The sequence below is a fragment of the Macaca thibetana genome, chromosome 2, assembly GCF_024542745.1.
Source record: "Macaca thibetana thibetana isolate TM-01 chromosome 2, ASM2454274v1, whole genome shotgun sequence".
NCBI classification, from domain to species: Eukaryota; Metazoa; Chordata; class Mammalia; order Primates; family Cercopithecidae; genus Macaca; species Macaca thibetana.
The window spans coordinates 106,695-215,388 of NC_065579.1; the positions used below are offsets into that span (position 1 = coordinate 106,695).

Consider the following 108,694-nt stretch of genomic DNA (forward strand, 5'->3'; position numbering starts at 1 on the left):
ACAAGGCCATAGTCAGCAAAACAGCATGGTACTGGTCTAAAAATAAGCACATAGACCAATTGAACAGAATAGAGAACTCAGAAATCCAAATACTTACAGCCAACTGGTCTTTAACAAAGCAAACAAAAACAAAAGTGGGGAAAGGACACCCTATTCAACATATGGTGCTTGGATAATTGGCAAGCCACATGCCAAGAAATGAAACTGGGTCCCCATCTCGAACGTTATACGAAAGTCAACTTAAATCTGAGACCTGAAACCATAAAAATTCTAGAAGATAACATTGGAAAACCCTTCTACACATTGGCTTAGGCAGAGACTTCATGACCAAGAACCCAAAAGCAAGCGCAACAACAACAAAATGAAGATAAATAGGTAAGAAACCAACAAGTTTCGGCACAGCAAAAGAAACAATTAGCAGAGTATATAGACAACCACAGAAAGGGAGAAAATGTTCACAATCTATACATCTGAGAAAGGACTAATATCCAGAATCTACAAGGTACTCAAATTAGCAGGAAAAAAACCAATCCCTTCAAGTAAGGAACTAAGGACTTGAATAGAAATTCTGAAAAGGAGATACAAAAAATGTCCAACAAACATGGAAAAGTGGTCATCATCACTAATGATCAGGGAAATGTAAATCAAAACCACAATGTCAGGCCGTGAGTGGTGGCTCACGCCTGAAATCCCAGCACTTTGGGACACTGAGACAGGTGGATCACGAGGTCAAGAGATCGAGACCTCGCTGGCCAACATGGTGAAACCCCATCTGTACTAAAAATACAAAAATTAGCCGGGCATGGTGGCAGGCACCTTAGTCCCAGCTACTCGGGAGGCTGAGGCAGGAGAATCACTTGAACCTGGGAGGCGGAAGCTGCAGTAAGCCGAGGTTGCACCACTGCATTCCAGCCTGGCGACACAGCGGACTCCGTCTCAAAAAAAAAAAAAAAAAAGGAAACCCACCATGCCATGCCACCTTACTCCTACGAGAATGGCCATAATCAAAACATCAAAAAATAAAAAATATTGATGGGCATTTGGTGAAAAGGGAACACTTTTATATTGCTAGTTGGAATGTAAACTAGTACAATCACCATGGTAAACAGTGTGGAGATTTCTTAAAGAACTAAAAGTAGAACTATCATTTAATTCAGCAATTCCATTACTGGGTATCTACCCAAAGGAGAAAAGAAAAGATGCTTGCACTCGCATGTTCGTAACAGCACAATTCACAATAGCAAAAGTATGTAACCAGCCCAAATGCCCATCAGGGAGTAGATTAAGAAATTGTGATATACATACATATACACATACATACATATGTATCTTACGGAATACTATTCAGCCATAGAAAGGGAAAATATAATGGCATTCACGGCAACCTGGATGGGATCAGAGACTACCATTCTAAGTGAAGTAACGTTAAAAATGGAAAAGCAAACATCGTATGCTCTCGCTGGTAAGTGGAAGCTAAGCTATGAGGATGCAAAGGCATTAGAATACTACAACGGACTTTGGGGACTTAGGAGAAAAAGTGGGAGGAGGGGAGGAATAAAAGACTACAAACTGTACACAGTGTATACAGTTGAATTTTTGCAAGAGTGAAAAATCAGACCTTGTCAACGACTTTCACCAGTAGGATGTAACTCCCTCATGCTTAGCATTCCAATAATGGAACACTAGGCATAAGGGGTTTAACACGATCATGAAAGCATAGCTATTCAAGTAACTAATTGTACAACTGATTTTTTTCCTCATCCCTAAAACACAGTAAGGGACCAGTTACTTTAAAATACAACACAGTGACAATTTTGGCTTGTTTGTTAAGGCCATTGGGTTGGCATAAAGAAAACAAAAAGAGGCCGGGCGCGGTGGCTCAAGCCTGTAATCCCAGCACTTTGGGAGGCCGAGGCGGGTGGATCACGAGGTCAGGAGATCGAGACTATCCTGGCTAACACGGTGAAACCCCGTCTCTACTAAAAATACAAAAAACTAGCCGGCCGTGGTGGCGGGCGCCTGTAGTCTCAGCTACTCGGGAGGCTGAGGCGGGAGAATGGCATGAACCCGGGAGGCGGAGCTTGCAGTGAGCCGAGATCACGCCACTGCACTCCAGCCTGGGAGACACAGCGAGACTCCGTCTCCAAAAAAAAAAAAAAAGAAAAAAAGAGAAACAATAGTAACATGAAATAGAAACAGCAGCAAGAGAAAATGAGGAACAAGATGAAAAGAAAAATACACAGACTAAAAAAAAGAAAAAAGAACAGGTGCAGCAATTAGAAGACATATGATACCTTTTATCTCCTCCCCAATTCATGACATCTGAAAAAGTTCAAGGCTCTCACAACAAAACACAAGGAAAAAAGGGCCGGGTGCGGTGGCTCACGCCTGTAATCCTAGCACTTTGGGAGACCACAGTGGACAGATCACGAGGTCAGGAGATCAAGACCACCCTGGCTAACACTGTGAAATCCGGTCCCTACTAAAAATACAAAAACAAAATTAGCCGGGCATGGTGGTGGACGCCTGTAGTCCCAACTACTCAGGAGGCTGAGGCAGGAGGATGGCATGAACCCAGGAGGCAGAGCTTGTGGTGAGCCAAGGTCTGCCACTGCACTCCAGCCTGGGCAACAGAGCAAGGCTCCGTCTCTAAACACACACACACACACACACACACACTCCCCTCCCTAAATTTTGTTAAGAATGAGACAATGCTGCCACTCACGTCTGGCTCACTCACCAGCAGGAGGAGGGCACCTTCCAGAGATTACAAGAGAAGGGGCAGAGAGAACTCCTTTCCCTAGATGTGCCTCCACCACTGCCACTGAGGCCCACAGTACAGCACATGCAGATTCCTCCTCACCTGAGGTTGGGCTGGGCCCCGTAGCGCTCCTACTCCCCCTTCCCAGCCCCCAGACGTGCTGCCACCACCACCACTAGCACTGATGCCAACACAACTGCTGTTGCCCTCAATGCAGCACCCCGCCCTCAATGCAGCAGCCCACCCTACAAAGTTCCTACCACCTTGCCCCCGCAGGCACCTTCCTACCACTCCAGTCGAGCTGCAGTCTCCAGTCACCACCACCAACTGCATGAGACGAGCACCAACTGCATGAGACGAGCTGCAGAGTCACGCCATACGCAGGCTCTAGGTGTACCACACATGATTCCTCCTCCTCCTCCTCCAGTCTGGCTTGAAGCAGCTGGGCAGGCAAAACCAGAAAAGCCTAGAAAGGGACGCAGAGAGTGGTAGCGTTAGAGCCTCACCTTGTCACGCTGGCCAGAGTGGCAGGGACCAGTTTCAGCTAAGGCACTCACACCGACCCTCCAAAGCCCAGCCTCTGTTTCTGGCAAAAGCTGACCAGGAACTGGGGCCTAGAATGGGTGTGAGTGCCTTCGCTGAAACCACCGCCGGCCAGGTGCAGCCGGCCAGACATTGCTGGGCCCACCAGGGCTGCACTCCTAGGGCAGCAGGAGTAGGAGAAACTCAGACCCAGCCAGCCCTCCCCACCCAAGTGCTGGTTCCCGTTCCTGACGCCTCCACCCACAATCCCCTGTGATGCCCACTAATCCCTACCCGTAGTCCCAGGCGGTCTACGGGTCCCACATAACATGGGGGTGCCGGCCGGAGAACCATGGTGGTTGTGGGGGCCCTGCCATGCTGAAGATTGCTCGAGCAGGAGATTACGCTCTAGAGTCTGGAGTCTGAGAACGAAGAGAATCACCAGAATGGAAGGAAACCACAGCTGTTGCTGTGGCTACCACCTCCGCATCCCACCAATGCCAATAGCCTCCGAGAGCACCCCTAACCTGACCCCTGCCGCGTGCAGTGTAGCCCCCGGATAGCACACCCAACACACCCCGTACCAATTGCAGGCAGTGTAATCCCAATATCCCCCCAAACCACCCCCTCCACAGACAGTGTAGCACTCAATAGTGCCCACAACCTGACCCAACGACAGGTATTGCTGCACAAGATAGTGCCCCAAAATCACCCCGCCATGGGCAGTGATGCTCCTGATAGTGCACCGTAAGGACAGTGCAGCACCCGACAACACCCCTAAACCACCCCCCACTACCAGCATTTTACCTCCAGATAACCACCCAACCCACCCACTGCTCCGCGCAGTGCGGCAAAAAATAGCGCCCTTAACCCATCCCCCACCACCAGCAGTACACGTTAGCGCACACAACCTGCCTCCTCCCACCATCCCCACGATTGCAGGCAGTGTAGCCCCGATAGCCAGCCAATCCCCCCTCTGCCAGCAATGCAACCCCGGAGAGTGCCCCCCATCCGGTCCCCAGCCACAAGCAGTGCAGCCTTGGGCAGTGAGCCCCAATAGGACACCCAACCCCTGCCCCCAGAGGCGGCCAGGGCAGCCCCGGAAAACTCACCTACCCCAGGACATTTCTACCACTCTGACCGAGCTGCAGTGTCTGATGTCACCACCAATCACAACGAGGCGAGCCGCGGGGGCGCAGGCTCCAGCCTCCAGCATGTGTCGATGCCTCTCCCGTCTACTCGTCTTCCTGCTGGGCAGGACAGGCTCCCGCTACCAGTCGCCCTCCTACCGGTGGGTCGCCCTCACCAACCGCAACGGACCAGCGCCTGGCGCTCCAGGCGGAAACAGCTCGCAGCCGCTTTCCCTAGTTCCCCAAACCGGACACTGATCGCCGACACCGAAGAGCCTGAACTGAGCCGATGCCGGCCTCAGCGTGCTTTATATACATGCAGTGCCTGGACTACATGTTCTGATTGGATGAGAGGAAAACCTCTAGGCCTACGCTGATTGGACTTTATCTTCATGCTGTGATTGGTTGTCTTAAGGCTTGCTCTCATCCAATCAGAGCATGATGATAAAGTGCAATCCGAGTAGGCCTGGAGGTTTTCTCTCATCCAATCAGAACACGCAGTTCAGGAATCCTCCTGTATATAAGCTCGGTGCATGAACGCTGCTGAAGGGAAGTCAGCGCCTTCCAGGTTCCCGTATTTTCCCGTAGAGCTGCTCGGTGCCTGCTTAGAGGACCCGGAATGGGTAATCACAGGCCTATGCTGGAGGCTGGACCCGCTGCCGCGCGGCTCGCCTCGCTGAGGTTGGTGGCGGCGGTGGCGACGGGAGACGGCAGCGCGGCTGGAGCGGTAAGACCAGGAAATAGTTTTGGGATAGATGGAGGGAGGTAAAGAGGGTGATTAGTGCTGAAGGGAAAAGAGGATAGCGAGCAGGAGAACGCGTTGCAAAAAGACAGTGGGGAAAAGGTGGTGGGAAAAAAAGTTTTTGGGTAGATGGAGGGGAAAACAGGGTGGGGAGCAGAGGGAGGGAAAGTTTTGCAGAAAGACGGTGGGGAAAAAGTTTATAGGTAGTCGGAGTTGGAAAAGAGGGTGGCAAGTGGGAGGAGGAAAGAGGGTGGTAGAGGGGGAAATGGGGGCGAGCGGTAGGGAGAGAAGGTTTTGTGAAAAGACAGTGGGGAGAAAAGTTTTTGGATAGATAGAGGGAGGGAAAGAGGGTAACAAGCGGGGGAAGGAAAAAGAGGGTAGCCAGCGGGAGGAAGACAAGGTTTTGCAAAATGATAGTGGGCAGCAAAGAAAGACGGTGGAGAAAGAAAAGACGGTGAGTAAAAAGTGTTTGGGTAGATGCGGGGGGAAAGAGGGTGACGAGGAGGAGGAAAGAGGGTGGCGAGAGGGAGCAGGGAAAGAGGGTTGGGAAAAAAATGGGAAAATAATTTGGGGTAGATGGAGGGCAGAAAAGAGAGTGGCAGGCAGGCTAGGGCAGAGAAGACGACGAGTGGGAAAGGGCGGAAGACTGTGAAAGACGGTGGGGAAAATTCTGGGGGGTAGATGGAGGGGGGAAAGAGGGAGGTGAGCGGAAGTGGGGAGACGGCTTTGCGAAAAGACTATGGGGAAATGTGTTCGGGTAAATGGGGAAGGGAAGGAGGGTGGCAAGGAGGAGCGGAGGAAAAGACGACGAGGAGAAGTTTTGGGTAGATGAAGGGGGGAAAAGACAATGGTGAGCAGCAGGATTGGGGAGAGTGCTTTGGGAAAAGGTGGGGGAAAATGTTTTTGCTTAGATGAAGGAGCAAAAGAGGGTGATGACAGTGGGACGGGGAAAAAGAAGGTGGCCAGGGAGAAGGGGAAAAGACGGTGGGAAAAAACTGGGGAAAGTGTTTGGGAAGATGGATGGGGAAAAGGGTGGTGAGCGGGAGAGTAGAGAAGGCTTTACAAAATGGGGAAAAAATGGTGGGGAAAATGTTTTGGGGTAGATGGAGGAAGAAAAAGGGTGGTGAGGGGGAGGGGGCAAAGACGGTCGAGAAAAGAAGGTGGGAAAATAGTGGTGGGGGACAAAGGTTTGGGGTAGATTTTTTAAATCAGATTATTTGTATTTTTGCTTTTGAGTAGTTTCAGTTAGTTATGTATTTTGTGTATTAACCCCTTGGCTGATGCACAGTTTGCAAATACTTTTTCCGTTCTCTGAGGTGTTTCTTCATTCTACTGATTGCTTCCTCTGCTTTGCAGAAGCGTTTAAATTTTACATAATTACGTCTTTGCTTTTGTTGCTTGTGCTTTTGAGAAGTTTAATGTAATGACATCTTTGCTTTTGTTGCTTGTGCTTTTGATGTCTGTTTGAAAATTCCTTGTCCTCATCAATTTCATGAAGCATTTATTCTATGTTTTCTTCTCTAGTAGTTTCATAGTTTGAGGTCCTACATTTAAATCTTTATTTTGAGTAGATTTTTGTGTATGGTAAGATAACGGCCTAGATGTATTCTTGTATATGTGGGCGTTGGGTTATCCTAGCACAGTTTATTGAACAAATGTGTGCTCTTGATGCCTTTGTTAAAAATGAGTTGACCATAAATGCGTGAATTTATTTCTGATTTCTCTATTCTGTTTCACTTGTCTATGTCTGTCTGTCATTCCTTCGTTTCCCTGTTTCTCCCCCACCCCTTTTTTTGATAGTACCATGCTGTTTTGATAGTAACATGCTGTTTTGATAGTACCATGCTGTTTTGATAGTACCATGCTGTTTTGATGATAGTACCATGCTGTTTTGATAGTACCATGCTGTTTTGATGATAGTACCATGCTGTTTTGATAGTACCATGCTGTTTTGATGATAGTACCATGCTGTTTTGATAGTACCATGCTGTTTTGATAGTACCATGCTGTTTTGATGATAGTACCATGCTGTTTTGATGATAGTACCATGCTGTTTTGATGATAGTACCATGCTGTTTTGATAGTACCATGCTGTTTTGATGATAGTACCATGCTGTTTTGATGATAGTACCATGCTGTTTTGATAGTACCATGCTGTTTGTTTTGATAGTACCATGCTGTTTGTTTTGATAGTACCATGCTGTCTGTTTTGATAGTACCATGCTGTTTGTTTTGATAGTACCATGCTGTTTTGATAGTACCATGCTTACTATAGATTTGTAGTATGTTTTGAAGTTAGGTGTGATGCCTCCAGGTTTTCTTTTTATTCCAGATTCTTTTGTCTATCTGAGGTATTTTGCATTTCCATGTGAATTTTAGGATTTTTTTTTCTATTTCTATGAAGAATGTGTTTTGTAATTTAACACGCATTGCATTGATTCTGTAGATCACATTAGGTGATATAGATATTTTATGAATATTCTTCTAGTGCATGGGCACGGGATATCTTTCCATTTACTTGTGTCTGCTTTAATAGCTTTCATCTATGTTTTATAGTTTTCATTGTGGGATCTTTTGTCGTTGGTTAAGCTTATCCCTAAATATAATTTTTTTGGTAATGAAATAGCTTTCTTGATTTCTTTCTTAGGTATTTCACTATTGGTACATGGGTGTGCTACTCATTTTTATATGTTGATATTGTATCTTGCAACTTGACTAAATTATTTCTAGTAGGTGATTTTGTGGAATCTTTACAATTATATATATGTGTGTGTATATATATGTGCACATGATCATGTCACCTGCAAACAGAGACGGTTTGACTTCCTTTTTTCCAATTTGGATGCCTTTCACTGCATTCTCCTGTCTAATTGCCCTACCTAGGACTTCCGGTACTGTGATGAATAAAAGTGGTGTAAAAGTAGCCACACTTGTTCCGGGCGTTAGAGGAAGAGCTTTTAACCTTTCCCCATGGATTACGATGTTAGCCGTGGGTTTGTCATATATGGCCTTTATTGCACCGAGATATGTTCCTTCTGTACTTACGTTGTTCGGGTTTTGTCATGAAGGAATGTTGATTTTTATTTTTTTCAGCATCTGCTGAAATGATTGTATGGTTTTAGCTCTTGATTCGCTGAATGTGATGTCGCACATTTAATTATATGTGTTTTATTGAATCATCCTCATATTCCTGGGATGAATCCCACTTGATCAGGGCAGATCATCTTTTTATTGTGTTGTCAAATGCAATTTTCAAGTATTTTGCTGAGGATTTTTTTGCATCTGTGTTCATCAGGGATATTTAAAATGCCTGTGGTTTTCTTTTTGTGTTATTTCCTGGTCCGGTTTTTGTACCGGGGTCATGCTGTCCTCATAGAACAAGTTTTGAAGACTTCCTTTCTCTTCATTTTTTTGGGGAATATTTTGAGTAAAATTGGTATTAGCTCTCTTTTAAAAATGTTTGGTAAAATTCAGCAGTAAAAACCATGATTGTGTTTTGTTTGACGGAAAACTTTTTATTGCTGCTTTAATTACATTACTCATTATTGGTCTGTTCAGGTTGTTTTTTGTTTGTTTGTTTGTTTGATATGGAGTCTTGCTCTGTCGCCCAGGCTGGAGGGCAGTGGCATGGTCTCAGCTCACTGCAAGCTCCGCCTCCTGGGTTCACACCATTCTCCTGCCTCAGTCTCCCAATTAGCTGCGACTACAGGTGCCCGCCACCACGCCCGGCTAATTTTTTGTATTTTTAGTAGAGACGGGGTTTCACCGTGTTAGCCAGGATGGTCTCAATCTCCTGACCTTGTGATTCACCCGCCTCAGCCTCCCAAAGTGCTGGGATTACAGGCATGAGCCACCGTGCCCAGCCTCAGGTTTTTTATTTATCATTCTATCTTGGGAATTTGTTATGTGTCCAGAAATTTATTCACTTCTCCTAGATTTTTCAACTTGTTTTTACATAGGTGTTTTTAGTCATCTCTTAGAATCCTTCATGTTTCTGTGTTATCAATTGTAATGTCTCCTTTTTCATCTATGATTTTGTTTTGTTTTTCTTTTCCTTAGACTAGTTAAAGCTTGTCAATTTTGATTTTTTTCTGAAAGATCCAGCTCTTTGTTCCATTGACGTTTTGTATTTTTTGTTTCTATTTTTAAAATTTCTTCTCTAATCTTTATGATATTCTTTCTACTAATTTTAGCATTTTATTTTTCTCGTTTTTCTCATTACTTGAGGTGTACTGTCAGGTTGGCTATTTGAGATCTTTCTACTTTTCTGATGTAGGCGTTTATAGCTATGCCCTTTTCCTCTTACAACTGCTTTTGCTGCATCCCACAGGATTTGTTATGTTGTGTTTCTATTCTTTTTTCAATACATTTTTTATTTATTGGTTGTTCATGAGCATGTGTTTTAATTTCCATATATTTGTAGAGTTTTTCCTCCTGCTACTGATTTCTAGTACTATTCCACTGTGGTCAGGAAAGATACTTGATATGATTTCAGTTTTTAAAAATGTGTTGTGACTTGTTTTTTGGCCTAACGCATAGTCTATCCTGGAGAATAATCCATATACTATTCAGTGGAATGTGCATTGTGCAGTTGCGGAGTGGAAAGCTGTGTAAATGTTAGGTCCATTTGGTATAGAGTACAGTTTAACTGATGACGTTTTGTTGTCTAGATGATCTGTCCATTGAGGATAGTGGGGTGTTGATTATAGTGGAGTGCTGAGGTATTCTATTACTGTATTGCCATCCATCTGTCCTTTAAGGTCTGTTAATATTTGCTTCTGTATTTAGTTGCTTGAGTGCGGGTTGCATATGCACTTACAATTGTTAGGCTGCTGTTTACTTCTTTTTCATTTTATAATTATCTCATTTTTTTCTTTTTTTGACGCAAGTATATATAATCTAAGTACAGCTACTTCTGCTTTTTTGGTTTCCACTGGTATGGGATATCTTATCATCTCTTCACTTTCAGTCTGTGTATGCCTGTAGGTGAACTGAGTTTCCTGTAGGCAGTATGTAATTGGGTCTTGTCTTTTAATCCATTCAGCCACTCTGTCTTAATTGGAGAATTTAATTCATTTATATTCAAAGTTATTACTAACAGGTAAAAACATACTACTGCCATTTTTTACTGGTTTTCTGTTTGTTTTGCTGCTCTCTCTTTTTTCTTTTGTTCTTTCTCCCTTCCTCTTTTCTCTCAGATCTCTCTCGCTCTCTTTCTTTCTTTTCTTTCCTCCTTCCCTTCCTTCCTGTCTTTGTTTGTAGTGAGGTAATTTTTTCTGGTAGTGTGTTTTAATTCCTTACTTTAAATTTTAGGGTGTCTGTTATTGATTTTTGTTTTCTGATTACCATGAGGCTAAACAACGTGATTATAACAAGTTGCTTTAAACTGAAGAAAACTTAGCTTTGATTTGTCCCAGCTACCCAGGAGGCTCAGGCGGGAGGATTGCTTGACCCTTGGAGGCCGAGGTTACAGTGGGTTGAGCTCGCGCGACTGCACTCTCCAGCCTGGGTGACAGAGTGAGACCTTGTCTCACAAAACAGATAAATAAATAAATAAACAAAACAATAGCTTATAATGAATTCTGATTGTAAATTTTGAGCTGATGATTGATAAGGTATAAAGAAGACAGTGAAAATCATTCATAATCTCATTACCCAAATATAACTACTCCTAATGTTTTGGTACATATGCTTCCTAATTCATAACCCTCCCTCTCTCTCTCTCTCTCTCTCTCTCTCTCTCTCTCTCACACACACACACACACACACACACACACACAAAATAGATACATTTTACACACAGATACAATTTTATTGTAACATTTTAAGAAAAATGGCTTTGTAATTTTTTGTTTAAAAATATGGTGAATATCTTTTGTGAATAATACTCATATAAAATCTTATACATCTTAGTTTTAAGATTGTGGTTCCTGCTCTTTGAGGTGGCAGGTACACTTCTTGCTAAAACAAATCATCTCGGTGTCTTTGATTTTCCTTCTGTCCCTTAGGCTATTGCTTTTGGAAGTAGGGCCTGGATCTCCCTCCTGTTTGCTTGGGGGTAAACACATGGTATCATGGGGTTATGAACACATGTTGCCTGTGCCAGATAGCAACACTGCCTCCAGTCTTGAAAATAAAGGTAATGTAAGAGTTTTTGCCCTCTGATTAATTCTAAGATGTAAATAAAGTGGGTTTAGATCATTGTAGCAAATGATTTAGATATAACTCTGTGTGTTCCTTTTAATTAAGAGCTCAAGATTTCTATACAGTATGTGTATTGTGGGCTTTATCAGTAAAAATATAAAAGCTGATACTGGGTGAGGTAAGAAAATGAATAGGTTTTACTATCACCAGGAAAAGGTATCATCCATACACTCTTGCCAAGGAGACATGAATTACTTAAATTGACTTCTGGATATTTGAGTTTGAGAATGATAATGTTAAGTTGAATTTTTTTTGGCTGCTAATAGAATGTGAGGTTTTACTGCTTGATAATATTTCTTTTAGTAATTGATTGTGTGTGTTAATGAACCTTCCTGTCAAAAGCAAAAAACTGAAGAGGTTCAAGGGAGCATGAATTATTAACATCTCCTTTAAACAAATAGGCTAGATTTTTTAAAAATTTTCTTTTTGAGACAGAGTATTACTCTGCTGCCCAGGCTGGAGTGCAGTGGCAACATCTCTGCTAACTGCAACCTCTGCCTCCCAGTTTCAAATGATTCTCCTGCCTCAGCCTCCTGAGTAGCTGGGATTACAGGTGCCTGCCACCACACCCAGCTGATTATTGTATTTTTAGTGGAGATGGGGTTTCACCATGTTTGCCAGGCTGGTCTCAAACTCCTGACCTCAGGTGATCTGCCCTCCTCGGCTTCCCAAAGTGCTGGGATTACAGGCATGAGCCACCGCGCCTGCCCATCACCTTCTTACTTGGAGTCTTGTGTGAAACACACCACGGAATTCACATTTACTTACAGCTGGGGGAAGCTGCCCACCTTGTGTGATAAGGTTGGAGCCTGTCTGCCACACCTCCCTGTGTGTCTCCACGTGTCCTCAGGCCTGCTGGGGGGCTCCCTTGCCCTGGTGTCTCATGCAGAGGAAGGACGTGGCGTGTGTGGACAGCCAGCCTGGCGGTGGTGCGTAGTGACTGCCCAGCCAGTGGAAGCTGCTGCTCTTGCCTCTTCGGACTGTCCCTCCCCTGTCTAGGACGTCACTTCATCGAAACACTGCAGGTTGAGCCCAGTAGGAAAATGAGAACTGCTCTTTTTCTTTCTTTCTTTTTCTTTTTTTTTTTTTTTTTAAATACAGAGTCTCACTCTGTTGCCTAGGCTGGAGTACAGTGGTATGATCTCGGCTCACTGCAATCTCCACCTCCAGGGCTCAAGAGATTCTCCTGCCATAGCCTCCCAAGTAGCTGGGACTACAGGCACGTGCCACTATGCCCAGCTAATTTTTCTTTTGTATTTTTAGTAGAGACAGGCCAACCTAGTCTTTAACTCTTCTTTTTTTTTTTTTTTTTTTTTTTTCTTCTGAGATGGAGTCTCACTCTGTCTCCCAGGCTGGAGTGCAGTGAGTGGCGTAATCTCGGCTCACTACAAGCTCCGCCTCCCGGGTTCACACCATTCTCCTGCGTCAGCCTCCCGAGTAGCTGGAACTACAGGCGCCCACCACCACGCCCGGCTAATTTTTTGTATTTTTAGTAGAGATGGGGTTTCACCGTGTTAGCCAGGATGGTCTTGATCTCCTGACCTTGTGATCTGCCCACCTCGGCCTCCCAAAGTGCTGAGATTTCAAGCGTGAGCCACCGCACTCAGCCTAGTCTTTAACCCTTGACCTCAACTGATCCATCTGCCTTGGCCTCCCAAAGTGCTGGGGTTACAAGAATGAGCCCCTGTGCCCGGCCGAACTTCCCTTTTCTTTCCTTTTCTTGGTATTTTGAAAGTGAACAGCCATGGAACAGCTTTTTCTTTTTCTTATTTTTTTTTTTTTTGGTAGAGACAAGGTCTCCCTAGGTGGCCCAGGCTGGTCTCAAACTCCTGGACTCAGCAGCCGGTGTTTTCAGCTGGTGCGGATCCAGCTGGTATGCTCGTTAGGCTTCTAGCTGAAGGAAGTGTCCACTGTAATCTCGCTGGCATCCCATCACCTTCCAGAAGCAGGGCGTCCGCCAGCTGTGTGTGCTCTTGGCCCCTGCTGAGCCTGTGCGCGGAGTGCTCGTCTTGCCTGTTTCCCAACCCCTTGTTTTGGGTGAGATCCCCGCCCAGCTGGCACGGGAAGGAGGATGGGGAGTGGCCACCACTGTGGTTTGTTGCACAGTGAGTTCGGTGGCTGTCCTGCCTGGGCCCGGCACCCGTATTTCTCCCGCTTGGCTGCAGCTCCAGCCCTTCTCCGTCCCCCGTAGCTTCCTGCCCAGTCCCACACCTCACAGAACTCCAGTGTCCCCTCCCCTAGACTTTTACACACTCCTGGTAAGTCGGGCCCGGGACCCACAGCTCCATAATGTGAACTGTACACGGCCTGGCGGGTCAAGGTGCTAAGGTCGCCCCTCACCTTTACGAGACCTCAGCTTATACCGGGTGTGCAAGCTCTGGGGCCCTCAGAGCCCAAGCTCCCCGCCTGAGGGTCTAGGGCTGTGGCCTCACCTGCCCATAGTCCTGCAGTGACCTCTGTCATGAGTCCAGCCGGCTCGAGCCGGGCGAGGAGCAGCAGTACCTGGACACGCTGAAGCAGCTGTCCAAGCACATCAGTCCCCCGCACCGCGTGGTCAACAAGATCGACAAGAACGAAGGTGGGCTGCGGCCGGGGTGGAGGCCAGCGCCCTGGGGATGCCACTGGGCTCGTGTCTGAGTGTCCCCTCTGCTGTCCCAGACAGAAAAAAGGACCTGAGCAAGATGAAGAGCCATCTAGACATTGTGACAGGCCTCTCCAAGCTGTGAACTTTGCCCACTGCCCACGGACGGTCCCCAAGGGCAGGGGTGGCCCAGCTGTGGACGGGCACTTGGTAGTGATGTGGGTTTAGCAAAGGCACCAGGCAGCTCTTTGGGACCTGGACAGAGGCCTCCAAGACTCCACTCGTGTGCTGGCCTTTGAGTCCAGGCTTCATCTTGGCCAGTGCCCAGCCTTTGCCCTACTCCTGACCACTGCTGTGGCCCTCACGCTGGCCATCACAGCCAGGCCTCATCCAGCCAGTAGCTGGGGGCCCAGCTTGCGGTGGCCTGACCATCAGCTGGCTGTGATGGGCCTGAACCTGACCTGGAGTTCTGCCCCTGACTTCCCAGTGACTGTGGGCAGGCAGCTGCATCTCAGTTACCCCATTTGCAGCCCATGTGTGCTGTCATGAAAATGAAACAAGACGGTGCTGGTGAGAAGCAGGTGGAAGGCAGGGTCACTGGCCACAGGCTGCTGTGAGCTCAGGCAGCACCTCAGAACTGCATGGGCATTGGCCTGTACCTCCCTCTCATCTCAACTCAGGCTGTCCCCGCACCCCCATCTAGAAGCATCTCTCTGTTCTGCTTGTCTGGATAGAGTGCCAGTCCTTATTGGGCGGTCCTCCGGGCCTTCCTGAGTTGATCCTTAGGGTTATAGGACTGGGTGGGACACGGATTGGCCTAGATGCGACTGAGGCCTTCCCAGCCTGGTCAGGGGCCTGGCCACTGTCCCTTCTCTTGACTCACTGCCTCACTGCCAACAGGGATGGGCAGCTCCTGAGGGTGAGGGCCGCCTGCCTAGACTCTGGGTCTGGGAACAGCTGGTCAGCTGAAGGGAGCTCCTGCAGAGGTTTCTGAGGGCGGAGGTCCAGTGGCGGTGGTTGGGATCCCAGATCCGAGCCTGAGACCAGCCATGTCTCCCAGCCCTCCAGCACGGAGCTCAGCCTGAGTTCCTTCTCTCTGCAGGTCCCCTGAAGACCTTGCCAAAGTGTGACATCACCCTGGAGAAACTCAAGAATGACATGGCAGTGGTGAGTGGGATGCTGGGGACCCCTAGGGGAACTGGGGCTCCCCCAAGAGCTCCTGGGATCACCACAGCAGGGTCCTTCCAGGTCAGGGCGGCTGGGTGGGGACTGGGCCTGACCTGAGACCCTGCCCACCAGGCCTCTTCCAGGCCAGGTTTGCTGTGTTGGGTGGGAACATGGGAGAAGTCACCCTCTGTCTACGGCCCCCATGGGTGCCTCTGCCACCCGGCCCAGAGGAGTCAGGGGCTGTGGGGGTGGGGGATTACACCCAGGATTGGCCAGCATTGTCTGCACAAGGGTGGAGGCTGAGAGAGAGGCGTTGGGAATCAGGCTGTGAGTGAGGACGGGCCCGGGGTGGGAAGGCCCCCTAAATGAAGAACCCTCGGGTCCTGGGCTGCTGACCGTGCCCATCTTGCCTCCAACCCACTGCCCCGGTGCCGCTGACCAAACAGCAGCACCTGTGCCAGCAGCTCCTGGATGCCATCCTGGCCAACATCTGCTCACCTGTCTTCAGCCATTCCCTGCGCATTTGCTTCAGCCATGACTGTCATCCACGGCCCACTCATCACGTACATCCAGCTGGGCTGGGCTTTGTGGAGGGCAGCTGGCCAGCCCTGGGCCACATGTGCCCAGTGTGGTCACCATGCTGCCTTCTCAAGGCCCCGGTGGTATGCACCCAGAAGCATAGGCTTGAGGACGACCAGCGGCAGAGCACCCCCAGCGTGCTGCAAGGCGAGGTGGCCAGGCTGGACCCCAAGTGCATGATAAACCTGGACCCTTCTCACTGCAGCTACGATGGCACCGTCCACTCGATCTGCAAGTTGGGCGAGTGTCCAGGAGCGTCAGGCTGGCGCTGGTTAGCAAACCTTGACCGCAGCCCCAGGCCTCTGCCGTTTGAGCCGGAGGGCACAGTGCCCGGACCCCGCCCTGTGTTCACGCTCTGCAGGCTGTCTGCCCTGTCTTCACATACACCGAGCTCAGGACAGACTAGCCATGTCTCTGCCCCCGCCGCCAGAGCCCACGCACCCTCATCTCCCCAACACAGATGTGGCTCTGCTTGCCTGTGGCCCTAGGGAGGTGGTGGGCAGGACCTGTGGGTACCCATCAATGCAGGGCACTCCGGGCTTCAGGTTTGGAAATCTGAGAGTCAGAGAGACCTCCAGGCTTTGCCACAAGCCTCACCAGAACCTCCTCGGGTGTGAAGAGTCCTGTTCGGGAGCAGAGTTGTAAGGCAGGGCAGGCCGGGCCTTGTCCAGTCACAGGTACAGCCTTGTGTGTTGCAAACGACAAGGACCTCCCAAGTGTGCCACCACGTGCCCACCGACTGCCGTGCCCAGAGTCCGCGATGGATGGACCGACAGTGGCTGTACAGTGGGCAGACCCAGAGGAGCTGTGTGGGGGCTCAGGGCAGGCAGGGGTCGTGCGGAAAACCAGGCTCCCAGTGCAGTAGGGACAGCCTCTGTGCACTCCAGCCCCTCCCAGCTCAGGCCCTTCCATCCCCTTTCTGGCTCGCCCTGTGCTGACAGGAGCGGGTTGTCCACCAGTGAGAGAGGGTCTCTGCTCTCTCCTGTGTCCTTTTGCCCCTTCATCTTGTGTCAGGTCAGCTGTCCAGGGTGGCTGTGTTCAGTGGCCGAGGGGTGAGAAAGCTGCGGTTTAAGGACAGACCCTGCTCTTCCAGAGCCCACTAGGGAGCTCAGCGCAGCTGACGTGTTCTACCAGTAGCTTGGGCACACAGGGCCCCATCTAGGTGACATGGCACCAGAGAGCCACGTTGACAGGGATCAGTCTCCCTGAGCCCAGAGCTGGCACACAGCAGAGCCAGGGCTAGGTCCCCAAGATTGTCAGAGGCAAAGCCCTGGGCTCCAAATTCCATTCAGATTCAGTTCTTCACTGATGATGAGGCTCTGGGAGGAGAGCCCTACAGCCAGGCAGGCAGCGTGCAGGGCTCCTCCTGGTGTTTCAGCCAATCCTGGTGTGCAGGGCGGGTGTGCAGGGCCTGGGTGCGGTGCCGACTGCCTCAGGCTCACGCCCACTGTTCTGTTGCAGGCACCAAGCCCTTCCTCAGGTCGGTGCACCACTGCGTGACCTCCAGGCTGCCACAGCTCCCGGACAAGCACTCGGTTACCACCTTGCTCAACACCTGTGCCCGGAGCATCCACCAGGCCTGCCTCCCGGCTGCCTAGCCAGGACTGCAGGGATGGCCCGCAGCCTCATCGGGGCCAAGGACACACGCCTCCTGTCAGACACTTCTAGGTGTTCGCTCCATGGAGAGCCTGGAGTTAGGTTAACTTTCCTCCTTTTCTGCCTTGGGGATCTGCCAAGTGAAATCCCACACTTGCACAGACTGAGACGGGCGCAGTGGAGCAGGCTGCCTGCAGGGCAATGGCCGTCTTCTTGGAGAAGGTGTTCCATGTGACTTCCTCCACAAAGCCGGACACGGTCCCCAGCCACCGTCCTCGGGCTGCTCTCACCGCGGCCTGTCCAGGGTCCGGGTCTGTCTCAGCAGCATCAGGGTGCGCTCAGGGTGTTAGAGCGTCTCGTGTGTGCTCGACACACCTCTGCTCCTTTCTATAGGAGAACACGGAGGACATAGGAAACTCTTCAAACACACGTGGGATTCTCTGCTCACAGTTTGGGGTTCAGGCTGCGCTGCTTTGGGCAAGTGGGGCACCCCCTGGAGAAGCCCCTGAGTCCAGGGCACAGGCTGCCTATCGGAGGGAGGGCTGGCCGATGGCTGCTGCCGGCTCCCTGCCACCCCCTGGGCTTCGGCCCTTGTGGCATTCCTGCTCAGCACTGTGGGGCCCCCAGGGAGCAGGGGCATCAGGGATCGTGCTGCCAGCACCCCTGTGCCACTTGTGTAAGGGCCGTGTCCATTGTGATGGATGAAGAGCGAGGCCCTCAGGACCCGCGTCCTCAGAACACCACGTGCTGCACCACCCAGAGAGAGCCTGGCAGTGGGCGGGGCCCCCATGCAGTGAGTGCCTCCCTGTGTTGCCCGCTCACCTGGGCACCGGCCAGCAGCCCTTTGGTGATGAGGTCCTCCCTTTTTATGCGAACTACCCCATCATCTGTGATTGTTATAATCTTGTGACTCCTGTGTTTGTCAGGAGTTGTCACTGTGTCCCCCCTCCGTGAACCTGGGCCTGCTGTCCTGTCAGGATGCTGTCAGCCTTGGGGCCGGCACTGTCCACTCTGGCCCCGGGCCTCAGCTCTCCTTTTCTAACACACCATCCCATTCCTTGGCCTGGTTCATCCCCCAGCTTCCTGGCAAAGTTTCTGCTCCCTGAAGCAGGGAGAGGTTGAGATTAATGCCAAGGAAGTGGGGCCATGGGCTTGGGAAGACTGTGGCTGGGTGAGGGTGGGCGCTAAGCTGGCCACCCCACCCCCGACTGGACATGTGCTGTGCTGTGGTGGAAGGGGTGGTGCGGGCATGTCCACACCGTTCTGGAGATGGCCCTCCAAGGAGGAGGCCCGCCTGGCTGGACCTCTTTGCAGTGCTGTCAGGGCAGGAGAGGACAGCCTCTCGCCCCCAGGAGCATGTAGTCTGGGCAGGAGACCAGAGTGATCATGTGTTTGGAACGCAGCTCCAGCCCAGCCAGGGGACCAGAAAAGCCCTCCTGCCTCCAGGGAGGATGTGCACGGCTCTGCCAATGCGCCTCTCCCAGGGCCACTGACAGGTCCCGGATGAGCAAGACTGGGCTGCCCAGGCAGGTCTCTGCAGACAGCAGGGGCTGGGCTAGGAGCCAGGGGCGGGGAATGGGAAGGGACACGACGCCTGATAGCCAGTGAGGAACCAGGCATACAACTTGGAAGTAAAGAAGCTTTATTTTCAGTTTCAACAGGTAAAGCGATACCTACTTCATCATGTGCTTTTTATGTAAATGCTAAATAGCAAAATAACAGAAAATAAATGGTTAGTTTAGAGATCAAGTACTTTATCTATTTCAAGTGTCATCTATCTTGGAATTCAGCCAGGCCTAAAGGTAGTGAAGTGTCAGGAAATGCTATAGAGAACCAGTCTCCAGCTGCAGGTTGGTGGGCCTGGCACTGACCAGATGTGGGAGGCTCAAAGCACTGAGCGGTGCAGGCGCCGTTTCTGCATTGCTTGCAGCCTCTTCTGCCTCTCGGCAAAGTTGTTCTTCGGGGTCTGCTTCAGGGCAGGCAGGACGGCACGCTGCGCCACAGGCGGGCTCAGAAGCAGGCTGGGGGCGGGTAGAGGGACTGTCACTGTGGGCATCCCTGGGAGTGGAGTGGTGTTGGAGTGGGGCCTGCGTGGCCCTCACCGGGACCTAGAGAGGCCTCCGCGTGCTCTGCTTCTGCACCGCCACCGTCCCTTCCCTACTCCCTCCCTTCCCCACTCCCTCCCTTCCCCACCCCCTCCCTTCACCACCTCCTCCCTTCCCCACTCCCTCCCTTCCCCACTCCCTCCCTTCCCCACTCCCTCCCTCCCCCACTCCCTTCCTGGGGCCCAGGCTGCAGGGCTGCCCCACTGTCCCCATGCCCATGGGACTCACCATTTCTTCGAGAGGCCCTTAGTGGAGACCTTAGGAAAATGCATGGCTTCCTGGTCCCTGGGTGAAGGAAGAGTCAGCAGTGAGCTGTGGACAGGTGCCCAGGGATGGGGCAGGGGTGCACCAGGCACTCACCTGGGAGAGCTAGACCCAGCCTCCTCTGGGGCCGCCTGGGGCCTCTGGCTCCTTTCCAGGAGGGACCTGAGGTGCTGCAGCTGAAAGGCAGGGGCAGGGGCGTGGTGGGGCCTGTGGCGGCGCCAGACTGCGCAGGGCCAACCCTACCACCCAGCCTCACCTCCTGGGTCTGCAGGAGGTTGGTGTTCCACAGCTCGCGGATGAGCACTTCGCACTGCTTCAGCGTGGTGGGTTTTCGCAGGTGAAGGGGCAGGCTCATTGGGGGGTGTGCCCCCACCCCCATCATCTGCCTGCCCTGGTGCTGGCTGCTCCCCATACAGGCCGCGCCTGCGTTAGAGGCCTCTGCTTTCTCCTTTCTGAAACAGTCATTGCAGCAGCCAGAGGTGACCTGCCCAGGTGTGTCTAACCACTCCCCCGGCATACCTCCCCCGGCAGCGTCCAGGCCCATGTGGGGGAGGGCCTGGTTCCCTTCTCCCACTCGGCAGGGTGCTCTGGGCACCAGGTGGGGGTCTCTGGGACTGCAGCCTGTCCCTTTCTCCCCTCTGAAGGTGCCCTAAGGGTCAGATGGGCTTCAATGGGTAACCAGCTAGCTGCCAGGCTGCTCTTGGTCGTGACCCCACACCCAGTGGGGCCTCTTGCTCCAGGCCTGGTCTCGGGATGTGCAGAGATGCAGGAGCCTGTCCTGCTGGTTGCGCTGCTGCAAGTGTGCACTCTAGCATCCCAGGGCGGTCCCAGAAACTCAGGGATCATCAGAACCTGGTCCTGCTCTGTCCTGCTGGCCTAGTGCCCTTCAAAGGCAGGCTGTGGCCAAGGGGCAGCAGGAGCGCAACTCACTGTTCTTGGTGAGAACATTACTTTTCTCTGAGAAAGTGGTTTGGCGGCTGCTACTGGCCCCCTTGTGGGCTCAGGTCAGCACAGGACCGCCGGGGGAGGGAGGAAGACAGCGCCCACCGATGGGTAGAGCGTGGCCGTCATCCGCTGTCATGAGTCCTGGGGACAGGCCCCTGGAGCTAGGGGCAGAGCAGCTGGCTGACTGCAGGGCGTGAGCCTCGTAAATATAGTCATGGGGCCCTTCGGGTGCAGGCAAGCCTTACCTGGCCTGCCCTTGCACCCCAGGAACCTTGTCTAGCTTGCTGTTGTGAAGTAGGGGCTCCTCTTCCAGGTCTGCCTTCTGGGGGGCGTCAGCTTTCGAATCTTGCTTGTTGAAGGAGCCGGGCTGGGGCCTGGCCTTGCCTTGAGAGTTGGCTGCAAGTCAGACCCTACAAGGCCGGTCACTGCAGGCACCAACAGTCACTGCCCAAGTTTTCCAGGATCAGCTGTGTGTACCCAAGAAGCCCCTGCCCCTGCCTCAGTTTCCTCCTCTGTAAAGGGAGCCTGCCTTGGACGGTGCTGGGGGGAATCAATGAGCTTCTGAGGGTGAAGCCCATGGGTGGTGCCTGTGAACACTAGAACAACCAAGATAGTGGAGGCTGGCCCCATTTTGGGTAAAATGAAACCGCACGAGAGGCTTGGGCCCAGCCTGCGTGGGTTTCCTCGGCAAGGACAAGGCCCATCTAGCGCCTGGGCCCATCCCAGGAACGGCGCGGCTTAGGGCTGGGCTGAGGAAAACGTCTGGCATCCAGCGGAGGCACAGTGGGGAAAAGAGGCTCTCTGCTCCCGGCTCACTTTGCAGAAGGTGCCATGAGCCCAGGGCTCTGTGGGCAGTGCCGTCCTTCCTGTGTCCTGCCTTCTTGTGGCAGGAATACGGCCAAGCAGGGCTCCTGCTGGGCAGCCAGGGTACATCCTCCCTGGAAGGCCACCCGGGGAAGCCCCTCCTGCCTGCCTGCTGCCTCGCCTGGGGTGCCTGCCGTGAGGCCTTACTGCCCTGTGTCTGGCCCCGGTCCTGCCCAACCCCCCTTAATCCCCTCCTGGTGGCTTCAACTTGCAGGGCTCTTTTCCGCCGCCCCTTCACCCCCAAATCCTTGAGCTTGGCCCAGCAGAGGGGGCCTGGGCAGCACCCCTAGTGGCCACCCAGGCTGGGGTCCCCGTGGGACACTCAGCCCTGTGAGCACGTGGACGCCAGCCTGCTCACCTGAGTTAGAGATGGACTTGACAGATGGGAAGCTGGACGTGGAGAGGCTGTCTGCAGGAGAGCGCAGCGTCGGTGCTGCCGCCTGCAAGACGCCCGTGCTTGCCTCCTGGCCTGTGTGTCCGTGAGGGGCCCTCCTTCAGCCTGGCAGGGCTGTGTCCTCCCGGCTCTACCCACACTCCGCGGACGCAGACCCAGCACGCACCCAAGGGAGCAGAGGCCCCGGAAAGGTGGTTTCCTGAGGGGCCGTCTGGAAAGCAGGAGGGCTTGGGACACATGGAACAGCAGGTCCCGAGGGAGAGCATGGCCTCTTGCTGTGTCCCCTTCCTGTGTCCCGTCAGGGCCCCCGGCACCGCAGGGCTGGGGCTGCTGGCTGGGCCGCACTTTGCCCAGAACAGCTCACTGGAGTTGCTACAGCGGCTAGGGAAAGGCCCTCCCTCGACCCCATTCTCCGTGTCTGCCTGGGAAGGGGGAGCCCTAGGCACTGCCCCAGCTGTGATGTTCCCAGGCTGGTTCCATCCACCAGTCAGATGTCCTGGTGTCATCCCCGGTCCCAAAAATAACCAGGAGTGAGCTCGAGACCACAACCCAGAATCCTGGGCTGGGTGGGCCCACTGTCGGGATGGGAAGTGCCTTGGACAAGTGGCAAGGAAACAGGACTCTGCTTCCTCCCTCTGTCCCCATGGTTGCTGCCCAGGCGGCAGGAAGGGATCCCTGGATAGAGTGTGTCCAGAGCCCCTCCCACAGGATGTCAGGACTCAGAGCCACAGGACTGGAAATCCTGGGCCTGGCCACAGCAGCAATCTGAGCTAAAGACCTAGCAGGGCAAGGGCTGTCTCAGGGGTCCCTCCCATTTCAGCTCTGCTTGGAGGAGGGAGGGTCTGGGGTGCACCCTGTGCCCACTCCCCACTGCGATGATCTCAGGCCCTGGGCTTACTGAGAGCAGCACGAGCTGTGCTTGGCTGCATAACATCGTCCAGCCACGGCTAGAGGTAGCGGCACCTGTCCAGGTGCCCCAAAACCTGTCCCCACTGGGTTGGCATACAGGGGCAAGTGCAGCCAGGTGGGCAAGGACAGTCTGCAGGCGCTTCCCTGGGTGGCAGGAGCATCCCCTCAGGCACTGAAGGGCCCAGTTCTCACCTTTCTTCTGTGATGTCTGATTCATTATGAGCTTGTAATGGAGATCTGGAAGCAAGCACAGGCTCTGCTCAGCGCTTGTGAAACCACAGCCGTTCTGAGAACAGCCTGGCCTTGCCGCTGCTGCGCCTGCAGACACTGGCTGGCTGGGCCCTGCCCCCTGGGTCCCACTCTCCACCACACCTTTGCCGTGGGCATCAGGCCAGGAATGCCCCTGCCTGTTCCCGGCAGAGTCCACCCAGCATACCCGCCTCATCCATCTGAGATGACTGGAGGGCATCAACATGGCAGGCAGGGCCTGGGCTTTAGGGGTACAGAAGTGAATTCCAGAACCCCTGGCCCTGGCGGGGTCATGATCCTGTGGGCATCAGGGACTGGGGGGGAAGCTCAAGAAGTCATGAGGAAGAGGGGTCCTCAGGCTCAAGAAGACATGGGGAAGGGTCCTGACAAAACAGACGCCTGGTGATGGGACACTCGGCACTCAGGTGAGGCAGCACTAGGGAGTGGAGCGGGAGAGAAAGCTGCGGGCACTACTGCCCTTGCTGGAGCCCTCCTGAAGCAGAAGCGAGGAGCGAAGCCACATCCTGGCAGACCCTCGTTCTGCTGGGGGAGTGGGGGGGGTGGACGGGGGGGTGGTCCGTGGGGGTGAGGAGCTGCTAAGGGTGCAGCGGACAGTGTGGGCACAGGCGAAGCGGTGGGGGGCATGCCTGCTCCTGATCTGATGTGTTTAGCTGGAGGAAATTCACTGAGCTGCGCACTCACACTTGGGCACGTTTCCCAAGTTTTTGTTTGTTTTTGTTTTGTGTTTTGTTTTTTTGAGACAGTCTCGCTCTGTCGCCCAGGCTGGAGTGCAGTGGCGTGATCTCAGCTCACTGCAAGCTCCGCCTCCCGGGTTTACGCCATTCTCCTGCCTCAGCCTCCCGAGTAGCTGGGACTACAGGCGCCGCCACCTCGCCCGGCTAATTTTTTGTATTTTTTTAGTAGAGACAGGGTTTCACCATGTTCGCCAGGATGGTCTCAATCTCCTGACCTCGTGATCCAACCGCCTTGGCCTCCCAAAGTGCTGGGATTACAAGCCTGAGCCACCGCGCCCAGCCCCCTCTATAAAGTTTTTAACAGGTGGGACTGACCCTGCCTGGAGAGAAGAGGACTGGCCGGGTCAGCAGCTGAAATGATGCTGCCCCAGGAGACAGGCGGACAGGGTCGGCATTGCCCAGGGCCACGCGGGTCTCCCTCTGGGAGGAGGGGACAGCTCGGCATGGCAGGACCCAGGGCGGACTTGCTGTCCTGTGATCCCCCAAGCCCGGGCATGTGCTGGGGTCTGTCCTGTGTCTCCCCGAGCCCGGGCATGTGCTGGAGTCTGTCGTGTGTTCCCCCTGAGCCCGGGCGTGTGCTGGAGTCTGTCCTGTGTCCCCCCGAGCCCGGGCGTGTGCTGGAGTCTGTCCTGTGATCCCCCAGAGCCCGGGCGTGTGCTGGGGTCTGTCCTGTGTCCCCGAGCCCGGGCGTGTGCTGGAGTCTGTCGTGTGTTCTCCCTGAGCCCGGGCGTGTGCTGGAGTCTGTCCTGTGTTCCCCCTGAGCCCGGGAGTGTGCTGGAGTTCATGGCTGTGTACCCCCGAGCCCGGGCGTGTGCTGGAGTCTGTCCTGTGTCCCCGAGCCCGGGCGTGTGCTGGAGTCTGTCCTGTGTCCCCCTGAGCCCGGACCTGTGCTGGAGTCTGTCCTGTGTCCCTGAGCCCGGACCTGTGCTGGAGTCTGTCCTGTGTCCCTGAGCCCGGACCTGTGCAGGAGTCTGTCCCGTGTCCCCCTGAGCCCGGGCCTGTGCTGGAGTCTGTCCTGTGTCCCTGAGCCCAGACCTGTGCTGGAGTTCATGGCTGTGTCCCTGAGCCCGGACCTGTGCAGGAGTCTGTCCTGTGTCCCCCTGAGCCCGGGCCTGTGCAGGAGTCTGTCCTGTGTCCCTGAGCCCGGACCTGTGCTGGAGTCTGTCCTGTGTCCCTGAGCCCGGACCTGTGCTGGAGTTCATGGCTGTGTCCCTGAGCCCGGGCCTGTGCAGGAGTCTGTCCTGTGTCCCTGAGCCCGGACCTGTGCTGGAGTCTGTCCTGTGTCCCTGAGCCCGGACCTGTGCTGGAGTTCATGGCTGTGTCCCTAAGCCCGGACCTGTGCAGGAGTCTGTCCTGTGTCCCCCTGAGCCCGGACCTGTGCAGGAGTCTGTCCTGTGTCCCCCTGAGCCCGGACCTGTGCAGGAGTCTGTCCTGTGTCCCCCTGAGCCCGGGCGTGTGCTGGAGTCTGTCCTGTGTCCCCCTGAGCCCGGACCTGTGCAGGAGTTCATGGCTGTGTCCCCCTGAGCCCGGGCGTGTGCTGGAGTTCATGGCTGTGTCCCCCTGAGCCCGGGCCTGTGCTGGAGTTCATGGCTGTGTCCCTGAGCCCGGACCTGTGCAGGAGTCTGTCCTGTGTCCCCCTGAGCCCGGGCGTGTGCTGGAGTTCATGGCTGTTCTGCGCTGCGGGAGCAGCGGCGTTAGGGGTGCTGGGGAGGAAGCGCTGGCCTGGGGTCCCTCCCGGCTCACCCTTGTTCTCCCGCTTCAGGTGCTCGATCTCCTCGTGGAGCTTGGCCAGCATCTCCGAGTGCTGCTGCTGCAGGAACTGCAGGCTCTTCTCCAGGTCCAGGTTCCGTTTCTGCGGGTCGCTGGGCCGGAGCTGCGGGCTCTGCGGCCCCCCGGGCTGGACGCCCACGGAGGGGCGCTGGCGCCGGCGCCGGGAGCCCGGGGTGGGCGAGCTGGGGGGGCGCGTCCCCGCCACCACCCCCGCAACGCTCATCTCGCCATCGCCGGGACCTTCCCGCGGCCGCTGCACCCGGCTCGGCCAGGCAGCCCCGCTGGGCGCCCGTCACCGTGGAAACCGCGCGGCGGCAGGCGAGGCGGTTGGCGTGGGCGGGGCCTTGGCTGCTCCTCCCGGCTGAGGAGCGACTTCCGCGGCGTCCGGGGCCCGGCGGGGGCGCGCCCGTGACCCCCGACCTTGGGGAGGCCGAGGCGGACGGATCACTTGAGGTCGGGAGTTCGTGACCAGCCTGACCAACATGGCGAAACCCCGACTCTACTAAACATACAAAATTTAGCCGGGGTGGAGGCGGCGCCAGCAATCCCAGCTGCTCGGGAGGCTGGGGCAAGAGAATCGCGTGCACCGGGAGGCAGAGGCTGCAGTGAGCGGAGATCGGCGCGCAGCCCTCCAACGTGGAAGCAGAGCGAGACTCTGTCTAAAAATAATTAAGCAAATAATAATAATAAAAGGCACCCAGGCATCCTTTCCAGCCTGGATGGAGAGTGAGACCCCGTCTCTGTAAAAATTAAAAGAAAAAAAAAAACCGGGCATGGTGGCTGGCCCCTGTAGTCTCAACTACTCGGGAGGCTGAGGCGGGAGGATCGCTGGAACCCCGGAGGTGGAGGCTGCAGTGAGCTATGATGGCACCACTGAACTCCAGCCTAGGCGACAGAGTGAGATGCTGCCTAAAAATAAGAGGCCGGGCACAGTGGCTCACGCCTGTAATCCCCGCTACTCGGGAGGCTGAGGCAGGAGAATCACTTGAACCCAGGAGGGGCAGGTTGCAGTGAGCCAAGATTGCTCCATTGCACTCCGGCCTGGGCGGCAGGGTGAGACTCTGTCTCAAAATAAATTAATTAATTAAAAAATAATAAAAATAAAAAGAAATACGCCTTTTTTTTTTTTTTACAAGGCCTGCCCTCAAAAAAAAAAAAAAAAAAAAAAAACACACACAGCCAGGCCAATCGTGATTTTACCAGATACCAACAAACCTGGAGGAAGAGAACATAATCTAACCCCAGCCTGCTGTGGCTCCCCTTTCCCACATCTTACTGCCACATCCACAGGGCTCCTGTATAATAACAGAGGATACAAGCGAAAGAACTGCTCATCTCAGAGCTTATTTGAGAAATCTTTAGGAAACCCTAAAGACAACAGGGAGACAAAAACTAAGACACCAGAGATTTAAGCCTCAGACACCTACAGTTAACAAACAACACACATGGCACAACCCCTAAACCAGACCAACATAAAACATCACACAGAAAGTCCATTTACCTCTTCCTGGTTCAGCACCACCAGCCGTCAACAAAAACTTGTAAGGCATAATAAAAAACAAAAAACACAGTTTGAAGACACAGCAAACATCAGAGCCAGACTTAAATATGGCAGAGATGTTGGAATTATCAGACCAAGAAATGGAATACAACTATTATTAATATGCTAAGGGCTCTAATGGAAAAAAGTGGACAACATGAGATTACATACTGATAATGGGAACAGTAGAGGTAGACACTCTAAGAAATAATCTAAAGAAAATGTGAAGGCCAAGCATAGTGGCTCATGTCTGTATCCCAGCACTTTGGGAGGCCGAGTTGGGCAGATCATTTGAGGTCAGGAGGTCAAGACCAGCCTGGCCAACATGGTGAAACCCCATCTCTACTAAAAAATACAAAAATTAGCTAGTGTAGTGGCATGCACCTGTAATTCCAGCTACTTGGGAGGCTGAGGCGGGAGGATCACTTGAACCCAGGAGGTGGAGGTTGCAGTGAGCCGAGATCATGCCACTGCCCTCAAGCTTGCGCAACAGAGTAAGACTCCGTCTCAAAAAAAGAAAATAAAAGAAAGAAAATGCATAAAGTTGGCTGGGCACAATGGCTCACACCTCTAATCCGAACACTTTGGGAGGCCAAGGTGGGCAACTCACTTGAGGTCAGGAGTTCAAGACCAGCCTGGGCAACATGGTGAAAACCCATCTCTACTAAAAATACAAAAATTACTGGGAGGCCGAGGCGGGCGCATCACAAGGTCAGGAGATCGACATCATTCTGGCTAACATGGTGAAACCCATTCTCTACTAAAAATACAAAAAATTAGCCGGGCGTGGTGGTGAGCACCTGTAGTCCCAGTTACTTGGGAAACTGAGGCAGGAGAATGGCGTGAACCCGGGAGGCAGAGCTTGCAGTGAGCCGAGATCGTGCCACTGCACTCCAGCCTGGGCGACAGAGTGAGACTCCCATTTAAAAAAAAAAAAAATTAGCCAGGCATGGTGGTATATGTCTGTAATCCCAGCTACTCAGGAGGCCGAAGCCAAATAATTACTTGAACCCAGGAGGTGAAGCAAGCTGAGATCCTGCCACTACACTCCATCCCAAGCAACAGAGTGAGACTCTGTCTCAATAAACAAAAAGAAAATGTAAGAAGTCAAAAACACAACAGAAATGAAGTCAGGTGCATGGCTCATGCCTGCAATCCCAGCACTTTGAGAGGCCAAAGCAGAAGGATCTCTTGAGCCTGAGAGTTGGAGACCAGCCTGGGCAATATAGCCAGACCCTGTCTCCACAAAAAACTAAAAAATTTGCCTGCATGGTGGTGCATGCCTGCAGTCCCACCTACTCAGAAGGCTGAGACTGCAGTGAGCCATGATTGCACCACTGCACTCCAGCTTGGGCAACAGAGAGACCCTGTCTCAAAAAAAGAAGGAAAATGATATAGGAAATTTGGATCTAAAGAAAGGGAAATGCATTAGAGAAGAAATAAATGAAGATAAAACATAATCTTGTTCTTATTTTTAACAGATGACAGGGTGTTCAAAATAATTATAGCAACATGTATTCAGTAATTATGGCTTATTGATAATGGCAGCAGTATTATTGCTGGGAGTGAGGATCTCCTGAGTGGAGAGAAAGTCATCCAGGCAGGAGTGCAGTGGCACGATTATAGCTCACTTGCAGCCTGGAACTCCTGGACTCAAGCCATCCTCCTGCCTCAGCTTCCCTAGTAACTGGGATTAAAGGCACACACCACCATGCCTGGCTAATTTTTTTTTTGTCTTGCTATGTTGCCCAGACTGGTCTCAAACTCCTGGGCTGAGGCAGTCTTCCTGCCTCAGCCTCCCAAAGTGTTGAAATTACAGGTATGAGCCACTGTGCCTGGTGTATGGTTGCTTTTGAATGTCTTAGTCATAAACATCTGGTTCCCAAGGAGAAAAGAAAAATGAAGGCAGGAGGAGGTGCTGATCCATAAAAACCTCCTGGAAGGTGTGTCCCCAGGAAGGGGGTGAGGGTTGAGGAGGGAGGTTGCAAACATAGCCGTGAAGATTGCAGCAGTGGCTGCCTGCCTCTTTGTCTGCATTTTTTTTTTTTTTTTTTTTTTTTTTTTTTTTTTTTTTGAGACAGAGTCTCGCTCTGTCGCCCAAGCTGGAGTGCAGTGGCCAGATCTCAGCTCACTGCAAGCTCCGCCTCCTGGGTTCACACCATTCTCCTGCCTCAGCCTCCCGAGTAGCTGGGACTACAGGCGCCTGCCACAACGCCTGGCTAATTTTTTGTATTTTTAGTAGAGACGGGGTTTCACCGTGTTAGCCAGGATGGTCTCGATCTCCTGACCTCGTGATCCGCCCGTCTCGGCCTCCCAAAGTGCTGGGATTACAGGCTTGAGCCACCGCGCCTGGCCTTTGTCTGCATTTTCACAATCAAAAGCAACCATCATCAATCAGAGCACAGATCTCCAGGATTTGGAGGATGGGACTCTTATTGCCCGCTCTGGTTCCTGCAAGCTACAGGGAAGCTGCTCCAGAAATGCACGCATGGCTGCTTGCACCACCAAGTTAAATGCTAATTTCTTCTGAAAACACCCTTCCAGACCTGCCAGGAAATACTGTGTAACCAGATATGTGTGCATCCAGTGGCCCAGACAAGTTGACATACAGAATTAACCATCACAAGTCCACCCCTTGTCAACCTGGCACCCATACACATCTCCTTAAACCCTACTTACGCTCCAAATAAACACAGTAACCAAGTGTTATTGTGTTAGCAGTGGAAGGTGTCCAAGTTAATGGTGTTAGCAGTGGAAGGTGTCCGAGTTAATGGTGTTAGCAGTGGAAGGTGTCCGAGTTAATGGTGTTAGCAGTGGAAGGTGTCCGAGTTAATGGTGTTAGCAGTGGAAGGTGTCCGAGTTAATGGTGTTAGCAGTGGAAGGTGTCCGAGTTAATGGTGTTAGCAGTGGAAGGTGTCCAAGTTGCTGGCAGTGAATCCGATGGGTCTTCAGCAACGACAGTTCTTGGCTCCTCAGAAGAAGGAATTCGACTGAGGGGCATAAGGCAGAAAAAGAGACCGAAGCAAGTTTCAGAGCAGGAGTGGAAGTGTATTTTAAAAGTCTTTAAAACAGCAAAGAAAGGAAAGTACGCTTGGAAGAGACCTAAGTGGGCACATGAAGGTCAAGTGTTTAACCTTGATCCTAGGACCTTCTAGACTGGCCCCTTTCCCATGATCCTTCCCTTAGGGTGGCCTGTCCGTATGTATAGTGCCCTCCTTAACCCTGGGAGGTGGGTGCTCGCAGTGTGTTTAGGAAACCGTATGCATGCCATCTGAGGGTTTTGGGTGGGGTGCCCCCAGAAGGTCATACTCCACCACTTTGTCTCCTAATGCACATGCCTGGGAAGTTGCTTCCCCCTCGAATCTGCATTCAATTAACCCTTTAGTGAAATAGGTGTGGCCCATCAGGAAGTGGCCTCTCCCTGGCACCAGCTGCCAATTATCACTTTTATTTATTTATTTATTTTTTTATTTTTTATTTTTTTTTTGAGACGGAGTCTTGCTCTGTCGCCAGGCTGGAGTGCTGTGGCCGGACCTCAGCTCACTGCAAGCTCCGCCTTCTGGGTTCCCGCCATTCTCCTGCCTCAGCCTCCCGAGTAGCTGGGACCACAGGCGCCCGCCACCTCGCCTGGCTAGTTTTTGTATTTTTCGTAGAGACGGGGTTTCACCGTGTTAGCCAGGATGGTCTCGATCTCCTGACCTCGTGATCCGCCCGTCTCGGCCTCCCAAAGTGCTGGGATTACAGGCTTGAGCCACCGCGCCCGGCCCACTTTTATTTTTTATTTATTTTTTACAAGGAGTCTCTGCCACCCAGGCTGGAGTACAGTGGTGTAATCTCGGCTCACTGCAACCTCTGCATCCCAGGTTCAAGCGATTCTCCTGCCTCAGCCTCCCAAGTAACTGAGATTAGAGGTATGCACCACACTAGCTAATTTTTGTATTTTTAGTAGAGATGGGATTTCACCATGTTGGCCAGGCTGGTCTCGAACTCTTGACGTCAAGTGATCCTCCTGCCTCAGCCTCCTAAAGTGCTGGGATTACAGGCGTGAGCCACTGCACCTGGCCAAAAGTAGGAATTCTTGACTGGGAAATAATTTGGTATGTTTTGGCACCTTGTGACTTGAGAAAATTATGTTAGGAATTCTGGTTTGGGGAGTCAAGGGAAGCTAGCTTAGTTTTTACAGTGAAGGCTACATGAGAGTCCTCTCTCCAGTGTGGTGGCTCGCACCTGTAACCCCAGCACTTCAGGATGCAGAGGCGGTCCATCACTTGAGCCCAGGAGTTCAAGACCAGCCTGGCAACACAGTGAGACCCCGCCTCTACAAAAAAATTTAAAAATTAGCAGGGTGTGGTGGCGCATGCCTGTAGTCCTGGCTACTTAGGATGCTGAGGCAGGACTGCGTAAGCCCAGGAGTTACAGGCTGCAGTGAGCCGTGACGGTGCGGTGCACTCCAGCCTGGGCAATATAGCAAGACTTTGTCTCCAAAAGAGTTCTCGGCCGGGCGCGGTGGCTCACGCCTGCAATCCCAGCACTTTGGGAGGCCGAGGCGGGTGGATCACGAGGTCAGGAGATTGACACCATCCTGGCTAACACAGTGAAGCCCCGTCTCTACTAAAAATACAAAAAACTAGCCGGGCATGGTGGCGGGCGCCTGTAGTCCCAGCTACTCGGGAGACTGAGGCAGGAGAATGGCGTGAACCCGGGAGGCGGAGCTTGCAGTGAGCTGAGATCTGGCCACTGCACTCCAGCCTGGGTGACAGAGTGAGATACTCAGTTAAAAAAAAAAAAAAAGAAGAGTTCTCCCTCATTTATATTGGAAATGTCAGGGTTATTGGTGAGAGCTGGCCTTTAGGGGATCTAACTTGCTCTTGGATGTCCAAGGGGAAAGGCATAGATTTCTCCTGACTGCACAGGGCCTCTGCGTGTGAGTTGCTTGCACAATCAGAATCTGACTTACCTCAGATCACAGGGGCGCTGGCATATCCTAGAGGTATAATGTGTTGGTCGTGCAAGGGAGTGGGCCATGAATGGGCTCCAGGGAACAGCACTGCCTCGGGGCAAGGAGGACAATGCGGATGTGCAGGGGGCAGGGGTGATGTCAGGACAGCCTGAAGCTGTGCCGCCAGAGGCTCCAGGCCACTTGGTCAGAGAAGCATCTGGATTTGGCCTGTTAGCAGAGGAGTGTGGCCCAATGGCAAAAAGTCCTAGAAGCTGAGGCGGCGGCGGCAGTGGCAGTTAGGGCAGACCACTCTGGAGGCATCCAGGGGTGGAGACGAGAATGTGCAGGCGCTCCTGCCTGCAGCCTGGCGTCCCTCCTCCTTGTGCCCCAGACAGAACTGCTTCCCAAGTTGCTCCAACTACAGGCCTTCCCTGGAAGTCCCCAAGTGCCTCCTGGCCAGGCCCCCCCAACTGCATTTTGCTTCTGCTCTCGTCCCAGCAGTCCCATTTTCTCTAGAGTGAAAGCTCTCGGCAAAATTTAAATCCCAATTTATTGGCGAGGTCCCTACCCCCCACCTGGAAGTGGCTGGAACCTAGTTGCCTGCTGCCGTCCTCACTCCCCAGGCAGGAGCCACTGAGCACCAGCTGGCTTTGTGGCCATCACTGTCCAGGTCCCAGCCACCAAGACCCTGCCCCCTCTCAGCTTTGCTGTTCTTGGTTCTCAATACGTTTTTGTCTGCACCCCCGCTCCTGGCCAGACAGTTCAGCCCCCAGCAACTCCCGCAATCCTTGGAGCTTCTGGAAGCCATAGACATGGCAGCACACGTTCCTGGAGGTCAGCTTTTGAGAACAGGGTCTCACTCCGTCACCCAGGCTGGAGGATAGTGGCGTGATGAAGGCTCACTGCAGCCTTCACCTCCTGGGTCCTGACGATCCTCCAAACTCGGTGTCCCGAGTAGCTGGGACCACACATGAGCCACCATGCCTAACTTTTTGAATCTTTTGTAAAGACGGGGCAAAGTCACTGTGCCTCTGAGAGAGGAAAGAACAGGAAGCCAGAGGCCCAGGCCTGTGGACACTGCAGGGAGGGGCCGACAGGGTGCCCAGCAGTTGTGTCTGCAGCCCCCGTGTGCTCAGGGACTCTGCACAGGTGAAGCTCCTGGAGACTGAGCCCAGGTGCCAGAAGACTCAGAAGCAAGGACAGGTTTATTGAGATCCATGGTCGAGTTACAAGCTTGATTTTTGGTCACAGGCCCTAAAATGCCATTATTCTCAGTTTACATCAAAATACAAAGCCCAACATTTACAATTTGAAAAACATTAAAGCAAACCCCCAAACTGCCACACCAAAAACAAAGGCTTGGTTTGGAAATCACCACTGAGATGCTGTTGTCCCTGGCGTGTCACCTGTGGGGTGAAGGAAGGTGAAGAGCCCGTGCTGGTTTCTGTCAGAGAATCTGCAGTTGTCGTCATTTTGAATACTTAAGTACCACCAAACGGCTGCCATGTCTTTCAGCACTTGATGCTAGTGAAGCGACAATGCTTCTGACCATCTTTGGCTGCAGTGCAGAAACTAGCAGAATCCGACCCCATGGACCCAGCAGTGTCTGCAACACCTGAGGACCAGCACCCATCTGTGACAAGGCACAGGGGTCCATGATGTTGGCCACTGCTCTGGGCGATGTGCTTGACGGCTTGGGGTCTGTGGTGAAGCACCTGGGCTCTGGGAGGGTCTTAGGCTCCTGAAACATGGAATTCTATGGCCCAGTCTTGGAACAGCTGGGAGAACATGAAGAATGCCCCTCACAGTGAAGAATCAGAGGAGAGCCACTCTCAATAGTTTTCTCACGACTCTAGAAACTTTGATTCTTCCCTGGAGTGGAGGCTGAGCCACCGTCCTGGTCCCACACAGGGAGAGGAGGTGCCACAACCCGCTCTGCCCACCTCAAGGCCAGCCAGTCGGGAGGCCAGGCCAGGCGGCTGTTGGCAGGCTGGCTCCCAAGCTTAGCGGCAGAGTACCCAAATGGGCGCTGGAAAAAGGCTCCAAGAGCTGGCTGGGCGGAGTCCTTGGCGGAGGGAGGGAGGGGCCGGCGCCGAGCTCTGCGCTGTCACAGAACGTGGTTGTTGAGGCCTGGTAGCCACTCCTTTGCCGGGCCCCGCCTGCCTTCCCTTCTTTTTTTTTTTTTGAGACGGAGTCTCGCTCTGTGGCCCAGGCTGGAGTGCTGTGGCCGGATCTCAGCTCACTGCAAGCTCCGCCTCCCGGGTTCCCGCCATTCTCCTGCCTCAGCCTCCCGAGTAGCTGGGACTACAGGCGCCCGCCACCTCGCCCGGCTAGTTTTTTGTATTTTTTAGTAGAGACGGGGTTTCACCTTGTTAGCCAGGATGGTCTTGATCTCCTGACCTCGTGATCCGCCCGTCTCGGCCTCCCCTGCCTTCCCTTCTTGGTTGCGTTTCCTCCAGATGCCTCTGCGGCTGCAGGAACCCTGCTCCAGAAGCCCGAGGATGACCGTGGTCCCTCCTGGAGGGGCTTCCCAGGTCCTCTCAGGCCCAAGGTGGGGCTGTGTGGCAAATCCCCCCAGCCTGCTCTGAAGGCAGCTGACACCCTCAGGGCTGGTGCAGCTTCCCCCGCTCGGTCAGCAGGGTCATGGCAGAGGCGTAGAGGACATAGCCCAGGGTGAGCAGCAGCGTGCATGGGAGGGGCCCAACGCAGAACAGAGAGGCCACCAAGAAGGCCAGCAGCAGCGAGACCAGCGTCCGGTAACTGCCCAGGAAGCGCAGGCTGAGCCTGGGGCCACGGGTGTAGCCAGCCACCTGCCTCCGCACCACGGGGCTCAGCAGGTGCCTGCTAGCCAGCCCGGGTTCTGTGAGGTGGTAGCGACAGAAGCTGCCGAGGAAGTCATCCCGGGAACACAGAGCCGCCATCTGTCCTGCAAACTGAAGCACAGACAGAGGCATGGGGTGTGGGGTGGTGGCACCACAGGCCTCAGGACAGCAGTGCCCCACCCCCACCAGCCAGCCCGGGACTGCACCCGGGGCAGGAGCATCCAGAACCCTCTCTGAAGAGGCCAGGCCGGTCCTCCTGCCCACTCACTCTGCGGTTGATGGCAGACGACAGCCTGAAGAGCGTGCGGACCAAGCTGGCGATCTCATAGCTGCGGATGGGCTGCAGCTCTGGGTCCCCCTGGTACTCAATTTCAAACCTTCGCAGCCCATTGATGATCTAGAAAGCCAGGCCATAGCGACGGGTCAGAAAACATAGCCCCACATACAACTCAGAGGAGCCTGATGGCCTCTGCTCACGAGGGAGGAGGGAGCTAGGGATGAGACACGGGCCTCTCACCTGGTACCGCCCCAGGGGCGTGAGGATGAGTCCGTCCTCACCCACAATGCAGTCGGGAAGCTGCTTTTTTCCATTCTCATCCTGGGTGGTGCCCAAGGCGAGCGTGAACTGCCTGAGCTGTGCTTCGCTGAGCTGCCAGAGAGAAGTGCCTCTGCCCTCAGCGTCAAGATGAAGGGAGGGGACCAGTCTTCACCCCACCAGCCTACAACAGTGCCAACAAGGGGACCCAGATATGATGCTCGAGGTGTGGGCCTGCCTCCCACAACACTGGGTCCGTATGTGTGGGGCCTGGGACTGGTACGTGGCTGAGCACAGGCTACGTGAAGTGGATCTTTCGGGGAAGGGGACCCTGATGGCCGTGGGGCAGGTCCCATAGGTCGTACCCGGAATATCTGGCGCAGGTACTCCAGGGCCTTCTCCAGATATTCATCTGTCTTCCGGACGCTGTCTTGCCCCATCTCGTCTAGATCGTTGGCTGGGTAGGAGCCGTTGGTGTCCATGGAGCTAAAGCCCAGCCATGAGAGGAAGGAGTGGCCAGCCGGGCTCTCCGCACACTGGTCTGAGATGGACTTGGCTGTGTGTTTGGCCTGTGTGATGAGCTGAGCAAGGCGTAAGACCTGCAAGGGAGGTGCGGGCAGGTCACCAGGTCACCAGCAGGACAGGCCTGTGCTGCCACCCAGACAGGCTGGCCGGGACCCCCAAGAGCAATGCACAGCCAGACTGCTGAGCGTCGGGAGGAGCAGCTCCCGCCAGAGGACTTTTAAAGACTAAAGGATGATCATCTAAATTTGAAATTTCCCAACAAACACTGCCTTCGTTATCAGGAAAAACTGAGACTTTACTAAAACGGGGGAAGGAGATGTGGCGACAAATCTACACCCAGCCTCCCTCCTTCCTGCCGGATCACAGCCCTTCCCCGGCTCTGCTCAGCCCCATGGCTCCAGGGGCCCTGAGGACAGGCACCGCCGGCCCACTCACCAGGGTGCGGGCTTCGGGCCCAAACATCGGGGTGTACTTGCAGTCCTGGCCCTCCAGGCTGTAGACGTGGTTCTTCACCTTGAAGGAGGCATCAGTGACTGCTGGTGGCCAGGGTGACAGGAAGCTGCCAGTGAATGTGGGGGCCGTGAAGAGTCGGTGCTGGCGGTGGGAGATGACCAGCTCTGGCTCCAGGAATAGCTGCTCACCTAGAAGGCAGGAGACAGTCGAACCTGGCACCCACTTCCCGGAGGCAGAGTACCTGACTTAGAATTCTGGGGTGCCTCCAAGGTGTCTGGGGAGCCGTGACCCAGGGGTGTCCTCTGAGGCCCTGCCTGGCAGCATCTCCCACTCAGTAGGTGGCTGAGGAGGGCAGGTGGGGAAGCTGGTGGCTCACAGAGCCCCCAGCAGTGTCTGCAGGAGGGAAACAACAGCAGGAGGAACAGAAACCAATGCCCAACCCAGCCAGGATGAATGCACGGCAGAGTCCAGGCTCACCTCCTCAAGTGGCCACCACGAGTCGCCGGGGAGAAACGGCAGGGCCACGGGGCTGCAGCTTGGACCGTGCAGTCCCCCTCTGTGGGCACACCTGCCATCCTCCCCGCGAGTGCCTGGTGGCTGCAGGGCAGGCAGGATCCAGCCGGTTTCAGACTTCACCATACAGATGTGTCCCAGGAGTCTCCACAGCACCCTTTGCTAGGGCCCACTCTGGGCATGTGGGTCCCTCTTAAAGACCGGTCGCCTCCAGCTAAGGGCCTGGCCCTGGTCTGGCTTGGTCGACGTTTACCCAGCTGGCCCAGGCTGATGACTTACCTTTCTGAATCATCTCAGCCAGGTTGGGCTGGGCAAAGACTTTGGCCACTCGGAACACCATGAGCGCGTGCTTGGGGCTGACCAGGTCTGTGCGGAGTGCGCGGTTCAGGAAGCCCACAAACAACTTGGTGTACATCAGTAGGTTCTCCTGGACAAAGGGCGCCCTGGGGACCGAGGTGGCAGGTCAGGGCCAGTCTTCCAACTGGAGGCGGGGGCTGTGCTGATCTATGTCCTTAATGCCCTTGCTCACCCTTGGGCTTTCAGACTCTCCCTGGCCAAGGTGACAAGCTGTCACAGATGACAACTCGGGAGGCATGGGCAGGCAGGGAGGGCAGGACAGAGGCAGGTAAGACCCAGGCCCTCTGAGGACACCACATCCTTAGCAAGGCTGAGGCCCCTTTCCAAGTGAACGGAGGCCACCATGGCAGAGGCCGGCCCAAAGCCTGAGGGGGCTGAGGGAGGATCCCCCAGAGGGTCCAAAGGGGAAGGCCTTGGGGGAGGGGAGGGGTCAGTGGCCATGCGAGGTGCCACAGAAGCCTGGGGGTCTGCTGTAAGAATCAAGCAGGGGATGGGGGAAGGCGGCCTCCCTCATTCCCTGCTTGATCACCACTGCTCTGCTCTGTGCTGATGAGAGTCAAGGGATAGTTTGGGGATGGCTGAACACTCGTCTGGAACAGAAGGGAGAGGGGACAGGGCAGGATGGGTCACCCACCGCTTCCATGAGAAACCAATTCTAGGGCCTGGCAAAGTTGAGTCTAGGAAGGGCTGGTCTGTGCTCCAGTCGGCAGGGGCTGGGAGAGGACCGTAGGCGGCCACGGGGGCCAGGGCCAGGCTGACCCCAGCACAGGCCTCTGGCCTGGCCTCCACCCACCGGAGCCATATCCACCTGGGGGAGCCAGTGCATGTCTGTGAGAGGGGCTGAGGCTCACCATTTCTCCGACACACACCGGGGCTGGGAGTCGCTGCCCGGAGCCTGCTTGTCAGGTGCATACCGCCACGGCTGCAGGTAGCTCAGCCACATCTCTAGGACCTGTGGGGGAGGTGTGTGCTGAGGGCTCAGTAGCTGGGGGCCGAATCCTCTGGTGGCCTGGAGCCCAGGTCCCGGGCGGCAGCTGGGTGGGACTGGCTCTTCCCACGTCGCCCAGAGGGCGCAGGAGAGACGTACACAGCCCTGTGGGCTTTGGCTCTCTTGCTGGCCCTCCGGAAGCCAGGGTCATAGGTGGGCTTTTCCCAGCACAGGGGGCACAGTGCTCCCTGGTCAGGTAAGGGTAGGAACCTGCCCTGCACCAGACAGGTGGGACAGGGCAGGGCTTTCCTGAGGGTTGGATTTGGAAACAAACAGAAAGAACAATGCGGCCCTCCAAGACCCCCTCCTTGCCAAGGCCTCTGTGGAAACACTTGCTCTCCTCCTTCAACTGCCCCAGAGGACCTCCCACCTCAGGGCACACAGAGGACACAGGCACATGTGTGACGGGGCCAACACTCACAGCTCTGAACGATGCGTCCAGGGGCCAGTGGCCAAAGCAATGCTGCAGGAAGAGGTAGAGTTTCTGCTGGACGAACCTCGGGACAGCGGCCCTGCAGGGGATTGGGAGGGTCACCTGCTGCTTGCCCAGTAAGGAGGCCCTGCTCACAGGTGAGCCCGCGGCTCCCATCAGTGAGGGTCGGCTCTGCCGGGGGAGAGCACTGGGTACCTCCAGGAGGTTCAGCCCCATTCTTCAGAGGAAGAAACCAAGGTTCAGAGAGTTTAGGGAACGTCCCAAGGACACATAGCACACAGGCGGCCAAGTCAGTGCCGCTCCTGCACACACCTCACCTCAGTCCCATACAAACAGCCCACTCTGCTGGCCCTGATGGGCCTGGCAGTCAGGGCTGCCCCAGCTCTTCTCCTGACAGGGCTGAAGAAGATTAGATGTAAGAGATGGAAGCACAATGGGGCCTCTCTGGCCAGTCTGGAGAGAGAGGCTCTGGGAGCCAACTAGGTGGGGAGAGAGGGCACCTGCCTAGGCCTGGAGAGACCTCACGTGCTCTGTGAGCGGAAAGGAACTCCCCTCACCCTGCCCTCCATGCCCTGGGGACAGGCTGCTGTGGGCGACACCTTAGGAGGGGAAAGCGGGGGAGACAGCAGTGGTGGGAAGCCGCAAGGGACATCTACCGTTTGAACTCCTCCAGGGGACTGGTGGCGTGGGAGTGGGCGGACGGCGAAGCCTGCTCTGGCTTCAGGCTGTTGGCAAAAGCGTGCAAGTGCTTCAGCAGCAGGCGCACCACCAACACATGCTCCTCAGTAGGCGTGAACGACTCCTAGGTGGAGAACGAGGGTGAGGGCCTGGGAAGGAGCACGGAACCCACAGCACTAGGCCTCCAGGTCTGACCACATCCCGCCCTGAGCCGGCTGCTCTGCTTCCCCACAGGAGGCACGAGCCAGGCCGGGAGTGGGGCCACTCCCTGGGGCACCACTGTGCCTGGCACCCAGCAGACGTGCCTTACACTGCTTGGTCTGAACGCTGACCAGCTTGTGGTAGGGAAGTGCTTGGCCCAGCGCCCACAAAGCCCACCCTGGGGAGGCCTCACTAAGACAGACACATCTGCAGAGGGCCCCTCAGCCCTGCTTCTGCACCGCTGCAAGCCCGCAGTGGGTGGCACAGGCTGTGCCCTTGGGCACTGGTGCCTGTCTTGATCCTCAGGGCAGGAGAGAGCCAGCATCACCCCAAGCTCTGGATCCAGGGTCTCCCACCAGCCTCCCAAGTGTGTGCAGAAAGCACGTGGAACCCAGCTGTGGTGCCTCAGACCTGTAATTCCAGCACTTTGGGAGGCAGAGGCAGAAAGATCACTAAGAAGTTAGAGATTAGCCTAGACGACACAGGGAGACCAGGTCTCTACGAAAAATTTTAAAAAGTTAGCTGGGTGTGGTGGTGCACACCTATAGTCCTAACGACTCAGGAGGCTAGGGTGGGAGGATCACTTGAGCCCAGAGGTTTGAGGCTGCAGTGAGCTAGGATCGTGCCACTACACTCCAGCCTGGGTGACAGAGTAAGACCTTGTTCAAAAATAAGAACCCCATGGGTTCGCTTTCCTCCCCAAATCCTTCCACCTGCTCATCCTGGACACAGCCAGATGAGAACTCGGCCCAGCAGAAGCCCCGGGCGTCACTTCCTCTGTTGCCCAGGGACCTGTGGTCAGGAAAACCCTAAGACAAAAGCACAGTCAGGGATATTAGGCCAGACTTTTTTTTTCCTGAGACAAGGTCTCCCTCTGTCGCCCAGGCTGGAGCACAGCGGCACTATCTCGGCTCACTGAAACCTCCGCATCCAGGTTCAAGTGATTCTCCTGACTCAGCCTCCCGAGTAGCTGGGACTACAAGTGTGTGCCACCATGCCCAGCTAATTTTTACTTTTAGTAAAGACGGGATTTCACCATGTTGGCCAGACCTCAGGTCTCCCAAAGTGCTGGGATTACAGGCATGAGCCACTGTGCCCAGCCTAGGCCAAACTTTGATTTGTAACATACAAGCAGAATCCTGGAGATCTAGCTGGAGAGGAAATCTTTTTGGTGGCCATGTGCTTCCTCCGGTTGCTTAGCATTGGGAGGGCAGGTGGGAGCATCAAGAGTTGACGAGGGCAAGGGAGTTAGGGTGCTGAGGGCAGGGCCCTGAGTCCGAGTGGACATGCTCGCTTGTCCCCCAGCCCTTTGGACCTTCATACATCTGTGCTGGTGCAGGGCCCAGCCTCCGGGTATATCCTGGGATGCTGCGGACCCTGCACGGGCCACTGCCCATATCGCTGCCCACTCAAGTCTCCCCGTCAGAAAACTGTCCCCACAGGTCCAGGCGACACGCCCCAGAGATCAGTGGCTGAGTCTGAAGATGGAGCTACAGGGTGGGAGGCATTTTCTGCTTTTTTTGAGACAGGGTCTCACTGTGTCACCCATGCTGGAGTGGAGTGTTGTGATCTCGGCTCACTGCAGCCTCTGCCTCCAGGGCTCAAGGGATCCTCCCGCCTCAGCCTCCTGGGTAGCTGGGAACACAGGCACACACCACCACACCAGGCTAATTTCTGTGTTTCTTTGTAGAGACAGGGGTCTCGCCATGTTGCCCAGGCTGGTCTCAAACTCCTGAGTTCAAGCAATCAGCCTGCCTCAACCTCCCAAAGTGCTGGGATTACAAGTGTGAGCCATCGCGGCTGGCGATTTTCCTCTACTATCTGTATCGTTAAGTCTTTGGGCAATGAATTTGCATTGTTTTTGGAAGAAAGGGCCAGGTGTAGTGACTCACGCCTATAATCCCAACACTCTGGGAGGCCAAGACAGGCAGATTACTTGAGGTCGGGAGTTTGAGACCAGCCTGGCCAACATGGTAGAACTATGTCTCTACTAAAAATACAAAAATTAGCCGGGTGGGTGGCACGTGCCTGTAATCCCAGCTACTCAACAGGCTGAGACAGGATAATTATTTGAATCTGGGAGGTGGAGATTGCAGTGAGTCAAGACCATGCCACTGCACTCCAGCCTGGGCAACAGAGCGAGACACCATCTCAAAAAGAAAAAAAAGACAAGATGGAAGGAGAAAAGTATGAGACATGATACCTGTACCTATACTGACAACTAGAAGAGCACCAGTGGGGTGGGACGTTAGACCAGGGTCTCTCTCCTCCTCCAATCTCAGCCCAGGCCCTCCTTCCAACCCTGGCCTAGGATCCTGAGCCCTAACATCCTCCCTGCGGCTCAGGGGAGGGGACGACCTCCACATGGGAACTGGAAAACTGCCTTCCACTGCTGGTGCACTTGCCCCACCTCACCCGGTCCTTCCGAAGGGTCGGAGGGCCCACTGTCCGCCCCTAACCCCCGGCAGTCACCTGGAACCCTCTCAGGCTATTTTCCCACAGGTGTGCTGAGCCAAACTCCTCCCTCAGCTCGGCACCCCTCCTGGGCCATGTTCCCACATGGAGTCCCTGGCCAGTCACACCTGCTTGCTCCTTAGGGATGTGTTCCCCAAAGACCTACATTTCCCACTGGGCTGAGACTCACAGCACCTCAGCTCACCCCACCTAGGTCTTGCTGGTCACCCCTCCCACCATGGGGTTTACCAGATGCTTTCTGGACACTGTCCTCCCTCCCTGGCCCAAGCCCTCTCAGGTCCCTCCGCTCCTCTGGAGTGGCTCCTGCGGTATGAGGTGCCCCCGTGTGCTGTGGCCACCAGCCCAGCCCAACGGTGCTCGGGGGCCAACACGTTTTCTCATCTTGTGCTCTAATTCCTGTTCAGTCATGCGTGCTCCTTCCCAGGTGAGCGGGAGAGATCACTGGCTGTGAGCAAAGCCTGTCTCCTCTGGCTCTCACTGATTCCTCTGTCATCCCTGAAGTCCCCTACAAGTCTGAACTCTGCTTCACTGACCTCAAATCCATCCACACACTTGTCATTTCTGCCTAGGCAGCTACAACCTCTATGAGGTCACCACCCACTTTAATCCGCCTCTGGAGGTGTGTATGAGTGGCCAGGGCTCCCCAGGTGACGGCCGGGTCCTGGCTGGACTGTCAAGGACGGACAGCTTCTGTGGGCTATAGGGTCAAGCCCTAGGTCCTTCCCAGCCCCGCCTCACATGCAGGCTCTGGGTCACAGCACCTCCAGGCTGGGTGACAGTTCTAAACAAGGCAGAACCCACACCACCCGTAAGTCCCAGGCCTCTGTGTCTGCAGCTCCTTCCTGAGCACCAGACCCTACAGAGTGCAGTGAACCAGGCCACTGCTGAGGCCTGAGGACTCCAGTGTTTCAAACCAGGGCCAAGCACGGGGCCTCCAACACCGGAGAGCTTGTGACACCTCCACTGGCTGGGAGCCTGGACAGCCAGGGCCACACGCCTTGTTCTGCCACACAGCCACCAGCCCCACCCCCAACCAAGCTAGACTACAAAGCCAGGGGCCAGGCCAGACTGGAGGCTGACCCCTGCCTCCCCCAGACACAGGGGCTTCGCTCTGCTTGGAACTAGCCTCTGAGTCACCAGCGGCCGGCCCCGGCGGCCCCTGGCTTTGCCAGGCATGGACATGCACTCTGGGCAGGGGAAGGGAACGAATGAGCCAGTACTTGGTAGGCGTGGAGGGCCTGGAGGCTGGGTTGGGCGGGGCTGTAGAGGGCGCTGGAGACACTGAGTCGGTAGTGCAGAACCTCCAGCTGAGACAAGGAACAGAGAGATGCCGGAAGAGGCAGAAGAGCAGAGGACAAGAGGAGGGGGTGGGGAAGGGGAGAGAGAGGACCAGACACGGGAGGGGGAAGCGGAGAGAGAAAGAAAGCAATGAGAACAAGCCCAGGAGTGAGGAGAAAAAAACAAAAACAAAAGCACGGTCAGTGACAATCCAAACAATTGCAGTCCCAGCAGCCGCGGGCCAGCGCAACACCCCCCTCCGAAGCCAGGCCAGGGCTGTGGCCACACTCTCCTCAGCTCTGGAGGCCCGGGCAGATGGACCCTCCAGGTCACCTGGTGGCCCCTCGATACTGCTGGGGCCTAAAAGGCCTCTCTAGCTCATCGGAAGGGCCCAACTCATCCCTTCAGGATGGGACCCATTCTCCCCAGTGACTCTGAGGTCACTCTGTGTGGCACGTGCACACCAGAGCCCTCCAAGAGCCCAGGGCCCTCACTGGGACATGCTGCCCGTCACTGAGACCTCAAGATCCCGAGGCTCAGAAAAACCAGCGAAGCATGTTCCAGGAGGAGGACTCTGCCCAGAAAAGACACGTGGAATTGACTGGGTTGTCTCAAGAAATTTACCAAATTGGTATAAGACATGATCAATTCCTATGTGTCTAAAACTCAATCAGTGTCCCCTCCATGTGGCTCTCTGAGAACTGAGGGCGAAGACAGTTCCCCAAGAGTAGCACAGAGACGAGGAGCACAGGCACGGGCCACCAGGCCCTGCCCTCCTCCCCCACAGTACGGAGGTCAGCTAAGGGGGTGTGCACATCAGCTCTGACTCCTGGAGGCAGCCTCTCCTACTGCACCAGAAACTTCCACCCTCCAGACACAGTGGGTTCCCAAGGGTGGGGGCCCCCGAGGATTTGGCCACAGCCACACACACCCAGAGGCAGCAGGAACCTGAGGCTGAGCTGGTTCCTAGCCAGGACCCTCCAACCTACTGCGCCGCAGCACCACGGCCTGCCGAAGCACCCCTTCAGCCCAGTGCAGCCAGAGCCAGCCTGGTGCACATCCTGCCTCACCAGCAGCATGCCTCCTGCCCAAGCAGCGCACCCACGGGGCCCCACAAAGGAGAGATCAGAACACTCGCCAGTCGCCATGACACGCAGAGCAGGGAGCGAAGGAGCAGGGCAGGGAGGTGTTGCCCTCCACAGCCTTCCCCTGTGCCAGACCTGGGGCTCAGGGAGGAATCAGACACACAGTTCCCCAGTGTGGCTCTGCCCTTGCTTGCAGGAACACAGTGGCCTGCAGCGCCATGGCCATCCTTACTGCCCACAGGGCCACTGGGGAGCAAGCACGCATCCTGGACTCAACCAGGGTGAGGAGGATGACCCCAGGAGCCTCACTTCCTGCATCTGAAAATAAGGGCTAGTGGGGACAGGCAGGGATTTCTGCACAGCAGTACGTGTAGCACAGGCCTGCGCAAGCGGCAAGAAGCCTTGGGGGACACAGACCTCCATAGCTGCCTTTCTCTGGCTCCCACCCACCAAGTTTTCTTGCGTTTTGTGTTTTGCCTGAACTGGAAGAGGCGAAGAGTGGAGCATCCCTGGGGACTTGGTCCGGCCACTGCAAGGTATTCTGAGCAGGGCCCACCCACCCCAAAGTCTGGCCCAGAGGAAGCGAAAGTGGGGAAGAAGGGAACTGCACCTCCTGCCCTCCACACGGACAGCCCCCTGCCCTTCCTCTGGCCCGTGAGGACACAGAATCCTCACAGGTGACAGCCCAGAAGAGTCTTTCTGGCTGACTCTTGAAAGTAGGTGTGCTTCCACTCCCTCAGAAGGCAGAAGGAGCAACCGGAACACAATACAGTGTGGTGGCCCCTGCCCCTGCCAGGCCACGCCATGCCACATGCACTAGTGCTAAGTGAGGGACCCAGAGCCCCACGGGAGGAGCAGGCCTGGGGAATAACCAGGCCCCCAGGCACCAGCCAGGGACATGCAGCAAGTCTGCTCTGGAAGCAGGAAGGGGACTGCAGGCTCTTTGTGACTCAGGAGGCCCAAGATGGGGTCCTCAGCTTTTCCCCATTCTCCACCCATGTGATTCTGAGGGTGAGGATTTGGGGGACCCTATGCTCTGCGAGAGCCTTCACATGGCAAAGCATGGGGCCCTGGAACTGGCTGTAGAGACTGTGGCAGAAGCAGACCCACAGCTCTTTGCCAGAACCCAAGGAAAAGTGACAGGATGCTCCTCTGAAGTTTAACTCCACCAGCCACATTCTGGAGGAAGCCCTCAGTTTAAATCTGTCAGCGACAAAGCCAGTTTCCCAAGCATACTGATGCACAGACGCCATGGGCACCAGACCACGTGGCTGATGCCACTCAGGCAAGGGCCCAGATAGGCATGAGTCAAGCGGCTCCATGGGGGTGACTGACTGGAAACCTAAGGTTCACCTAGCTGCTTTCTCACTCTGACCAGTCCGGCGGGGGAGGGGGGTGCTAGCTCCAGGAACAGCAACAGCAACAGCAAGAGTGACCCAGGGCCTCCGCCACCTCCAGGCATCTGCAAGCAGCGTGTTGCCCCGAGAGAGAGCGGGGAGAGGAGAAAGGGAGGGAGAGGAGGCAAGCCAGGCTGCATGCAGGGGGGCACCAGGTGCCACCCACCACGAGAAGGGCTGCTTGCTCATGCTCTGGAGGAGGTGGGGGAGTACAGGGAGCAGGCAAAGGAGGCTCCAAGCCACCCCTTCATGGGAAAGCACAAAGCCACTGCTGATAGTCGAGGAGACAGACGAGAACGTGGCTCCCAGAGCATCGAAGCTCCCCTGCCCTCAGAGCAAGAGCACCACAACCTCATCTGTTCCCGCTGCCAGGGAGGGGGCTCAGGAAGCTGCACAGGGTGGGCCCTGGAGAGGCCAGACCTCCAGTCCTCAAGTGTCTACACGTCGGGGTGCGACACCCCCTGCCCGCCACCAGGAACTAGAGAACGACGCCCACTTCTTATTCGGCTTCTGAGTGACAAGTGGGTGGTGGGTTTCTGCTTCCCACCGTTCAGTCTGTGAAAACTCACTCAGAGGCAGGATAAGCAGCAGGTTGAGCAGGGTCAGAAGCAGGAGGCGGGAAGAAAAACTGTGGAAACATACCTTGGCGTGAGGGGACTGCATTTTTTGATACATCTCCAAGGAATAGTGATGAAGCCACATTTCAACAAAAACCTGCAAAAAAGCATTAGCTAGTCAACCATTCTCAACAATGGTGCCAGACTGTTCAGTGGGGAAAGGACAGTGCCTCCAACAAGCAGAGCTGGGAACACAGAATATCCACATGCAGAACAGTGAAGCTGGGCCCTTCCTTCACACCATCGCCAAAATATAACTCAAAGTGGGTAAGCGACCTGAGGACAAGAACTAAAACCATAAACTCTCAGAAGAAAACATGGGAGAAAACTTCAAAACACTAGATTTGGCAATGGTTAATTAGATATGATGCCCAAAGCACAGGCAACAAAAGGAAAAAAATAGACAGACTTCATCAAAATCAGCACTCTTGAGCATGAAAAGATACTATTGATAGAGTAAAAAGGCAATCAACAGGCACGGTGACTCAGCCCTGTCATCCCAGCACTTTGGGAGGCTGATGTGGGTGGATTACCTGAGGCCAGGAGTTCAAGACCAGCCTGGCCAACATAGTGAAAATCTGTCTCTACAAAAAATACAAAAATCAGCTGGGTGTGTTGGGGCATCACACCTATAGTCCCAGCAACTTGGGAGTCTGAGGTGGGAGGACTGCTTGAGCCCAGTCTGAGGTGGGAGGATTGCTTGGGCCCAGGAGTTTGAGGCTACAGTGAGCCAAGATTGCACCACTGCATTCTAGCCTGGCAACAAAGTTAGAACCTGTTAAAAACAAAACAAAAAGGGCTGGGCACAGTGGCTCACGCCTGTAATCCCAACACTTTGGGAGGCCAAGGCAGGTGGATCACCTGAGGTCAGGAGTTCGAGACCAGCCTGACCCAACATGGAGAAACCTCGTCTCTACTAAAAATACAAAACTAGCCGGGTGTGGTGGTGCATGCCTGTAATTCTAGCTCAACTCCTTGGGAGGCTGAGGCAGGAGAATCACTTGAACCTGGGAGGCAGAGGTTGCGGTAAGCCAAAATCGCGGCATTGCACTCCAGCCTGGGCAACAAGAGCAAAACTTGGTCTCTAAAAAAAAAAAGAAGCAACTCAAGTATCCATTGAGAGATAAATAAATAAACACAATGTGGTACATCCACACAATGGAACACTATTCAGTCTTAAAAAGCAAGGAAATTCTGATATATGCTATAACATGGATTAATCTTTAGTCCATTATGCTAAGTGAAGCATGCTAGTCACACACAAATAAGTATTATATGCTACAAATACTCTGGGTATGAGATCTAAGAGTCAAATCCACAGAAACAGAAAGCAGAATAGTGGTTGCCAGGTGCTGGGTGGGGAATTGTTTAATGGTTTGATTTGTTTTTCACTAAAAGAGATAGGGTCTCACTATGTTGGCCAGGCTGGTCTTGAACTCCTGGCCTTGAGCAATCCTTCCCTGCTTGGCCTCCCAAAGTGCTAAGATTAGAGGTGTGAGGCCCCTGCGCCCAGGCTGGTTCAGTTTCAGTTTTGCAAGAAGAAAAGCATTCTGGAGATCGGATGCACAATAACATGAATATATTTAACACTACTGACTGTACACTTGAAAATGGTTAAGACAATAAATTTTATGTTATGTATATCTTATAATTAAAATTATTTTCTTAATTAAAAAAACAAAAAGGGCTGGGCATGGTGGCTCACGCCTGTAATCCCAACACTTTGGGAGGCTGAGGTAAATGGATCACTTGTGGTCAGGAGTTCAAGACATGGTGAAACCCCATCTCTAGTAAAAATGCAAAAATTAGCTGAACGTGGCAGCAGGCACCTGGAATCCTAGCTATTTGGGAGGCTGAGGCAGGAGAATCACTTGAACCTGAGAGGTGGAGGTTGCACTGATCCAAGATTGTGCCACCACACTCCAGCCTAGACAACAGAGGGAGACTCCATCTCAAAAAAAAAAACCAAAAAAAAAAAACCAAAAAAAACCACAAAGCTTTGGTCCAGGAAACAGCAGTACCTTCCAGTTCTGCCCTATAAGCCCTGTGTCACCATCTCCTGCCCTCTTCATGGCCAGCACAGCCCACAGTCCACACAGCCAAGAGTCAGCTGGGCATCACAGTCCCCTCTGTGAACAGGGGCAACGGCTCTTACCATTCCACCCTGCGAGGATGCTGTGAAATGGTGTGGAGGCTTCAAAAAGCGCAGCACTCCAAATACTAGGAGTTATATAGAAGGTGGAAGACGGAATCCTATCTTATCTACAGGCCAGGCTGTCAACAGCAAGGCTGTGGCTACCAAGTCAGCCCCGGGATCCAGCGTCACAAGCAGCACCTGCTGAAGCTCTCTGATGTGTGCCTAGAAGACACAGCCAGGACCTGGGAGCTGGCCAGCACTCAGTGAGTGAGCCAGCCCATACCATCCTGACAGGCTGGAGCCCCTCTGGGCAGACAAGGAAATCTGTCACCTACTACTTGGATCCCCTGAATCAATGGAAGGTCTGTGAAGGCTGCACAGACCCCTCACCATTCAGTGTCATAAAAATGCTACTGGGGCAGGGCTTAATATCCACATAATGGTAATCACAGGAAACATCTCCAACAACATGGGAGGCGGAAACCAAAAGACTCTGCGACAATCATATCACCGCAGGCAAAACAAAACACTTCCATGAACAGGGGGTTCTGGGATGAAAAACACCATCAATGACATGTAAGTTAGAAGGGTGGGTAGATCTATTTTCATGTTTTCTAAATCGTCATAGCAGCAAAATACCAACAATTTAAAATCAGCCCCAGGCTGAGGGGCCATCTCTGGGACTCTGTCCCACATAGTGGAAGGTGGCTAAACAGTTTCTTTTTTCTCTTTTTTTTTTTTTTTTTTTTGAGATGGAGTCTAGTTCGGTCACCCAGGGTGGAGTGCAGTGGCCAGATCTCAGCTCACTGCAAGCTCTGCCTCCCGGGTTTACGCCATTCTCCTGCCTCAGCCTCCCGAGTAGCTGGGACTGCAGGCATGTGCCACCATGGCTGGCCAATTTTTGTATTTTTAGTAGAGACGTGGTTTCACCATGTTGACCAGGTTGTCTCAAACTCCTGACTTCAGGTGATCTGCCCACCTCGGCCTCCCAAAGTGCGGGGGATTATAGGCGTGAGCCACTGCGCCTGGCTGGCTGAACAGTTTCTTTTGACCAGCTCGACTCTCACCTGGAGCAGAGTTTCTGACCTCCAGATCTCGTGGGAGGCAGGGTCTGCATTCACAGACGTCTGATGAGAGATGTGTCGCTTCAGGAGGCTAGTGTGGTGGAGGCCATAGGAAGCAAAGGGCATGGCTGGTGTCCTGAGGGAGACACAGAAATAGGCCCGAGTTACAGGCTCCTGCTGGCCTAGCCAGGGGCAATCTGGATCTCAAAATCAAGGAGAGCAGGGACAGATTACAAGTTGCTCAATAGCACAATGCCCCTCCCCCAGCCCCGATCACACTGATATACCTGAATAAATCAATAGCACAGAGAGAAGTCCTCCTTACCACAGTGACCACTGACCCACTAATCAATGAAGGAGGGATGAAATTAGAGAACCACCATTTGGTAACTGCCCTATTAATAGCTAATTTGGTCAACCTCAACAGCGAGGTTGGGCATGGGGGCTCACACCGGTAATCCCAGCACCTTGGGAGACCAAGGCAGGAGGATTTCTTGAGGCCAGGCATTTGAGATCAGCCTGGGTAACAAAGTGAGAATCCATCTCCACAAAAACATTGAAACATAAAACAGCAGGGCCTGGTGGCAGGTGCCGGTAGTCCTAGCTACTTAGAAGGCTGAGGAGGAAGAATGGCCTGGGCCCACAAGTTGAGGCTATAGTGACAAATGATCATGCCAACTTCACGCCAGCCTGGGGTGACAGAGCAAGACCCTGTTTCTAAAAAATTAAGAAATTTCCAGCCTGGGCAACATGGCAAAACCCTGTCTCCACAAAAAAACACAAAAATTAGCCAGGAGTGGTATGCCTGCCTGTAGTCCCAGACACTTGGGGGGTTGAGATGGGAGGATCACTTGAGCCCAGGAGGTTGAGGCTGCTGTGAGCAGAGATCGTACCACTGCCCTCCAGCCTGGGGTAAGAGAATAAGACCTTGTCTGCAAATAAAATCAATTTGAAAAAAGGGGAGAATCAAAAGTGGATGTTAACACTAGTGATAATTACATAGTCTCCATACATCTTTCTGGTAAATCCTCGTTATCAAATTTTTTTTTTTTTTGAGACAGGATCTTATCCTGTTACCCAGGCTGGAGTGCAATGATGCAATCACAGCTCACTGCAACCTCAACCTCCTAGACTTAGGCCTCCCAAGTAGCTGGGACCAACACCACCATGCCTGGCTGGAGTGCAATGGCACGATCTCAGCTTACTGCAGCCTCCACCTCCTGGATTCAAGCGATTCTCCTGCCTCAGCCTCCCGAGTAGCCGGGACTGCAGGCATGTGCCACCATGGCTGGCCAATTTTTATATTTTTAGTAGAGATGTGGTTTCACCATATTGGCCAAGTTGGTCTCAAACTCCCGACCTCAGGTGATCTGCTCACCTCGGCCTCCCAAAGTGCTGCGGATTATAGGCGTGAGCCACTGTGTCCGGCTGGCTAAAACAGTTTTGTGCTATGTTGCCCAGGCTCTCACTACTGATGTTTTTTTGTTTGTTTTTGAGATATGATCTCACTCTGTAGCCCAAGCTGGAGTATACGGGCATGATCTTGGCTCAATGCCACCTCCGCCTCCTGGGTACAAGCAATCCTCCCACCCCAGTCTCTCAAGTAGCTGAGATTACAAGCGCACGCCACCGCGCCTGGCTAATTTTTAAATTTTTGGTAGAAATGGGATTTTGCTACATTGCCTGGGCTGATTTCACACTCCTGAGCTCCAGTGATCCGCCCACCTCAGCCTCTCAAAGTGCTGGGATTACAGGTATGAGCCACGGTGCTCAGCCTCATTCCTCTTTAATCTGGGCACAAAGTAACTATTTTACAGTGGAAAAACCTGACCGACACCTTTTTCACCCGCTGATAAAGGGCACTTGGCAAGGACCAGGTGTCCCACTACGGTGCTCCTGCCAACAAAGCCTGTGCTAGGCCTAGTCACCAGCAAATACCAGACAGCATAAGGGGTGGCTGCGTGCTCTGGAGGGATCAAGGTCAGGAAAGACAGAAAGGCAAGGGACCATTCCTGACTGAAGGGGACTAGAAATATCACTGCATACAGTGGGTGAGCCTGTGAGGCATCACTGCACACAATGTGTGGCCTGGTGGCAATACTAACTTTCTGGTGTGGTTATAGGCACTGTGACTATATAGGATAATGCATTTGCTTCTAGGAAATACACTGAAATATTAAGAGGTCAAGCGGTGTCATATCCTTTAGCTTACTCATATTGGCTTAGAGAGAAAAACACATACAATAGAGGTCGAAAACAACAGATGCAGCACAGTGTTAACAATTTGGAAATCTGGGTGAAGGGTCTATGAAAGTTTCTTTTTTTTTTTTCCGAGACAGGATCTTGTTCTGTTACCCCAGGCTAGAGTGCAGTGGCACACTCACAGCTCACAGCTCACTGCTCCTGGGCACAAGTGATCCTCCCACCTCAGGCTCCTGAGGTAGCCACCTGAGTAGCTAGGACCACAGCTGCACATCACCACACTTGGCTAATTTTATTTTTTGTAGAAATGAGGTCTCCCGACGTTGCCCACGCTGGTCTCGAATTCCTGGTCCCAAGCAATCCTCCCACGTTGGCCTCCCAAAGTGTTGGGATTACAGGCGTGAGCCACCGTGCTCGGCCTGCAAGTTATTTTTATCATGCATGGAAACTTTTCTGTAAGTCTGAAGTTATTCCAAAATAAAAACTTAGGTGTGGTGGCTTGCACCTGTAATTCCAGCTACTTGGGAAGCTGAGGCAGGAAGACTGCTGAAGCCAGGAGTTCAAGACCAGCCTGGGCAACACAGCGAGGCATCCTCATATCTCTGCAAGAAAAAAAAAAAATTTTTTTTAATTAGCTGGCTGTGGTGACGCGTGCTTGTAGTCACTGAGGTGACAGGCTGGCTTGAGTGATGATTGCGCCACCAAGTGATGACTGTGACACTGTACTCCAGCCTGTGTGACAGAGTAAGACCGTCTTTAAAAATACATAATGGCTAGGCCAGGAGTGGTGGCTCACACCTGTAATCCCAGCACTTTAGGGGGTAAAAGCAGGCAGATCACTTGTGGTCAGGAGTTCAAGACCAGCCTGGTCAATATGGTGAAACCCTGTCTCTACTAAAGATATAAAAATTAGCTGGGCGTGGTGACAGGCATCTGTAGTCCCAGCTACTCGGGAGGCTGAGCCAGGAGAATCACTAGAAGCAGAGACAGCGCCATGGCACTCCAGCCTGGGCAACTAGAGCAAGACCCTGTCAAAAAAAAAAAAAAAAAAAAAAAAAGCCCCACAATGGACCAGTGTGGTGGTTCATGCCTGTAATCCCTGAACTTTGGAAGGCTGAGGCAGGAAGATGGCTTGAGCCCAGGAGTTCTAGAGCAGCCTGGGCAACATAGCAAGACCCATCTTACAAAAATATAAAATAAAAGCTGGGTGTGGGGGTGCATGCTTACAGTACCAGCTACTTGGCAGGTTTAAGTGGGAGGATGACTTGAGCTCAGGAGGTCAACATTGCAGTGAGCTGTGATCACAACACTGCACTCCAGCTTGGACAACCAAGCCAGACACTGTCTCAAAAAAAATTAAATTAAATTAAATTAAATTTTAAAAAAGGCTGGGCACAGTAGCTCACACCTGTAATCCCAGCACTTTGTCTGAGGCCGAGGCAGACGGATTGCCTGAGGTCAGGAGTTTGAGGCCAGCCTGGCCAACAGGTGAAACTGTTTCTACAAAAAAAATACGAAAAATAACAGGGCATGCTGACCTGTGCTTGTAATCCCAGCTACTCGTGAGGCTGAGGCGGGAGAATCGCTTGAACCCAGGAGGCGGAGGTTGCAGTGAGCCGAGATTGTGCCACTGCACCACTCCAACATGGACAACAGAGTGAGACTCCGTCTCCAAAGGAAAAAAACTCAAACCATACATATACTTTTTTTTTCTTTTTTGTGCAGTGGTGCGACCTCAGCTCACCATAACCTCCGTCTCCTGGGTTCAAGTGATTCTCCCGCCTCCGCCTCCCGAGTAGCTGGGATTACAGGCACCTGCCACCATGCCCAGCTAATTTTTGTACTTTTAGTAGAGACGAGGTTACACCGTATTGGCCAGGGAGGTCTCGAATTCCTGATCTTAGGCGATCCCTCCGCCTCGGCCTCCCAAAGTGCTGGGATTACAGGTGTGAGCCACCGCTCCCAGCCTACATATATAATTTCTAAAAGAAAAAATTAAATTAAAAAACCCAAAAAGTTAAAACAAGGCATGAAAAACCGCTTGGCAGCTGGACTGTGCATCTGAGAGGGTGTGAATCTGCCTCGCCTCCAAGTCCTCCACAGGATCAGCAACATTTCAGGGTCACTGATCACTGCCGCCAACCGGGCAGCGTCTCCTCCCTGCCACTCTCTTTCTCCCCTCTACCCTCTGGGGAATCTGTCCACATGTGTGAATTGCAGGTAAAGGCCTGGCCTGCCTTGCATATGCCAGCAGATCTGGGGTGGGCCAGCATCTGCGGGAAGGGGCCTGCATGCAGCTTCCCAGGGAAGGCGACGGGCCAGTGAGATTAAGGAGGGTCAGAGGTGCATAGGCAGCTGCTTCAGGGGCAAGAGGGTCTCCTGGGAAGTCGGCCAAGAGGCCCTGCGTTAGGGCCCACTGAGGACCCAAGACAGCCAGGCATGAGAGACCCTGGTTTACACTCCCTACCTGTGCAGGCGGGCATCAGGCTCAGCGTGTTTGGACTGGCACAACAGGCTCTTTGGCCCAGGGCCTCCCCTTCGACCTGCTCCTGGGGCCCGTAGAGATTTCCATGTTTTTTGCTCATAGGACAACCTTTCCACCCTGCTCCCCGGTTCAGACACTGCCTGTGGGGAGGGCTGCTCCACGCACAACACAACACATTCCCATGAAGGCCAGGGAGGCCTACAGGGACCTGATAGCTTCAGTGATGGCCAAAGACACTGAAAACTAAGGACAGACTGCCCTCCACACACCCCCCCATCTGTGCTAAGACAGCTAGGGGTGGGGAATGAGGCATAAGAAAAATCGGGGAACCCTGGACAAAGGGTGACAACATAGTCCCCGTGGGCGATGCAACTGACCAGGCCACTCCCTTATGGAAGAGCCAGGTCTTAACAAAGGGCAGCCTTACCTGGGAGGTGGTGAGGGGCCGGTCCCGCCTGGGCTGGAGGAGAGTGGCGGGGGCACACTGCCTTCGGTGGGCAGGAACCACGACAGGTACCTGTCCACCAGGATGAAATAGGCACAGTCTGAAGTACGGACGTGGAGGGACACAGGGAGTGGCTGGAAAACCAAGCTAGTTGTTAGCATGGGCTCCGGATGCTGCCTGGCCAACAAGTGCAGGGAAGCCCTGGGCCATGGTCCCACCTCTCCCAGCTAAAGGCATCCCTTCCCTACCTTTTGAGTGATGAGGCTCAGGGCAAAGAAGAATATGTAATACTCGAACGGATCTGAGGGCAGCGTCAGGGGCAAACAAGCAGGGTTGATGAGCAACCCCCACAGTGTCAAGTGCTGGGCCACCCACAGCCTCCCTACCTCAGGGCCACCAAAGGATACTCAGGGCCAGGTTCAGGCCAAGGCCCCCAGTAGGGGTGAACTGGACCTTGTTGTGGTACAGGGGACTGTCAGGGAGGATGCACTCCTGGATGGACGCCTTCACAGGACCCTGCAGAGAGGCAGTGAGGCTTGTGGGCAGGTGCTGGTGCGCAGTGCCCGATACGCAGTGCCCCACATGCACAGCAGCACTTTGGGAAGGCCACTGGGGAAGAGACCCACACACAGAACCCATCTGTGGGGACAGTGCCCTGCCTCTCAGCAGTGCCTGAACAAGAGTCTTTGCTTAGAACTTCTCCTACCATCTCATAAAAAGCTACAGACAGCAAGGGTAGCAGCCATGCAATACCCATTTCCTTTGCCTCTCATACCCCGGGAACAAGTCACTCCTCAATTTGCCCTCAGAGGACTGGAGGAGATTGCCCATCACCACAGGGCTGTGCAAGGCCCACTGCCCCGAGCACCGCTCTCGCCACTGTGGTTTACTTACAGGCAGGTAGGAGACAGGAAAGTCAAACTTATAGTCTTCAGCTTGAAGCTTATAAACCAACTTCATCATTGGGCCACTGAACATGAAATTGAACAAACACACAAAAAAGCAAATGAGCTGCAAATTATCCTGCTTTGATTGCTTCTCAATTGTAAAAAATTCAGAGAGTGGTTTAAAGGTGGAATCACCATGAGGAATCACCCAGCCTCTCTCCAGTGACGAATCTACCTACCCAGGGTCAAGAAATTCCATCACGATGCTGTACTCCACAGGATTCACACGCCCTTGTAAGCAGCGGAGGTTCCAGCCAATGAGGACACCATCTAGGCTGCCAAAAATGCTCTCTACCAGCCATGGGAAGATGGTGTGCAGCTCCTGAAACAATGTGTGGTGAGGCTGCGGGCAGGACCAGTACCCACTCCTGCCACAGCTCTAGTCCTGCACTACCTGCTGCCTAGCTCCCCCTGAGGAGGCCACTCCCTGGCTGAGACCTATGGGATCAGTCCTGCACCCAAAGGAATCCTGGTGCCAACAACAAGAGCAGCTTTGGGTTCTTCCAGTGGGGTACGTGGCATACCAAGCAGCGCCGCTTTAGACTTGGGCCAGTTAAGTAAGTCAGCCTCCCATCAAAACACATTTTGTGTGTGTGATACAAGACTAAATTAAGAAAAAAAACAAAAAATGAACAGAAACAATGAAGAAAATTAAAAATAAAATAAAATAAATAAATAAAATACATATGTTTTGAGACAAGGTCTCACTCTGTTGCTCTGGCTGGAGTGCAGTGATGCAATCATGGCTCACTGCAGCCTTGACTTCCTGGGCTCCAGCAATCCTCCCACCTCAGTGTCCTGAGTAGGCACACACCACCACACTCAGCTAATTTTTAAATTTCTTGTAGAGATAGGTTCTCAGTATGTTCCTAGACTGGTTTTGAGCTCCTGGGCTTAAGTGATCCTCCCACCTCGGCCTACCAAAGTGTTGAGATTACAGGCATGAGTCACCACCCCAAAAGATTCTTTAGAAAGTGTTGGAAACTTCTGACTTGAAGGACGCTCTATCAGAAAGGAAAGCAACATCCTTCCCAGAGTGAAGCCCCTAAAACCAAACTGACCACCTATTGCCATTTGGTACGAACTCCTTGCCTAGGCCGGCTTCCTGGGCTTGACAATTCCAGGTGTGATTTAAATACATATTTTTGCATTTACATCAGGGTTTCTCAACCTTGGTGCTATTGACATTTTGGGCTAGATACTTCTTTGCCGCAGGGAGCTGTCCTGTGCTTTGCAGGATGTTTCCAGCAACCCTGGCCTCTACTTCCTAGATGCCAGTAGCACACACTCCCCATCTACCTCCAGATGTGACAACCAAAAATGTCTCTGACATTGCCAAGTGTCCCCTGAGGGACAGAGCACCTGTGGCTGAGAACCCCTGATCTATAAGTTCACATGTTTAAATGCGTCTATAACATAATGGTCATGATAAGGGCCAGCACTCTGCGCCAGGCAGTGCTTGGGGTTGGGGCAGGGAGGGAAATTAGGAATTATAATAAAGTTCTTCAAGGAATGTATAAGACATGCTCCAAAGAGAGACATTAGCAGAGCTGTACCTTTGCTGGAAAATCCTCAATGACTTTAACCAAGTCTTGGCATTGCTGTGCAAAGGGCTTATTTATAGAGTCAGCTTTCAGGCTAGCCTAGGAGATAGAACAAAGCAAAAAAATCACGAGGACATTCACTCTGCAGCTTTTCGTGATACTCTAGCTTGAGTCAAATAGAAATCCAAGCAATAGGTTGAGTCAGACACATAATCACTGGCCTGCTTCCCCAGCCTCTCATGTGCATCAGTGGCCCAAAGAGTCCTACTAGGAGAGGCCACAGTTCGACGCTCTCTGGACCCGGAACTGTCGGGCTTGTTTCCCAGTGCCCCTCAGAGGGCTGCACATGGTCAGAACAGGACTGACTTCTGCCAATCCTTAAGCAGGGCTGGCCCCAGAGCCGGCCCCAGAGCCAGAAGAGGATCTTGATTGTGTAAGGGGACTGACTTCTGCCAATTCTTAAGCAGGGCTGGCCCCAGAGCCAGCCCCAGAGCCAGAAGAGGATCTTGATTGTGTAAGGGCACCCCTTACAAACCAGAGTACCACTGAGTTTGTACACATCAACTGGAAATTTCCAACCTGATGGACCACCATGACGACACCATTGTGATCACCAATAAGAACGCCCAGTAACATTAGGGATATGGCAGAAGCTCTCTTAAATGAGCTGTTCTTTATTCAGTAGACAGTAAATCCACTAAACTAATTATCTTAAAACACAGGGCAGACAAAAATTATAGATGGCTTCAGCCAAGTAGACACTAATCATGAAGGCAATGGAGAGAGCAGAAAAGACTCAGGACAAGGACTAATGAAATCTACCTAGTCATGGGATGTGAGGAAAGCACCCTGACTACAAGGAGAAAAAGGGCATCTGTGCAAATAGATTAAGATCAGGAGAAACGGCTAGAATTTCAACCTAGAGTGTTCTGCCAAAGGACATCTAAGGCCTTGTCTACCTCCAAACGAGGGTGGATTTCACAGCACTTGAGAGAGACCTGAGCCATGGGCCAGACCTGCTGACTCTAGTGGGGTGCACTGAGGAAGAACGTCCTTCCACATAAATGTTTACAAAAACACCTCCGAAGAACTAAAATTAGGAACTTTCATCGCCAATACTTGCCTCATACCTAACTTCTCACTTCTCAGTATCATTTTTTTTTCTGTTCTTTTTCAGTCTACCATGTTGCCCACGCTGGTCTCAAACTCTTGGGCTCAAGTAATCTTCCTGCATCAGTCTCCTCAGTAGCTGGAACTCCAGGTATGAGCTACTGTAACCAGTTCTCAGCATCATGTTTAATACTTAAAGTGCAACCTAGCAGCCCCCAGCACAACAGTGTCTCCATTTTTCACTGGTGACTGTTATGACTGATTATTAGAATGCTTCGTATCTATTTAAGAATTTACAGGTCATGAACATTCTGATATGCATCCTTCTCACTTGCTCCTCCTCCTCCTCATACCCTTGGGAAGTAGAGAAAATAGAATTTGAATGAACTTGTCTTGTATGAGAAAACCCAGAGCACAGAGGGTGCGTAACCCCAAGGTCCTGTAGTAATAAGGAGGCACAGTCAAGCTTAAGGAGTCTGGCATTGTTTCCATCACATACCCCTAAAAAACAACCACTACAGAGTTCTTCAAGTCAGTGGGAAGAACACTCAAGTCCCACAGCTACAGAACTATGGCCACACTGACACTCATGCAAGCAGTTGATACTTACCAGTAGAAAGCTGGGCTGCTGGAGGTGAGGGAACGCCATAGCAGCCTCCAGTGGAGAGTTGAAAACGGGCTTCTTAGCAAGCCACTGTGGAAAAACAAGGACAAAAATCTCAACATCTGCAACACAGCAGCATCTTTTTATATTAGTTTTTGAGAGACAGGGTCTCATTCTGTTGCCCAGGCTAGAATGCGGCAGCACAATCATAGCTGACTGCAACCTCAAACTCGCGGGTTCAAGCAATCCTCCCACCTCAGGCTTCTGAGTACAGGCACATGCCACTATGCCCGGCTAATTTTCTTCTTTTCTCTTTTTAGAGACAGGGTCTCACTATGTTGCCCAGGCTAGTTTGTCAGGCTATGATGCCCAGGATCCTGGCCTCCACTGATCCTCCTGCTTTGGCCTCCTAAGTGTTGGGGTTACAGGTGTGAGTCACTGCACCTGGCCCTAATAAAATATTACATAGTTTCACAATGCCCAGGAGAATATATGTGTAACGCAACACACATTACATTACTAATTCTCATGTCTTATTTACTGATTAGAGACAGGGTCTTGCTTGGTCGCTCAGGCTGCAGTACAGTGGTGTGATCATAGCTCATTGCAACCTCAAATTCCTGAGCTCAAGTAATCCTCCTGCGTCAGCTTCCCAACTAGCAGGGACTGCAGGCAAACATCACCAAGTCCAGCTAATTTTTGTACTTTTTGTAAAGATGGGGGTTTCATCATGTTGCTCAGACTGCTCTTGAACTCCCAGACTCAAGTGATCTATCCACCTCAGCCTCCCAAAGCGCTGGGATTACAGGTGTGAGCCACCACGCCCGGCCAGCAATTCCCATCTTTTATGGAAACGCTGTTCTCAGCTGGGTGCAGTGGCTCCTGCCTGTAATCCTAGTACTTTGGGAGACTGAGGCGGGAGGATCACCTGAGGTCAGGAGTTCAAGACCAGCCTGCCCAGCATGGTGAAACCCTGTCTCTACGAAAATACAAAAATTAGCCAGGCATGATGGCAGGTGCCTATAATCCCAGCTATTCAGGAGGCTGAGACCAGAGAATCACTTGAACCCGAGAGAAGGTGGTTGCAGTGAGCTGAGATCACACCACTGCACTCCAGCCTGGGAGGCTGAGCAAGACTCCGTCTCAAAAAAAAAAAAAAAAAAAAGAAACACTGTTCTGCAGCCCACGGTGGCCAGCCTCAGAGCCAAGTTGTGGTGCTGAATTCTTGGTAATGCTCGTACAGCATTTGTCATATACCAGGACTCACTCTAAGTGCTCTCTCTATATCTCCTCATTTAATCCTCAGTGGTAAGCAAAATTCTAAAGATAGCAGCCCAAGATTCCTGACCCGTTTGTTCAATCAAATACTCATCTAGGTGCTGCTGTGACGGCATTTTGCACATACAATTAAGAGTCTTAAGTTAGTGGACCTGAAGTTACAGAGTAGTCCCCAGCTGACAGCCAGCAAGGAAACAAAGACCCTAGTTCTACAACTCCAAAGAACTGGATTCTACCAGCAACCCAAATAAACCTGGAAGCAGCTTCTTCCCTAGAGTTTCCAGGTAAGAGCAAAGCTGCCAACACCTTGATTTTAGTCTTGTAATGCACAGCTGAGCCTGCCTGGACTTCTGCATACATAACTATGAGATAATAACGGGTGCTGGTTTAAGCTGCTAAGTTCGTCATACAAGAACAGAAAAACCATCCTCACAACAACCCTATGGGTACAGATGTACTATGACTGCAGGTCAGTACAGATGATGAAGGAGAGGCAGATATGGGATAACTCACTCACCCCGACCCAGCTACTAAGTGGCAGAACCAAGATTCCAATACAAAGACCGCCTCACAAAACTCTGAGACAGGGGCAAATCCCCTCCATATTACCTGTGCGCTATGCAATGAATGGAGGCTAAGAGCAAGCTCTGCCAAGGGAGCCTTTGAATAAACCATCAGAAAACTAGGATCAAAGGCTGGGCACCGTGGCTCATGCCTGTAATCCCAGCACTTTGGGAGGCCACGGTGGGCACATTACTTGAGGCCAGGAGCTCGAGACAAGTCTGGCCAACATGGCAAAACCCCATCTCTACTAAAAATACAAAAATTAGCCAGGTGTGGTGGTGGGCACCTGTAGTCCCAGCAACTCGGGAGGCTGAGGCATGAGAAATGCTTGAGACCAGGAGGCGGAGGTTGCAGTGAGCCAAGATCGCATCACTGCACCCTAGCCGGGGTGACAGAGGGAAACTCTGTCTCAAAAAATGAAAAAAAAAAAGAAAGAAAACTAAGACCAGCTTTCCAAATTCCCACCTCTCAGCCCACTGAGGTCAGAAATGAAAAATGCTCAGATCTAGACTTCACAGACAGGAAGTCTGCCAAGTCCCACTGGTGGGCTAGTTACAGTTTTCCTGGCCCAACTCTGCCCACTGCACAAGTAAAGGCACTGGGGTGGCACCTGGCAGTCTGTGGAGGAAGAAAGGCTGGGTGTAAAGAGGCCATGTAGGCAGTTGCAGAGTGAGAGGAGACAGGAATCTCTGCCTTTGTGCCACTTGGCAATAGGAATATCTCCCAAGATTTTTCAATTTTTTTTTTTTTTTTTGAGACAGAGTCTCACTCTGTCGCCCAGGCTGTAGTCCAGTGGCCTGATCTCAGCTCACTGCAAGCTCCGCCTCCCGGGTTCTCCCCATTCTCCTGCTTCAGCCTCCTGAGTAGTTGGGACTGCAGGTCCCCGCCACTACGCCCAGCTAATTTTTTTGTATTTTTAGTAGAGACTGGGTTTCACCGTGTTAGCCAGGATGGTCTCAATCTCCTGACCTCATGACCTGCCCGCCTCGGTCTCCCAAAGTGGTGGGATTACAGGCGTCAGCCACTGCGCCAGCCTTTATTTTATTTTATTTTATTTTTTTGACAGTCTCACTCCATCATCTCACTGCAACCTCCACCTCCAAAGTTCAAAAGGTTCTAGTGCTTCAGCCTCCCGAGTAGCTGGGATTACAGGAGCCTGCCACCAAGGTTGGCTAATTTTTCTATTTTTAGTAGAGGCGGGTTTCCCTATGGTGGCCAGGTTGATCTCAAATTCCTGACCTCAAGTGATCCACTGCCTCAGCCTCCCAAAGTGCAGGCTTTTTCAATTCTTTTTTGAGATGGAGTCTCGCTCCGTGGCCAAGCTGGAATCCCCTGGCGTGATCTCGGCTCACTGCAACCTCCAACTCCCTGGTTCAAGCAATTCTCCTGTCTCAGCCTCGAGAGTAGTTGGGATTACAGGCACATGCCATCACACCCAGTTAATTTTTGCATTTTTAGTCAAGACGGGGTTTCACTATGTTGGCCAGACTGGTCTCGAACTCCTGACCTCGTGATCCACCCGCCTTGGCCTCCCAAAGTGCTGGGATTACAGACGTGAGCCACCGTGCCCCGCCGCTTTTATTCTTTTCTTTTTTTTGTTTTTTTTGACACGGAGTCTCCCTCTGCGCTCTGTCACCCAGGCTGGAGTGCAGTGGCGCGATCTCAGCTCACTGCAACCTCCGCCTCTCGGGTTCAAGCAATTCTCTGCCTCAGCCACCCAAGTAGCTGGGATTACAGGGGCCCACTACCACGCCCGGCTAATTTTTGTATTTTTTAGTAGAGACGAGGTTTCACCATCTTGGCCAGGCTGGTCTTGAACTTATGACCTCGTGATCCACCCGCGTCGGTCTCCCAAAGTGCTGGGATTACAGGTGTGAGCCACCGAGCCCGGCCTCAATTCTTAACCTAGCTATCAATTGCAGTGTTAAAGAAAAACGCCTCGGCCCTAAGGCACTTGATCAAGAAAACACTGCACTACTGCAAAATGATCAAAGCAGCTGTGGACTGTTGGATAAGCGCGGAGCTCTAGCGGATGATGAAGTGGAGAGCATCTCTGCTCAGAAGAAGCTTTCATGGGCAGCGACTGAAAGAATGAGGCCCAGAAGAATTTCTAGGAAATTTCCAAGAGAGGATATTCCAACCCGGGAATTCCCAAGAAGTGTCTCCCACACCCCTGTTCTCTGACCCTGCCATAGCCACCCTCCCCCGTCACAGGTCTCTGCCTGCCATGCATCTAGCGTCCGCTTCATCGCGCCTCTCCAACACCTATTTTCTCCAGGAGCTGCTTCGGACCCCGTCTTTTTTGTTTTGTTTTCCTGAGAACGACAACCCTTGGGCAATGCCAATCATTCCAAGCAAATTCTGTCAGGCCAAGATCTCCCTCAGCAGCACGCGCCCACCTGTTCCCAACTCTCCCGCCAACTGGGCTTCGGGACCCTCCGAAACTAAGGCTGGGAGAAGTCGAGCACACATGGGAAGGGTCGAGCTGGGACCCACACCTGGCTGTTCCTCCCACACCACCTGTTAAACCCAAGGCTCAACTTCAACACAAAGTTCTCCTTCCCTCAATTCCTTCAAGGAAAGTTAACTTTCAACGAACACCTACCGGACTAGGACAGAGTGCAGGAGCCGCGAGGGAAGGTGACACAAAGGCATGGCCCGGGGGGTGGCAGGAAGACTCAGCCGGGGCTCTCCACTCCCCAGCCTGCCCGGCCTGGGCAAAGCCGCCAGGCCGGCCAGAGTCCTGGGGCTCGCGGAGGAACGGACATGGCCTCCGCAGCGGCTCGGGGAAGGCCCCAGGGCGCCGGACTGTCTCACGCGCGCGTTCCGCCCCACTCACCTGTGGGACCCATAGCGTCGCCCGCCTCAGAGGTAGAAGCCGCCATTCCGCCACGGCGCCGAAACTTCGTCATCAAGCTGCGCGCAGAGCCACGCCCCGCGGCCGGGCGGGAAAAGTGTCTCTACCTCTCTGGGTCGTTACCTCACACGGCGCGTGCGCAAAGCGAAGGCCTGCCGGGCGAGGACGGGAAGTGGCGAGGCAGGAGTGCGGGGGAAGCGGGTGGTCCGCAGCTGAATGCGCCTGCGTTGTGGTGGCCTCCGGCGCCTCGAGGTAGGGCTCACGCAATTTCTCCCCCGCAAGGAATGCGCGTGCGCGTAAACAGGTCGTTGATTATGGCCCCCCCCCCGAAGAGCGACCCCTAGCGGTGCACCGGCGCGGACCAGAAAATTGCACACTTTCTTGTAAGAGGCATTTACTGAGCGCCCAATATATGCCTAGCACTGGGCCGGGTGCTGCCACCTAAGCGAGCACGATCAATGCAGTCTATCAGGGAGGCCCTGACCGCCAAGCAGCGGGCCCCTGCAGTCCGCCATGCCACCCCCGGCCCCTAGCGCGCCGCTCAGCACACTTGGAGCGCCCAGTAACTGTTAGATTCCAATGACGCCGCGGAGGCGGCCCCGTCCCCGGCCCCCCCCCCGCCGCTCCCGCCGCTCCCGCCGCTCCCGCCGGGGTCGCCTGGGAGGCAGGACGCTGGCGCTGCAGGGAGAGCGCGGTGGGCGGACCCGCTAGGGGGCGCGGCGGGGGCGCACCTTTTCTCAGGCCGCGCGGATGGCGGCGCCGGGCGCAGGGCCTGGGCCGGGGTCCGGGGCGCCCGCGGGGTTGGAGGCGGCCCGGCAGAAGCTGGTGCTGCGGCGGAAGAAGGTGCTGAGCACCGAGGAGATGGAGCTGTACGAGCTGGCGCAGGCGGCGGGCGGCGCCATTGACCCCGACGTGTTCAAGTGAGCGGGGCGGGAGGGGGCCGCATCCTCGCCAGACACCCCGACCTCTGCTCTTCGGGTCCCCCGGTCCCACTGGTCGGGAGGAGCCCCCCGCGCCCCTGTCCCCGTCCTTGTCGGGTCTTCAGGGAGGTGGCCGCGCCAGGCGGAGAGGGCTCACCGGCCCCGCGTCTGTCCCCGCCAGGATCCTGGTGGACCTGCTGAAGCTGAACGTGGCCCCCCTCGCCGTCTTCCAGATGCTCAAGTCCATGTGTGCCGGGCAGAGGCTAGCGAGCGAGCCCCAGGACCCTGCGGCCGTGTCTCTGCCCACGTCGACAGTGCCCGAGACCCGAGGTCAGACCTGGGCCCGCTGTCCCTGCCCCAGTGGCGGGGGTGGCGGGCGGGGAGGGGGCAGGCGCGGCACAGCGGCGGCGTGGCCCTGAGTGGCCAGGCCTGTCTGTCGGTCTCGGCCCAGCACCTGCAGGGCCCATCCGTGGGCTCTGCTCCCGGGCTTCGCTACCAGCCTTAGGAGGCACGTCCAGGTCAGGTGGACGCAGAGTGCGTGCCCCAGGGTGGTCCAGGCTGGGTAGGGCTCCTCTGCTTAGCTCCTCCCCACCTCTTCACTCAGGCCTTCATCTTACAAAGTCCAGAATCAAGAAGGTTTGGGGCTGGGCGCCGTGGCTCACACCCATAATCCCAGCACTTTGGGACGCCACAGCGGGAGGATCGTTTGAGGCCATGAGTTTGAGACCAGTCTGGGTGACAGGGTGAGATCCTGTCTCTAAATATGTTTTTCAAAAGACAGTGTCGATCCCTGTCCTGTGGTGTACAGCATCCGGGGAAGTGCCCAGGGAGCGGGGCAGGCAGAGGTCTTCCTGCCTGCACCCCACCTAGGCCCCGTTCCTGCGCAGGGGCTTGGCCAGCCCTGGCCAGCTTCCCTCTGATGATTGCAGGAAGGGAGTCAGAGGCAGAACTCCCAGGATGCAGAGGCCTGCGGGGTCTGAAGGGCCTCCTCCCTCTCCAGTGTGGTGACTGGGCTGAGCAGATGCTGGGGCTGAGAGTGTCATGGTGGAGCCTCCGTCCCTGCTCATCCTCCCCGCATGTTGCTTCTGCTCCTGATGGCTCTCTCTGAAATGCAGCACAGCGTCCCAGGCCAATGGAAGAAGGCCCAGAGCTGGCTCCCTGCCTGGAAGCGCCAGGATACCCGCGCAGGCATCCTGAGAAGGCGTGGGGAGCAGGCTGCCTTCATGGGGGGAGCGCCAGGGCCTGGGCACCCACGCCCCCTGACCCAAGAGGGCCCGGGCACCTGTGTGCTGGCCTTTTCACTGACCCTCGCTCTGTCTGCTCTCTTTGTGTCTCTCTCTGACCTCCAGAGGCCTCCTTTCTCTCTGCCAGGAACAGTAGCCCCCCAGCAAGTTCCTCCTTTTTCTCCAGCCCGCAGCCTTCGGCCTCTCCCGTTCTGCTCCACAGCCTGGCTGCTGCACACTCGCCTCTCTCTCCAGGCCCCCCGGGTTCCCTCCGCTTCTCTTGCTGCCTGTTCTCTCCTTTTGCAGGTTGCGTTTATTGGCTTATCTCTGGGGGTTGGTGCTCTCCCTTGTTTCCATTTAAACTGCCTGGCCCCAGGAGGCCCAAGCAACTTTGAGCTGCAAGGGCAGGACCATGCAGGCCACCGCTGCCCTGCCACTTAGCAACAGGGCAGGATTTCTGATTCGGTTTGTTAGAGACATGGTATGACAGTCTCTAGACCCCACAGTCGGGCTGGCATCCGGGGACAGGACCAACACCCCCACACTCCAGAGGCAAACTGTGGTGAGTGTAAAGAGCCCTGCTCCAGGGGAGGACAGCTGGCCAGGGTGCGGTGTGCTGTGCTGGAGAGCACAGCCACGACTACTGTGCTTGTCACCTTGGCCTCTTAGAAGTTGCCCCCTACCCGGACAGGAAGTCTGGAGGCTGAAACAGAGAGTCCCACCTTCCCCGAGTCTCCTGGGATGCCATCTCACACGGATGCCATGTGCTGGTCCCATGGCCACACTCCAGCACTCAGCCCCTTTGCCCGCCTCACTCCTGAGTTGGGGCCACTTTCCAGGTGTCACCAGGTGTGATCAGGGGCCCAGAGCCAGGGGCCTGTGAGAGCCCAGGGGTCTTTGGTCACACCTCCTGCATGTGCCTCCCGACAGTGCCCACCTCACTGCCACCCAGAGCTCAGGCCCAAGGGAGGGTGGAGGGGGCTGAGGGACAGGCCTGGAGTAGGGGTGTAGGGACTGCAGGCTGAGATGAGCAATTGAGGGGCAGGTTTCCAGCAGAAGGGAAACTGGGAACAGAGTCCTTGTCACTCCAGGGGATGTTGCTGCTCACTCAGGGGCCCTGGGTGCCAGGCCCAGCTCTCAGGGCAGAGGGCGTGGCGGGGAAGTGAGATGGTCACACTCAGTTCAGTGAGAGGCAGTGAGGAAAACTGCCAGCAAGACCAGCGTAGTGGCTTACACCTGTAATCCCAGCACTTTGGGAAGTCAAGGCAGGTAGATCCCTTAAGCTCAGGAGTTCAGGACCAGCCTGGGCAACATAACAATACCCCATCTCTACAAAAAATACAAAAACTAGCCAGGCAGGGCCGGGCGCAGTGGCTCACACTTGTAATCCCAGCACTTTGGGAGGCCGAGGTGGGCGGATCATGAGGTCAGGAGATTGAGACCATCATGGCTAACACGGTGAAACCCCGTCTCTACTAAAAATACAAAAAAAAAAAAAATTAGCTGGGCATGGTAGCGGGCGCCTGTAGTCCCAGCTACTCAGGAGACTGAGGCAGGAGAATGGTGTGAACCCGAGAGGCAGAGCTTGCAGTGAGCCATGATCACACCACTGCACTCCAGCCTGGGCGACAGAGCAAGACTCCTCAAAAAAAAAAAAAAAAAAAAACTAGCCAGGCAGGCATGGTGGTGGTGCCCGTCTGTAGTCCCAGCTACTTGGGAGGCTGACATGGGAGGATCGCCTGAGCCTGAGGGAGATGTTGCAGTGACCTAAGAGCTTGTAACGACTCCAGCCTGGGCAACAGAGCAAGACCCTGTCTCAAAAAAAAAAAAAAAAAAAAAAAAGAAAAGAAAAACCGCTAGCAATGGAGATGGGAGGAGGCTTCAGAGCCCAGAGAGCAGCAAGGGTTACACGGGGCGGAGCAGGAGGAGGCGGGGGTCAGCAGAGCTCCACAGGTGTGAGCTGTGGCAGTGGGAGGGGGTGGGTGAGGCAGAGTGCTGTGCAGATGCTGCTAGGCCCAGGGTGGGAGGAGGGAGGTTGGGGGCACAGTCAAGATGTACGTGGGGATTGTGGCACTGGAAATGCAGGCATAGAGGGGCCGGGAGGATTGGGGGTGCCATGCGAGCGAGTGGGGGCTCCGAGAGAATTTACCCAAGGACAGGAGTGGCCTGGAGTGCTGGGCCCCTCGGGGTCTTTTGTTCCTCGAGGGCTCTATCCTGGAAGCATAGCCCAGGTCCGGTCCTATAGGCTGGGGGCAGAAAGCCAGGACATGAGGGCACGGAGGCCCCTGTGGGGATAGAGTGGAGCCTGAGGAGGGGGTGGAAGGGAATGGGGCCACACCAGGAGTGCTGAGTGAGAGGCAGAGGCCACAGATGGAATGCTGAAGCTCTCTGAGGCCCACATGTTACAGCATCTGACCAGCTCCGGCTGCCCTGGTAACGGCAGAATCAGGTGGAGGACATAAGGGGGTTGTCAGAGTGATCCGGCTGGGGGGCATGGAGGCCACGGATTTCCCACAGGACTCGGGTGTGGAGTTCTGCAGGCTGTGGGCCAGGCCCACGCGAGCTTGCCTCTGAGCTGCAGCAGGCACCTTGGGTCCTCTGGATGCCTGTTCCCTAGCCATCCAGACCGCCTGGGGGAACCACCACCACCAGATTCACTCACACCCACAGGGCAGGGGAAACAGAAAACCCCAGAAGCACGGAAGGGTGATGCTTGTCTTGGTAAGAGTCTGGGTGATACTTGTCTTGGTAAGAGTCTGGAGTCACTGAGGGAAAAATAAATTCAGTCAAGCATTCTATTGAAGTTTAGGGAAACTATACATTTTAAAAGTTGTCCAGAGCATGCACGTAAGATGACACTTTGGAGTGTGGAAGCCGTGAGTCTCACCTGAGCTGTGCTGCCTGATACAGGAACCTCAAGCCACACATGGCTGGTGTGGTCATTGCACTGCGTGTGTTATGCACAGCAGATGCCAAAGGACTGGTGCAAAAGGGAATGCAAAAAGCCCACCACACCTTGGGAGGCCGAGGCTGCTGGATCTCTTGAGCTCAGCAGTTCAGGACCAGCCAGGACAACACGGGGAGACCCAATCTCTACAAAAAATACAAAAATTAGCAGGGCATGGTGGCACACATCTGTAGTTCCAGCTGCTTGGGAGGCTGAGGCTGGAGGATAGCTTGAGCCTGGGAGGTTGAGGTTGCAGTGAGCTGTGACTGCACCACCGCACTCCAGCCTGGGTGAGAGAGTGAGACCCTGTCTCAAAAATAAACAAAAAACCCCAGGTGAATGAGGCTGGGCATTACACCTGTAATCCCAACACTTTGGGAGGCTGAGGCAGGAGCATCACTTGAAGCTCGGAGTTTGAAACCAGCCTGAGCAACGGCAAGACCCCACCCATCTCTACAAACAAGAAAAAGAACAAAGGTGAATGCAACATCTTATGAATAACTTATGCACTGATTACATATTGAAATAATACGTTGGATATTTTAGATTGATTACAGTATTTGAGCTAATTCTGCATTTTCTTTACTACTTATTTATTTTTGAGACAGAGTCTCTGTCACCTAGGCTGGAGTGCAGTGGCATACTCATAGCTCACCGCAGCCTCAACCTCCTGGGTTCAGGCAATCCTCCCACCTCCTCTTGAGTAGCTGGGACTACAGGTGCACACTGCCACACCTGGCTAATTTTTTGATTTTTTTGTAGAGATGGAGGTCTCACTGTGTTGGCCCAGCTGGTCTCTAGCTCCTGGCCTCAAAGTACCCATCTTGGCCTCCCAAAGTACTGGAATTACAGGCGTGAGCCACTGACCCCTGCTGAGCCAGGCTGGTTTTAACATTCAATGGTCATTGACTATCTTTGGGCTTAGGAGGGCCCTCCAGGGACCAGGCCTAGGGGCATCAGTCACCCCGCCCTCACACCCCAACCACAGGCACACTTGGTTCAATCCCACTGTCTAGCCCGTGTGACTTAGCGGCGCCTCCCGAGGGAGCAGGGCTAAGCCAAGCTGGTTTTCCCACTGCACGGCACTGCAGGCCACTCTATTCTGGGCCTTCTCATCCTTCATAAACTGAGGAGGCCTGAACAGGGCTCCCCACTAACCCCGAGAGCACGCAATTCCTGAAGATTTCCAGGATTTTCTTAATATCAATTATGGCTTAAAGTTATGTTGGTTTCACATTTACAGGGTTTGTCAACCCTGTCAGATTTAAAGATAAGTATTATTAGCCAGGTGTGGCCCCATGCTTGTCGTCCCAGCTACTTCGCATGAGTTTGGGGCAGCAATGAACTGTGATTGCATCACTGCACTCTAGCCCGGGTGACAGAGCAAGACTCAGTCTCTAAACCCCTCTCCGCCACCACTTAAAAAACAAACAAACAAACAAAAAAACATCATTTGCTCTTTTCTGCTTCCCCCTCATCCTTGTTTCCAGAACGGACCGGGTCATTACTGAGGGGAGGAGAGGAAACTCAGATGGCGGCAAACTGAAGGGAAGGCGGCTCTGAGTCAGGCCCAGGTCTGCAGCCTGCTATGCCGCTGGCTGTGGGGAGCTAGGCATTAGTAACCTCGAGAGCACATGGGCGCCTAAGCACCCAGGTTAGGCCGCGGCTACAGAAGATCTGCCTCTGTCTGGCCTGGCCTGCGGAGGGACTGTGGCCTCAGGAGGATGCTGGCCCAGTGGGAGCTGCTGCAGGGTGGTGGGTCCTGTCTGCTCATGGAAGACAGAATCCTCACCCCTTGACCAGTCAGTGGAGACTAGAATAATGGCAGTTTGTACCACAAGAGACGCGTGGTGGCTGTTCTCTGCTTTGTGCCGTTTTCACGAGTCACTGCTGGGCTGAGGTGGCCAAACGTCACCCACCACGTGTTCTTGACTGCGCTCCTCCTTGACTCAGGGCAACCCCGACTCCATCTTTGTTGAGTCAAGTGTGCCAAGCTGTTCCAAGCATGACACTGCTATAACCCTCACCACCACCAGGCAAGAATGAGCAAAGATCTCATTCTCTGAGGAAGAACTGCCCAGAAACTCATAAGGAGGGCTGTCCTATCCCTGCAGGGCATGGGGAGAATTTTGTGGTATTAGCATCGGAAGGGAGCTAGAGGTACCTCTGGAAGAGCCAGGGTCCTCGGCATCTCAGACACAGGAGTCTGCTTGTTCAAGGTGACAGATGGTGAAACAGAAATGACCTAATGGATCCCTAAACACCCAGTTACATCTTTTCTCCAGGAATGCAGTTTCCCATTGCAGGCTATTTAACTACACTTGCTAAGAGGCCAGGGAAGGACCAGGATTGAGGCTGGGCGTTCTGTTGGCTGAACCCTTGTCTGGAGTCACCCTAAAGTGGTGGCAGGGCAGTTCCTGCAAGGGACTGCCCCAAACGTTTCCAGGATAAGAGCCAGTTGGGATTCCAAAGGAAGAAACAATGCCAGAGTGGTCAGTCCAAAGCATTTGTTAGGGAACTTACATAGAGAGGGGGCTGCAGTGTGCCCTCATGAGGGGCAGCCAGGAAAGAGGTTGTGCCTGGGTACACCGCACTGAGGGGGTGGGGTGTGGAGTTTCTATGACAGTGCAAGGAATTTGGCTGGGGTGGGACCGGTTTCCACATGCTTAGCAACATATCAGATCTTTCAGTGTTCCAGGTAACAACCTAAACCTGTGTCAGTGTCTGAGAAGATGCAAGCCCCAGCCAGGGTTCCAGCCTGCAGGGGGAACATGTAGCTGACTAGGTCAGAGTGGTCAAGGCACTCCCTCAGTCAGGACAAAGGAAACGCTGGGGGGACGAAATGGGGGACCCAACACTGAGGCAGGGGACACATGCCCTGTTTAGAGCCCATGGGGCAGACCCTGCCAGGCCAGAGCAGGGGAAAGCCCTGGCCAAGGCACTCTGCACGGCGAGCCTGCCACCCGGGTACATTTGTACCTTGCAGGGTCCTCTCAGTCAGTCTTGCTGATGCTGTCAACACCCTGAGCCCAGGGAAATCCATCCCATTAAAATGAAGCTCTGGCCCAAGTGTGGTTGCAGATCTTTCTTGGCTATCTTAAAGCGTAAAGTAAGCAAATTACAAATCAAAGAATCTCTGAACCAGTGGTCTTCATCCGAGAAAGACACTGGTGGTCAGAAAGTCTCAAGCATTCAGACTGTGGCAGGAACCCTGTCATGGAATCTGGCAGCTAAACCCGAAAGCAAGAGGGTTGACCACTGTTTGCGGAACACTCGGGTAGGTAGGAAACAATGAAAGAGCTTCCAAAATCAAAATCAGAAACCCAATTCCAGGACCTGGTGACTGCAGTACTTCCTGCCCGTCACCATCTGGGGCAGCTCAGATGTACAGTCCAGCATGAATGCACCTTGAGGATGAGGCAGCGCGTCCATGCTGCTGCTGCCACTGATGGCACCGTCAGGGCAGACTAGGTTTGCTGTCCAGGCCAGGTGTGCACCAGCCGCACCTACTTTTCCCTAAATGGACCCGTGGCATGTGTCCTTTCAAAATGTTCCCTTGGCAGTGTGCTCCTTGCATGGCTTTGCTCCTGGGACACATCCTAAAGGGTCCCCTGCACACTGCCAAGGGCTTCTGGGGCATGACCTGTCTTTAGTGGTTCTGAGTCTCAGGACTGGGGCTGATGCAGAGCCTCTCGCTGAAGCAGCCTGATGGAAATGTGTAGACACAAATGTTGCCCAAGGAGCACGAGTACCACAGGTGCTGCAGTTACGGGGCTCACCCATTCCTAATCATTGTGCTTTGTGTCTCCTCAGGCAGAAACAAAGGCAGCACTGCCCTCGGGGGAGCGTTGGCCCTGGCGGAACGCAGCAGCCGCGAAGGATCCAGCCAGAGGATGCCACGCCAGCCCAGCGCTACCAGACTGCCCAAGGGAGGCGGGCCTGGGAAGAGCCCTACGCGGGGCAGCACCTAGGATGGGGCAGAGACTTGTCACATCTTTGTTCCCAGCAAAGGCTACGTGTTATCTCCTTCAGTTGATAATAAACCTTTCTGAGATGCAGAGGGTCCAGGTCAGACGTTCTCTACCTTTTTTTTTTTTTTTTTTTTTTTTAAATATTAAGGCACAGACTTAGAATGAGTTTTCTGTGCCAGTCTTAATTGTGCCACAGCAAACTAACGGGATCCCTTCACCATGGGTCAACTTCCTGAACCTAATTTGAGTTCTAAGAAAAGGTATCTGGACTGCCAGGTCTTTTATAAACAGATGTCAACAAGCTTCACTTGAAGTGAAATGTGGGAGGTTTTTGTTTGTTTGTTTTCAAGAGACGGAGTCTCTGTTGCCCAGGCTGGAGTGCAGTGGTGTGATCTCAGCTCACTGCAAGCTCCGCCTCCCGGGTTCACGCCTTTCTCCTGCCTCAGCCTCCTGAGTAACTGGGACTACAGGTGCCCGCCACCACGCCCGGCTAATTTTGTTGTATTTTTAGTAGAGACGGGGTTTCACCGTGTTAGCCAGGATGGTCTCGATCTCCCACCTCATGGGAGGTTTTCTACCAAGACAGCTGACAGTGCTGAGGGACAGGGTGGTTGTGTGTGTGCAGAGAGGGCGAATGCTGCCCTCCAGGTTAAGGAGGAGCACTGGGGTCAGCATGGATGTGTTGTGACCTTCTGTGGGTCATGAATGCTGTGCAGAACTTGGTTAATACCCTTTCCCCCTCTAAAATATCCTGACCTTACACATTTGACCCACAGCTTTAGAGACTTCACGGACGAGCCCCATTCACAGACCTCCAACACTTCACTTCTAGTGTCTTCCTTTTAGCCAGCATGACCCATCAATAAAGAAGCCCGAAAACTCGCAAATTCAATTGAAAACCCTGACTCTGCTTTCCTAGAATTTAGGAAATCTATACTTTGAACGCTTGGCTTTGAAGAAACACTGTTTTCCCCTGGTCAGTTTACTTCCGTGGCAGCTGCTTAAGTATGTACAGTCCTGCTGCACCCAACCCCACGCCAGCAGGGCAGGCTGGCGCCCCTCTGCTGTCCATGCAGTCTCTGGGGTCCCACCAGCTCCTGTAAGGCAGAACTAAGCTGCATGACACACAGAGGTCTTGGTTTTGTACAGAACCTTTAATTGCAAACAACTTGAAAGCAGCCATCCTGGGGGTGGCAGAGGAGAACTCACCACACCCTCCCCTCAGTATTCTTCGCCTTCTTCAGCCTCAGCTTCCACGGAATCCACGCCCACCTCTTCATAATCCTTCTCCAAAGCTGCTAGGTCCTCTCGGGCCTCAGAGAACTCTCCCTCTTCCATGCCTTCGCCCACATACCAGTGCACAAAGGCCCGCTTGGCATACATGAGATCGAACTTATGGTCCAGGCGGGCCCAGGCCTCCGCGATGGCCGTGGTGTTGCTCAGCATGCACACGGCCCGCTGCACCTTGGCCAGGTCTCCCCCGGGGACCACTGTGGGGGGCTGGTAGTTAATGCCCACCTGCCGGAGAAGGGAAAGAAAGCAGTCTGTGAAGCTTATATCAAACCTAGAAATGGTAGCTACTTTTCCTCAAACAGAAGACACCCTGTGGGTGACAAGGAGGATACTCAGTTCACCTCACAAACATCACTAAGCCCTTCTCTGCACCAGGCAGGGTGATAGTCCCAGATGGAGAACAGAGACAGGAACCTTGGAGGTAGCCACCCTGGTGGGATCCTAGGCTACCTGAAGGGCTGTGTCCTAGTACCTGTGACATGTGATAGGTGCCCAGGTGAAGACAGTCTTCCCTCTGAAAATGTATGCTGCTTGTCTTCTTTGTAGATTACAATTAAATTCTGTAGCTAAACTTCTTCCACCCGGATAGATTCAGAGTACACAACTCTTCCCCATGCTATCACAAGGAACATCATACCCACTTCTGACCCACAAAACAAGCCACTGTGGATATGCAAAGGTGGCTGATCATGGGTCAAGAGTCATATGAATGCTGCTACCGCAGCATCAGGAAGTGGTCGAAGTGGTCCATGTGCCTGCCTAAGTAGGGGGTGGCATTCCAAGGTGGTAACCAAAGGGGAAGCATTCCAAGTTTCAGAACTCAGGATTAACATGACCTGAGGTCCTGGCAGCAGTGCACAGGGTCAACTAGAGCAGGGATCAGCACACTTGTTCTATAAATGACAACATCAGGCCAGGTGTGGTGGCTCAAGCCTGTGACCCCAGCACTTTGGGAGACTGAGGCGGGCAGATCACGTGAGGCCAGGGGTTTGAGACCAGCCTGGCCAACATGGCGAAACCCCATCTCTACTAAAAATACAAATATTAGCTGGGTGCAGTGGCTCATGCCTGTAATCCAGCACTTGGGAGGCTAAGGCAGGTGGATCACCTGAGGCCAGGAGTTCGAAACCAGCCTGGCCAACATGGCAAAATCCCATCTCTACCAAAAATACAAAAATTAGCAGGTGCCTGTAATCCCAGCTACTTGGGAGGTGGAGGCAGAGAAGTTCTTGAACCTGGGAGGTGGAGGATGCAGTGAGCCAAGATCGTGCCACTGCATTCCAACCTGGGTGACAAAGCAAGACTGCCTAAAAAAAAAAAAAAAAAAAAAAAAAAAAAAAAAAAAAAAAAAAAAAAAAAAAAAAATTTCCCGGGCATGGTGGTACATGTCTGTGGTCCCAGCTACTCAGGAGGCTGAGGTGAGAGAATCACTTGAGCCTGAGGGCAGAGGTTGTAGTGAGCCAGGATCACACTACTGTACTCCAGCCTGGGGTACAAAGCAAGACCCTATCTCAAAAAATAAATAAAAAAACAAATCTCACCACAGATATACAGTGTGATGACTCAGAAAGAGAGTTCAAAAGACATCACTGGGCTGGGCGCAGTGGCTCACAACTTTAATCCCAGCACTTTGGGAGGCTGAGGTGGGCAGATCGCCTGAGGTCAGGAGTTCAAGAACAACCTGGCCGACATGGTGAAACCCCGTCTCTACTAAAAATACAAAAATTAGCCGGGTGTGGTGGTGGGTACCTGTAATCCCAGCTACTTGGGAGGGTGAGGCCGGAGAATTGCTTGAAACCAGGAGGCAGAGGTTGCAGTGAGCTGAGATCATACCACTGCACTCCAGCCTGGTCAACAGAGCAAGACAGTCTCCAAAAAAATAAAATAAAATAAAATAAAATTCAGTGGATCAATTATCAACTCTGGTTCACTACTTTATGCCCACATGCCTAGCCCATGGAACAGGGAGAGTCTCCCCAAAGGATGCGGGCCTTCAGGGACAGTGTTATTTTGTGCGTCTGCTGCTTGCTGAAAGGCCTACACATCACCCAGTCATACCTTAAATCCAGTCGGGCACCAATCCACAAACTGGATAGTGCGCTTGGTCTTGATGGTGGCGATGGCCGCGTTGACGTCTTTGGGGACCACGTCCCCCCTGTACAACATGCAGCAGGCCATGTACTTGCCATGGCGAGGGTCACACTTGACCATCTGATTGGCTGGCTCGAAGCAGGCATTGGTGATCTCGGCCACGGACAGCTGCTCATGGTAGGCCTTCTCGGCTGAGATGACCGGGGCGTAGGTGGCCAGGGGGAAGTGGATGCGGGGGTACGGCACTAGGTTGGTCTGGAATTCCGTCAAGTCCACATTCAGGGCCCCATCGAATCGCAGGGAGGCTGTGATGGAGGACACAATCTGCCCAATCAGGCGATTGAGGTTGGTGTACGTGGGACGCTCGATGTCCAGGTTGCGCCGACATATGTCATAGATGGCTTCATTGTCAACCATGAAGGCGCAGTCAGAATGTTCCAGGGTCGTGTGGGTGGTCAGGATGGAGTTGTAGGGCTCCACCACGGCCGTGGAGACCTGGGGGGCTGGGTAAATGGCAAACTCTAGCTTGGACTTCTTGCCGTAATCCACTGACAGCCGCTCCATGAGCAGAGATGCAAACCCAGAGCCAGTGCCGCCCCCGAAGCTGTGGAAGATGAGGAAGCCCTGCAGTCCCGTGCACAGATCCGCCTGAGAGAAACCAGACAACATGAGTCAATGGCCGTGGAAGCCACACCACCAACCTCCAACAAGCCAAGGCCACTTCTCTTTGCCTCTGAAGACTTGATATGGATTCAAATCATCCATAATAAACACGTAGTACACTTTGAAGCAAAGAAAAGCAGACAAAGATCTACAGACAAATCACCATTGCAGACTCAGTAGGACTCAAGATGCTGGTCTAGGTTTTTGTTTGTTTGCTTGTTTGTGATGGAATCTTGCTCTGTTGCTCAGGCTGGAGTGCAGTGGTGCAATCTCAGCTCACTGCAACCTCTGCCTCCCAGGTTCAAGCAATTCTCCTGCCTCAGCCTCTCAAGTAGCTGGGAGTACGGATGTGCACCACCACACCCAGCTAATTTTTGTATTTTTAGTAGACATAGAGTTTCACCATGTAGGCCAGGCTGGTCTCAAACTCCCGACCTCAGGTGATACACCCACTTCAGCCTCCCAAAGTGCTGGGATTACACGTGTGAGTCACCGTGCCCGGCCAACATGCTGATCTAAATTTTGATAAAATGACCTCCCTTTCACCTTCCAAGAACTACCCTCCCATGCAAGCCAATGGCCACATGAAACCTTCTCTTCTTACCAGTTTGCGGATCCGGTCCAGGACTAGGTCAACAATCTCCTTGCCGATGGTGTAATGGCCTCTAGCATAATTATTGGCTGCATCTTCTTTCCCAGTAATCAGCTGCTCTGGGTGGAAGAGCTGCCTGTAGGTCCCTGTGCGCACTTCATCTACAAAAGAGACAGTGTGTGCTGTGAATCTTTAAGGCCTGTACTCACCAAGATGGACACATTCCAGAACTGTTCACTTCTACAGAGTACATGCTGGTCAAAGTACATGACCTACAAGTCATAGGTCAACAGTGGCAGCATCTGGTAGACAATGTCTCTGTGTGATAACCAAACTGCATATGCAATTTATGACTTTACGAAGTTACACTCAGCTTGTGGTATACATGTCAGCACGACCAGTTCCTAGTGAAAGGAAATAAGCTCTTACACTCCTACGCAGGTACATAATTCTTTCCTACATGTAGCTACATCAAAGGCTATAAGTTAAAAACTCATACAACCTGGGAAGTCACCATATCAGTGTGACTTATGCAGGGCAGTCCCATCAGGGCACCCTGGATGACCTGGGTCTCACAGGCTTTCAGGTGATGCTGTCATTTCCTAGGGGGCCACTGAAAGGTGCTGCCTCTTGGCAGCTGTCTTTGGAAACTACCTCAGGCTGCTATTCTGAAGGAAGCAAATGACTGTTCTGTACTTACCTTCTATGCCTAAGATGCAGGTCAAGACTCTCGTGCACCAGCATAAAAGAGTGCAGAGCATTCAGGAGGGAACCAAGGCTACTGCACCCTGCAGGCAGGGCCATCTGAGCAGGGCTGAGGCAGCCACAAGGGAATCCCTCCACAGCCCATCTTACTGCTGGCAAAGCAGCTTTTCCCTGTAGGTCAGGTTTTCCTAGATTAGGAGCCAAGTCTCACAGACACTTTCATCACGAACCTTTCAGTTTCTCTCCTAACAACGCCACGGGCATATGCCTGTCCATCCCATCCTTTCGGCAGGAGGATTCAAAGGAACCCACGCGGGACTTTAACACTGCTCTCCCACCCTCTCAGGAAAGCTGCCATCCAGTGCCCAGGCACCTACCGACCACAGTGGGCTCCAGGTCCACAAACACTGCTCTGGGCACATGCTTGCCAGCCCCAGTCTCACTGAAGAACGTGTTGAAGGAGTCATCCCCGCCACCAATGGTTTTATCACTTGGCATCTGACCATCGGGCTGAATTCCATGTTCAAGGCAGTACAGTTCCCAGCAGGCATTGCCGATCTGGACACCTGCCTGCCCCACGTGGATAGAGATACACTCGCGCTGTGAACCGGAACATAAATGTGAACCCATTCATTTCAAGGCAACTTGAAGCTATATGGCATGCAAATATTTTAATTTAATATTTATATAGTGCTTCAGTATCTGGTGCTTTCACAGTTGGTATTTCCTAGGAGGGTTAGGGGACTGATCCCTTCAGCCCTGTGAAAACTAACTTGCTGTAAACCATACCAGCTACTAAGTTCTACAGGTAGCCCTAGAACCTGTTTTCCACTACACAAAAATTAGGTTATTTTAAAACTTGGAAGCCATGTAATGTCAATAATTACCCCACATTATAGCCAGTCACAGTAATTCTCTGAAGAATATATAGCAGTTTTTGATTATGTCCTGATCAAAGGATAAGGTAGTTGGGTTGGGTAAGGAAATACAGAGTAGGTCTCAGGTCCCCATGGTCCAAGCGCAGGTGCTCAGTGTGTGTCCTCTCTCTGCCCCCCAGATCTACCCTCCATCATTCACCATCTGCTCTGTGCTCTCGGAGGCTGACCCTTGAGAACAGCATCAGAGGCCTTCCTTGCCCTCTGGATTCTTGCTGGTTTAGTCAATGGCAGGCAGCAGTGGGATACCGGGGGCTGGAGGAGAGCAACACCAGGGTACTCCCTCCTTGGCCCCTTCCTGCTCAACTGCTGTGGGTGACCTGAATCCCTCTTAAGGCCACACTTTTGGCAGGTTGCCCTCTCAATTTCTTGTAACCACTCCCTCTCTCCACCCCTTGAAGCCTACAGGTGTAATGGCTCCCAGACATCATCAGTGCTGGGACACTGCACTGTCCTTTGGTGGTTTCTTTAAACCCTGCCAAGCTGGATGTGGTGGCTCATTCCTGTAATCCCAGCACTTTAGAAGGCTGAGGCGAGAGGATCGCTTGGGACCAGCTTGAGACCAGCCTGGATAACACAGTGAGACCCTGTCCCTGTGAAAAATTTACAAATTGGCCGGGCGCGGTGGCTCAAGCCTGTAATCCCAGCACTTTGGGAGGCCAAGACGGGCGGATCACGAGGTCAGGAGATCGAGACCATCATGGCGAACACGGTGAAACCCCGTCTCTACTAAAAAATACAAAAAAACTAGCCGGGCGAGGTGGCGGGCGCCTGTAGTCCCAGCTACTCGGGAGGCTGAGGCAGGAGAATGGAGTGAACCCAGGAGGCGGAGCTTGCAGTGAGCTGAGATCGCGCCACTGCACTCCAGCCTGGGCGACAGAGCCAGACTCCATCTCAAAAAAAAAAAAAAAAAAAAAAGAAAAATTTACAAATTAGCCAGGTGTGGTGGCACACACCCGTAGTACCAGTTACTCGGGAGGCTGAGGCAGGAGAACTGCTGGAACCCAGGGGTTCAAGGCTGCAGGGAGCCGTGATCCCGCAACTGTGCTCCAGCCTGGGCAACAGAGCATCTGTTGAGTGCTGTCAAAAAAAAAAAAAGAAAAGAAAAGAAAAAAAAGGATAACTGACAAACCACAGGTATTCAGACTTGGGACTTGGGAATCTATTATGTTAATGGGTTGCTTTTTTTGTTTTTTTGAGGCAGGGTCTCTGTGGCCCAGGCTGGAGTGCAATAGCACCAGCAGGACTCACTGCAGTCTCAAACTTCCAGGCTCGGCTGATCCTCCCACCTCAGCCTCCCGAGTGGCTGGAACCACAGCCCCGCATCACCACGCCCAGGGAATGTTTGTATTTTTTGGTAGAGCCCGGGTTTCGCCATGTTGGGTCAGGCTGGTCTCGAACTCCAGACGTCAGGTGATCCACCCGCCTCCACCTCCCCAAGGGCTGGGATTCCAGGCGTGAGCCACCGCGCCTGGCCTAACGCGTTGCCTCTGGGCGAACGAGGCAACGTTTCAGCTGCGTCTGAGCCTTAATTCCTAATCGGACCCACGTCCACGCCCCAGCCCCGTCAGCGAAGACGCCTGGGGCTCCTCGGTCGTTGCCGGCAGCACAGACTCGTGCACTCCCACGTGGAGACTGGAAAGCGGGCGCAGCGCCCTCCGTCTTCAGCAGGCGACGCCACTATTTGCTCTCTGGGGACGGGACACCGTCCATGGTCCCCGTCCACCGACTGAAGACCGGCAGCTTCATTTAAAACAAAAGCCGCCGTCCCTGCCCTGGGACCTGCAGATCCGGGAGACGATTCCGTGTCCTCCCGTCCCGCACTAGACCCCGCGTCCTTCTCCGGCTTCCTCTCAGCTCAGCGCCCAGGCCCGCAACAAGGTCCCTCCGTCCGCCCGAGGCCAGCTTCTTCTGCCTGGGCGTCTGCGGGGCGGGAAGGACCCGGGTCTTACCATGGCGAACTCCGCCGCTTCAGCCCGACGCTGCTTCCAGACCTCAACCGGCTGCCGCAGCTGCTGAGGGCCAACTGCAACCGTCTGCCCGCGCGCGCTGCACGGGATTGGCCCGCCGCTGCCAGGCTGCCATTGGCCTGGACTTCCTGGGAGGCGGGCCGAAGGCCGGGTCCCAGTTCTGATTGGCCATTGCTCAACACGTGAAGTGGGGACGCTCTCTGATTGGGTGCAGGATTGGCGGGAAGGCAGCGGGGTCATGAAAGGCTTGGCGGGTGCTGAGGCATCTCCGGGGTGTCTTCTGACCGGGATTGGAACAGCTACTGCACGGCTTTTGTGGGTCACGGAACATTGCCTTGCTCCCAGTGTGCCGCCGCCCCCTCCCTGAATGCCCCGAGCCTGCTCCTCTCCAAGCCTTTTTCAGATCTTTGCAAACAAGGCCGCTTCTGAGAGGCCTTCCCGCCATCTACCCAAGTCACAGCAGCGCTGCAATCACCCTGCTCTTCCGGTTCCCACCCAGCACCCGGGAAGTGGCAGGATTCAATCCCTTTTGTGACCCAAAAGGAGAAAACGGGCTGGGCGCGATGGCTCAACCCTGCAATCCCAGCACTTCGGGAGGCCGAGGCAGGTGGAGCACCCGAGGTCAGCAGTTCCCCGAGACCAGCCTGGCCAACATGGTGAAAACCCGTCTCTACTAAAAATACCAAAATTACCCGGGCTGGTGGTCGGCACCTGTAATCCCAGCTACATGGGAGGCTGAGGTAGGAGAACTGCTTGAACCTGGGAAGCAGATGTTGCAGTGAGCCGAGATTAGGCCACTGCACACTCCAGCCCGGGCAACACAGCCAGAGTCCGTCAAAAAAAAAAAAAAAAGGAAGAAAGGAGGCAAAATTAGCCTAAGTGGAGAGGTTGGGCCAGGCACAGCGGCTCATGCCTGTAATTCCAGTGCTTTGGGAGGCCACGACAGGAGGATTGCTTCAGGTCAGGAGTTCGAGACCAGCCTGGGCAACGTGGTGAGACCCACCTTGTCCGTTTCTACAAAAAATAAAATTAGCAAGGCATGGTGGCACGCGCCTGTAATCCCAGCTACTCAGGAGGCTGAGGCAGGAGAATTCCTTGAACCTGGGAGGCAGAGGTTGCAGTGAGCTAAGATCACACCACTGCACTCAAGCCTGGGTGACGGAGCAAAATGCCATCTTGAAAAAAAGAGTTTATTTGTGCCAAGTTTGAGAAGTGCAACCCTGGAGATGCAAGTTGTCTTAATATACACCTCTAATTAGCCGCAGTTACAAGTGGGTTTTTAAAGGAAAAGAAGAGACAGTTCCTAACTTACCAAGAATTTTGAAATTAGAGAGGAAGTCTTGCTGTGTTGCCTAGGCTGGTCTTGAACTCCTGACCTGAAGGGATCCTCCCACCTTGGCTGGCCTGGCCTGAGGAATTTATATTAAAATAACATAAGCTATTTATTGGGCCGGGCGTGGTGGCTCACACCTGTAATCCCAGCACTTTGGGAGGCCGAGGCAGGAGGATCACTTGAAGTCAGGAGTTCAAGACCAGCCTGGCCAACATGATGAAACCCTGTCTCTACCAAAAATACAAAAATGAGCCAGTCATGGTGGTGAGCGCCTATAGTCCCAGCTATTTGAGAGGCTGAAGTAGGATAATCACTTGAACCCAGGAGGTGGAGTTTGCAGTGAGCCAAGATCACACCATTGCAATCCAGCCTGGGCAACAGAGTGAGACTCCATCTCAAAAAAAAAAAAAAAACCAAAAAAAACCTGTTTATTGTCTCTATATTGTCTACATTGTCACAAATTCCAGGAACAGGAAGATAATGGGTTAAGCTAGTCAGAAACAAAATGCCTTTAAACAGTCACCTGAGACATGGGTATGAGGGGTGTGACTGAAGTCCATATCCTGTCTTTTTGGGCCTGATAAATTCTGCACACCTCACATAACTCAAAGTGCTATGAATGCTTTTTCTTTTCTCATCAATTTAGTGGGAAGGAGTGGGTTTATGGCCAACAGGAAAGGGGAAGTCACACCCCTGTTCCAGGAAGAGCAGAGTGGGGACCGAATACCCATTTTGGAGGAGTTTGGAACAATCACCTGATACTTCCTTTTTATTTATTTGTTTTTCTGACACTGGTTCTCACTATGTTGACCAGGCTGGACTCAAATTCCTGGATTGAAGTGATCCCCAAGCCTCAGCCTTCCTTGTAGGCTGGGACTACAGGCGTGTGATTCTTCGCGGTTTGATTCTTCCATTCCTAAAGATCATTTAAGAGTGTGCATTCAGTTCTGGGAAAAGCACCAGTAGAGACGTGCTGGCTTACCCCCAGCTCATCACTAGGATGCCGCATCCCATCGTGGCGCCTCCCTAGAGGGTGGCCAAGCAGACCCTTAACTTTCCCTCCTGAGACAAGAGCAGAGCAGAGACAGGGAGCTCCACCAGTGGGATGGGACTCGTGAGGTCCAGGAGTTGAGACTTTTCTGTGGCCTTTGGGGACCTCCGGACAGTGCGATCAGGTCTGCCCTTAGAAGGATGCTTTGGCAGAAGGCGGAGGGGCAGGGACCGAATTCTGCGGACAGCCAGGAAAGTCAGAGGAGTCCACCGGCCCCCGCCTCTTCTCCCCGGGAGGGCGAATCCTTCTGCCTTAGTCAGCCCCAGGCACCCTAAAAAAAATACCATTGACTGAGTGGCTTAAACAACAGGGTTTCATTTTCTCACAGTTCTGGAGGCTAAAAGCCCCAGAGGCCTCTTCCTGGTTTGCACACAGCCACCTTCTCACCACGTCCTCCCGTAGGATGGTAGCACCCAAGCTCTCTGGTCTCTTGTAAGGACACGAATCCTATTGGATCAGGACCCGCCCTTATGACCTCACTTAACCTTCACCATCTCCTTACAGGCCTTGTCCCCAAATACAGTCACATTGGGGATTAGCGCTTCAGCATCTAATATTGGCAGCGGGGGACACGATTCAGTCCATAGCCCTCCCTTTCCTCAGGGCTCCAACCACATCATGCGCAGAACTCAGCTGCAGCCCGCATCACAAGGTGCTCTTCAGTCCAGCCATGTGTCCTTCAGTAGCTGGGATACGTTCTCGACAATGCATCATCAAGTGATTTCACTGATGTGAACATCTTAGAGTATACTTAGACCAACGAAGGGGGTGCAGCCTACTGCACACCTAGGCCACATGGTATAGCATTTGCCCGTTGGCTACAGATCTGTGCAGCAAGGATTTGTGTATCTAAACACAGAAAAGCTACGGGAAAAATACGGTATTATAATTTTATGGGACCACTGTTATATATATACTCTCTGTTGTTGACCGAAATATCACTATATGCTACATGACTGCAATATTTATTTTTCTGATTATAAAAGTAACACAAATTCCCAGTAGATGGTGTAGAAAATTAGCAACAAACTATTTACTGTAAATGACGAAAGAAAAATTGAGCCTTGGACATGCCCATTGTACTGTAAGTTATGATTCCATAACTACTTGTAGTAAACAGTGTTTCTGGCCCCTAAGTATTGCTGCCTTGTGTATTTTATTTAGTATACAGCACTAAAAAAAAGAGTTTTGTGAATTATTAAATCATTTCAGTAAGTCAGCTAACAACGTTTACATACAGTCGCTACACAGAAAGGAACACAAATTATTTCCTCTTTTGCTCAGATTCAAACAGGCTTGAGTGACAACTTAAGGACAAGGCGGCGCCTCAACAAGATCTCACACAGCGGCTACGGGGGCCAGAGAAGCAGCGCCGCACGGTGCAGCAGGAGGAGGAGGACCAGCACAAGGTAGGCAGCTTGGTTCTGGGTGAGAAAGGCTTCAGAGGCTTTGCAGAGTTTTGTAAGGTTGAGTTCATACAGATGTTTGAAGACCTCCTTGGCATCCCCGCTCATGGACTGTCCCTGCTGCCTGCAGGACACCAGGGCCAAGCCTGGTTCTAGGGCCCCTGCTGTGCCCAGTTGCTACACAGCCCATGTCAGCTGGCGGGGCTTGGCTCCCTGCCCTGGGTGCCTTTCAGAGTGCTGCCTGCAGCAGGCACCCACTTCACAGTCATCATCTGCCGTCTCCAGTTCAGCCCCGCAGAGTAAGCAGCAGCTCCCCCACCCCGCCCATTCTGAATGAGGAACGATGTCCAGAGGGTACTGTGTTATCTGCAGTGACACGCTGCGCCTGACGCCAGTGACCTCGCCCTTCTCTCTACACCACGCCCCCTGCTCTTAGAAGGGGCATCTTAGCAACGACAGGGAACTGCAAAAGAGGACATTTGTTAAAATGTGGCTGATTTCCCCATAACTCCTTTACAAATTTGGTTTTTAGTAAGATATGTGAACTTTATATTCAAATGCTATTAAGTATATAATAACACAATTAGGTTCTTTTTTCTTTTCTTTTTCTTTCTTTCTTTTTTTTTTTTTTTTTTTTGAGACAGAGTCTCTCTCTGTCACCAGGCTGCAGTCCTGCAATCTCAGCTCACTGCATGGGCTCTGTTTTCTAAAATACATTCATTTATACACTGAAGTCCTTGGACATGTAGTTTGTGATCTGTCCTCTAAAATGTGCCAGATTTTAAGCCCAAATTGCTTTTTAAGATCATCCGTGGTATCATCCCCCTGCATGACTTGTCTGGGAGTGCAGTGCGGGCTGTGCGGCGTCTCGTTGCTTGACACAGTCACAGTGACTCTGAGCCGGACCAAGAGAGGCCTGGGGAGCCCTTTCCTCCCCATATGGTAAGGAAGGAGACCACTACTACTCCTGCTGCCCTCCTCCCCCCACCTTGCCTAGTTCACAAGACAGGAGTAAAGAGAAAGAAACAAAAATAAGATAAATAGCCAGACAACCTTGGCACCACCACCTAGTCCTAGGAGTTAAACAAAGTAATAATAATAACATCAACCCCTGGCCTAAACTATTTGTGTTATCTGTAAATTCCAGACACTGTATGAGAAAAGCATTGTAAAACTTTCTGTTCTGTTAGCTGATGCATGTAGCCCCCAGTCACGTTTCCCACGCTTGCTCGATTTATCACGACCCTTTCACGTGGACCCCTTAGAGTTGTAAGCCTTTAAAAAGGCCAAGTATTTCTTTCTCAGGGAGCTTGGCTCTTAAGAAGCAAGTCTGCCGACGCTCCCGGCCAAATAAAAAACCTCTTCCTTCTTTAATCCGGTGTCTGAGGAGTTTTGTCTGTGGCTCGTCCTGCTACAGTGGGAGCCACCCTGCCAGCTTGCTCCAGGTCTTGTCACCTCCAGTCTTAGTCCGACAGGTGTGACAGTGACTACACAGCCAGATTCTTGGCCCGATCGGCTGCAGGGAGGTCAGAGTCATCAGGGCAGCAAGTGGTGAGGTTGGGTTGTCAGTGCAGCTGAACTCATGGTAAGTCCTACTTGTGGCCCTCCACCCAGGGAGACTTTGATTTAAATGTCTTTCTTCTTAAATTTCTTTTCTGTCTTTTTTAGTTTTTTAAGAGATGAGGCCTCACTATTTTGCCCAGGCGCTGGTCTTGAACTCCTGGGCTCACGTGATCCTCCCACCTCAGCCTCCCAAAGTGGTGGGATGACCGGCATGAGCCACAGTGCCTGGTCTGATTTAAATCTTCAGCACTTTGCCTACATGTTTTCTTCTGCTTCTGCTAATGTTTAAGTAACTAGATTGAATGCCCAGATGTTTTATTCACCTTTGCAGCTGTGTAGATGACATCAGGCAGAGGTTGACGTTACAGAGCCAGCTGTCCTGCTGGAAGCTACTCCATGCAGTGCAGGGTCCTTCTTGGTGTGGGGTTGGTGCTCAGCACCCGAGCCCAGGTGGTCTTCCCATTGCCTGCTTGGCTGGGGTGAGGCGAGCACAGGGCTTTTCCCAAGCAGGGGATTTTTCCCGTCTGTGACTTTCATCTGTAACCAGCATTGGCTGTCACTTGTAACTCTTCAATATAGTGTAAGACTAAACGTCCAGCCTTCCAGGCCTTTGTTAAGCAAACATAAAACATCTATACGTTTTTTTTCAGCAATTGGTTGAAGCTTCAGAGAGATTGAAATCCTAGGCCCAAGAACTGAAAGATGCCCATCAGCAGCAGAGGCTGGCCCCGCAGGACTTCCGGGAGCTCAGTGAGCTCATTGCAGAGCTCTGCTCCCAGAAACAGAAGGTGTGGGAAAGGAGGAGGAGATGGAAGTAGCCACGCAGCAAGTTGACGTGATGTGGCAGGAGAGCTGAAGATCCAAGAAGCTGGAAAGCTCCTCTTTCTGTCCCAGCACTTTGGGAGGTCGAGGCCGGCGGATGGCCTGAGGTCAGGAGTTTGAGACCAGCCTGGGCAATATGGTGAAACCCCGTCTCTATTAAAAATGCAAAAATTAACCAGGCATGGTGGTGGGCACCTGTAATCCTAGCTATTGGGAGGCTGAGGGAGGAGAATTGCTTGAACCTGGGAGGCGGAGGTTGCAATGTTGCAATGAGCCAAGATTACGCCACTGCACTCCAGCCTGGGCAACAAGAGCAAAACTCTGTCTCAAAAAAAAAAAAGGAGGAAACTTTAGATATTTCAGCGATGGTACTGATTGGACTTTTGTATGACCTTAATAAAACATCTTTGAGAACTTAGGCTGCATTATGTAAATTACTTTAAAATGGATCTTAAGTTGTATGTGAACCCAAGTAAGTTGATCTGCCAAGCATGTATTTTGTGCTCATCCCTCAATATCTATTTGTGAAATTATTAAAAGAGGTTCCTATTCCTAAGTTTTAAAAATTCCTTTTTAAGTAAGTAGAGGGGATTTATGCTAAGCTGTGATATGGCCCGGCTTAATTGAATAAGAGAACCTGCAGTCCATAAAGGGCCAATGGCAGTAGTAAGGCAAATCATAGTCTAGGACACTTCAAGCACTTGCTTTGGACCAGTGCTACTGAAGCGTCTTGGTCTAAGCACTCCTTTACACTCTTACAAATCACTGGCAATCCCAAAGAGCGTCTACTTATGTAGATTACAGCTCTCAATATGCACCATGGCAGAAATCAAAACTGAGAATTCTTTCAATACAATAAAAACCCATTACGTGTTAACATAACATTTGTAAAGAAAAGTAACTATTTCTTTAAAAATCTAGTGAGAAGAATGGCATTTTTACATTATTTATTTATTTATTTTAAGATGGAGTCTTGCTTTGTCACTTAGGCTGGAGTGCAGTCATGCAATCTCGGCTCACTGCAGCCTTTACCTCCCAGGTTCAAGCGATTCTTGTGCCTCAGCCTCTTGAGTAGCTGGGAATACAGACATGCACCACCATGCCCGGCTAATTTTTGTATTTTTAGTAGAGACAGGGTTTCACCATGTTGGCCAGGCTGGTCTCAAACTCCCGACCTCAGGTGAGCTGCCCTCCTCAGCCTCCCAAAGTGCTGGGATTACAGGTGTGAGCCACTGCACCCAGCCACATTTTTACATTTTTTAGTGTTTCTTTAATATCTGGCTTAATAGAACACGCTTGGGTTCTCATGTCTGTTTCTGCATTCCATCTGTTTTGATACACTGTTCTGGATGAAGTACATGAAGAACTCCTGGTTCCCACAGATAACTAATTAATTATTAAAAGAGGTTCCTGGGTGCTAAGTTTTAAAAATTCCCTTTTCAGTAAGTAGAGGGTATTCATTCTCTGACAATGTCTCAGGATCCCAGGGTTCTCAGCCCACACTTCGAGAACTGCTGCCCTGGGTATTCTGAATGTTCTGCTGTTGGTGAGTGACATGTTTTAAGCAATGCTTACTTTAAAATTTGATTAAAGGCCAGGGGCAGTGGCTCACATCTCTAATCCCAGCACTTTGGGAGGCCAAGGTGGGCAGATCACTTGAGCTCAGGAGTTCAAGACCTGTCTGGGCAACGTAGTGAAACCCCATCTCTACCTGAAATACAAAAAAGTAGCCGAGTGTGGTGGCGTGCACATCTAGTATGAGCTACTCGGGAGGCTGAGTGGGAGGATCGCTTGAGCCTGGAAGGTGGAGGTTGCAGTGAGCCGAGATTGTGCCGCTATACTCCAGCCTGGGCGACAGAGTGAGAATCTGTCTAAAAAAAATTCTGTTAAAATTTACTTAATGAATCCCACAAATGAGAAGGCCTGGAAGCACATGCTCTAGTTCAGGGCTCTTTGCTGTTTAGCCACAGGATATCTGTTTGTTTTCTTCTTAGTTTATTTTGCAACCCAAATATATTTGAAGTTGTAGCCAGTTACAACTCAAATTAATGAAACCCCTAACTAAGGATTACCATTCCACATACGGATAAGGTGATACGTTGCCTGGGATTTGCTCTCAAATGGTTTGTGCGTAGGCAGAGATGAAGCAAGCTCAGCTCAAGTTGCTCGCTGTCAGCCAAATACGGTGGCTTGCCTGTAATCCCAGCACTTTGGGAGGCTGAGGTGGGCGGATCACCTGAGGTGAGGAGTTTGAGATCAGCCTGGCCAACATGGTGAAACCCCATCTCTACTAAAAAATATACAAAAACTAGCCGGGTGAGGTGGTATGTGCCTGTAATCCCAGCTAAACTGGAGGTTGAGGCATGAGAATCGCTTGAACCCAGGAGGTGGAGGTTGCAGTGAGCTGAGATCACACCACTGCACTCCAGCCTGGGTGACAGAGCAAGACTCTTGTCTGAAAAAAGAAAAAAAAAAGGTCTTCTCCTCACTGTCAAAGCTGGGTGCCAGGCACAGGAGGAGGTTCATTACTCTCTCTTCTTCTGTGTGCGTTTGAAATTGTCCATTTAAAACATGAATCAGTGTTCTACAGAAATCAGAAGTACTTGTTTTCACAAATCAGTATTCTTTCTTAAATTAGAATTTAAACTTGTTTTATTACTAACCAACTGCTTCGGCTGAGCCCTGCACTGTGCTTACTTTCTGTTAATGACAAGTGCGTCTTCATTTTGTAGCTGGAAGCTCAGCTCAAGGACGCTGTTCCTGAAGCCTGAGAGGACTGCAGACTTCATGAGCACATCGCAGACTTCGAGCAAACAGAAAGTGAGCTTGAAGCCCTCGAGGTGGTGCTGGGTTAGTCTTTACTCTTAACCCTGAGACAGAAAGCTCCTCCTTGCTGATCCCAGCACGTGGACATTGCCTTGTATAATGTGCTGGTCCTGGCTAAGCATTACCCAAGGCAGTTCCAGACAAGACAGGGATGTGGAGAGGTAGGGAGGGACCCTGCCTTCGTGACTGTTTTCATTTGACCATGTATCTCAAATAAGGGCTGCTCCTTTAGCCTAGTCCCCAGAACGAGCACCTCTCAACTTTCAATGAGACTGATCAGGCAGAGCTGCCTAGATGAGGAGCTACTGCTAATGTGCAAAGCCAAGCCACAAGTATGTGGTTTTGGTTAAGTCACTGGGATTTGGAGGGATTGTGACTGCACTGAAGCTGCCTAATGTGATAACCAACACTACATTACCCACAGATGCATGTACAGCTTATTCCTTTTCCTTATAGAAGGCATAGAAACCTGACATGCCATTGATCAATTAATTCTAACAAACCCAAACTGCAAAAAGAGGAGCAGAATATCAACAATTTCAAGAGGGATCAAAGACTTATTTATTAAACATTCTTAGTACTCTTCCCATTTATATGTAGGAACATGGCAGCTCCCCTCCCACTTACATTTCATCTAGCATATAATGAAATTACAGATTTTGCAGTTGGAATGGCAGCTTTTGCAGCCCCGCTTTCTCCATTCTAGAGAGAAATCCTCTTCTGTTCTTGGAGAATCACAGTGGATACGGCAAATCAGAACTGTCTGCCCTCACTTAGCAAACAAAAGGATTCTCTAATGCAGTATAACTTCACTCACACCTGTGTCAAATTTACCAAAACACATGCTAGGTTCACAACTCAAACAACCATCCTTCAGCTTTCTTCTAGTTCCCAGTTTCTGAGTGAAGGTGACAACTGAGCCAGACTGCAAGGAATGAGCAGGATTTGGGCTGGTGAAACAGGAGGAGGATATTTAAGGCAGATGGTGCAGTTTTTTATTTTTTATTTTTTTGAGACGGAGTCTCGCTCTGTCGCCCAGGCTGGAGTGCAGTGGCCCGATCTCAGCTCACTGCAAGCTCCGCCTCCTGGGTTCACGCCATTCTCCTGCCTCAGCCTCCCGTGTAGCTGGGACTACAGGCGCCCACCACCTCGCCCGGCTAATTTTTTGTATTTTTAGTAGAGACAGGGTTTCACCGGATTAGCCAGGATGATCTCGATCTCCTGAACTCGTGATCCACCCGTCTCGGCCTCCCAAAGTGCTGGGATTACAGGCATGAGCCACCGTGCCCAGCCTGATGGTGCAGTTTAAACAAAGGCACAAAGTATGCTGGAATATAAAGAGCTGAGGGCGGTTGTGGCAGAGGGTGGAGGAGTGGCTACAGATAGGATTGACAACAAGCTGGAGGGCCGTCCTCAGAGCCAGTGTCCTTGATTCTACCCTAGAGCAAAAGTCAAGAAACAATAGGTAAACACTTCTAAGTTTTATGGACCATAAATGTATATATTCCTCCCTGATTTAAAAATGGCTTTGCTTTAATAAATACATTATTTTGCATAGCAGTTAACAACACGGGCACTTTCAGCAGACAGGTCGATTCTACACTATAGCTCTGCCATGGATGTGCCCTGTTCAACCTGGGTACAGTGATTAACCTGCCTGACAGAGCCTCAGTTGCCTCTTCTGAATAATGGTGATAATAGTGATCATCATTCTTGTAAACGAGGACCATTGGCTATGAAGATGCAGGTGAATTCTTGGCAAAATATTCGAGTCAGAAGTAAAAGCTCCAGAAATAGCACTTTCTGAAATTGTTGTTACCACAATTGTTCAGAAATGAAAGCTTAGTCATATGCCCCCCCGGAGGTCTGACCACCTGCACCCCTTAGTTGTGCTGACATTCTAAAGACTGCTTCTTATCTGTTCTGAAAGGTGCCTAAGACAAAGCCAATTCACTGATTGATGTGGACTAGATGGAGAGCCACAGTTACGCCTCTCAGTGCCTGTCTCAGCTGAAACAGGGCTAAGCTCACACCGTTCAAAGCCAGCTGAAGGCCTGATTTTCACTGGTGACCATACCAGATACGACCATGGAGCAGGGAAGAAAGCGAATGTGCCTGGCGACTCCTCTTCTGGAAGCTCTCTGGGACATCAGTCCTCTTGGTCACTATCAAGGCTTGGGGGCAGCTTAGACTGAAAACCGTGGTGACCCATTAGCAGGCAACTTTCCTTCAAGAACACATTATTTTTCTTTCCTTTATTGAATTACTGGCTTCATTATTTTGGGGTTTATTTGGGAGAGGAAATTTCTATCTTCCTTGAATTAAAACCTGTGGTTAGACATGGTTCTTTTGTACGTTTGCCATTTGGTAAGGTTTTGAAGAAGGGAAAGGATGATGGAAATGAAAATGATGAGGATAAAATTACCAGTTGGTTTAGTTCTCCGTAAATATTTTCTAGTTCTAGTTTCAGATGAAAGTATTTAATCAATGGGTCTTTAAAACCATATGATCGTACTGTGAGAACTTTGAGAGAATGTTATCATAGAAATGAGGAATGTCACCACTAAGAATCATTTTTCCCTTTTCCCACTAAAATTAAAACATAGGAGCACAGGGCTTGAATGGACAGTAAACGTTGGCATTTGTTTTGCACTATCTCCCCAAAATCTAAACAGGAAAGCTACTTCTCTTATTAATCAAATAATCTTAATAAAATTTATTGACCTAGTTTATGATATGGAGTGTCAATCTGAGTGTCCCAGCTGCTCTTCATTGCTGGTGGGTTGAGTGTTCCCCTTAAATAACACATTTCTGTTGGGTGATGCTAATGATTCTAGATAATGTTTCTTAATAAAATTATTACAACAATCAGTTCTCTTTCTCGCTCGCTCTCTTTCTCTCTCTCCTCTGCCTGTCTCCTCCATTTTCCTCTCTCTGTCTCTTCTTCCTTTTTCCTTCTGTCTTCTTTCTCAAATTTTTTTGTTTGCCTACCATTCATTCATTTAATCTATATTTACTAGCACTTAAAGAAGCTTCGAGGCTGGGCATGGTGGCTCACACCTGTAATCCCAGCACTTTGGGAGGCCAAGGCAGGTGGATCACCTGAGGTCAGGAGTTCGAGGCCAGCCTGGCCAACATGGTGAAACCCAGTCTCTATTAAAAACACAAAAATTAGCTGGGCCTGGTGGTGGGTGCCTGTAATCCCGGCTATTTGGGAGGCTGAAGCAGGAGAATCTTTTGGACCCGGAAAGCGGAGGTTGCAGTGAGCCAAGATTGGGCCATTGTACTCCAGCCTGGGCAACAAGAGTGAAACTCTGTCTCAAAATATATATAATAATGACAATAATAATAACAATAATAAAAAGCTTCAAGAACAGAGAAGGGAAGCCTTGGAAAGAATCATGATTCAGAAAGACACAGCAGCCCCTCATCAATCATAAAGGTCAGATTTCTCAAAACACTCAAGGGGAAAAAATCTAAATGCTTAAAGCTACAAATCACACGGGTGTTTTGAACTAACAGGCAGGCCTATTAAACTCTGCCTATTTTTATTACTTACAATAACCAAAATAAAATGTCCACTGCTTTTCCTATTTCCAAACTCCAAGTTCATGATGCCCTCTGACTAAACTCTGTGTCCCACTGAGCTTCCAGAGGCACAGAGTGGCCTGAACGTCGGTGTGGAGGGTGAGAAAAAAGACTATTTCAATCACTGGTTAACTTGGTTTCACTTATTAGGCTAATGAATTTATATACATCTCTGCCTAATTCTTAGTGTACAGGATGACACTGATGACAAATGGGGAATTTTCCTATTTATCACTAAAGCTTCAGATATGAGATGCTCAGCTCAGAGTCCGTTTGCCAGGTGCTCCTTCTCACGGGCCCTGGAGGGAGGTGTGGGGTGACCTGTAAATATACTTCTGCCGAGGATACAGTGAATGCCCAGACTGGAGTATATTTCTAAAAAATAAAAAAATGGCAGGGCCGGGCACAGTGGCTCACGCCTGTAATCTCAGCACTTTGGGAGGCCGAGGCGGGCAGATCACAATATCAGGAGTTCAAGACCAGCCTGACCAACATGGTGAAACCCCATCTCTACTAAAAATACAAAAATTAGCTGGGCGTAGTGGCACGCACCTGTAATCCCAGCTACTCAGGAGGCTAAGGCGGGAGAATCACACAAACCCAGGAGGCAGAGGTTGCAGTGAGCCGAGATCTTGCCACTGCACTCCAGCCTGGGTGACAGAGCGAGACTCTGTCTCAAAAAAAAAAAAAAAAAAAAAAAAAGCAAAATACCTTCAGAGTTAGGTAAAAGAAAGATCTGTGTTTACATCTGTTTGGGTGAATGACTACCCTAGTAACAATAAATACTTTTATGTTTATGTTCTATTAAAAAATCATACTAGAAGTCAGCTCTCATGGAAACAACTGACTTAATTAGCAAAATATGTTAACAAACCACTTGAGAATAGCAGCTGAGTCACTGAGAGCATCGGTTAGAAAAGAACAGGACATAAAAGAAAGAGCTCAACTGCTCTCAATTAGAAAAACACAGAAATATGGGAACCAGAGAAAATATAAAAGAAAGAAGAGACTTTTTGAAAGAGATACCCAAGCCACGTGCAGACAATTTCCATGAGAACCTTAAGAAATGGATATATCCAATGTTATGGTGCATTCTGTGCTGCCTGTAACTCCTTCTACCTGCCTAAAACTGCGGCAAAGACCCTGAGTAATTTGTTTCTTTGTAAAAATAATGGAAAGGGGTTGGATCTATGTTCAGTCAGTGCCAAGGTGTGAATAATAAGGAGTAACAGCAAACATGGAGCAGAGAATGATTCAGCAGTGTTTGGAAGTCACGGCTGGAGGTGATGACGAGAACGTTAACCTCTCCAGGAATTCACAATGCATGGGTAATGGAGACAAAATTCTGGGAACTACGGAAAAAAAAATCCAGAAGTACAGATACATTTATTGGAATTACCCAACACAGAAACTCACTGTTGGGGACTGATTAGTGTATGATAATATAGGTTTGTACAAAACCTTTTGGAGTCCCCTAGGATAGAATGACTTATTGAGTTGAATAGAAAGGAATTCACCTTACATACCAGAATTTGGTCAAATGACCGCTTGCCCAATATAGTCCATTAATGATGACTAGAGCAGATAGTTCTTGCTAGACAAACTTTCCTTCAAATTCCTCAATATAACACTCCTGCTAGAGGATAAGAACAACCTGCTTAGGAGATCCATTGCTGGAAGTGCCCAAAGGCCGTTCTGTAACTGGATTCTCCTCTCCATGTCCTCTCTGAACTCTCCCCTGCCCTAGAGGACTTCAGCGTTGGAGCATCTGAGTGCCAGCCAGGTACACAAGTATGAGGATTTTGCTTTAAGGTAGGGTCATAAAGCATTCAAGGACCTGAAGTAAGTTCAGGAAGACCAATGGGTGGCCCAGGAGGCAAATCCTTCATTAGTTGAGTTAAAGCCAGTAAAAAATCAGTTCATATGTCCAAGAGTGTGAGCGGAACCAAATCAGGATGAGAAACCTGGACTAGAAAGAAAAAAGAACTGTAATAAAATGGGAGGAATTCAGAGGCTAGGACAGAGGAGATTGTCTTGGCTAAGCTGATGGGTCCCAGGCTTATACATACTTGCTGTCAGCCACTTGGTTTGGGTTTCTGGCTGTGTTGGTTCAACTTAAACGTGCAGGTTCAGGACAAGCTGGTGCAAAGAAAAAGCACAGAGGACTCAATGGCAGCTGAGTCCTCATGGGAGTGACAGAACCCAGAATGACTCAAAGGTTCGGGCTAATTCACCAAATCGATGACCAAGGCTTTGCGGTACAGTTGGAAGAACATCAAATTCAAAAGAAACTAAAAATGACTGATGCCCAACTTGTCCAACAAATGACTAGTTTTTATTTGTTTAGTTCAGGAGACCTGTTTCATGGTTCTGAGCCCATTTACATTAAAATGTAAAAAATACTTACCTTGGGCCGGGCATGGTGGCTCACTCCTGTAATCCTAGCACTATGGGAGGCCGAGGTGGGTGGACTGCCTGAGCTCAGGAGTTCGAGACCAGCCTGGGCAACTGGGTGAAACCCTGTCTCTACCAAATTACAAAAATTGGCTGGGTGCAGTGGCAGGCACCTGTGGTCCCAGCTACTCGGGAGGCTGAGACAGGAGAATGGCTGAATCCGGGAGGCAGAGGTTGCAGTGAGCGAGATCCCGCCATTGCACTCCAGCATGGACGACAGAGCGAGACTGTCTCAAAACAAAACAAAACAAAAAAATCTACCTTGCCAGGCTGTCTGTGAGGATCAAATAAACTACACCTGTGAAAGTAAATCACGCAGTGTTTAGCAAATACTTGCTGGCATCTTTTTCTTCCCTTTCTCCCTTTCTTTTTCTAGTTCTCCTCTTTATCTTCCACAGTAGACACCTTAGAAGCATCCCTAGCTGAGAATCAGACCCACCAAGCCATTCACTGCAGTCTGATTTTCTGACATTGTCACAGTGACCTTCAAGGGCCTTAATTTGTTGGTTTCCTTCCACACCGCCGCAGCTGGGGGGATGCTCTATGCCCACATGGATGTAAGCAGAGGGCAACTGGAGCCCTGGGTCAGGGTGCCTCAGGGAAGATGAGTGGAAACCTCAGCAAATTCAAAGCATGTGCTTCATATATCAGGAGAGCACACAAGGGCAGACTATTGGTCAACTGTTTCCAGGGGTGAATAGGGAAGGCCTTGCTGACGGCACCCCACCAGTCACCGTTCGTGCCTCTTCAGAGGTGACTCATTCCCCTCTCCCCTGTGGCAAATTTGTCTTAATAGCTAAAATGGTATCAGTGTGGAAACATCCTCTAAAAAGCAGTTACCTATAGAATTACGAAACAGGGCTTAAGCAGACCATATAAATATTCATGTGACCAAAATTGTGCATTATTTATTTTGTAAGCAGATGAGAAAAGGGTGATAGCTGAAACCGTGCCACAGGTAAGATCACTCAGAGAAAGGGATCAGGGTGAGATCACTCAGTGGAAAGCAGTGTTCCAGGAGCAGGCGGAGATGAGCTGGGCGTGGTGGCGGGCGCCTATAATCCCAGCTACTCCGGAGGCTGATGGGAATGAGGTGAGATGAGGCTGAAGGGCAATTTGGACATTGTGAGAAATTGAGGAACTTATCTTAGGAGAAATGGGACACCATTGAAAGGCACCTCCCTCGTCCTCAACCTGTGTGTCAATCTACACTCCTAGCTTGCTAAGCCTCCAACATCTTGACATTCTTAGACTTGATTCTTTAGAGATACTACTTTATTCTGGCTGTATTCCCATTACTCTGGCTCTGTTTTCTTCAATCTCATTTTTCTCTGTCTGCTCCTGTTTTTTTTTTTTTTTTTTTTTTTTTTTTTTTTCCTAAGATAAGAGTTTTGCTCTTGTTGCCCAGGCTGGAGTGCAGTGACATGATCTCAACTCACTGCAACCTCCGCCCCCCGGGTTCAAGCGATTCTCCTGTCTCAGCCTCCTGAGTAGCTGGGATTACAGGGGTCCACCACCATGACTGGCTAATTTTAGTATTTTTAGTACAGATGGGGGTTTCACCATGTTGGTCAGGCTGGTTTCTAACTCCTGACCTCAGGTGACCCGCCCGCCTTGGCCTCCCAAAGTGCTGGGATTACAGGCATGAGCCACCACGTCTGGCCAAGCCAAATTCTTTAATTTTATAGAATCATGCTTCATTCTCTCCTAGTACTCTTCACAATTTATAATTATTCGCACATATGTGTTTTTGGTGAGCATATCTCATCCACTGGATTGTAAACTTTATTAGAGTGAGACTTGAGACATTCTTAGCACAGCAGGATTTTAACTAAACAGCAATGGAATAAAGTTTCCCACTGGAATAAAGTTTGACATAGAAACAGACTTCCTGTACTGGCTTCCCATTAGTACATGCCTAAACAACCCCATCAGAATTGCTTTGGTGTTTCTCCATGATTTGGCACTCAAGACATACCATGGCCCATCTCAAGTCTACAAGCTTGTGGGTTAGGTTGGTATAGGATGAGCTATTAAGAAGATTTTACAGTCAATAGTTCATAGTCTTTGGATGGGCCACAGACACCTTTACAAATCCAATGAAAGCTAGATTCTGTTACGGGTTGAATTATCTCCCCCCAAAACAGATGTTGGAGTTCTAACCCCAGTGCCTATGAAAGTGACCTTACTTGGAAATAGAATCTTTGCAGACGATTACATTAAAATAAGGTCATTTGAGTGGGCCCTAATTCACTATAACTGATACCCTTATATATGGAGGAAATTTGGACGCAGAGATGAGTATGTATGGAGAAGACACAAGGAGATCACCATCTATAAGCAAAGGTTGCTTGGAGCTACTGGAAGCTAGGAGAGAAGCATCAAACAGGTTCTCCCTCACAGCCCTCAGAAGAAACCAGTCCTGTTCACACCATGACTTCAGACTTCTAGCTTTGAGAACTGTGTGGCAATAAATTTATGTTGTTTAAGCCACTCAGTTTGTAGTAGTTCGTTAAAGCAACCCCAGGAAATGAACAGAGACATTTTCTCTAGAAATAAAATTTCTTGAAAACATACCCAACTTTGCATGCAATTTCCAGGTGTTCACAGATCCACCGAGGTTCAAATTCATCATTTTATAACATCAAAGATGCTATAAAATTTCCAAACTAAAATCCCCCAAGATAAAGGAAAAGGAAAGAAGCAAATTGGCATCAGCTACTAATTGCTACATTTGGCCCTTGCCTAAGCACCTGGCGTATATTACTCCACTGAATCCTCATAACCACTCTATGAAATACATGGAAATAGAGACCCAGGGAGACCGAATGTCATGCAGAAATTCACACATCTAGAGGCTGTGCTGAGAATAGGACCTGAGTTTTCTTTTATCCTGAAATCAGTGCTTTTTCCATTCTTGCCCTACCTCTGAGTGACCCGTGAGAGCCAAAGCACATGATATGTGGCTTCCTGGGCTGTGAGGTACAGCGAGACCAGGGTCCCATGCGTGTCAGTGGTTTAAAAGGAATTTCAGATTCAGAGAAAAATCATAAGAATTGTACAAAGAATCATTGGATGTAGTTCCTCAGATGTTAACACTTTACCACATTTGGTTTATTCATTCTCCTCCTTTTCTCTTTCTAGATAAATACAAATATATATATATAATGATTTTTTGTGAACATTTTGTAAGTTGTGAACCTGATGCCTCTTTACTTTTAATACTTCACTGTGTGCTTCCTAAAAAATAATTATCTTACATTATTATGGTATGATTCACAAATCAGGAAGTTCAAGTCTGTCTAATACTAATATCTGATCTACAGACCTTACTCAGATTGTGCCAGCTGTCTCCCTAATATCCTTTGTAGCAAAAAAAATCAAAGATGGGGATTCACAATCCATGATGTTCTGTGTTCAGTTGTCCTGTTTCTTTAGTCTCTTAATCTGAGATAGTTCTTCAGTCTTTTTGGTTTTCATGGTGTTTATGCTTATTTTTGTTTTTTCTGTTTTGTTTTTTGTTGAGACAGAGCCTCATTGCTGAACGTGAAAGTACATTGCTTATCTGATATGTGTATATACATGGATGTTATAAATACTTTGCAAGTATGTTATGTTTTGTCGATTTTTTTCCTTATATATGGGGTGTTTTAATTTTTTTTTTTTTTTTTTTTTTGAGACAGAGTCTCGCTCTGTCGCCCAGGCTGGAGTGCAGTGGCCGGATCTCAGCTCACTGCAAGCTCCGCCTCCCGGGTTCACGCCATTCTCCTGCCTCCGCCTCCCGAGTAGCTGGGACTACAGGCGCCCGCCACCTCGCCCGGCTGTTTTTTTGTATTTTTTTTAGTAGAGACGGGGTTTCACCGTGTTAGCCAGGATGGTCTCCATCTCCCGACCTCGTGATCCGCCCGTCTCGGCCTCCCAAAGTGCTGGGATTACAGGCTTGAGCCACCGCACCCGGCCGGGGTGTTTTAATTTTTATTTGCTAAACCAACCTTCAAAATGTTTGCTTGTGAGGTCTTTAGGAAGGTCTTTGTCATGAAAATATATCTGTATGACAGGCATAGTGGCTCATGCCTGTAATCCCAGCACTTTGGGAGGCTGAGGTGGGTGCATGACCTAAAGTCAGGAGTTCAAAATCAGCCTGACCAACATGGTGAAACCCCGTTTCTACTAAAAATACAAAAATTAGCTGGGCATGGTGACGCATGCCTGTAATCCCAGCTACTTGGGAGGCTGAGGCAAGAGGATTGTTTGAACCCGGGAGGCGGAGATTACAGTGAGCCAAGATCGTGCCACTGCACTCTAGCCTGGGTGACAGAGCGAGACTCTGTCTCAAAAAAAAAAAAAAAAAAAAAAAAAAGTATCTGTATAAATAGGCATTTGTGTTTTCTTCTGATAGTTTTCTCATTTTGTATGTTTAAAATTTTTAATATGTATTCCACCAGGAGCCTATTTTTGTGACATAAAAATCCAGCTACTTTTCTCCAAACAGCAGACATTCCACTTACGAATAATCCATCTTTTTCTACTAATACGAAATGTCACCATTATCGAGTTCTAAATTCTTTCGTATATATGGGTGTTTCTGGATTTTCTACTCCATTCCATTCATTTACGTCTTTCAGCTGTTCGTAAATGATTTATAGAAATTAATAGCACATCTTGATATGTAGGAGGGCAAGTCATTTTTCATTGCATTACAAAAAAATTTTAATGTCATAACAGTAAAAGACAGCATGTGTAATTTTTAAATGTTAAAACTTTGGTATTTTTATTTAGTTTAGGCAAAATTGATAAATACAGAAAGAGACCGCATCTTGAGAAAATTCTTCCTATTCAAGAACACGAACCATCGTCCCACTTTCCTTCTAATTTTCCTCAGTAAAGTATGTATTTACATAGGGGTACATGGATAGAAAATGGATATTGGATTATATCTAAATAATTATTAGCCCGGAAGTTCATACATTATGGGAACTATTTCTCTCATTTTACACTTTTCTATAATGTGAATGACATGTTTTAAGGTGTGTACCTTAAAAATACTATATAGACTTAATTTTGTGAGTTAAATCACTTTAAAGTTGTCTCTAAAGTGCTCTATAGGGAAATTATGAGTGCACTGGAAACCAGCTAAAGTGTTGTTTTCATTTTGCTGCTCATAAAGAGTCCCAGGCCCTGATTCCTCCAAAGCTTCCACATCCCAGGTGTTGTGGGGCCTGTGGGAGGCAAGAAAGTTGGGCCTTTGTCAGATGCATAGTTTGCAAATATTTTCTCCCATTCTGTGGGTTATCATTTACTCTGTTGGCAGTTTCTTTTGCTGTGCAGAAGCTCTTTAGTTTAACGAGGTCTTATTTGGAAATTTTTGTTTTTGTTGCAATTGCCTTTGGTATCTTCATCATAAAATCTTTGCCAGGACGTACTTCTAGAATGGTATTTCTTAGATTTTCTTCTAAGATTTTTACAGTTTTAGGTTTTATATATGTTTTTAATTCATTTTAAATTGATTTTTGTATATGGTGTAAGGAAGAGGTCCAGTTTCAATCCTCTGCATATGGCTAGCCGGTTATCCCAGTACCATTTATTGAATATGGAATGCTTTCCCCATTATTTGTTTTTGTCAGCTTTGTTGAAGAGAAGATGGTTGTAGATGTACAGCTTTATTTCTGTACTCTCTATTCTGTTCCATTGCTCTATGTGTCTGTTCTTACACCAGTACCATGCTGTTTTGGTTACTGTAACCCTGTAGTATAGTTTGAAGTTGAGTATTGTGATGCTTCCAGCTTTGTTCTTTTTGCTTAGGATTCTCTTGGCTATTTGGGCTCTTTTCTGGTTCCACAAGAATTTTAAATTAGTTTTTTCTAGTTCTGTGAAGAATGTCTTTGGAAGTTTGATAGGCATAGGATTGAATCTGTAAACTGCTTTGGGCAGCATGGCCAGTTTTAATGATACTGATTCTTGCTATCCATGAGCATGGAATGTTTTTCCATTTGTTTGTGTCATCTCTGATTTCTATGTGCAGTGTTTTGTAATTCTCAGTGTGTAATGATCTTTTACCTTCCTGGTTAGCTGTATTCCTACATATTTTACTTTGTGTATGTGTGGCTATTACGAATGTGATTGTGTTCTACATTTGGCACTCAGCTTGAACACTGTTGGTGTATAGAAATGCTTATTATTTTTGTACATTGATTTTTTTTCTTATACTTTTAAGTTCTAGGGTACATGTGCATAACGTGCAGGTTTGTTACATATGTATACTTGTGCCATGTTGCTGTGCTGCACCCATCAACTCCTCATTTACATTAGGTATATCTCCTAATGCTATCCCTCCCCCCACCCCCTCCCCACAAGAGGACCCAGTGTATGATGTTCCCCTTCCTGGATCCAAGTGATCTCATTGTTCAATTCCCACCTATGAGTGAGAACATGCAGTATTTGGTTTTCTGTTCTTGCGATAGTTTGCTGAGAATGATGGTTTCCAGCTGCATCTACGTCCCTACAAAGGACACGAACTCATCCTTTTTTATGACTGCATAGTATTCCATGGTGTGTATGTGCCACATTTTCTTAATCCAGTCTGTCACTGATGGACATTTGGGTTGATTCCAAGCCTTTGCTATTGTGAATAGTGCCGCAGTAAACATACGTGTGCATGTGTCTTTATAGCAGCATAACTTATAATCCTTTGGGTATATACCCAGTAATGGGATGGCTGGGTCAAATGGTATTTCTAGTTCTAGATCCTTGAGGAATCGCCACACTGTTTTCCACAATGGTTGAACTAGTTTACAGTCCCACCAACAGTGTAAAAGTGTTCCTATTTCTCCACATCCTCTTCAGCACCTGTTGTTTCCTGATTTTTTAATGATTGCCTTTCTAACTGGTGTGAGATGGTATCTCATTGTGGTTTTGATTTGCATTTCTCTGATGGCAGGTGATGATGAGCATTGATTTTCTATCCAAAAACCCTGCTGAAATTGTTTGTCATACCTAGGAGGTTTTGGGGAAATACTATGGAGTTTTCTAGGTATAAAATCATATCATCTGCAAACAGACATAAATTTGACTTCCTCTCTTCTTATTTGGATGCGTTTTGTTCCTTTTTCTTGCCTGATTGCTCTGGCTAGGACTTCCAGTAGTATATTGAATAGGAGTGGTGAGAGTGGGCATCCTTGTCTTGCTCCAGTTCTCAAAGGGAATGCTTCCAGCTTTTGCCTGTTCAGCATGATGTTGACTGTGGGTTTGTTATAGATTGCTGTTATTATTTTGAGGTATGTTCCTTTAATGCCAGTTTGTTGAGAGTTTTCAACATGAAGGGACACTGAATTTTATCAAAATCCTTTTCTACCTGTATTGCGATGATCATGTGGTTTTTATTTTTTGTTCTGTTTAGGTGGATGAATCACATATATTGATTTGCATATATTGAACCAAACATGTAGTCCAGGGATAAAGCCTACTTTACCATGGTGAATGAGCTTTCTGATGTGTTGCTGGATTCAGTTTGCTAGTATTTTGTTGAGGATGTTTGCATCTATGTTTATCAAGGATATTGGCCTGAACTTTTTTATTGTGTCTCTGACAGGTTTGGGCATCAAGATGACACTGGCCTCATAGAGTGAGTTAGGGAGGAGCCCCTTCTCCTCGATTTTTGGAATAGTTTCAGTAGGAATGGTACCAGCTCTTCCTTATATGTTTGGTAGAATTCAATTGTGAATCAGTCTGGTCCTGGGCTTTTGGTAGGCTTTTTGTTATTGATCCCATTTAAGAATTCATTATTAGCATGTTTAGGGTTTGAGTTGCTTCCTGGTACAGTCTTGGGGAGTTGTACATTTCTAGGAATTTACCCGTTCATTCTAGGTTTTCTACTTTGTGTGCGAAGAGGTATTCACAATAGTCTCTGATGGATTTCTGTGTTTCTTTAGGGTTGGTGGTAATGTCTCCATTGTCATTTCTTACTGTGTTTATTTGGATATTCTCTCATTTTTCTTAATTAGTTTAGCTAGTGGTCTTACTCATTGTTTCAAATAAGCAACTCCTTTTAATTACATTGACTTTTTGTATAGTTTAATTGATCTTTTCACATCTCAATTTCATACAGTTCAGCTCTGATTTTCATTTTTTCTTGTCTTCTGCTAGATTTGGGGTTGGTTTTCTTTTGTTTTTCTAGTTCCTTCAAGGTGTGATGTTAAGTGGTTAATTTGAGATCTAACACTTGACGGGAGCATTTAGTACTATAAACTTTCCTCTTAACACTGGTTTAATTGTGTCTCCAAACTGTATGCTGTCTTCAAGAGACCCATCTCACATGCAGTGACCATAGGCTCAAAGTAAAGGGATGGAGAAAAATATACCAAGCCAATGGAAAACAAAAAAGCAGGAGTTGCTAATCTAATTTCAGACTAAAGAGACTTAGACCCAACAACAATAAAAAAAGACAAAGAAGTATACTACATAATGGTAAATTGTTAATTCAATTCCACAAGACGTACCTACCCTAAATATGTGTGTACCTGACACAGGGGAAGCCAGATTTATAAAACAGGTTCCTAGAGGCGTATGAGGAGACTTAGATAACCATACAATAATAGTGGGAGACTTCAACACCACTCTGACAGTATTAGACACATCACTGAGGTAGAAAACTAACAAAGATATTTGGGAACTGGACTTGACACCTGACCAAATGGACCTAACAGACATCTGCAGAACACCCAAAAGCAACAGAATATATTATTTTCATCTGCACATGGTACATACTCTAAAAATGACCACACAATTGGCCATAAAACAATTCTTAGCAAATTCAAAAAAAACCAAAGTCATGCCAACCACGCTCTCAGATCACAGTACAATAAAAATAGAAATCAATATCAAGAAGATCTTTCAAAATCACACGATTTCATGAAAATTAAACCTGTCCCTGAATGACTTCTGAGTAAACAATGAAATAAAGGCACAAATCAAGAAATTTATTGAAACTAATGAAACAAAGGTGCAACATACTAGGACCTCTGGTACACGGCAAAGCAGTATTTTTTTTTTTTTTTTTTGAGACGGAGTCTCGCTGTGTCTCCCAGGCTGGAGTGCAGTGGCGTGATCTCGGCTCACTGCAAGCTCCGCCTCCCGGGTTCACGCCATTCTTCTGCCTCAGCCTCCCAAGTAGCTGAGACTACAGGCGCCCGCCACCGCGCCCGGCTAGTTTTTTGTATTTTTAGTAGAGACGGGGTTTCACCATGTTAGCCAGGATAGTCTCGATCTCCTGACCTCGTGATCCACCCGCCTCGGCCTCCCAAAGTGCTGGGATTACAGGCTTGAGCCACCGCGCCCGGCCGCAAAGCAGTATTAAGAGGAAAGTTTACAGTGCTAAATGCACACATCAAAAACTTAGAATGTATAACCTGATTCACAAATTTATTATAACCATTCAGTCACTTCATATTTTTGGCTAAGGTTGATTGTTTTTTGATAACTGTGAGGTTTTTTCAAAATAATGTAAAGATTCCTTTTTTTCCTTCTTGTAAATCCTTTTAACTGCCAGTTTCTCAAATTTCCTCTCTAATTTGTCTCTCTTCTTCTACCATTTTATCCCACTCCTGCCTCTTTCATCAACTGGTTTGTGATTTCTAAGAGAGTTACACAGAAGTAACAAGCATCTCTGGTTTAAGAACAACAGGTTGTCAACATGCTCCAGGACAATAGTAGCAAAATGTGAGATTAGAGTCTAAATCATTTCTGCAGGAAGCATAAAAGATAAGCACATTTAGGTAAAATTGTTCACTTATACGTAATTGTTCAGTAATAAAGGGCAACTACAGAGATGTTCTCACTATATATCCATCTCCCTCAGAGTCCATACAGTCCATGGTTTTTTGCATTATAACCATTTTTATTTAAATATAGACCCTACTCAGTAGACACCCATCGACTCAAAGATAAAACCATCTCCTTTTAATTTGCTCATTTGGTAGATTCACTGGACAATATATATCTAAGGAGAGATAATATTGGAATATATATGTATATATTACACACATATATACATATATAGAGAGAACATAAGATCTGAAAAATATTAAAGATTAATTTTTTCATTTCTTTATAACATGAAATACTCCATTTCATTATTTTTAACTCCAAAAAAGTCTGCATCTGATTGCTAATGGCGTATCAATTCAACTTAAAAATTCCATTTAGGTGTTCAGTAAACAAAACCCAGAAATACTACTTTCTTCCTAAAGGAAAGCAAGAACATAGTCATCCACTTTAATGACATGGTCTCTATCACATAATCTATGGAACTTGTGGGTTTTAACTGCAAATTTGGTGTGAAAAAAATTGACATGGATGTGATTAATAACTAGAAGTCTTTAAATAAGATGAGTTTAACTGCTGCTGCTTCTGCTTCACTTACCATAAGTCCATCAACATCCTCTTCTAGTCTTACAGTTGAGTCTGAAGGCTTTCAGCATTAAGAAATACGCATATAGGCCCAAGCATGGTAGCTCACACCTGTAATCGTAGCACTTTGGGAGGTTGAGGTGGGCGGATCATGAGGTCAGGAGTTCAAGACCAGCCTGACCAACATGGTGAAACCCCGTCTCTACTAAAAATACAAAATTAGCTGGGTGTGGTGGTGCACACCTGTAATCCCAGCTACTCAGGAGGCTGAGGCAGGAGAATCGCTTGAACATGGAAGCGGAGGTTGCAGTGAGTCGTGATCGCACCACTGCACTTGTCTGGGTGACAGAGCAAGACTCCATCTCATAAAAAAAAAAGAAAAAAGAAAAAAGAAAGAAATACATATATAAAAGACTCGTTTAACTCTGTGTCCCATAAGGTTGAATTCCAGTCACTTTCATTAGTAATAAATGTATGCAATATATATGATTTCGAACCTAAATAACAGAAACTGGTTGAGCAAGGATAAAATGCATCTCTATAAAATCAATCCAGAATACCTTAGAATTTCACATGCTAGAGATCTTAAATTAAGTGTCTACTCATTTGACAGATCCTTCTATGTGACAGGTACTGTTATCCTGGGTCACAATCTTGCCTTATATTTTTTCTCTTCTTAAAAAGAAATCAGACTTTGCCCTACAGGAAGGCATTCCACCAGTCTTTTTGAGATGGAGTCTCACTCTGTCCCCCGGGCTGGAGTGCAGAGTGCAATGGCACGAACACAGCTCGCTGCAACCTCCTCCTCCCATGTTCAAGCGATTCTCCTTTCTCAGCCTCCCAAGTAGCTGGGATTACAGGTGCACGCCCCCCTGCCCAGGAGAAGCCCTTTTAGTGGAGACAGGGCTTCAGCATGTTGGCCAGGCTGGTCTTGAACCCCCGACCTCAAGTGATCGTCCGCCTCGGCATCCCAGAGTGCTGGGGTGACACGTGTAAGCCACCACGCCTGGCCCATCAGTCTTTTTACTACAATACTCCCCAGGATATTTTCACAGGTGAAAAAAGCACTTAATACTCCTATTCTCTGCAGCATTTTTAAACCCTCCTCAGAGAGTCTGATCCATCTGTTCTGATGCTCTGCCTGACGCTGACAGAATGAGGAAATTTCATCGATTGAATGCCTATTAAAATGTATTAGGTACCTACCTATAAAGCACTCCATTTAGCTTTAGAGATGCAAAGGTGTTCAAAAGAAACTTCCTGGAACTCGGTAGGGGGGAAGGCAGAAATAGACACGATAAATTATAGAACAGTTTATTACAAAAGTACAAATCAAACACTGTGAAGAAACAGAGAAAGCAGCTGGACATACATCCTGAACAGAAAAAAGCTAGAGGGACAGTCTTTCGCTTGCACTAAGGTGCAACAGCATACAGAGGAGAGAAATACAGAGAGACGCTAAACAAAAACAAGGCTCTAACCTTGTGGTTAGAGGAGGAAGAGCAAAGAATGAGGGTCTCGCAAGGTCATTCCTGAGTTTTAACATAATCATATAGGAAAGCTTTCAACAGAATGCAAGGGGAATCAGAAGGCAACATCATCTCCCACTATCACCTATCAATTATATATGTCCCTGTTCTTCGCCCAGGCTAAAAACATGATTCTCAAGGAATATAAAAAACCCAATGCTGCTTCAATTGACAAAGCACTGAAACAGAATGTCCCTCCCCATGTAATGATAAAAATGCCCCAAAGTCGGCCAGGCAAGGTGGCTCACGCCTATAATCCCAGCACTTTGGGAAGCCGAAGCAGGCGGATCACGAGGTCAGGAGATCGAGAGCATCCTGGCTAACACGGTGAAATCCCGTCGCTACTAAAAATACAAAAAATTAGCCAGGCGTGGTGGCGGCGCCTGTAGTCCCAGCTACTCGGGAGGCTGAGGCAGGAGAATGGCGTGAACCCGGGAGGCGGAGTTTGCAGTGAGCCCAGATCGCGCCACTGCACTCCAGCCTGGGCGACAGAGCGAGACTCCGTCTCTCAAAAAAAAAAGAGCCCCAAAGTCAAGAGTTAATCAGCTAGGGCCTGTTGCAGTCTGGCCAAATGCAATAAAGGTAAGAGGCAGGCACAGTTCTTTACTTCTTCCCTAATTCCATTCACCCTCCCTCAGCTACCAAATTATGGTTTCTGATCCTGCAAGAGACAAATCTGCAAAGGGTGGTTGAGTTCTTATCTGACTGATACAGTTGTAAGATAATTGCCAGCAATCTTTATATGGCATTGAAAGGTGACAGCCTGCTAGCAGCCCCTGCTCGTTCTGGGCGCCTCCT

The 108,694-nt window shown here is 51.0% G+C and overlaps 5 protein-coding genes and 1 long non-coding RNA gene across 12 annotated transcripts; 2 read left to right on the forward strand and 4 right to left on the reverse strand.

Annotated features, from left to right (window-relative positions):
• Positions 1-4,977: 4,977 nt before the first annotated feature.
• LOC126947936 (uncharacterized) lies at positions 4,978-17,818 on the forward strand. 2 transcript variants are annotated; one of them, XR_007723259.1, is made up of 4 exons: positions 4,978-5,140; positions 15,043-15,107; positions 15,554-16,363; positions 17,148-17,818. XR_007723259.1 is itself a non-coding variant. In XM_050779077.1 (3 exons), exons 2-3 carry the CDS (start codon positions 15,099-15,101, stop codon positions 16,172-16,174), a joined length of 630 nt encoding a protein of 209 aa, XP_050635034.1. In that variant the 5' UTR covers positions 4,978-5,140; positions 15,043-15,098; the 3' UTR covers positions 16,175-16,944. The 2 variants fall into 2 exon arrangements, 1 of the variants encoding a protein (XP_050635034.1); XM_050779077.1 differs by lacking the exon at positions 17,148-17,818 and having other exon boundaries at positions 15,554-16,944.
• Positions 17,819-18,907: 1,089 nt separating this feature from the next.
• On the reverse strand, positions 18,908-26,041 carry CCDC74B (coiled-coil domain containing 74B). The gene is given in 9 exon segments (XM_050779071.1): positions 18,908-19,303; positions 19,616-19,672; positions 19,748-19,827; positions 19,908-20,103; positions 20,842-20,980; positions 21,819-21,886; positions 21,888-22,065; positions 22,956-23,000; positions 25,511-26,041. Coding segments are annotated over 9 exon segments (1,149 nt in total). The 5' UTR covers positions 25,761-26,041; the 3' UTR covers positions 18,908-19,167.
• Positions 24,529-25,502, reverse strand: LOC126947943 (uncharacterized). Of its 2 annotated transcripts, none has more exons than XR_007723261.1 (4): positions 25,378-25,502; positions 24,954-24,991; positions 24,803-24,840; positions 24,529-24,689 (listed from the first exon to the last, which is right to left on the reverse strand). It is a non-coding gene; the product is annotated as an uncharacterized LOC126947943 (long non-coding RNA). The 2 variants fall into 2 exon arrangements; XR_007723260.1 differs by having other exon boundaries at positions 24,529-24,726.
• A 7,162-nt stretch (positions 26,042-33,203) lies between the features above and the next one.
• SMPD4 (sphingomyelin phosphodiesterase 4) lies at positions 33,204-63,657 on the reverse strand. 3 transcript variants are annotated; one of them, XM_050779025.1, is made up of 20 exons: positions 63,359-63,657; positions 58,918-59,001; positions 57,210-57,296; positions 55,833-55,975; positions 55,601-55,676; positions 55,114-55,222; positions 54,955-55,007; positions 54,689-54,840; positions 49,578-49,710; positions 46,399-46,470; positions 43,217-43,303; positions 39,299-39,444; positions 38,631-38,721; positions 38,073-38,173; positions 37,144-37,307; positions 36,334-36,539; positions 35,739-35,972; positions 35,356-35,487; positions 35,107-35,235; positions 33,204-34,949 (listed from the first exon to the last, which is right to left on the reverse strand). In XM_050779025.1, exons 2-20 carry the CDS (start codon positions 58,954-58,956, stop codon positions 34,620-34,622), a joined length of 2,484 nt encoding a protein of 827 aa, XP_050634982.1. In that variant the 5' UTR covers positions 58,957-59,001; positions 63,359-63,657; the 3' UTR covers positions 33,204-34,619. The 3 variants fall into 3 exon arrangements, with proteins under 3 accessions (XP_050634982.1, XP_050634983.1, XP_050634981.1); XM_050779026.1 differs by lacking the exon at positions 43,217-43,303; XM_050779024.1 differs by lacking the exon at positions 43,217-43,303 and having other exon boundaries at positions 63,593-63,650.
• Positions 63,658-64,174: 517 nt separating this feature from the next.
• On the forward strand, positions 64,175-72,772 carry MZT2B (mitotic spindle organizing protein 2B). Of its 3 annotated transcripts, XM_050779080.1 has the most exons (4): positions 64,175-64,530; positions 64,712-64,860; positions 65,880-66,059; positions 72,514-72,772. In XM_050779080.1, exons 1-4 carry the CDS (start codon positions 64,361-64,363, stop codon positions 72,669-72,671), a joined length of 657 nt encoding a protein of 218 aa, XP_050635037.1. In that variant the 5' UTR covers positions 64,175-64,360; the 3' UTR covers positions 72,672-72,772. The 3 variants fall into 3 exon arrangements, with proteins under 3 accessions (XP_050635037.1, XP_050635035.1, XP_050635036.1); XM_050779078.1 differs by lacking the exon at positions 65,880-66,059; XM_050779079.1 differs by lacking the exons at positions 64,712-64,860; positions 65,880-66,059.
• Positions 72,773-73,806: 1,034 nt separating this feature from the next.
• On the reverse strand, positions 73,807-81,005 carry TUBA3E (tubulin alpha 3e). Its single transcript, XM_050779069.1, has 5 exons — positions 80,903-81,005; positions 78,393-78,615; positions 77,323-77,471; positions 76,023-76,703; positions 73,807-74,189 (listed from the first exon to the last, which is right to left on the reverse strand). The coding sequence occupies exons 1-5, from the start codon at positions 80,903-80,905 to the stop codon at positions 73,893-73,895; spliced, it is 1,353 nt and encodes a 450-aa protein (XP_050635026.1). The 5' UTR covers positions 80,906-81,005; the 3' UTR covers positions 73,807-73,892.
• Between the last annotated feature and the right edge of the window lie 27,689 nt (positions 81,006-108,694).

Coding starts and splice junctions, on each gene's coding strand:
- SMPD4 (XM_050779025.1), bottom strand. CDS start 58,956: ATGGCGTTCCCTCACCTCCAGCAGCCCAGCTTTCTACTG. Junction 54,841..54,954: donor TGAGCCTCATCACTCAAAAG/GTAGGGAAGGGA, acceptor TTGGTTTTCCAG/CCACTCCCTGTGTCCCTCCA. Junction 37,308..38,072: donor CGGTGTGTGTCGGAGAAATG/GTGAGCCTCAGC, acceptor CTCGGTCCCCAG/GGCGCCCTTTGTCCAGGAGA.
- MZT2B (XM_050779080.1), top strand. CDS start 64,361: ATGGCGGCGCCGGGCGCAGGGCCTGGGCCGGGGTCCGGGGCGCCCGCG. Junction 64,861..65,879: donor GACAGTGCCCGAGACCCGAG/GTCAGACCTGGG, acceptor TCTGACCTCCAG/AGGCCTCCTTTCTCTCTGCC. Junction 66,060..72,513: donor CCTGTTCTCTCCTTTTGCAG/GTTGCGTTTATT, acceptor GTGTCTCCTCAG/GCAGAAACAAAGGCAGCACT.
- TUBA3E (XM_050779069.1), bottom strand. Junction 76,704..77,322: donor TGGACCGGATCCGCAAACTG/GTAAGAAGAGAA, acceptor GGTTTCTCTCAG/GCGGATCTGTGCACGGGACT. Junction 74,190..76,022: donor GGTGCCCGACTGGATTTAAG/GTATGACTGGGT, acceptor CTTCTCCGGCAG/GTGGGCATTAACTACCAGCC.